Raw genomic sequence first — 144,179 nt, forward strand, 5'->3', positions numbered from 1 at the left:
AGTCCTCCAGGGGCCTGAGTCAGCCCCTGAGCTGCATGTTTGACATCTCTGCTATAAGTTTTAGAGTGGTCTTGGGCAAAATGGCTTCCAGTGTAGGGTTGCTGGCTCCGGGTTGGGAAATACCTGGAGATCTGGTGGGTGGAGCCTGAGAAAGGTGGGGTTTGGGGAAGGACTTCAATGGGATATAATGTAATAGACTTCACCTTCCAAAATGGCCATTTTCCCCAGGAGAACTGATCTATGTCACCTGGAGATCAGTTGTAACAGCGGGAGATCTCCAGCCACCACCTGGAGGCTGGTTACCCTACATCCAGTGGAATCCCCTCACACATACATTTTCCCTTCCTCCCAGAGCAGAGGGAGGAGTGTGATTTCTTCACATTCTGTTGACTGAGGCAGGCGTTATGCCAATAAAGGTTCTGTGACTATGACTGTGACTGTGGCTGAGGCAGGGCTTAACAGAATGCAAAGTAATCGCTCTCTCCTCCTCTTCCTCCCAGCAGGAAATGTGAAGTCATGCAAGAGGCTCTTTGAGGCAATTTCCCACTTTCTTCTGAGAAAGTTCTTAAAATCCATCAATCAGTGGTTGCCATTGGCAGCGGGACCTCTTGGAATTCTAGCAGCTGCCCAGCCATGCCAACCCTGATGTCTTGTATGCAAGGAAATTAGGGAAGGTGGCTCTCCTTACATCAGAGGCAGATGCTCTCTTGAGAGCATGAATCCCTCCTCACAGAGCTCTAGATTACAGCCATTATCTTAGTCCAATCAAATATTACAATTACTTATCTGTTCTAATAGTGAGAATATTTCCTCTTTGCTGGTCTCTTGGGGGAAATTGCCTGAGCCACTACAGAAAAACACTTCCATACTGTAATGCCAAAGCTTTTTACATGTCAAAATATGTTGCCTTTGTAAATTTAATGAGCATTTCCTTTCCTGGCAAGCAATTCCAGATGAGCATTTGAATGCTCCTCGGTTAGCAAAGTTTATTTTGTTTTTCTCCTCTCATGAAATAATAATGTACAGTTATTATAGTGCATTTTGTACACAGTTTGGTATAGTTTTTTAACATCTCAAAATGCATGTCATGAGCCCCTGTAGCCACCAAGTCTTCCACGCAGAAGTCAGTAAAGGATGTGTTCCCCAAAAGTCAACTTGATTACAGAAAATCAGTGAAAGAAGAAAGCAAAGCTTTTATTTGTTTTAAACAAAAAACGACACTCAAGTCAGAAAATGCCTACAGCCAGAAATGTCTTATCTTTGTAATGGAAACACGTTTTGAATTGGTCACAGAAAATGGATACAGAACAAAAAGCAGCCCAAGTTATTTATTTAGCACATTTTATCCCTTTTTTGCCATCAAATCAAGCTGACTTCTGGTGACCCCTAGTGGGCTTGAAGGCAAGGGATGTGCAGAGATGGTTGCCATCGCCTGCCTCTGCATCACAACCCTTGATATTCCTTGGAGGGGTTTCCCATCCAAATACTAGCCAAGTACTCAGCCCTGCTTAGCTTCTGAGGTCTGATGAAATCGGGCTTCCCTGGGCTAACCAGGTGAAGGCCTTAAAAGTAAAGGTATTCCCCTGTGCAAGCACCGGTCGTTTCCGACTCTGGGGTGACATTGCATCACGACATTTTCATGGCAGACTTTTTATGGGGTGGTTTGCCATTGCCTTCCCCAGTCATTTACACTTTCCCCCCAGCAAGCTGGGTACTCATTTTACTGACCTCGGAAGGATGGAAGGCTGAGTCAACCTTGAGCCGGCAACCTGAACCGAGCTTCCACCAGGATCAAACTCAGGTTGTCAGCAGAGAGCTTCGACTGCAGTACTGCAGCTTTACAACTCTGTGTCAGTTCTTCCTTCCTTCATTTTTACCCCCACAATAAACCTGTGGGGTGGGAACCAGGGTAGGGTTGCCAGACCAAATATGGCAACCAGTGGAAAGATGGAGAAGTGTGTGAGAGATACATTGGCAACCCTGCCAAAGTCACTAGATCATTTCTGGGTGTGGCTGAGAAGTAACAATGGGTAGTACTAGGAAACATGATGTTTCCAGAAATTCCTAGAGCTACCCTTGTGGTATTTTTTTTTCTCCTGCCACGATGCAGCTATTAGCAATGGCAACCCACCTGTGAGATAACTAGGGGTGGCCAAACTGCAGCTCGGGAGCCACATGTGGCTCTTTCACACATATCATGTGGCTCTCAATGCCCCCACCACCCCGTCAGCCAGCTTGAAGAATCGCTTCTCCAAGCCAAGCCAGCCAGTGGCTTGGAGAATGCATTTAAAGTTAAAGTTGCTTTCTTTCAACCTTTCCTTCCCTCTCATTCCCCATCTATTTGCCTTCCTTCTTTCCTTCCCTCAAACATCTGATGTTCATGTCTTGCAGCTCTCAAACATCTGAAATTTATTCTTTGTTGCTCTTACATTAAGCGAGTTTGGCCACCCTTGAGTTAGACCAAGCCAGAAAGACTAACCCATGGTCACTCTGCAAATTTCATGGCAAAATGGGGATTTTGAAATTGGGTCTCCCAGATCCTTGTCCAGTGCTCTCTAACCACTATTTCTGAACAGTGAAGTCCTATGCAGAATGCACTGACTTCAGTGGATTTAAGACTGGAGAACTGCATAGGATTTCTCTGTCAATTTCATGGCTTTGCTGGGGAGTAAATGAAGCACATACTCAACTTTCTATATCACTGAGTTAGGGAGGGACCTGGCAACCAGATGGGGTTTCGGGGGGGGGGGGACTTATAAGGAGAAAGAGGAAGGTCCAGGCTCCATCTTTGGAGTCACACAGGAAGTGATATCATCATGTGCAATGTTGCTGCAACTTCTGGCAAACCTCTATGGTAAAACTGGCTTCTCAGAGTTTTTGCCCAAATACCAGAGCGTTGTCCAGACATTGCTGGCATGATGACATCACTTCTAGTGTGACCCTGGTAATGTGGCCTGGGTCTTCCTCTTTCTCCTGGTAAATCCCCTTACTGGCCAACTGATCAGCAGCTGGGGGGGAAGACCTGGGGGTCTGGCAACCCTACACTGGATCCTAAACACTCTTGGTTGTGCCCCCAAATTATTTGCATACATATGCCTTCAGGAAGATGCTTCAGATACTGATTCAAAACAGTGCAGGTGCTGTAGGCCCCAATTGTGTGTGGTGTGTTAGCTTCTTGTTTAAAGCGAATGGCTGATCCAGCCTTTCCCTTGGGTCTCACCCGCTTGAAAAGATATATGGTCAGTAAATAATGGAAAACCATATTTCTTGACAAACTCCAGCAACTGGCAATGCCTTACATCTTTTTTCCTATCCTGTTTTAAGCACTACTGTGCAATGTTGCTGACACAAAGCAGTTACCCTCAAGGAGCTAACGGCTAAAGCGGGCTGTGCATTTATAGATTTTTTTTTAAACAAAATGCCATCGCTCCTTTTGGATGGAAAGTACTATCTGTCATATCTAAATTATCAGCAGGCCCTTGGCACTTAAGAAAAATATCAGGGGGAAATTGCTGCTCCAGCACAATGGGGGAGGAAGGGGGTGACAGGACAAGTAGGGTTCCTTTGCAGTGACAGAAACACAGAGTTGGGCATTTATAGGTCCAGACAATGAATTTCACAGCCACCAGGACACCAGAGGACCAGTCTAAATCTCAGATTCAGAGAGGTGCTAAGTGGTAGTCATGCTTTGTAGCAATGGTCCAGGAGGCAAACCTCAGCAACACTCCTCCCCAGAGAAGTGGCACATTCATCATGTTTTGAAGCTGCCTGTTCTTTAAAGAGCTCAGGATACTGTACATGGTGTTTCTCTCTCCTGTTTTATCCTCACAGCAACCCTTTCAGGTAGGTTTTCCCAAAGAATGGCTAATATGCCAGATTCCAGGTAGTGCCTGGGGATTGTTTGGATTACAACTGATCTCCAAGCAACAGAGATCAGTTCGCCTAGAAAAAATGACTGCATTGAAAGGTAAACTCAGTGGCATTATACCCCATTAAAGTCCACCTTTTCCTCAATCCCTCTCAGGCTTCACCCCACAAAATCTCCAGGAATTCTCGACCACTACCCACAGGTCACCAGAAGGAATGCATTGCTAGAAGTTCCATGAATACTAAGAGAGCTTTTTACCTTTTAAAGATTGATTATGTGGGGCCTCAGTTCTGATCCAGACAGCTAGGGAAGGGGGCATCATCTTCCCCATACACCCAACCCATTTTCCTGACCTTCGTCTTATAGCGGTTTTGATCAGGACTGATAATGTTGGGCCACTGGCAAAAACAGCATCTCCACATGGCTATTTTAGGTCAGAAGACAGCATAGAGGGAAAGGCTAAAACTCCCTCTCCCCTTGCATTGTGGTCCAAATCAAAATGGTCCCCAACTGCATAGTTTTCATAGGAAAGAATACTTGGGAGCTCATTCAGAAAATTTCCAAAGTTCCCATATTGTCTGGGCCCTGGGCTCCATAGCTGAAAGGGATTTGAACTGGCTGTCCAACAGTGACTGATGGGTACTCCACCCTGGCTCTTTAACATGCTTAGGAAACTGGTTTCATTGCACTGAAGATATGAAAGAACTACTGCAGGTATACCTGTGTATAAAATTTGTGATCAGTATAGTTATGGGCATCCTTGAGGGGCAATAGAGTTGCCAGCCAAGTTCTGGCAACCAGTGGGAATATTTGGGTATTGGAGAGTGCTGTCAGATGATGTGGTAATGCAGGTCTCAGATTCAGTGGGAGCTCACAGGAGCACAGCTCCTGAACCGTTCTGAGAATTCCACCTCCTACTTCTGAGAGTTCCACCTCCTTGTCCATTGAATAGTATGTGCAGCTGCATAACAATCCCTGGATGAGCTCCACCATCTATTTTTCTACAAAATGATCCCTGTTGTAATGTAATGTCATTTCTGGTTTGTGCCCAGAGTGAGATCACAACCCTCTAGGACAGGGGTGGCCAACGGTAGCTCTCCATATGTTTTTTGCTTACAACTTCCATCAGCCCCAGCCAGCATGGCCAATGGCTGGGGCTGGTGGGAGTTGTAGGCAAAAAAACATCTGGAGAGCTACCATTGGCCACCCCTGCTCTAAGAATTGGTCCATTTCTTTGGTTTTTACCACAGAGATAAGCAAATTCAGACAGCACCATGATGTAACTTCCAGGGATAAACATCACTCCCTGTTCCTGATTTTTGCTCCCATTGAATCAAAGAGCTCCAGTAGAGCCTGGAGCTTTGGAACAGGAGCTTGTCCTCTATTCTCATACAAATGATGAGCCTAGGGGGCAAGGGGAGCATTTGCCCTCCCCTGAAATCCTAAATTTGCTGGCATTCAGATGATCTGTAGTTAAAATAAGCCCCCCTCCCATACTTCTGAGGACATTCTTGGTTATAGCAGAGATGCAGCAGAATAGACAAAAAGAATGAGCTCTAATGCTGGAAGCTGTTTGTATTGATTTTGTCTCTATAAGGAGGAACTCAGTAAATTACCTTTGGGAAATCAATTTGTCAGCCTAAAGGCCCCTTTCACCTGCTGCAAGGAAATACCGGCCTACCTTTCAGGGTCATTATATGGATAACTGACAATGATTGCAATGCACTCCAGATGCAGAAAGTACTAAAAGTATGTCAAAACTTACTTCTGAGTAATTTTTGGCAAGCCCATTGAAATTTCTACACCTTTTTGTGATACAGCCCTCAGCAATTCTCTGTGTCTGAGGTTGGAGAATGCAAGCCTGGCCCTTCCCAAAGGAAATGCTTCTCACATGATACATAATTAACTTATGGAACTAACTGAGACAAGGTGCAATGATAGCCTCTAGTTAAAGTGGCTTTGAAAGAAGGATTAGGCAAACTGATGAAGGACAGGTTCCTCCAGTGTCTGTTAGACATAATAATTATATAGAATCTCTATGGCCAGAGACAATCCATTTCTGAATTCCAGTTATTAGAGAGCAACATCAAAGGGAAGGTTTCGACTCCCTGCAATGCATGTATTTCTTCTGGGGGCATCTGGTTGGCTTTGGTGGCAAACAGAATGCTGGAAGAGATGGACCATTGGGTCTGGGAAAATCCTGAAGATCATCCAAGCCAACTCCCTTCTGCCAACTCTGTTAGCTAGTTTCCAAAAACATCTAATTTCATTTAGATTATAAAATGCCATAACGAAGACAGGTAGAGCATCCAAAGCACAATATGTTCTGGAGACCCTAAAGATTAGCTTGGAAAACATTTGGTAAAATGAATCTAGATGGCTTATAACAACACTAGATGAGCAGTGTTATTTTAAAATTAAAAATAAAATAATAGTATGTTATGCCATTATGGCTGAGAACCTGGATAAGGGATAAGCCAGGATCACCGCCTATGTGACCTTGGAAAGCATCTCTTCCCCATTTTTATTTTGATTTAAAAAAAAAAAACTAATTTTAATTGATTTTGCAATAGATAAAATGCGCTTACCAACCACACACACACACACACACACACCCTTAAGCAATACTCCCTCTAAGCTGTGGAGTCTTATGAGCGAAAATTCTACTTTGTAAGCTACTGGCATCAAATTAGTTTGCTCTGGGGCCCTTTTCCTGAGCTAAAACAAAAATATGTGAGCCAGAGGCTAAAAAACGTTGAGCTAGCTCACACTAACTCAGCTTAGAGGGAGCAGTGCCCTTAACTGCATGCAGTTATTAATAGTCCCCAAAATAAAGAGACAAGATTAGATAAGCAGAAAGCAAAATAAAAACCGGCATCAATTTTATGCCAGGGTTAAAAGAGCTGGGCAAAGGACACACTTGCTAAATGGGCTAGGACTTGAACCAGACACCACTTAAATAATCGTTGTGTCACATGGAACATCTATCTGTCCCACTTTTTCAGCACATGGACTCCCAAGGTGGCTTTCAATCTCATTGTTGTTGTTGTTGTTTAAAAAAAAAACAATTTATCAGTGATACAGACCAGAAAATTAAAATCAGAGGCTGTCATGAAATTAGTAAAAAGTCAAATTCCAGTAACTGTGGAGCCTTATTTTTTTTTTTTTAAAAAAAAAAACTATTATGGAGATTGTTTTTTTACAGAAGAATCAATAGCCAAGTCAAATAAGTGAATTGTGGCCATGTTATGTGCATGTGGTTTTCCAGACTGACAGATATTGATATGAATGCCCTGTCTCTAGGCATGTTTACTGAGAAGTCCTACTGAGATAAATACATCTGATCTGATCTGAAGAATCCAGTAAAGATATCTAAGATTGTAATAAGCAAAAACCCTCTTTATATGCCAGACTAGAGGAAAGCTAGAGAGGGTGGGGTGGGGTGGAGTAGAGGGGTCCAAGTCTTAAATGTGAAATCGAGAAGCAGAAAAAGCTACTGGGAACTGGTTAATTTGAGCAGAGCTTTATCTCTTCACAGATTTGTTTCAGCAGTAGGTAAAGAGGGAGCAAAAAAATCAATCTTCCAACATTAGCCAGTGGCATACATCTCTCCTACCTTGAACATTGCCAGACCATCAGTTTAATCAGTCATGCCAGGAAAATTCATTAAACTTACCCTTCATGATCTGCATGCAAAGAAATCAGAAGATGTTTTTGAATAACCTAGCTGTTCTTTTTTACCAGGAACAGCCCTTGTTCTGTAGCACCACTCTTTACTAAAAATTTGACCCTCTTTTGATCGTTGGGAAGTTGATAAGGAAGCCTTATTTAAAATAAATAAGTAATTAAAGATTGAAGGTAAAATAAGAAGGGGACAGCAAAGGATGAGATGGTTAGACAGTGTAATCAATGCAACAAACATGAATTTGAGTGAACTTAGGAGGACAGTGGAAGACAGAAGGGCTTGGCGTGATGTGGTCCATGGGGTTGCAGAGTCAGACTAGACTGTGTGACTGAACAACAAAAGTTAATGTGCATGCACACACTTCTTACAGAAGATAAATCTCACAGCAGCAGACATCAGAAACAATTCTAGAGTAGATGTATATAAATTCACAGACACACAAAATGCTGTTCTGTGCCCCTCCCCCCTTGTAGGTGTAAATTTTTGGTGGTGGTAGTAGCTTTCCAGTGTTGGCCCATATCGCTCAGTACTGGATATTCTGACTACCAGTGGATCTTCAGGATCAAATAGCCAATTGGGTTGTTACAATGTTCTTGTGACAGACACATAGCAACCACACGAACTTGGGGTCAGACACATTCCTATAGTTTCATGCTGGGAATGTAGTGCCCAGGTATGAACAATCCCAATTCAGATTGGGACTACAGCATGTGAGGTGACTTCCCCCTATACTGTTTGCTATCTTGAAATAGTCCCAGGGAGCTTGCTACTTGGCCCAACAGGGAAACATACATGTAGGTTTCTGTGACAAAGAAATAGTGGTTCATTGGTGCTACTTCTGGCCATGACAATGAGGAGATGAGGCTGAAGCCCCTTTTCCTTGTCTGCTGTAGTCCCAGTCTGAATCATGGGCTTCCATAGACCTGGAAATTATGTTCCCAGACTAGGAACTCCCACAACACATCTGTACATGAGGTGGTCATGTGCACTTTGTAACATCTGAATTGTATGTCACAACAGCTGCTTCTTGAAATTATTTAACTAATGTTTGCAGGGACTGAACCTGGAATTTTCTGCATGCAAAGAAATCTGCCTCCCTGCTGGAATTGCCTTTGGAGCAAATTGGAAATGCCTTTGCACCAAAGCCAGGAAAATTCACTCAGTGACTGCTAGGGTTTCCAGCTTATGACTTGGAAATTCTTGGAGATTTGTAATTGAATCTTGGGGAGGCCAGAGTTTGGGAAGAGGAGGCCAGAGTTTGGGAAGGGGAGGAGTAATGTCCTAAAGTTCACTCTCCAAACCAGTCATTTTCTCCAGTGGAACTGATCTCTGTCATCTGGAGATCAGTTGTAATTTCAGGTGATCAGATCTACAGGCCCTACCTGGAGGTTGGCAACTATAGTGAGTGTTTCAGTGACTAGGCTCTTTCAGCTTAAACTACCTCAAAGAACTGTTATGACACTAAAATGGCAGTAGTGGGGGAGAGCTTGTACCTGAGATCCTTAGAGGAAGAAGATAAAAAAAATCTCACATGAAATTAGGGTTGCCAGCTCCAGGTCAGGAAATACCTGGAGAGGGTGGAGTTTGGGGAGAGGAGGGACATCAGTGGGGTATAAGGTACCCCACCTTCCAAAGTGGTTATTTTCTCCAGGGAAAACTGCTCTCTGTTGTATGGAGATCAGTTATAATCTCAGGAGATCTCCAGTGCCCACTTGAGACTGGCACCCCATGAACCCTTGTATTCCTCACTCACACCCCAGTTAACACTGACATACATTACTGCAGGATCAGCTTCTTAAAGATACCCATTCCTCAAATCCACCCTTGCATTAAATACCATCCTCAGAACTGCCTTCTATACCAGCGGTTTATCAGTAAAACATTGCAAGTCCCATTAATCACAGTGGAATGGATAATTACTTAACAGTGGGCCCTCATCAGATCCTTTGAGTCAGATAATGCTTGAAAAATGTCAGCAATACCATTTAAGGACAGATCAAACAAGCATAACTCTTAACCTCCCCTCTACTTCCCACACTCCCCTTTGCAAGCTTCTAACCCCACTGAGCAGGTAGATGCAGGCAGCCTCCTCCCTGGGAGTCCCCAAGACAGGAGTCCTGCTCCCCCCCCCTTTCCCCAGCTGTAGGAAGGGAGAAAGGGACAGAGGAAAGAAGTCTATCTACACATTAATTAATTTCTATAAAGAGAGAGGCCTGAGCCAGGAAAAAAGCATATCTGCACCCACTAGGGTTGCCAAGTCCAATGCAAGAAATATCTGGGGACTTTGGGGGTGGAGCCAGGAGACTTTGGGGGTGGAGCCAGGAACAAGGGTGTGACAAGCATAATTGAACTCCAAGAGAGTTCTGGCCATCACATTTAAAGGGACAGCACACCTTTTTAAATGCCTTTCTTCCATAGGAAATAATGAAGGATAGGGGCACCTTCTTTTGGGGCTCATAGAATTGGACCCCCTTGTCCAATAGTTTTGAAACTTGGGGGGGGCACTTTGGGGAGAGGCACTAGATACTATATTGAAAATCTGGTGCCTCTACCTCAAAAAACAGCTCCCCCAGAGCCCCCGAAACCTCCAGAACAATTCCCCATTATACCCTATGAGAATCGATCACATAGGGAATAATGAAGACGTTTCCCTCTCTCCCCCCCCCCCCCACCCTTCCTGGCCAGTCTGAAGCAGCGGATCAGCCTCTCTACTCACCATTTGCTGCCAGCTTCTTCACAGACACACCATCCTAAATTGAAGTCAAGCCTTTGGAGGTGCAAAGGCACATGGTCCTTTGCGGGCGGGGCTCCCTCTCTCTCCCCCCCCCCACACCAGCCAGCTGATTGGGGCGGAAGCAGCCTGGGAAAACTAAAGAAAGGCTGCTGCGATCGGGGCTGGGTGGGAAGGGCAGGGCAAGGAGAAGCTGCTGAGATCGGGGCTGGGTGGGAAGGGCCACCATTCCCCCCCCCCCCCGCTTTCCAGATTTTTGGTTAGCGGGGGGAGAAGGCTCCAAATCGGGGGTCCCCAGGCAAGGCGGGGGATTTGGGAAGCCTAGCACCCACAAATCCCTACTTTAATTGTGCATCTCCATTGCATAACTCAAATACTTGATTCTTTCTTTTTATGCCATCCCCCAATGATAATGTACATGTTTGATAGCAACATCTCTGCACCAAATCAGCACACAGTACTAGAATTGCCAGACCCCCCAGGTAGAGGAAGGGGTCCCCCATCAGGCCCTGTATCCCAGACACCAATCAGCTGGCTGGTGGGGGGGACCTACCTGAAGAAAGAGAAAGGCCCAGGCCTCATTGCCAGTGTCACACTGGAAGTGACATCATCACACCAGCAACATCCAGGCAATGGTATTTGGCGAAGAACTCTATGGTAGAATTGATTTTATTGTAGAATTTTTGTCCAAATAGCAGAGTGTTGCCTGGAGTCACAGCATGATGACATCACTTTCTGTGCAGCACCAGCAACAAGGCCTGGGCTTTTCTCTATCTCCAGGTCCCCTTCAATCCCCCACTGGTTGCCAGGAGAGACCTGGCAATCCTACACAGTACAAACCATGATAGGAGAATGGCTCTAGATCCACCAATCCAGTTTTTTGTTCCCAAGTATTTTTAGAAAATGGGTGGGGCCAGATGAGGTTTTTGCCAGCAAGGCTTGTACAGATTTTTAAAAATGTTTCTTGGGCAGCAGCTACCAGTTTGGTGTAGTGGTTAAGTGCACAGACTCTAATCTAGGGGAACCAGGTTTGATTTTCCACTCTTCCACATGCACCTGCTGGGTGACCTTGGGTCAGTCACAGTTCTTGCAGAGCTGTTCTCTCAAGAGCAGTTCTCTGAGAGCTCTCTCAGCCCCACCTGCCTCACAGGGTGTCTGTTGTAGGGAGAGAAAGGAAAAGGAGATTATAAACTGCTCTGAGTGAAGGGCAGGGTATAAATCCAGTTCTTCTTCTTCTTCTTCTTAGATTTTCACTGGGTGATTGAAAGTAAGGTGCTGCAGTCATCTGCCTCCTGCAGCGGCCACTTCGTGGCAGTGACCACCATACTGCATTGGAATTCCAAAGGCGACCTCAGGCTCAAAATTGTTGGATGCCCCTGCTTTTAGATGGTGGTGTTCCAGAAACTTTCTGCTGCATTGTGGCTCAAAAACAATAACCATAAATCCATAGGGTGTGTAGTTCGTTGGCAGCAGATGCTGGCTTCCACATTTACTGAGTCAGCTACCACCAATAAGAGACAGTTTTGAAGTTTGGGGCAGGCTCTGGATGCAGAGTGTGGGAATGAACCCAAAGACAGAAATGTTAAGCTTTCAGTTTGATTTGAAATCAAATCTATCAATAGCTGCCTTATAGACCACTGGTTATTCAACATCAGCAACATTTATTCTCTGACTAGCAGCAGCTCTATGGAATCTCAGGCTAAGGTCTTTCACATCATTTTCTACCTCACCCGTTTAACTGGAAATACCAGCAACCTGGAACCTTTGTTCCATAGCTCTTCTCATGGTTGAGATTGGTGCTTATTGCTGCAAGGGGGGTGGAGGAGTGGGAAGTGTGCAAGTTGTTGGTGGACACTATGTGCACTCACAATGCTATGCCTATGGTACAAATGAATGCAGAGAACCAATTACAAACAGAGAGTGGAATTTTTGCCAAAAATAAATGAAATAGCAAATATTTATTTATCCTTAACTCTCATTGTGAAATGCTGCCCCAAAATCACAAGGTTTGGAAGCCTGGATGCAGTTATTCATTAATGAACCTCTCTCTCTCTCTCTCTCTCTCTCCCTCTCTCTCTCGGCTTGACTTCGCGAACGAAGATTTAAGAAAGGTGCAGTAGTCCACATCTGCTGCAGGCTCGCTGGTGGCTGACAAGACCAATGTGGAACAGGCAGGTCCGGCCACAGTGGCTGCAGGGAAAAGTCTGATTTGGGGTTGTCATGTCTCAAAGATGGGCCCCGATACTAGAGGCAAGTGCTGAAGACAAGCCCTTGCTCTGCTGAAAACCACACCCACCAGCCCAAGCAAAATGAAGCCGCCGCTTTCATTGCCGTTCATGGAAATGTACAAGAATGGTATACCACTGAAGCAGGACGCAGCTGTACTTATGAAAAAGTGGCTTGGATCTTGCAGTAAATTTCTGCTGAAGGAATGGATTTCCATCAGTGGAGTAGGACTTCCTTGCCACCCCCTCCTGCTGCTGCCCCAAATACCTTCTGAAATGCTCCTCCTGGATATAGGGTTGCCAGCCTCTAGGTGGTGCCCGGTAATCTCCCGCAATTGCAACTCATTTCCAGACTACAGAGATCAATTACCCTGGAAAAAATGGCTGCTTTAGAGGGTGGACTCTGACGTTATGCCCCACTAATGTTCCTCCCCCAAACCCCACCATCCCCAGGCTCCACTCCCAAATCTTCAGGAATGTCCCAACTGAAGAACAGGGAACTTCTAAGAAGAGAAGGGGGGGGGGAGGTATGCAGAAGGAGGTGAAGGGTGATCAGCAAAAATTGCCACTCCCCCTTGACATCAGCCATCTTGTTGGGCTTTCCATGGTGGGTTGACAGGGGGTAGCTTTTTAAGCAGGAATGGAGATTTTTTTCTCCTTCAACAATCCAGAAAACATCCACATTGACACATGCCAGCCTTATCTCCTGGTTTTCATCATTTATGGCAATCAGTGTTTTTCAAGAACTTTCTTTCTGCCTACTGAAACATGATGTTCGCTACAGACTGCATACTGTGAACATAACACCCAGGGCTTATCCCCCCCCCCTCATTTTTTATATATTCAACATCATCACTTCTTACATTTCAAACCTTTGAAAGAAAAGCACTAGAAGGGCTTTTTTATCCTCATGGGAAATTATTCTGCAGAATGTTCACACAGAGAAAAAAATAATAATCTCTCTTCAAGTACTCCTTACAGATCTGGATTGTGTTGTTTTTATAGCACGCTCAATATTCAGGACAGGTGTGCTTGACTTACGCAAACATCTTTCATTAAAACAAAATAATAACCTACATCGCTATGTGGTTCTTATAACCATCAGTAACAGAACATGTTGCTTCATATTGCACAACATGGATTCATATATATTTATTTACCCCCTTTGTATTATTTTCCTCTTCCTAAATTACATATATTAGTAATTATATGTATTAGTAAGCAATGTAGTCCTAAATTATAACTTATATTGTAAATGAAGGTATGCAACGCCTTTATAAGGTTAACCAGGGAGCTACATGAAAAAAAAGAACTTTCTCCCATTCTGTGTTTGTTTTAATGACTTTATGTCTGTACTTACCTGGAATTAGATTTGTTTGGTTTCCCATTTATTAGACTATTTGTTTTCACTTTTCTCTTCACACATTATGAAGTTGGATCCAAGGTCCCCACCATGTCCTGAAGTCATATATGAGTTGGAGGTTCTCCTAAGTTTTCATGTATGCAGTTGTGTGATATCACAGCTGTGTTATGTGTGATAGAGGGACTTTAGTCTTGCCTCTACACTACTTTCCTGACCTGAAATGATGGAGGGGTGTAATTTGCCCTGCTGGGGTTAACTATACAAACTTGTTGGGTTTGGCCTTTGGCGGGGGAGGGCGGGATATAAGAATAAATTTATTATTATTATTATTATTATTATTATTATTATTATTATTATTAAGTCAAATAGCACTAGGTATGCTGTGAATTTCACTGTGAACACATTCAGTCGCCGAACTTAACTGTATTAGAAAGAGAAGAAGAAGAGATTTAATTTATACCTCACCCTTCACTTGGGGTCTCAGAGCAGCCTACAATCTCCTTTCCCTTCCCCTCCCCATATCCTATGAGGTAGATGGGGCTGAAAGAGCTCTAACTGAGAACTGCTCCTGAGAGAACAGCTCTGAAAGAACTTATGACTGATCCACGATCACACCAGCAGCTGCATGTGGAGAAGTTGGGAATCAAACCTGCTTCTCCCAGGTTAGAGTCCATGCTCTTAACCACTACACCAAACCAGAGATCAGATGGGAGCCCATTACCCAGTTTATTATATTCAGAGCTTATTTTTTTTAGCAGGAACTCCTTTGCATATTGGGCCACAAACCCTGATTTAGTCAATCCTCCAAGAGCTTACATGGCTCTTACTACAGGGCCTACTGTAAACTCTTGCAGGATTGGCTACATCAGGGGTGTGTGTGGCCTAACATACAAAGAAGTTCTTGCTACAAAAAAAGGCCTTGATTATATTCATAACTTGTAGCCATAAAAGCCTGCAAAACCAGTTTGCATCGAGTTTCCCCCAAAATGAACAAGTGCAAAAGCTCTGCTGATTCAAACTGACTGGCAGCCACTAGCATCACTAAGGACTATTTAGGGCCAAATACCACATCCCTGGGATGCCCCTGGGGACCCAGTTCACTTGAGACATGGGGCAGGGCAGGGAGCTCCTGTCTTCCTGCCTGAGCCATTTTTAAGAGCCCAAAGGCCTCCACAGCATTTGTAAACAGGAAATTCCAGAGGTAAACTGGTAGCAGCCTCTCTAAGGCATCCCCAGAGACACTGTGATGTCTATTTTGGCCCTCAGATGAACACTGAAGGGTGGGATTGTATTGAAACACAGCATTTATTGATGATTGGTTTATAAGATTTGTGAATGATCTAATTGTCTATTTAAATGATTGCCTGCTGAGAAGAGTGGTTCAGTGGCAAAAATGGGGGGGAGTCTGAGAATGTGCATGCGTGAAAAGCCAATTCTGCTGGACTGCATAGTAAGGAATACAGCTAAACAACTTACCCAAACACCCACAAACAAACACACTATTGAACTAACTGTCAAAAAAAAAAACCCCAGTCTCAGCGGCTGGTGAACAGGGTGCAAGCTGAACTGGCATGGGTTTATGGCATGAGTGTGGAGAGCCACTTTGGTGTAGTGGTTAAGTGTGCAGACTCTTATCTGGGAGAACCGGGTTTGATTCCCCACTCCTCCACTTGCACCTGCTGGAATGGCCTTGAGTCAGCCATAGCTCTGGCAGAGGTTGTCCTTGAAAGGGCAGCTGCTGTGAGAGCCCTCTCCAGCCCCACCCACCTCACAGGGTGTTTGTTGTGGGGGAGGGAGATAAAGGAGATTGTGAGCTGCTCTGAGACTCTTCGGAGTGGAGGGCGGGATATAAATCCAATATCTTCCAATGTGTCCCTGAATAGCACACTCCTAGTATCACTACAGATTAGACAAACACAGGAGAGACATTGAAGCCATTTCTCCATGCACACCACAGCTGCGAAGAATCAGGCTTGGTGGCTTTTCAGGCACTGTGGGAATTGAAGACAGCTTGGAAGTAGGCTTCCCAACCCCCCCGCTCTGGCGGGAGTCCCCTGGGTTTGCAGCCTCATCTCCCGGTCTTCAAGAAGTGGGAAGCGGGGGGGGGGGGGTGGAGGGGGGGAGAACATACCTGTAGGCTTCATTATAGAGCTCCTGAGCCGTTTGTAAAATGTCTGCCCCTTTAAGGCTGGGCAGGGAGCAGGAAGGGCTTGGGAGAACAGCCCCGCCCTTTCTTTTGCTTTCGCTTTCACAAGAGTTCTCCGGAAGAAGATCTGGTAAGTGTGTGTGTGTGTGTGTGAGAGAGAGGGAAGGGGCAGGGGATTCCCTGGTTTGGAGGCCCTCCCCCCTTTTAGAAAGCGTGGGGGGGGAGGGAAATGTCTACTGGGCATTCTATTATTCCCTATGGAGAACGATTCCCATAGGGAATAATAGGGAATTCATCCGTTGGTATTGGGGGCTCTGGGGGGGCTATTTTTTGAGGTAGAGGCACCAAATTTTTAGTATAACATCTAGTGCCTCTCCCCAAAATACCCCCCAAGTTTCAAAACGATTGGACCAGAGGGTCCAATTCTATGAGCCCCAAAAGATGGTGCCCCTATACTTCATTATTTCCTATGGAAGAAAGGAATTTTAAAAGGTGTGCTGTCCCTTTAAATGTGATGGCCACAACTCCCTTGGAGTTCAATTATGCTTGTCACATCCTTGTTCTTGGCTCCACCCCCAATGTCTCCTGGCTCCACCCCCAAAGTCCCCAGATTTTTCTTTAATTGGACTTGGCAACCCTACTTGGAAGTCACTTGTGACTGTTATGATAGGACAGAGTGGAGACCTAGGACTTAATCAGTACATTTTGAAAGAAGAGACTACGCAAGCTGAAAATCTACATGAAAAATACCTTAACAGTATTTTTCAGGTAGATTTCAGTCTCCTAAATGTATCCAGGTTTTCTCTGGGAACCTTCCCCCCCCTCCCTCAAATCCCAGATATTTTCAGGAATTACTGGGTACATCCTTCTGCGGCAAGGGAGGGCAGGCTCCAAGTGCCTCCGAACACACCTGCCACTGTACTGCCCCACCACCCCACTGCCCCTGGTGCCCCTTCCCTGCCACCACCCACCCACAGCACTCCTGGTAGGCAGTGAGGTAGAGGAGGGTGGCAGAGAGACAGGAGGCAAAGGCAACCATGGCACTGAAGGGGCACCAGGGGTGGCAGGGCATGCACGGAGAAGGGGAGGGAGCGCTTGCTGCCTGCCCCTGTGGCCAGGTGGTGCCCTAGGCAGCCATCTCCCTGGCCTACTGGGGGTCTCCGGCCCTGCCAGCTAGTATCTCCTGTGCCACATGGAGCAATGTGCTCTACATGGCACAGCAGTTCCTAGGGCTGGATTTTCCTGGTTTAAACTAGACTGCTGGAGAAGTGAGCCCAGCCAGGATTGGCTGTGCCCACAGGGAGCAGATTGTTCCTCATTGGCTCAGCTTTGTGTTGGTTTCTCTTGTAGCCCAGTTTAAATTGTTAAAATCAATCTTTTCTGAAAAGATTTTGAGAGTTCAGAAAAATCTCAGATTCGAATACCATACTGGATATCCCAGAAATCATCATGTTGCAACGTTGCAGCAATGTTCTGGTATTTGGGCAAAAACTCTGTGGTAAACATGGCTTCTACCATAGAGTTTTTGCCCAAATACCAGGGCATTGCCAATACATCACCAGTGTGATGACACATCACTTCCTGTGCATGCTGGAAGTGACATTGTCACTTCACCAGTGACATCACCTAGACCTTGCCCTGTCTCCTGGTAAGTTCCACCACCAGCCAGCTGATTGGTGGTGATGGGGAGGGGAGCTGGTGATTGAAGACATTCACCTCCACTGGGGGGTGGCAACCCTCATCAACACAATGGCTACGTTATCTCCCCACATGTCTAGTGTTTCAGACTAAAGTAAATGTTAGTGGATTTCCTTATGCCTCATCATAAAGTGTAGTTAGGCAGCGGCCTTATCATACCTTCTTCCCTGTACAGCACCTTGAAGAAGAGTCGTTTGCACCAGACAAGGGCCAGGAAGAGAGAATATATAGCCCTCTCCTACCAGCCATTTTATCTATGAAACATCTTTTCACGAGCAGTTTTTACCTGCACCAATAATATTGGCACTGAATGGGAAGGGCTAAACATTCCTTCTCTTTCTGTACTGTCTTCAGTGAAAAATCACTTCATCCCAAAGTTGTTTCAGAAAGGAGATGGGGACACCTGAGCTTCATAACATGTAAGGATGAGAAGAAATTTCATGAACTTGCTAGTTCAGTCTGAATGTTCCTTTTCGATTTTATTTTGCCTTGTGAGAAATGAACCCATGGGGCTCTGATTTCCACATAATTTTCTCTTTCCTTTCCTCAGATTTTCCCCTTGAAAAATGAACTCATTTCAACATTATTTTTGTCTCACACACAACACAAAAACAAGCAAATATAAAGGTGTAAATGAGGCATAAAAGAACCAAAGGAATCGTAAATGACAGAAGGAAGCAGATAAGAGTGACAATGGGTGGAACTGAAAAGACTACCTTTTTAGTGAGTCACAAGTCATCTAAATATTATAGCCTTAATATTCCTTTTTTTCCCTGTGATTTATAGAATTGTCAGAGTTTCTGCATTTCTCTGCTGTCATTTTTCTGTATACTTCCTCAGAAGTTTCACTCCATAGGTAGAGTCCTTCCAGCTAAACCCAAGATTACCCTCTCCCTTCCCTGTAGGAATCTTTTTTCCCTTTCAGCTTCTTGCCTCTGGAATGTCTTTCCATGTGATATTTGATTCTCTTCATCTCCTATTACATTCAAGCACACCTCCTTAAGATCCATCTGTTTATTCTGACTTCCCCTGTCTGACCCTCCTTCCTTTTGATTTTTCTTTCTGTTCCTCCCTAAAATATCTTGTCTTTAGATTATTGTATTTTAGCTGCCAATATGTGTGTTATTCTCAATTTTAGTGCTGTGCCTAATTAGTAATAATAGTAATAGTAAACTTTTCTCTTGGACGTGTCATGCTTCTTTCTCCTGCTACCAGAAGGCAGCCAGGCTCATGCTTTGGCATACCTCCAAGGAGCTAGTTACATTCAGTGTTCTTTCTCTCTCTCTCTGAGTGCCATCTTAAGCAGACTGACTCACTTCTAAGTCAACTGATGTCAAGGGGGCTTAGAAGAATATCACTCTATTTAGGACTGTACAGTTAGAATGAAAGCATACAGGATTCTTCAAAAGCTAGTCCTGAATTTTCCCAGTGTTTTCAAGTAGAAATGGTAACTATGCAGAACCCTTATATGCATTTGGGTTGCATGCAGGCACAACATAGATAGAGAGCAGTGCAAGACATTTAAGCCTTACTTGACAGGTTCCCCTGGCCACTGGCGAGGAGCGGCAAGGTAGCACTGCCAGCTCTAGGTTAGGGAACTCTTGGAGATTTGGGATATAGCCTGGGGGGGGGATATGGACCTCAGAGGGGTACAATGCCATAGAGTCTACCCTCCAAAGTATCCATTTTCTCCAGGGGAACTCTTCCCTGTAGTCTGGAAATTAGATTTAATTCTAGGGGATCCCCAGATCCCACCTGGTGGCTGGCATCCCGAAGTCCTTGTGTGACTTCTTTGATTCAAATAACACATTGGACTATTATTAACCCTGGAAGGAGAGCAGGGATTGTAAAGAAAGGATGGATCTCTCTTTTTTACTTTCTAGAGCTAACAACAGTCAAGTGGAGGAGGGCACAAGAGTTAAACCCTCTTCTCATGTACACACTCACAACTCAACCCCCATTGAAATCAGGCTTCTGTAAAGCTATTTTCATCATTTAAAGGTCTCGGAAGATCCATTCATGGAGCATCAAAGCTATTTTGGCTTATAGAAATGAGTCACCTGGGAGGAAGCAATTCCTTAGCAATGTTAGATGGAGTTTTAAAGCATCAAAAATGGCCCTTGACTGTATTGCTTGTAAATGCAAATGTGAAAAGAGGTAGTGAGGTGTGTGGTTGATGGACTTCATTCTGCTGTCATAAAGGCACTGAGAATGCAGCAAGAGAGATGGAGGCATTTTCTTACATAGATGGCTTGTTGGTTTCCTTGGCGAGATGCTCAGCATTGAGAAAGATAAAAAAATGAACTGCAACACACAAGCATTTTAGGCAGCGAAGATTGCATTCAATGCCCTGTGAATTGAATGGATGTGAAAAGAACCTCATCACCCCACCGATTCCTCTGCTTTTCCAATAGTCTGATTGAACAGATGTGGTTTTCATGCTCTAGTTATAAAACAGTTTTCAATAGTTTCTTCCTAGAGTGAATTTAGTGAAAGAAATCCAGTAATTTGGTGGATGATCAATGGCGCACTGATCCAAGTGGATGATCTTAGCCCATTCTCTCTTTCACTCTCTACATCTGTCTAAACAATATCCTTCATGTCAGCTGGATTGTAGGTGTTTTTTACACCAGGAAAGCTACATGCAGACAGGATGCTAATAGTAATTTATTTCACCATTTCTCTTTGCACCTTCCGATGCACTTTGTCATTATGCATCACCATTACACTGCCTTCATTTTACGACCGGGTGAACAAGGGCAGGACAAGGAGAGGCATACACGAGACCATCCAGAGATGCATTAGAAGAGGATAAAGCCTAGTTCCGAAATGCAAGTTTTAATTTTCATTAAAATTCAAGGACACCTCACCCTTTTGTACAACAAAACAGAGGATATTGGGTTACATACCAAACCTGGGCTCTTTGTTTGTTCCTTGGGATGCATAAGAAAGTGTCAAAAACTGCACTGATGCCGTCAAAACCCAGGCATAGAACAGGAACAGTAAGTACTATTCAACATTGTGATGTGCCAGTTGAGAGCCAACATCATTGCTAGCTAGAGAGCTGGCCCCAGGGCCAAGCTAGACAAGGTGCCAGGAAATATGAATGGGTCTTCTGAACCATTTAAACGAGTACATGAGAGTCAGTCTGGTGTAGAGATTGTGTCAGTGATCTGGGAGCTTAGAAAGTGGCCTTAGGCCAGTCCCTCTCTCTCTCTCTCTCTGACTAACCTACCTCACAGTGCTGTTACTGGTGTGAAGGTAAAATGGAGGGGGGGGGGCAAACAATATTGTAAACCACTTTTAGGCTCTCCTGGGAAGAAAAGCAGGGTATAAATATTTAAATAACTATAGCAACTGATAGGACACCCCTCCCGTCTCCTTATTTGGATTTGAGATGTGGCACAGAGGTGGGGACATACATCTTTCCTCTAGGTCATTTTAGTGAATTCCAGTGGCCTCCCCAGGTTGCTGTTTATCACACTGGGAGAAACTTACAGGTGACATACTTCTACTGGTATAGGCAGCATCTGAAGGCAGGAAAATTGCATGAAGAAAGGGTTTAACTTTCCTATCCACTTTGGAATTAATCTTTAAAAAAAAAAGGATAAGGGAGATCTGCTCATGAATCTCCCTAGTTTGGCCCTTGAACCAGGGAGACCCAGGTTCAAATCCGCCCCCCAGCCATTTAGTTCACTTATTGTAAATGTTTTTGGTCCACTCAGTCACAATTCATGGGTTCCTCCTTTTTTTTTCAGTCTACATCAGGAATCTGGGTGCAATCTCAGACACAGGGGGAAGGCAAGAAGCAGGACCAAGGGGAAACCACAGCTCAGAACTACAAGTTCTCCAAAAGAGAACCTCCACCTTGGACAGATCCTTGCTTGCTGACACTAGCCTGGTTCACAATCTATCTGTCATCTGTCTGTCTGTCTATCTATCATCTGTCTGTCTATCATTTATCCATACATACTTCGCCATTTTTCCCCAGTGGGGACCCAAATACATTCTCATCTACTCCATTTTATCCTCACAATAATCCTGTGAGGTAGGTTAGGCTGAGTGTGTGTAACTGACTCAAAGCCATCCATTGAGATTCCATTTGAACCCCGGATTTTCAAGGGAGGGGGCTGCCATTACTGGAGTCATCATCAGTAGTGTCACAACACCTCTCCTTAAAAAAATAGTTTTAAAAAGAAAAAAGTAAGTCTCTATTCTCTTTCCTTGTGATATGCCTTTTCTCTTAGGTGCGACAAAGAAAACTGACAAGTGAATGAGGAAAAAGTCAACTCAAAATCAGCTTCCAGAAAAAAAGACTGTGGTAAGGGGTGGGGAAGAGGAGATAAAAACAGAACAAAAAGCGCACACAAAAAGAGAAAGAAAAACTAAAGGCACAAAAAATCTGAAGATTGGGGGATGAACCAAAGGCGGTGGGGGGGACGGGGAAGTATAGGGAAAAATCCCTGCTGTCTGAAGTACTGCAATTCATTCTACCATCTCAAGACTCTCTGACCTTACTTGCCTACACATGTGAACCAAATCAAGAAAAAACTTGAAATGTGTAGACATTTCCTATTCAACAATTCAAAGCTGTGGGAGGTCAGAGCATGGTTTCTTCAGGTATTTTCCAACCAACACCTGGCAACCCTAGATGACACAGTTAAGTGAATTTAATTCTTAATGTTGCAAGGACCAAAGTCTGATGACCTTACAGGCTTAAGCCTTCTTTTTCCTGATTCATCCTTAGGAAATGCTTAGGGAAGACTCTGCATTATTATCACCTTCCATTAATCTGTATCAGAGTCTTGCCTAAATACTGAGCATGTCTGCTCTTTGGTATAATGCAGAGGAAAACAAACAGGGATTTGGAAAGTCTCCTGTCAGTAGCTAAAAAAGAATTCTCATAAATTTTTGTGGTGTGACTGTGGCCAGGGCCTATCATGGGATGGGAGGTGAGGGCTGGCCTGGGCCTCACATTCACAGAGGGCCTTGGGATTATATTTTGACATTGTCTCCATATGAGGAGATACATAGTCACAGAGATACAGTGATGGGAGAAACCATTCATCATGTGTCCCTTTATTGGACCATCTGTACTGCACAATATCCACCTGTGTCAGTGATGGCAATGGTAAGGTCAGGAGCCATGTGATGGTAGATGAGGTATGTGAGCTCCCTGTCCCTCCCACTACCACCAGGGCCTCAGAAAATGGCAGTGGTCTGCACGTCTCTTGACCTCTGAAGTGCGAAGCCTTCTTTTTCTTATGGATGGAATAGCCAATAAAGGTGGAAGAAGGCTCCTTAGGCCGGAGCAAGTCTTCCACTGTTGTTGAGCAGAGTGGTAGGAGGAGTTTAGGCCAGTCCACCCACCCCATTTCATCTTCACCACAATCCTGTGAGGCAAGTGAGGAGATGAGAGGGCAACTGGTGACTTTCAGGGCTATGCAGAGATCTGAATGATGGTCCTTCCCATCAGTAGCCCCTAGATCAGACTAACTGTCAGCTGATGCTTGGGTGTCCACAGATGAGTGGATCAGATGGATGGCATTGAGAGCATTAGCAGCTGGCAGAGAACTTTTCATCTGCTGAAAAAAAGCTCTTGCTTACTGAACCAAAGTGTCACAAGTTAAAAAATATATTTTTAAAAAAAATCCTAAATAGTGCTGCAGGTGGGGTAATACACTGCAAGGCCAGAAGAAAGAATGGGAGTCAGATACTGTGCCATCCTAAACAGAGTTGCACCTGGCATCCATAGGATTTGTGTGTGTAAAGTATCATCAAGTCGCAGCAACTTACAGCAACCCCATGGGGTTTTCAAGGCAAGAGACATTCAGGAGTGTTTCCCCCCTCCCATTGCCTGTTTCTGCATAGCAGCCATTTACTTCTTTGCTGGTCTCCCGTCCAAGTATTTACCAGGGCTGACCATGCTTAGCTTCCCAGATCTGATGAGATCGGGCTACCAAGTTTTGGTCTATGCAATTGATTTAGAAAGGTGCAACTCAGGTGTGGTCTTAGCCAATGGGCAACAGGCCCCACTAGTGGAGGGGGGGGGGGTAATCTCCCACAGCCTCTTCCCCATAGGATCGGGGTGGGGGGTTGAAGAAAGGCAGGTTCAGGTTCTTGCCACTGCTTGTACCTGCCCCAGCTAGGTATTGAGCAGCTAGCTCCTGCCCACAACACAAGGAGTGAAAACAGATCTTTGCTTAGCCCTGGCAGGGGTGGTGATGGGGTGACAGTGATTCTGTGGTCTCATCCTGGACTGTTGCCCAGAGTTAGTTGCCCTGGTGTAACTCTCTCAAAGCACTTTGCAAGATGAAGGGAAATCAGTGTGTCGAGTGGTTATCCCCAGTTGACATTTTTAACCCTTACATGTGTTTTTCTCTGTTTAGAACGATTGTTTTTTGCTGCCAATTGTTTTCCTCCCGCACTCATTTTTCAAAATCCAATTTCTGGTGAACCTGCTGTGAACACCTAACTAACTGCCCCCCCCCCCCTTTCAATATAACATCATCTGCCAGTTCATCGTGTCAGTGCAGCTAACAGAGAGTTTCAATCTTCACCTTTCAAAAAAAAAAATCCTCGGAATAGTCAGCTGGGGGGGGGGGGGTGGTGGAATGCCTCCATCTGTCAAGATGCTCTTCGCTGCGCTGCAATACGGTAATGGCAAAAGATTACGGTAATAGAAAAGGGACGCTGCCAGCTGCTCCGCCGGCTCAGCAGCAAAGTTGCCTGATAGTGGGAAGCGGAGTATTATTCAAGTGGGAAAGGGGCGGGGGGGGGGGAGTGCGTCGACGCGCTGGCGGCCAGCTCTTCTTGGCCATTGGAACAGAGTGAATTAGTGTAATTGTGAGTCATCAAAAAATTACAGGGGGAAAAGGAGGGGACGAGACTGGTGGAGGTCCTTTGCGAAGTGTCCCGTATCTCCCCGGTGTGCCGTGCGGAGGCTGGCTGGCTGGCTAGCTGGCGGGCGATTCGCCTTCTCGGGTCTCCTGCAACAGGCGGTCTCTGCAGCTTCCCCGCTTAAATCGGTAAGTGACGGGGAGAAGAGCCAGCAGCTGAGAGAGGCACTCCTTGGGAGAGCTCCTTGTTATTTCTGTTTATTTTTATTCTCCCCCTTCCCTATTTGTTTTGTTTTATTTCCCCCTTTCCCCGTTTGCTGCGGGAAATGCTGATAGGTTTGTTGGTAGATTTGGGGTTTGTTTTCTTGTGAATTTCTGTTTAATTCCCTGGTCGCCCCTGAGCACCAGGTGAAGCAACAAACAGAAGATGGTCAGAAATGTACGGAATTGGGTTTGTGTGTGTGTGTGTGTGTGCTTTTTCATGTTTCATGGGTTCATGCATGTGTGCTTATTGCAGTGTATTCCTGCTTCTATTTCTGGCCCACCAACGGAAAAGTTAATATTCCCATTTCCCACTTGGTGTTAAATATTGAAAAGGGGGCTCGTTTTCTGTCATCCCCTTCGCCTGCCTTATTTTCACCTCCATGAATCAAACAATGTGGAACTTCATCTTAAAACCATCCACCCCAGTACAGAGCTACAGAGATTTGTTACTGTTTAAAACTCATAGTTAAAGCTATCCTGGAGGAATTTAGAAGCTTGCTGTCTTCTGGATGCTACAAGCTGTTGGGGTGGGGGGGTGCTTCCCAAAGAGTCTAGGGGTTCCTTAAAAAGCTAACCAGTTTATTGAGGCTTCTGCAGCTGCAGAATCACATACAAACTCAAAATGTAAACAGTGGGTCCAAATGTCCATGAAACTGGAGAGGTACAGCCTGTGACATTTCAATGCAAGGTTCAAAAGTATGCAAGATAAGCAGAATGACTGCTCACTGCGGTAGTGGTGGGTGAGCATACAGTCTTCCTAGTTTGGCAAAATTAACACCTGTTGAGGGAGAGAATGCCTCATTTCAGTTCAACCCTAAACAGAGAGAATCTGTGGAGTTTTGAGAAGTAGTTTCCAAAGAGACAAGTACGTTTCTTGATTGAAGTGGCAGTGAAAAATTGGTCATTGCTAATTACAGGAGCTGATGTTGCCGGTTCACAGCTAGATTGACATTTCATTATAGAATCTCTGCTCCTATTTTTTAAAAAGGTTTCCATCACTATCTACCTATAGGAGCTAGTCTTTCTGCTGCACCTTCATCAAGATTGTAGTCTTTGTTTTTTTACGCTTTTTCGTATCACTGGCTGGTTTGACTGAAATTGAGCTGCAGTTCCAGAGCATGTGGCCTCCAGTTCAGTTCCTGACATCTTGACTTAATAAAGAGAGATCCCAGGGAAAGACTAGAATGATGCTGCCTGGTGGAACAGTCTAAGGCAGGGGTGGCCAAACTTGCTTAATGTGAGAGCCACATAGAATAAATGTTTGAGAGCTGGAAGGGAGGGAGGAAAAAAATAGATGGAGGAAGAGAGGGAGAGGTGGAAAGAAATCAACCTTAAATGCATTTTCCAAGCTGCTGGCTGGTTTGGCTTGGAGAAGTTATTTAAAGAGACAAATGCCTCCTCGGAGTTGGCTGACAGGGCAGTGGGGACTTTGAGAGCCACAGTTTGGCCACCCCTGGCTAAATGAATGAATGGTCTGATGCAGATGGACTTTGGATGCTTTCAACAAGTGCAGGAAACAGATATGCAAGTTGCACCTTTTTCCTGCCGTGCTTTGTTTAGAATGTCCAAATATGAGCGTGTGCCTGTGCACAGACTTACGTCCCCTTCAAGAGATGCATGTGTTTTTTGTTCCACACCAGGAACACACACCACTCCGGTGGTGGTTAATGCACAAGATCTGTTTTTGAACCTTTATGACAATTATGGTGTGGCGATCATAAATCACTCATTCAGTCCACCTAAAAATATTTTACTGATAATCCTTCAAACTCTCCATTGCTTTTGTTTCTTAAATGAGCAGATCTGGGGATTTCCAGAAGCATTTCCACAATCCAAAAACCTGGATGTCCCTTTCTGACACACAAGCACTGATTGTGGTCCCCCAATACTAAGGCAAGTCCCACTGCACATGCTGATGGTGGTCTTCATATGATCTCAGTCACATCAAGACTGTGAGCCTGGATGCAAGATGCTTGCCTAGATTAATGCAAAATGTAGGTTGTACAGCAAATACTAACACATGGTGAGGGGAACCCTGAATATTAGACCAGAGCTTAAAATCACTTTTCAGTCTTTTAATGAATATATTAATGCAAAATTAAAAAGTGGAAGACCAACATTTGTAATTTGAATATGCTGAATAAGCCCCATGCACACAAATGTCCATAGATTTGTTTTTGGTCAATAACCACAGATTTTTCTGTCTTCTACAGACTGAGCAGGCAGACAAAAAAAGGGCATTCTGAAATATGTAACATTGCTCTTCTCATGTTGACCCCGAAAGGCAGAGAACAGAAAAACCATTGAACAGTGTTACTCACATTGTCTAGGGTTCAGACGCTTTGTCAATCAAAAAGCACAGGCTTTCATGGACTAAAAAACCCCCCAGGATCTATTATACTAACAGGACTCTAGAAAAACAGCTAATATTGTAGGTGTTAAATTTTTTAAAAAGACAAAAAAAAAGAATCAGGATTCAAAAACTTTTGCAACCAGGAATCTGCATCTTCAAATAGGCATGGTTTTGAATTATCTTTTTGTCATCTTTAGGAGATGTCATATTTGTCCAACAGAGAGCACCGATGGAGAGTTACCTTCCTCAAAGTAAGCCCTAGTCTTTTTGAGCCTATGGTTAATAAGCTCACATCCTGGGGCCAGCTGGCACACCGCAGAGGTTCTCACGGCTTCTTGCTCCATATTTCAAGATCATGAAACATGTTAACAGATTACTGTAATAGGCGCTGAGCAGAATGAAGCAGTATCCATACAGTCTCCTGGTCTTCTATTTGTGAGAAATCAGGTCCAAAAAGAAACAGGCCACAAATGAAGAGGAGCGAAGAATATACTTGTGTCACCCATATACCATCTTCTCCATGAGAGAAACCTAAAGAGGCACACTTTGGATGACTCTGATAGCCTTTCTACAAACTGAGACGGTTTTCCTCGCTTATTTGCAGACGTCTTTGTGTGGCTTTATGGCTATTTCATTAAAAACCCAGGAGAAACTAAGAACAAAATCTTTGGTTCACTATTTAACCTTGTTGCAGCAAGCACCCAGCACAGTATGGAGAACATCAAAGAGGACATGTGTCTATAAATGGAACAGATGCCAATCATGCAATGGAAGAAATGTGGATTTTCAAACATGTTCTTCAGTCTAGAGTTTCCTTCCTGAATCTGCATTTCAGATTCTCATTTTGGTTTTTTGTCAGCAACACAGAAATAAAATTTCTTGCAACATTATCAAACATTTGATTTTGGCAGAGTGACAGGACAGAGTGAAGCACAAATATTGGATGATCATTAACCAGCATAAAAAATGGGCTTGCCCTCTGGGAACTTCTCTGACTGCCTAAACTGTACCCAGACTGTGGATCCAGTGGACGTTTCTAAGGCAATATTCCTGGGGGTTATCTTTGGGGGGCTGATCATTTTTGGGGTTCTGGGCAACATTCTGGTTATCCTTTCAGTAGCCTGCCACAGGCACCTACAGAGTGTAACTCATTACTACATTATCAACTTGGCCGTGGCTGATCTCCTCTTGACTTCTACCGTTCTCCCTTTCTCTGCTATTTTTGAGATATTGGGTTACTGGGTTTTTGGGAGAATTTTCTGCAACATCTGGGCAGCTGTCGATGTTATGTGCTGTACAGCTTCTATCATGAGTCTCTGTGTCATCTCTATAGACAGATACATTGGGGTAAGCTACCCACTAAGATATCCAGCCATAGTGACTGAAAAGAGGGGTCTCCTCGCCTTGCTGTGTGTCTGGGCACTCTCTGTGGTGATATCCATAGGGCCCCTCTTTGGATGGAAGCAACCAGCTCCTGATGATGAAAAAATATGTCTTATCAACACTGATCCTGGTTATGTGTTGTTCTCTGCTCTTGGCTCATTCTACCTCCCCTTAATTATCATACTGGTGATGTACTGCCGAGTGTATGTGGTGGCCAAAAGGGAAAGCAAAGGACTTTCTTGTGGCCTGAAAACTGAGAAGTCCCATTCAGAAGAAGTGACTCTCCGCATCCATCGTAAGAACACCACAGACACCAGCAGATCTACCCCCAGCACAAAGCACAAATCCAATTTCTCCGTGAGGCTCTTGAAGTTCTCCAGAGAGAAGAAAGCAGCCAAGACCCTGGGGATTGTTGTGGGATGCTTCATACTGTGCTGGCTTCCTTTCTTTTTAATCATGCCCATTGGTAAGTACAGCAATGGCACTGGGCAGGCAGGGGGGTGAGGTTGTTGCTTTGGTGCTTATGTGAAAAATCCAAGAATCTGGATCAGATCATGCACTGACGTAAACAGGATATGACTGCTAGCATTGGTCAGCACTCTTTGCTAACTTAGGGATGAGGCAGCGAACTACTCGCTGAGCAAACTGAATGTGAAAGTGGCAGTGATGTTTGTTTAGCTATGTGTCTGCTTCCATTGGCAACTGGATGATGACCTGATTTTGACATAAGGAGCACGCAAGCAGATCTAAACCCTCCTCTCTGTCTACTCCTCTGTCCTCACTCTACTCCCCTGCAGTCATTAGCTCCAGGAAATTTCCTTAGTCCAGCTTGTTACTCTCATCCCTTCTAATTTTGAAGGACTTTGGTTAACTGTCAACGTGAAGTACATCCATCCTCATCTGTGTACCTCAAGTGATGCGGGGGGGGGGGGGGAGGAATAATACTCTTGTTTTATAATTGATCCAAAATTAGATAAGAATGGCTGCCTCCATCACATCTAGTTTGACTCTCAGAACAAAAATTATGATTCTATACATAATCCATTGACGACAGTGGTACTTACCTCTGAATAAACTTGTTCAGGGCCGGGCTACAACTTGTTGGCTTCAAACTGTTTACTCAGGTGTAGATCCACTACACTACCCAAATAACAGTCTTAGTGACACAATGGAATCACCATTGTGAACTAGAATTTCTGATTTTCAAAAGTTTGTCACGTTAAACGTATACAAAACGGGACCGATACTTATTTTGGTGTTTACACAGAAGTGAGGTTTCTTGATAATGTCACATCAACTGATGTCTTCCATCAGTATCAGTGGTTTCCAGATCAGAATTAAAATGAAATCATGACAGCTTATCTTCATGTTGATATAAAGTTTAAATGCCTTGCTTGCTCTCTGTCAAAAGGCTAAGATTGTGTTCCTATCTACATTTACATGGCTATAATACTCATTTCACTCAGAGCGATTTAACATTTGAGTAAACATACACTATATAAGAGCAGTACATATTCTATAAATTAATATATTTTTTCCTGCTTTCTATATATGACAAATACTTCCAGCACATTGTTTGAGTGCGACAATTTTAGGACTATTTAAAACATGAATGGCTAACAGCAGGATGGCTAAACAGTGATTGGTGCAGGAATGTGTGAATGGTCTCTAACTATTTAAAAGTGTTGCACTGAAGTAATGTGAAGATATTAAACTTGTGATATCTGGCCTATGCTGGGTGCTTCTGTTGCCAAATAGTAAACATATGCCTGTGACCCAGCCCCAAGCTGAGCTCACTGGGTTGTAATTGCACTCTCTGGGCGTTTTCGCACTTACCTTAAGCCAGAGCGACGTCCCTCTTCACTGCGCAGCGTCTGCACAGTTTTTGCACTAATTGCTGCGGAGCACCTGGAAGAGCCGCAAAGTCCCACGGCTTTTGCGGCGCAAATGTAAACCGTTTTTTGGCGGTTTACGTTTGTGCCACAAAAGCCGCGGGACTTTGCGGCTCTTCCAGGTGCTCCGCAGCAATTAGTGCGAAAACCGTGCAAACGCTGCGCGGTGAAGAGGGACGTCGCTCCGGCTTAAGGTAAGTGTGAAAACGCCCTCTGTCTCTGAGAAGTTTATTAGCAAGTGGGGGGGGGGTGGAAATAAATCTCCACTGAGTTTGTCCCCTGCCCCAGCACAAGATCTGTTGCTATGCTCATGGGCCATGTACTGGGTCTGTAGCCTTGTGTAAAGTCAAGGCTGATAAATATGGCAAATTTCTCCTTTCCTTATGCGGCTTCACATGCATGGTCCCTAAGAACAATGCTTCTGAACAAAATCCTGTTTGGCTTCTCATTTAATCAAGACTATTGTAACTTTGGGGAATGTTTCTTTTTAATTTATGTTTAGATGTACAAAGATATCCCTCTCCCATGTCCGCAAAATTTGAATCAGCTGTATGAGTCAGATGAGCTAGTCATTTTCAGTAAATCCATATGAGGATACCTCTTTGCAGTTCAGAGCAGAAATAGGCAAACAGGTTCCAGATATCTAGTGCACGGTTTAACAAAGAAATGCCAATGAGGCTAGTCATGTTTTTGATGTCTGGTGTCAAAGGAAGCAGTATTGAAATGCATTGAACAAAATAGCAGAGAACACACAAACTGGAAGTGGAAAGACCTAATTTTGGCTGCTTTAGTTTCTGGGAACACAGATGTGTTAAATAAGCATCTAAAACTGTTGTTGTTGTAGTTGTAGTATTGGTATTTGGAATGGGGCAGAAAAACCCACTGGATACTTTCATTAAAAATAAAATGATGATTTTAAATACTGATAAGCCCATCAGAACCAAATACAGATTTCCACAAAACCAACCGTTGGCCAAGACTGGTACACAACCTTTTCTCCTATTTAGGGAATGTTCTGAATGAAGAATAGTTTGTAAATCTTGGATATTAGATTAGTTCAGACTTGTGAGAGCACTCGAATTGCCAGCCAACTTCAATCCATAGGTGTGAGCTGTAAGAGTAGAAGAGAGAGAGGACAGAACAGTTTTGAATGTTGTCCAAAACACCAAGAATGATTTAATAAGGCTAGTCTCCAGTGGTCAAACCCAATTAATGTCAACTAGAAGGGTTGTTCTTCTTTGCCTTACTTTTTGGGTAAAAATGTCAAGCCCTGTTGACTTCTCTGTTCATTATTTGCCTTCATCCAATTTCACTACACAGAATGTGATAATATAGACATTATTTATGACTAAGTACAATTCTTTAGTGAAAGGTTTGGTTCAACCAGGAGGCAGCATAGCCATTTTCTGGATGATTTACTACTTTTTGATTAATATCCCATTGTTTGGCATCCCTGGAATATTCTTTTGCAATTGCTTTGCAAAAATTCTTTCACAATTTTAGCTTCCTCAACTGAGTATTTTTAAACATCTCTAGGAAGAAATATGATGCTACTAAATATGAAGGTTTTATCCCCAAATGTTTTCATTTTTACGTATAAAAATGTGGAGACATGAGGATATTCTGAAAGCTTCTCTTACACATAAGTTTAATCAAAATAGTAGTGCAATTTACCCCATTGGATTCCACAGCACTTTAATCACTGCAAACTTGAACAATATAGACAACAAGTAGAATAAAACAGGGAATGATTTTCTTTTGTTACATCTATGCGATGGTAGCTGGGGCAAGCACCATTGCAATGAATGGGAGTAAAATTAATTGGATCTAATTCATGGGATGTTCTTCTCGCCAAATCCTATTGAAATGAATGCGTTTTGCAAAAAGGCTCAGTTCTTGTTTATTTAAGTGTTTCAAAGGGACTTCTGCATAAGAACATCCCAGTGGACTTGATTCAATTAGTTTTATGCATCATCAACAAGCTGACTGATAGCTGATGATGGGATGTCATAAAAGATCTATGATGTTTTTTTCTTAATCATTTTAGACTGAAAGTTAGTTTTCAGTGATCATCTCATATAAAGATTCTATCCAGTGAATTGGAGTGTGCATTTGGATCTTCCAAAGCCAAAAATAGTAGAAAAATACCTTATCGGTATTTTTCAGATATATTTCACCTTCCCAAATGTATCTGGGTTTTCTTGGGGAAACTGGGGGGAAATCTTGAGAAAATCCTGGATATATTTGGGAATTACTGGTAGATTCAAAGACAGCGGAGAGGTGAGAATAGATTGCTTCCACCTCTTATCTGTGGACTCTCATCTGGGAGATCTGGGTTTGATTCCCCACTCGTCCACTTGCAGCTACTGGAATGGCCTTGGATCAATCATTGCTCTCATATGAGTTGTCCTTGAAAGGGCAGTTTCTGGGAGAACTCTCTTAGCCCCACCTACCTCACAGGGTGTCTGTTGTGGGGGAAGAAGATTGTTAGCCATTCTGAGACTGATTCAGATTCTACTTTAGTCCCTTTAACACTTAAAGGTTTAAAACTGGCTCCAAACTGAGCCAGCAGGAACAGTCTGCTCCCCCTTTGAACCTTTAAAGGGACTGCAGAAGACAGCCTAGGGATCAGCTCTGCCAGGAGTAGCAGACTATTCCTGTTGGCTCAGCTTCAGGGCAGCTTTTCCTGCAGTGTAGTTTTCTCCAGTCAGATCCGCATGGGAATGAGAGAGCCTCCCCCCAGGGCACACAGATCCTGGGACCAGTATCTCCTGCAATGCAGTTTTATCTGTGCTTCAGGAGAAGCCAAGCCAGGATTGGGCTGTCTTGTTTTTTTTTATCAGTATTTTTCTTCTCAGGAATATTGGCCCTGGGGGAAAAAATGAGGATTTAAAAAAACCCCAACAACATGGATCCAAATACTGATGGAGTGAGAGGGATAAACTAATAAGAACTTTAAGGGACTATGATTTGGAAGTGTTTAAAAGGGAATGGAAGAAATTTAGAGGATATATAGAAAAAGAGTGGCATTTGAAAGGACATTGGGCAATTTTTTAACAATGAATTTAAGAAAAGGGAGAAATTGATGGGTTAAGGGTACCTTTATAAGTGAACTTAAGTATATAACATCGGCGGAAGTCTAGTAAAGGAGGGAGGGGGGACTAGAAAAATATCATATGGGTTAGGGATAGTAATGATATAATTAGATATTGTTACCATATGTTATTAATAAATTGTTTTAAAACAACATGGATACAAATACCATACCAGTATTGGATCTGGGATTTTTCAGAAATACCTCAAAAAATTTCAGATCCAATAGACCCAAACTGAAAAATACTGATTTTTTAAAAATGCACAATTCTACAGAGACAAAAAAAGGAATCATTTATCTATTGATTCAGAAAGCCATAATCCCATTTGATTCCTTCTTCCTTTAGCATAGGGTTCCCAGACTCCCTAGTCTAGGTGGGAGTCTCCCATTTTTGGGCACTCCTCTCCCCCCGCCCCCCAAATTACCCTACTTACATCTGAGAAGTCAGAAATAACTGTGATGTACCTACATAACCTGGAAGTGATCTAGGTACACTGGGGATGTACCTACATAACCTGGAAGTGATCTAGGTAACCTGGGTGATGATACTCTGGTTTGGGGGCAAAACCCTATGATTTGTAGCTAATTCTACCAGAGAGTTTTGCCCCAAAACCACAGCATCACCATCCAATGTCCCCAACATGCCTAGATCACTTCCAGGTGATGTAGGCATGCCATGACACTCCTCCCTACTCCAGAAAAGGCCCCTCCCACCCCCTGCCAGTGCACCGTTGCAACCTTAGAATCATCAGTATGTTCTGACAAATGGCTTCATGGATAAGGATTGTTAGAGATGCCACAGAAGGTAAAAATCTTGGAAAGACAAGCTCTTTATGTTCTTGGTGTTATGATGTTGGAATGCTGGTTGCCAAGAAGTCAGAAACAAATGTAAAAAGGATTAGCAAAAGACATAACATCACCCCCTATCTGCAAAAATGGAGCTGGCATGAAAGCTGTTTCTGAATAGTCCTTGGGCTAAAGTTTCTGAAACTGTCCTCATCTTTAAACTGACCTTATGCCTTGCTTTGATCCCTTTTAAGGGCAGTTACCCAAGCTTTGTGTCTTTCCATGACTTCTGGGTAATTTTAGAAACACATCATTAGTCTTCTAGTGCCTGTTTGTCCCTTTTATAATTAAGAAAACCATATTCAACTCAGGGGAACTCAGGGAAATGTACCTTTTTAGAAACCAGGCTAATGACAGGTAAGTCCTTCATTTTAGTTCATGAACATCTCATGACTAAAATTTCAGAGACATTTACTGGAGGAAGAAAGTAACAACGAAACTATAATTCCACTGATGTTTAGGGATCTCAGGCTTTAATATAACCATTTTAGTCTCCACATTTCTAAATACTGCTGTAGGGCTCTCTCAGTGTGTGCATGCAAAGTGCCTTCAAGTTACAGCCATCTTATGTGACCACAGCAAGGGACTTTTGAGACAATGCAAAAGCCGAGATGGGTTCCCATTGCTTTCATCTGCAGAGTCTTCCTCGGTGGTCTGCCTTCAAGTACCAATAGGAATGCCAGCCTCCAGTTGGGATTTGGGTATCCCTCAGAATTATAACTCATCTCCAGACTAGAGAGAACAATACCCATGGAGAAAATGGATGCTTTGGAGGGTGGAGTCTATAGCATTGTACCCCACTGAAGTCCCTGTTCTTTCCAGGTTCCATCACCAAATCTCAAAGAGTTTCCCAACTTGGAGCTGGCAACTCTACCCCCTCCTCATTCCCTGCCAGTAGCCAGGAGGACCTGGCAACCTTAAGTACTGACCCTGTTTAGCTTCTGAGATCTGATGATATCTGGCTATACCATGCTGTCTTCTCTCCCTGCTGTAGGATTATACCACTTACATATAAAGAAAATTATAAAGGCTAGGTATGACAATCATAATGTATTTTTTTTCCTATTTTGAACAAATAACCTATCCATTAACCTGTCCTCTAAGCTGCAGTCTTGTGAGCAAAAATTCTACTTTGTGAGCTACTGGTATTAAGGTTGTGAGCTACTGCATAAATTATTGTGCTTTGGGGGCATTTTTCCTGAGCTGAGTCAAAATGTGTAAGCTGGAGGCTAAAAATCTGTGAGCTAGCTCACGCCAACTCAGCTTAGAGGGAACACTGCTCCAGACCTTATACCTGCTACTTTATTTATTGTAAAAGCACTCATTATACTGGAGCAAGCAAGTAATCAAATAACATGTACCTTATAGTTAGTAATCATCTCTTATTCCAAGTCCATTGATTTCAAAAAGGGTACTTCAGCTTTAAAGTACTTAAGTTTGGTTGGATCATGACCATTTTGCATTGTGGAATCATTGGCATGTGGTGGTGATTATTAGCTTAGATGGACTTAAAAGGGAATTGGGCAAATTTATGGAGGTCTATCACTGGCTCTTTGCCTTGATAGCTGAAATGAGACCTCCAGGGTCAGAGGCAGAATGCCTCGGATGGTTGCATGCTGGGAAGCAACAGCAGGGAGCAGCTGTTGTTGGGCTCTGCTTTTGGGCTTTCCTATGGCATCTGCTGTTGGAAATGGAAACAGAATGCCAGACTAGATGAACCAACAGTCTTATCCAACATGGTTACTCTTATGTCGTCATGAACTTTCTCCCCCTGTATTGATTGTTGTAATTATCTTGTGATGGAAATAAAAGGGAACTTTTTTATATGTAGCTGCCATTAGCATGACAATTAAGAGCCCAGCAATTACCAGGTTGCTCTCATAAAACTAAGACCAGAGTCTTACATCAATTGGTGATACAAGAAGGCCATTGCAGTTGAGGAGTTTAGTGACTTTTACCTGTTATTTGTATAATTCCTTCAAAATTCCTCAGTGACGTTCAAACTTTATGAATATAAATAAACATATAAAGTTGTGTTATTCTGAGTCAGGCCGCTATTCCATCTAACCTAGTACTGTCTACCCTAGGGTTGCCTCCCTAAAAGTACTTTTACAGCCTTCCCGAACAACATAAGCATAGATGCTTGTGCTCACATCTGGAATGACCTGAGCTATGATCTGCTAAACAGGACTTTTAAAGCCTGAAGGCACCCTTGGAATTTTGAAAGGGGATAATGAGTACTACCTAAAAATGACATGCAGGAGGTAGAGCAAAATATTATTATTATTGTTATTATTAATATTATTATTATTTACGTTTGATTAATCGCTCTATCCTAGCTAGCGCCAGGCTCAGGGTGATGTACAACATTTAAAAATACACATATATAAAATCAGTTACATTAAAAAATTACAAACCCTGATGGCATCTTTAAAGTGCTCTTATTCAGTCATTACATCACATCAGGGGTAGGGGGATCCCCCCAAGAGGGGGTGGAGAGGAAAAGGTGCCAGCACGGCAACCATCACTGTCCTTATACAAAGGCTTGGCAGAACATCTCTGCCTTACAGACCCTGGGAAACTGTAAAAGATCCCGCAGGACACTGATGTCTTCTAGCAGGGCATTCCATGAAGTCAAGACCAGGACTGAAGAAGTCCTGGCCCTTTTTGAGGACAGTCGGACCTCTTTCGGGCCAGGGATCACCAGCAGATTTTGACCAGTGGAGCGCAACGCCCTTCCAGGGACATAGTGGAGGAGGTGGTCGCATAGATACATCAATCCCAGACTGTTCAAGGCCTTAAAGGTCATAACCAAAACCATGACTCTAACCTGGTACTCAACCGGCAACTAGTGTAGCTGGTGCAGGACAGGTAGAATATGTGCCGTCCATGGTGTTCTTGTCAGGATTCGCGCTGCCGCATTCAGGACCCATTGGAGTTTCTGGATCAGACTCAAGGGTAAGCCAGCATAGAGTGAGTTACAGTAGTCTAGAAATAGCTGCCTCAGAAGGCAGAGCCACATACTGTACTTCCCTCCTTGTTTTGCAAAAGTATCACATTTTTTTTTTTTAAAGGAAAGCATGAAAGGAGGGATAAAGAGAAGGGGGAATAAAAGGAAGGAAACACTGAAGGGGAAATGGAATTAAAAATCCTCTATTGCAGCTATGGAAAACCCTTTCATTTGAACAACAGCAGCCAATAACAAGCCCTGCCTTATTATGACCACACCCAGTTTCTGAAAGGTTGGTAGGCACCAGGGGAAAAGCTTGGTAGGTACTGTGCTGCCCAGGGGGTGATGAGCTGGGGAACCCAATATCTTTAAGTGTTCACAAGCTGGTGCTTACCAAGAAGAAGCTGGCAGGGCTGTGTGGCTCAGTGGTAGAGCATCTGCTTGGTATGCAGAAGGCCCCAGATTCAGTCCCTGGCATGTCCAGTTGAAAAGGACCAGGCAGGAGGGGATGTGAAAGACCTCAGCTGCTGCCAGTCTGAGTAGACAATACTGACTTGGATGGACCAATGGTCTGGTTCAGTATAAAGCAGCTTCATATGTAAAGAGGCTGCCACTTGTCACTAGGGTTGCCAAGTCCAATTAAAGAAAAATCTGGGGACTTTGGGGGCGGAGCCAGGAGACTTTGGGGGTGGAGCCAGGAGACACTGGGGGTGGAGCCAGGAACAAGGGTGTGACAAGCATAATTGAACTCCAAGGGAGTTCTGGCCATCACATTTAAAGGGGCAGCACACCTTTTCAAATGCCTTTCTTCCATAGGAAATAATTAAGGATAGGGGCACCATCTTTTGGGGCTCATAGAATTGGACCCTCTGGTCCAATCGTTTTGAAACTTGGGGGGTATTTTGGGGAGAGGCACTAGATGCTATACTAAAAATCTGGTGCCTCTACCTCAAAAAATAGCCCCCCCAGGGCCCCCAATACCCACGGATCAATTCTTTATTATTCCCTATGGGAATCATTCTCCATAGGGAATAATAGAGTGCCCAGTAGACATTTCCCTCCCCCCCCCACTTTCTAAAGGGAGGGAGGGCCTCCATACCAGGGAATCCCCCTCCCTCTCTCACACACACACAAATACTTACTTGGTCTTCTTCCGGAGAACTGTCCCTGCTGAGAAAACGAAAGCAAAGAAGGGAGGGGCCGTTCTCTGAAGCCCTTCCTGTTTCCTCCTTCCTGCCCAGCCTTAAAGGGACAGGGATTTTACAAACTGCTCAGGAGCTCTACAACAGGAGCTCTATAGGTATGTTCTCCCCCCCTCCACCCCCCCCCCCCGCTTCTCAATTTTTGAAGACCGGGAGATTAAGCTGGGAACCCAGAAGTCTCCCGCTAAAGCGGGGGGATTGGGAACCCTACTTGTCACCCAGTCAGAATTAGGCATGGCTGGGTCTAGTTTTGGGGGGCTTTGGGCAAACTGATCTCCAGTGCTGCTCTCTAAGCACATACATATTTGCATATGCACCATGGGGAAGGAGGAGTGCAGCATGACTTTCACAATCCTTTAACTCCTATTTGTGCCAGTAGGGTCAAAAGGATATAATGGATCTTAAAGGAGGGAGTTATACTCCCCTCACTCTTCCAACTACCTCCTTCCATAGCAAAGAGGAGATTGCTCGAGAGGTGTCTATAACATTGCATAGGCCTCTGCAGCAATCTCTTATTCCTGGTGGGAGCACATCAGCCCTCTACAAGACTGTGGGCCTTGACAAATGCCCCACAATGCCAGATTATGACACTGGCCCTTGAAAATGCCCCCCTGTGTTCTCAATGTAATATTAGCTAGCATGCTAAAGGCAAAATTTAATTATGGGAAACCTGTTCTTTTGATCCTCATCTCCCTTACCTTTTCCTGCTTCTTTCCACCACAAAACATACACATTCTACTGGGGACAGCAGTTAATATTTGCTTATACATTGAGCTACAAATTGTAGACCCCTGATGTAGGTGAACTGCCCATTTTTACAGTGGGATGTGTGTGCCCCCTCCTCTTGACATGTGTGTAGAAAATGGATAGGAAAATCACACACATCCTGTTCACATAAAAAAAAAGATTATCTTCAGAGATTTGAAACCAGGTATCATCTAAGCCCAGGGCATAATCTAAGTACAACATAACATTGTAAAAGAACTGCATAGGTCTTTTGGTTCTGCCAAGGAAAGGCTTGAAAATGTTGGAAATTTTTCCTCAGAGAAAAACAGCCATAAAAGAACTAAAATCCCCAAGATTCCATGGGAACAGGCCAGGATGGAGATACTTTGGTATGTAGTATAGTCTTGCTCTTCATGGTCTGCCTCTAAAAATGCTGTCTCTGGAATCCTCCACATGTGTCTACGTGCTTGGCTGAATCTGAATTATATCATGGGTTTTCAGGAAGATTTATGATTATGTTGATTTACTACATATATATATATATATATATATATATATATATATATATATATATATATATATATATATTTCTGACAGGAGAGACCTAATCAGTGATGGGCTTGAGCTGTAGCCACCAACTTGAGCTGTAGCCTGGCTGTTTTGTATGTCTTTTAGCTTCTGTTTGCTAATGACATTACAGCTTGCATCCTCTGAATCTTTTAACCCCATAGGGATTTGACAGAATTGCTCAACAGAGCCTGTTGGGAAAAAGTTTTCTTGAGTTTGCTATGCCTGGGAGAAAGTCGTGCATTCAGCATAGTTCATTATTTCTATGCATTCTTTATAGAAGTATCAGTCATTTGATTAAATTCTTGCATGTGGGCAAAAGTTTTCCAGTTGAATTCTGTCCACATAGGCTGTATCATAAGTATTATGATCAGGATGTCGTTGCACATTGTCCTATAGGGGGACTGATGGAGTGTGTACTTTGGAGGTCACTTAGTTAAGATATAACAATAGCATAATAATAAGATAGCATAAATGATAAGAAGAGCAAAGGGAGGGAAAGAGGAAGAAACCAAGAGATCTGGGGGAATACCCACTGGAGCCATTTGCAAGAATTGAATAGGCCCTAGTAAAATAGTTTGCCTCCCCAATTTATCATGGGCATTAACAATTCCATTGGTTTCAAATTGTAGGACACTAAAATAGGATTTGCCAATTACAATACATTGTGAAGCCTGACCTCCCCCTAGATGCTAAAATGACTAAACTGAGGCTATTGTACATTGGGCATCTTATGGGAAGGCAAGACTCAGTGGACAGTAATGCTAAGAATAGTTCAAGGTAGCAGGAAAAGAGAAAGACCCAACATGAGTTGGATTGACTCAATAAAAGAAGTCTTGGCTCGCAGACTGCAAGATTTAAGCAAGGCTGTTAACAATAGGACATATTGAAGGACATTAATTCATAGGGTCACCATACGCTGGAAGCAACTTGGTGGTGCTTCACACATGCACACAGTTTGCTTAGGCGCTATCCTTCCCCATCTCCCTATCCAGAGCAGGACTCTGAAGATAAATATAGAAGAAGGAAGAAGAAGAAAAAGAAGAAGAAGGTTTGAAATGAGAGTGATTTCATTTCAGATCTTTTCATGCATTAACATTGTTAAGGGTGGGTGGATTGTCCTAGTAAGAGTTGCCAGGCCTGTGCTGGAAAACACCTGGAGAGTTTGGGGGTGGAGCCAGAAGACAGCAAGGTTTGGTGAGGGGAGGGTCCTCAGTTTGACAGTATGATGCAATGCCCTAGAGTCTACCCTTCAAAGCAGCCATTTTCTCCAGGAGAGCTGATCTCTGCCAGCTGGAGATCAGTTGTAAAAGTGGGAGATCTCCAGGTCTCCTAGAGGCTGGCAACCCTAGACTACATTACATTCCTTTCTTCTTTAAAACTTTTTCTCTCTATTGCATATTTCACTCCTCCTTAATTCAGGTTTGATTTCTAAATAGGTAATTACATGGAGGATAAATAGAAATGGGAGAACTACGTTCGTTACACAGAACTCCTTGGAGAAAGGGAAGAATAAAATTACACACACACACACACAAGCATTAGTCCAATGCCCATATATGCATGTGGAAGGAAGTGCACATTTCCTTATTGAAAAAAGGAAATTCTCAGTCCTCTAAAGATCAAAACCCTAGTTTAATAATCTAGAAAACTTGTGCTTTTAAGTAATTGAAAAGGACCTGGAAAGTCAAAACTGGGCCCTGTATCCATGTTGATCTCACCAGTTGTAGTCAGAGTACTATTAACCTTAGGGACTCTTGAACACTAACTTTAGTAACTCTTGACAAGACCAAAGGTTCTTGCGTCACTTCTCTTTCAGCCCAGGGTAAGTGGTCGTGTGAACTGTACCAAGCCTGTCATTTCCAGGGGATAAAGTTCCCAAAAATGTCCAATTTATGTTCAAGGTAAAAGGTGAAGGGAAGCACCATATTTATTCCCCTGAGCTTCCTTGGAGAAATGATAGTGACTTGAATGCCCAACATTCTCTGGTTTTATAGATGTTGTTTCATGATAATGTCTGAATTTTGGTTTATGCACTGTTTAAGACAGTGGGAGCTTTAGAGCATTAGATTGTAGTTAAATTTGGGCTGCAAAGTACATACAGTCTGGCCACCATCTATGTTAAACCCATTTATTTCAGTGGTGTAGATTTAAACATAGATTTCAATTCATTCATTTAATTCAGTGCTTTACTTTAGCTAGATTGTATCCAGAGGTTTTTTTTTTTAGCAGAAACACATAGGAACGCAGTTCCACCTGGGTTCGCATCAGAGGATGTGTCAATAAGTTCCTGCTGGGCTTTTTCTAAAAAAAAAAAACCTGTGTGAAACAATGGTGACATCAGGGGATGCAGCCTAATATGCAAATGAGTTCCTGCTGGGCTTTTTCAACAACAACAAAAAAGCCCTGATTATATCCATTGTTTTGGAGCTTAAGTCTGTATTACAGTGACGATGATTGATTAAAGATAAGGATGATTGATACTTTATATATGGGTAACTGGCTGCTATACTGTGATGCCTCACATCCATCATTCAGTTATGTAACAAGTGATTTTCATCTGTGCTTGTGAACTAGCTCTGCTGAAAAGTAATTGGAGATAATTTGAAAACTCTTGTTGAGGTGCTTGAATAGTGATCAGCTAATTTGCATGTACAAGTCCACTGTTCAGTGCTACAGCTACTGAATGAGGAAGATGCATGCATGAACCAATGCTTATAAAAGTGTTCATAAATTTGCAGGACCAACCATAACAAAAACTCAATGTCTATTTTAATGTCTGTTATTGCAGTGGGTTCATTAAAGGATGTGGGAATAATGAGAATGAGCAACCGAGATTCAGTAACAAGACGGTACAATTATTCATTTTAGAACGCTTGCATCTTGCTGGTTCTGCTAATTGAACTATTTTTCTAAACAGAAGTAGGGCGAGTCATTTTTAGCATGTGATAAACAGAGAGGATTTTTAGGAATGAAAGGCTCTACCAAGAGTCAGAGGCTGAATGTAGCCAGAGACAGGAATATGGGCCAAGGTACATGCTGAACATATTGAATCAGAAAAAAAAATGTCTTACAGAATGACCTTGGGAGGAAACTATTTGTAATACTGCTGATGCTAACACAGCATAATCATACCTTTTTGTTCTATAGATCCCAGTACTTAGTTCACTGTTTCCCAATGTGGTACCATGGCGCCTGCCAACACCTTTCCTGGCACCTGCCCAAGTATTTGTACAAAGTGGGCAGAATGAGGTGGAACTTTTGCCTAGCAGGATTTCTGACTGGCCATTGGAGATCTGATTGGCTGTGAGAAAAGCACCTGGTGTGGAGCCTTGACTCAGCTGAAGAGCACCTGTTTGGGATGCAGAAGCTTCCTGGTTCAGTCCCAGGCATAAGATGTGATAAGCATTTACCTGAGACCTTCTGCTGGGCAGACAACATAGAGCTTGATAGAGCAATGGTCTTATTCCATACAAGTCAGATCCATCCATGTTCTATGGGGAAAACCAATGCTACTACATCCTATCCACATGGTGCAGTGATTCAGATGTGTTGCCTCTCGCAAACATACATGCATGCATACACAAACAAGAAATGCCTCAAATGTACTAGAACAATTGCTATGCATTAGATATACCACACTGTTGTTATGCTCAAGCATCTTTTAGTAGTTCACCTCTCATTTTTAGAAGGGGGGAGAGTGGAACACATTGGAGGGCTATGATGCAGTGGTAGAGTGCATGGTTTGCTGGGGAAAACTTTCAGGTTTGATTCCTGGCATCTCCAATTAAAGGAACCTCAGGTAGCAGGTTCTTTTGCACCTGCAAGCTGCTGCCTGTCACATTAGTAGACCTTACTGGAATAATGGATCTGTGATCTGGCTTCATACAGCTATCACTGCCTCCCCTTCTCCACTTAAATGTGCAATCACAACAATGCCTGGGGAATCCTCCATTAACAGAGGGAAACAGGTGATTTGAACTTGGCCATATGGACCATTTTCAGACATCCAGTTTGGACTGTTTGTGAACTTGTGACATCTCATTCTTACAGGACTGGTTTTATAAATCATTCAACAGTATCTCAGTGTGCAAAATGGGATGCTGAATTATCTGCAGGCAAAGAGACTAAACCAACCTGGAGATTCTTTGGCACAATCTCACTCCTGCCATGAAATCAGTATGGTGTCCTTGGAGAAGTCACACCCAACTATATGAGACTCTAGGAGATTCTTGATTCAGTGTTCCTGGTATTTTAAAAAAAGGAAAATAGCCACTGCACAGGGAACCCTATTTGGAATGAACATTAGCTCTCAACTGAGCTGCCATGCTCCGATTCGCATATTTCCTCACAAGTATATACCTCCTTCACATATACTGCTATGCCTCCACCCTTTCTCATTTGCTTGTCCCTTTTAAATAAGTTGTACCCCTGTATCCTAATATTCCAGTTGTGAGTGTCATCCCACCATGTTTCAGTAAGGCCTATTATGTCATAGTCTCCTTCCTTTATTAGGACTTCCAGTTCCTCCTGTATGTTTCTCATACTCTGTGCATTAGTATAGAGACATCGGAATCCTCGTTTTATGCATCCCGAGGGTTTGGTTTCTGTACAAGTTAACATTACCTAGCATATGCACCACTCTCTGCAAATCTTTAATGTTCTTATCCCCAGTTTCTGGCATCATACAAGGCTTTGAATTATTGTCTTGCTCCCCCATACAATTTAGTTTAAAGCCCTCCTTATAAGGTTAGCAAGGCTGTTTCCAAACACCCTTTTCCCTACCGCCGTAAGGTGCAAACCATCTCCTGATAGAAGACCACCATCTCGAAAGCATGGTCCAGAAATCCAAATCTTTCCTGACAACGTGCAGGGGAAGTAGTTTAACCAGTCAAAACTGACTTCTTCCCAGGCACTTATTAACCATGGAGGAAGATAATTAGGCACCCTCTCTTTGTTTTTATTTTTCCTCTATGCAAAGGGCTTGGGAAAGGGTGGGGGGAGTCAATCAGCCATACTGCAAGGAAGAGGGTTAAATGCTTTCTGCCCCTACATCATAGTTCTGGTGCAAGTTAGAACTCCCACAAAACTGTTGTTTTCTAAAAGCACACAATGGGAAGATTTGATGATGATTGATCTCACCATCTCATTGATTTTTGCTTTAATACTGGTCCAGTGAGCTTTTCTGTTGGTGAAAAAGGAAACCCCCTTTGACCATTCAGAAAGTTTATGCTGTGGATTATGTAGCCTGAATACAGAAAAATCATGTGGCTTGGGTTCTGTACTAAAGAGGAGAATTGGATAAGTGGAAAATCTAGCTGGATTCAGCTCTCACCTTACTGTCCCCTTGCTAGAATTACAAGATACTACAGATGAAAGGTGTTCCTCACTTGAAAATACTATAAAATACTATAGAAATGCTAAGTAGTTATTATTTGGCAGGCCTATGTATAGTGAAATCAATGCATGAGATTAGAGACTGCTTTACCTCGAAGCTTTGCACATAAGAAACCTTAGGAGACCCAAATGACGGTTCAGAATGTAGAAAGTCTTAGGAGACCTGGTTGATGCAACTTCAAGATTTGCTGTTTATTTGCAGATTTCAGACACTGGAACAACAATGTCAGTGCCCGATGTGGTTTATCATTTGTAAACAAGATGGTTGGAGGATGTATGCCTGCAAGAGGCAGACCTCACAGACACTTGTCCAAAATCAGCCATGAGTTTTGTTATTTTTGCAACTTGAAGAAAATAAGGCCACTGGATTTTTTTCCCCATAGGGCAATCTTTTCAGTTCAAAAAGAGAAAAAGAGAGTTTCCAGAGAAAGAACTCAAATATTCTTTGAGAGATCACCTCAAAGATTTCCCTTTTTGCACCATTTTACATATTTTTACTAACTCATTGGCAATTGTTTTAGATTGCTCACCCCTCCCTGAACCACCACCCCCTTTAAATATTGTTGTTTTATGGCTGGTTAGATGAACCGTGCACAGAGCTCCACCTTTTCCACAACCCCTCTTTTGCAAGCCCTGAATCACCTTGCAAGATATTCCATAGTGATTTCACATGTTAAAATACTAAAAGATGAGTGACACTTACTTTTTTCCTCTAAAGGCTAATAGGAGTTCATTATTTTCATATTGCCTCACTCCGTTTTTCTGTTCCTCTCTGTTTGCCATTGGCAGTGTATGCAGCCTCTTCCTTTTCCTTCTCTTCTCTCAGTCAGTCTATATACCTTTACCTGTTTCTCTCCCTATTAGCCTCTATCCAACCAGTTCAGTAATCTGTAGGGTTGCCAGGTCCAACTCAAGCAATATCTGGGGAATTTGGGGGTAGAGCCAGAAGTCTTTGGGGGTGAAGCCAGGAGCAAGGTTGTGACAAGCATGACTGAACGCCAAAGGGAGTTCTGGCCATCACATTTAAAGAGACCACACACTTTTTAAATGCCTTCCCTCTATTTGGGAATACTGGAGGATAGGAGCGCCTTCTTTTGGACCCTCTGGTCAGATTTTTTTGGAAACTTGGTTGCAGTTTTTTAGTAGGGACACAAGAAGAAGATATTGGATTTATATCCCACCCTCCACTCTGAAGAGTCTCAGAACGGCTCACAATCTCCTTTACCTTCCTCCCCCACAACAGACACCCTGTGAGGTAGGTGGGGCTGGAGAGGGCTCTCACAGCAGCTGCCCTTTCAAGGACAACCTCTCCCAGAACTGTGGCTGACCCAAGGCCATGCTAGCAGGTGCAAGTGGAGGAGGGGGGAATCAAACCCGGTTCTCCCAGATAAGAGTCCGCATACTTAACCACTACACCAAACTGGCTCTCCAGTGCTGTGCTGGAGAGGCACAATATGCTATGGTACTAATTCCTCAAAAACAGCCCTCTTGAACCCCAGATACCCAGCAGACATTGCCCTTTTCCCCTCCCCACTTTCTGATAACCCTGAAGCAAGGGGAGGGCCTCCAAACCAGGGGATCCCCTGCCCCCAACTGGGGATTGGCAACCCTAGTAATCTGCCCATCTTTTTCTTGTCTCCACTGCCATCTTCAGCTTTCCTTTGTGAGGCTCTGGGGCTTCCAACCACTAGAATTTCCAAAAGTGCCCCTCCATGTCCTTGGATTGCCTATTTCAGTGGCCAACACAGGATTGTCAGCCTCCATGTGGAACCTTAAGATCTCCTAGAATTACAACTGATCTGCAGACAACTGATCTCCAGACAATAGAGATATTGGTGGGGAGAGGAATACGCTTTGAAAGATTTGAAGATCCATCCCCAAATCTTCAAGAACTTCCCAAGTGGCAATGTCTGCACCCTTATGAGGGCAACTTGGCAAGTTGTGTAGACCCTTTTTACCTTCCCCAGACTCTCACAGGGAAGAGTCTGGGGAGGATGAATTCCTTATGCATGACTGTGTTCTGCATTTGTTTCCTCCCCCTGCCCTGCCTTCCGCTGGATTCAGCCATTTTCAGAATTGTTGTGTTCCACTTCCATGGTAGTCAGGACTAGCTAGTGGTGAGGCATGGTTGTCTGTTTCTCTCCCTGCATTGCAGCACTGACATTAACTGAGGCTTGGAATCTTCTGCAATATTGGTTGGGAGCTGGCTGCCAAGGTCTCACAACATAGCCTTGCAAGATCTCAGTGTCATTCTTTTATTTAAAAACAGACATGATTTTAGGAGTTTTTTTAAAAAATGCATTATTTAACCTTTGAGAGGCAAGTGGCAGGTTGAATTATTTACAAATGCAAACTTCAACATTATCACCTCACACTTTTAAAAATGATACCCCGAGTCACTATTTTAAGTTTCAGTAGTGGGTTCTATATCTCCATTATTGGTTCAAGTGAAAAACAACACATTAATTTTTTTAAGAGCATTGGTTGTAACTTTTTCCCCCCATGGAATATATTAACTATACCCAGGCCTCAGATTCAGTGGGTGCTCACAGGAGCACAGCTCCTGAACCTTTTTGAGAGTTCCTCCTCCTCCTTCTGAGAGTTCCACCTCCTTGTCCATTGAATAGTATGTACAGCTGCATAACAATCCCTGGATGAGCTCCACCACCTATTTTTCTACAAAACGACCCCTGACTATACCCTTGTTATTGTCACAGGAAAACAACATGAACACAAGTGCACATACCCTTTTGTTTGAAGTAAAAGCATTTGTGTTTTTGGACTGCAAACAGACCCATTTCATGATTTATAACAACACACATTATGCAAAGCCTAAGCTAGCCAGATGTAAGTGTTCACATGGTTGGTAAGGAGAGAATCACCCTACTCCCTAAACAGTCTGCTCTTAAGAAAAGCAAATGCAGGAAAAGAAACTGGTGTATCCATTCCTAGAAGTAACAGTTTTGCTAAAAGAATCTCCAGTTGGGCTTTTGCAATTCTGGCAGCTGAGAATTCTGGCATTAAGAATCATTAACACAGTTCAATCTGTCATTATCCCACCCCCCCCTCAAAAAAAAAAAAATGAAAATCGCCCCATTTTTGCTATTATGTCAGTTCCTCTATTTTCTTCAGGGCTCAGGTGGATACTAGCAACACTCCTTCTTCCACAAAACAGGGGAGGGGGTGGATTTTTTTTTTTATTTTGTTTCTTGCAGCTCAAGGGTTTGTGGATTTTGCTGCTCCCAAGCTGACAGCTGTAACGTTTCCATCTGCCTCCTGCTGATTAAGTGCCAATTCGGCAGCAGAGGCAGTCCTTGATTCCTCTGTAAATATATTACACAGAAGCTGTGATTATGGCTTATTCAACAATCAGCACTTGTCCTACGGAGAGAGGAATTAAAATGGCAAAGCAATGACAAGTGAAGCAACAAACACCATGGAGATTCCATTTAACAACGAAGTATGCCAACTGGAGGCTTTATGGCAACCAGTGGTCATTTTGAGTAGACTTGGGGCTTTCCTCTATTGTGTTCATGAATAGCCGCTTAGACTTCCTGTCTCTCTTGGAGGAGCCATGGCTCCATTGTGGACCATTTGCCTTCTACACAAGCCAATTTTGAACTCAGTTTAGGGATAAGAAGATTATTATATTTTGATACCACCGTTCTATTCAAAGGAATACCCATGCCAAGAGTGGCACACAATAAATATAATACTATATCATAAAACCCAATTGAAATCAATAATGATTCAGTAATACCTGAAGCAATACAAGCAGCCAAGGCACCAAGGCAGAATCCATTATAAGGGAGTAATAGTATCTGAGCTGTAGCCTGAGGGAGAAAAGGAAACAGGTGCACTATCCACCTTCAGCAACAAGTTGTCCAGTTTTTAAAAATTGTCTTTCTATTTGTTTTTTGTTTGAATAAGCTTTTTTATATTGTGGCATCAAATTTATTTAGAATCATAAAACATAAGAGAAGCCATGTTGGATCAAGCCAATCGCCCATCCAGTCCAACACGCTGTCACTAAGTGGCCAAAAGACCCAGATGCCATCAGGAGGTCCACCAGTGGGGCCAGGACACTAGAAGCCCTCCCACTGTTGCCCTCCCAAGCACCAAGAAGACAGAGCATCACTTGCCCCAGACAGAGAGAACACAGAACATCACTTGTCCCAGAATCATAGAGCAGGAAGGGGCTGTACAGGCCATCTAGTCCAACTCCCTGCTCATTGCAGGATCAGCCTAGAGCATCTCTGACAAGTGTTCATCCAGCTACTGCTTAAAGACTGCCAAAGCTCACCACCTCCCTAGTTAGCCAATTCCACTGTAAAAAGGTTTTTCTAATACCCAGTTGATACATTCCCACCCTTCATTTAAACCAATTATTATGAGTCTTCTCCATTTGTTTGTTTGCTTGCTTTGATTTTTAGACAATCTTCCCCCATACTTGTGGCTCAGTGCAGTGTACAACATTCAAGTCATAATCAAACTTTAAATAGTTTAAAAAAAAAAAAAAAACACACAATAAAACAGTAAAACAATTTCAATAACTGTGTCAGATGGCATCTAAATCAGGTTGCTTACCCCAACGGGGAGTGAACAGAAAAAAAGGCCAAGCTAATTTTAAACCATTTTGTCCTCAACCATAGGCCTGACAGAACAGCTCTGCCTTATAAACCTTACAGAACTAAACTAGGTCCTGCATGGCATGGATGCCATTTGGCAGAGAGTTCCACCAGGTCAGAGTCAGGGCCAAAAAAGCCCTGGCTATGGTTCAGGACAGCTTCATGGTAGAGTATGAATCTGAAGCTCAGGCTCTCTGTTCCTAGTCCAGCCACTATGTCTTTGTCCTACCCATTCCTACCTACTTCTAGCCCAATTTTCAATTACTGGACTGTCATCATGGTCAAACCACTCTAGCTCATTCCCCCTAAAGGTGAGGAGTTTCAGGTGTTTTAAAGAGTCTAAAATGGTGATATATCAATGTAACATTGTAATAATAACTTAAACAGATTCTCTGAATTCCTGGCTTTCATTTTCTTGAAAAAGTCAGTGTGTAGCCCCTCCATTGTGGAGATATGCCTTTGCCTAGAAACTAGAGCTTTATTTTTTCTTTTCTTTTCTTTTAAAATGCAAGCTGAGAATTCAGAGAACCTGCTTTAACTATCATTACAACAAGATGGGTAGCTGTGTTGGCCTGATGCGATAGAACAAAGTTAGAGTCTAATGGCACCTTTAAGACCAACAATGTTTTATTCAGGGTACCCAAATAATATTTTTTTTGTTTACTACACAGTTTATTTTCTATTATGAACTTCTTTTTCTTACCTTCCTGATGGCAAAAATTAAGGATACATATGCAATAGCAGTGCAGGGGACAGCAATTTGCAACTCTCTTCTCAAGTAGTACAATTTTTCATTTTAAAAAAGATATTTATACTTTAAATTCTATAAATATATCAAATAGTATTATTTTATATGCTGACTAAATCATAAATAAATTATTTTATGTTTTTGAATCACTAAAAAGAAGCTTAGGCTCGATAAAAAGTAAGGATTGCATATATTTTAATTTCCACCCCCCAAAAACTTTTTCTTCCTCCCCCAAATGAGGGGGGAAATAATTTTTCCCCATGGCTTCAATATACATTTCTAATTATGACTGATTTTGGCATAGCATTTAGAGAGTTAAAGAGCAGATTAAGAAACATTGTTTAAGCCACATTTTCATTATAAATAGGCTACAATTTCTGTGCATTATAGTTATATATAAGTTACAAGTAAAAAATAAAGGTGACAGTTCTGTAAACAGATCATGAGGAAATCTCTAATTTTCCATTGATTTCTTTAAAGTCTAGGACACCTGATGGCTACAATCTAGCCAGCGCAATGGCCTAAAAACATTAAACATTCAAAACAATTTAGCAGCAACAAGAAAAACCCCCCAAAAACTATAGTATAAGAGTTAAAACAGTATATGAAATATTATAAAGATATATTCTTAGAAGCAGAATCAAAGAATCTCACCAAGCTGTTAGGAGAACTCAGTGCCATAAAACCATTGATCAAAGGCCTTCCAGAAAAAAGACATTTTCATGGTGTAGTGAAAAGCCAGTACCTCCAATGGGGGCACACAATTGTCCCCTTCCACTCTTAATTATTACAACTGGAAATTTTCTTTGTACCCAATTCTATATCTCTTTAGTTTCAATTTAAGAGATTTTAAAATTATTTGTGGAATTGGGGCATGTTACTTCAGTTTTTCTCTCCCCCACAGTTCACACAAAGAAAGAGCAACTTCTTCTGCTGGTGAGTCATTCCAGTATGCCTCTACTTTGAGAGTGGCGGAGTGATCCAGTTATTCCCAATGCATAGCAGAATTACCTATTTCAGGTTCAGACTGATTGGAAAGAGGGAGGGGCACAAAATCATTCAGAGATGCAGCAGGCAGCTTCCTTTTTGGATGAGGACTTTGGGCTCACCAGTCTTCAGTTGCTTAATTAATTCAAGTTTCATGGATCACCCATAGGGCTCCCAATCTCCCAGAATGATAACTGATATCCAGAGTAGAGATCAGTTCCTCAGAGAAAATGGCTACTTGGGAGGATGGACTGTATGGCATTATACTCTCTGAATTCCTTCTCCTCACCAAATCCCACCCTCCTCAGGGGTCATTCCCAAATGACCAGGAATTTCCCAACCTGGAGGTAACAACCCTGTTCACCAGTGTGTCCTGACATACAGTTTGAAAATGACTGGTTTATACTTCCTCTGTATTAGGACTGCCCGTTTTTCATTCCAAACTTCTCCTTATTTCCAAAGGCTAAAACCAAAACATGATATTTCTGTTCTCCCCCATTATTCCTTTATATTGTGTTTCCAAAATCAGCATTAGAAATTCAGAGGCAGTGAGCTAGAAGTTGGCTGCACCTCCAGGGGGCATGAAATGTATGAATTAAGATGACTTTTCCTATGCACAAGAGGCAGGCATGACAGGTGACTCATAAAGGAAAAGCACAGAGGATTCAAACCATTTTGTTATAAAAAGTTAAAACATTGAACTTTTCTCCCTCTCTGTTTGATTGAATGATGACAGCAATCGACTTAAATTTGAATAATGACACTTTGTGTTAACTCTGTGTGTGTGTGTTTTATTTGGGACGTAAGGTTTTGGTTTTGGAGATGTAATTTTTTTTTCCTCCCTAATTTGTAAGTTGCTTTGTGTCATAAAGAAGCTGGAGAAAAAAATGCTTTCATAAATAAATGACAAATGACAGAGCAGAACAGGCGTGAAATCTGATAACATTCCTAATTGGGAATCTTCCAGTTTTGTGTTTGATGTTGTACACACTGCAGCACCAGCCTCTGCACAGTCCAGCCTGCTGGTAAAAATCCTCTTCCAAAAGCCCTGCTCTTTGTCCCTGCCAGCAGAGGTGAACCAGGTGGCTTTTTTGGTGGGGCAGGGGACAACTAGGCTGTGGAATGCACTTGAAGCTCACCTGACACCTATCTTATTGGCTTTTAAGTGCCAGACCAAAATATTTCTCTTTACTCAAACATTTAGCTAAAGCATTCCACTTATGTTTCTTATGGTCTGCTCATAGCCTGCAAGCACCTTCATAGATACTATTTTAGGCTCTTGTCTTTGATATCTCATCTGCACATAGCTGGTTAGTTTCTGTCATATTGAATTCCTCCCTGTCATGTGGCAGATAAAATCACAAGAGCTCTGTCAAAAAAAGAGCAACCTTGACCAGTTGTTAACAAGGTATGCAGGTGCTGATGTTGAAACAGGGCAGAAAATGTCACATAATGTAGTTGGGAGTCACTAAGCTTACCAGAATATCCAGGCACAGACTTGGTTCATTTCAGTATACATGAGAATCTTCGTTGTGTTTTGTTTTTGTGAGCCTCTATTTCAAGGGAAAGCAAACACTTTCTCAGAATCAAATTAATCTCAGAATCAGTTCTCACCAATGTTCTCTCTAAACTGAATTAGTGTGAGCTAGCTCACAGTTTTTTAGCCTCTGGCTCACACATTATTGTTTTTGCTCAGGAACGATGGCCCTAGAGCAAACTAATTTATGCAGTAGCTCACAACTTTAATGCCAGTAGCTCATAAAGTAGAATTTTTGCTCGCAAGACTCCGCAGCTTAGAGGGAGCATTGGTTCTCTGTTTCTGCAGACATGGGAGTTGCTCCTATCCCTCCATAGATATGTTGTGAAAATTAGAAATACGTGACATTGGACATCTCAATAGACTTGCATGCTGCCTGAAATCACATTCTGAATTTGGGATATCCAATATGCATAACATTGAATCAATACCCAGTACTTCTGACCAAGTATACATGGTGCTCCGTACACTGTCAGGCTTGCCGCGCCTCCATTTTTTCTCTTCTTCTCCCCTGATTCTTCCTAATTCCAGTTTTTCTACACACTGTCTCCTGTATGCCTACTACCTGGAACGCCATTGTGGTATTAAGGATATTCAATTTGATGCATAGTTACACATTGATCTAAATGTTGACTTTGGGTCAGATTAAGGGGTGCCAGGTGTCCTGCTATGGCAGAAAAGCTCCCAGAAATCTTGTTCATTGCTTGCCAGCTCCTCAAAGCCCAGCGGGGGGAAATGGGCAAAATGGGACACAAAATCCAATGCTTTATGCATAGAGTTTTAATCCAAAAGCAGGGGTGGCCAAACTTGCTTAACATAAGAGCAACATAGAATAAATGTCAGATGTTCAAGAGCCACAAGACATTAATGTCAGATGTTTGAGAGCCACAAGACAGGGAGGGAGGGAGGGAAGGAAGGAAGACAGATGGGGAGGGAGGGAGGGAGAAGTGGAAAGAAAGCAACTTTAACTTCAAATGCATTATCCAAGTCATTGGCTGGCTTGGCTGACTTGGCTTGGGAAAGTAATTTAGAGAGAAATGCCTTCTCCAAGCTGGCTGACATGGCAGTGGGGGCTTGGAGAGCCACATAATATGTGTGAAAGAGCCACGTGTGGCTCCCAAGAGAAATTTAGAGAGAAATGCCTTCTCCAAGCTGGCTGACATGGCAGTGGGGGCTTGGAGAGCCACATAATATGTGTGAAAGAGCCACATGTGGCTCCCAAGCCACAGTTTGCCCACCCCTGTCCTAAAGCATCAACCCTTATATCATGATGTAACTTCCTGTTTTCACTGGAAGTAGTATCACACACTGGTGTGATGCCAGCCAGTCTGTCCCCACCCCCACATCCACCTGGGAATGCTAGGCCACAACTTGACATCCCTAGTCAAACTTCATTGAAGTTATATGACTGGAAGTCCAGACATGCAATTTAACCCTAAAAACAGCTGTGGAGAGATCTGATCTTCACCAGGGATGAGATGTGTGTATATGAATGTTAACTCCCCCCCTCTTTCATCATTTTCCCAATTCCAAATCCCCCTTGGTTATATTTAAGCCCCAGTAGAGAAAAAGACTGTCGCTACACAAGTACCTGTCTTTTCCCCCCCACCCAGACTTAAACCTAACCTAGGGGAGGCATTTTCAATCAAGGAAATAGCATAAGCTGCCACGCCATGCCACTGCAAATTATCAAGAATTTTTTGTAACCAAAGTACCCAGTGTCTTGTGTCGCTTGGCCCACTAACTAGTCTTATATGTCAAATATTGGATCTGGAGTCTTGTTTGTTCTATGTTATATAAGAGCTTTGTATGATACATTGGCCAATGTCAATACTAGGCACCTGCTGAATCCTTTCCAGTTATCAAATAGGTTGCACAACAGAGATGTTGTTCCCTCCTTATTTTAATATATAACATTCAAGAGACAGCAAAATAGCCTGATATTCTCTCTCCCCATGTTATTTAAGGCTGGTGGCATGATGGATTCCTAAAAAGAGCTTCAAGCAGTTGATCAAACTATTGATGTGATGAGCTGTTGAACACTAACTGTTCTGAAGCCCCAATGGTGAGGTTTGTAATCAAAGAAGACAGTGTGGAAGGATTAATCCTTGCTTTCTCCTTGCCACACATCTCTGAATGAAATCATCACCAACATTGTGGCAAGAAGAGATAGTCAAGATATGAAGGATCTCAGGCTCAGGGGCAATGGGTTTTAAATATAGTGCTGCGTGATTTACTGTGATTGTGAGTTACTCACCATAAGGCTGCTCAGATCTTCCTTTGTGTGTCAAGATTTCAGCACAAAATATGATGTTCCTTTATTGTTCCTACTCAGTGGGGGGAGATTCCTCTAGGACACCTGTAACATACAGAAAAAGACCCAGCATCTTCCAAAGATGCTCACAGCTGCATTTATTCCAGCAAAGTTTTTTTTACCTTACAACCAATGTTCCCTCTAAGCTGAGTTAGTGTGAGCTAGCTCACAGATTTTTAGCCTCCAGCTCACACATTTTTGTTTTAGCTGAGGAAAGATGACCTCAGAACATATGCAGTGGTTCACAACTTTAATGCCAGTAGCTCACAAAGTAGAATTTTTGCTCACAAGACTGCAGTTTAGAGGGAACACTGCTTACAGCAAAGTCTGGAGAAGAACAAGTGATCTCACTGACTATGTACCAACCATCAAAGAGCCAGCTTAATGTAGTGGTGGTGAAGAGTGGCAGACTCTGATCTGGAGAACCAGGTTTCATTCCCCACTCCTTCACCATAAATCCAGCTGGGTGACCTTGGGTCAGTCACAGTTCTTTCAGAGCTTTCTCAGACCTACCTCACAGGGTGTCTGTTGTCAGGAGAGGAAGGGAAGGTGATTGTAAGCTTCTCTGAGACTCCTTCAGGTAGTGACGGGCAGGGTATAAAACCAACTATTCTCTTCCTTCTTCTCAGAAAACAGGGAATGGCTCTTTCTGAGACTCAGCATGACAGAGATTTGTGCCCTAGAAACACACACACACATTCAACTCTGAGTTGGGAAAGAGTGAAAGTTTACACTTGGAGTTATGCAGGGCATTGTTGGTTCTTGGAATGACCCTGGAACATGATATCACAATCAAAACTCATTTCTCCTCCTCAAGGGAAAGGCAAGAGTGGTGGTAAGAACAAGTTTTGAGTAGATCCCAAATCCAGCCAAAATGAGTGGATCCCTGGATAAGATCCCATCCCTTGGCACATAGTTTGGTACAGGTTCATCAAGTTACACCTCTCTCCCCCCCTCCCCACCTTAGAAGTATAGATGCACTGTGGTATGCCACAAAGCACTCATGTAGTAGGAAGCCTTTGAAAAAGCAAACAAGCAAATAAGTCAGTGGTGAACAAAGAGATATGGACAAATAATTTCTAGCACAATAATTTCATGAGAGCCTTTGCCACTCCTTGTTATCTGCCACTAGTCAAATATGACGCATGAATAACAACCCAGTGTCATTGGTACAACTCTAGTTTTGGATGAGAGATGTCAATCACCAACTCAGACTGTATATAAGAGCCATAAGCTAAAGAGGATGCAACTAGTATACTCACACCATCTGGATTGATCCCCCCCCCCGTTGGAAAACACTGGGATGGATCCCAACAGCGTTTCCACTGGAGAAAGAGAATCTCTTTTTGACCACTGACAACTCTATTCTAGGGAGCACACATAGACAAAAGCCAAGGCTGCTGTAAAGAAAGGGATTGGACACTATCAAACAAAAAAACAAAAAAGGTAGGATCTAATTGGTTTAAAAAAAAATAGTCCCATTTCTTTTTAAAGAATGGCAGCTTCTTTCAAGAATAGGTTAGTTTTTGCTTAGGAAAGCAGATGGCAGTTGTGCACTCCAAAAATGGTAGCCATTGAGGTTCCACTCAGTTCTGCTCACTAAAAGATTCCTGCTAGGATTTTTCAAGACTGTTATACTTAAGTGATTTTGGGTAGGGGAAAAAATACCTTTTAGCATCTGTGACTGTGGGCGTGGCCAGGTCCTTTAAGGGGGTTATTGCTTATGTGAAAGGAGATGTTTGTTATAAGTCGCTAAAAATTTATGAGCTTCAATATACCTCCTGATTCAAGAACAAAAATGTACTAAATAACTGTTATAGGTTTCTGACACTATGAGTTCAGAGATACTAGATACAAAGGGACACCTGAGCATTGTGCAAGTGCTCTAAATATCTCTGTGGGTTAAGATCTCTGATTGCCCATACATTTATTTGAAACCCCACCTGGAAATATGGCAGCCCTGTCTAGTGAGGAAAGCAGATTACAGCTCTACAGGTTAAATGTTGCTACCATAAAGCTATTCCATCTCACCCGATTAATAAGAAAGCTACCCCATAATCATGGATTATCAGGGATTTACAGCTAAATCCCATATGGCAGCCATTGCCGAGTTTTGCTGTGCCACTAGTGCAACAAGTCAGCATCTCATGCTCTCTCTGCAGAGAACATATATTTGGGGGGTGGGGGAGGGGACCAACTGGAAGGAGTTGATAGCAAACTCAAAGGGGTCTATCAGAGCACTGCTCACATGCATTACGGAAACTGGGACAAAGGAAAGCTCATCTTGAGGCTGACAGCAAGCTGATTAACAAAACAGGGGTGGGAATGTAGGACTGGAATCAAAACCTCACACTGCAGACTGCAGTTTTTTGTCCTCACTGGGGAGAAAGGCAGGGGAGAAAGGAAGAAAATATATATAAACTAATCCATCAGCCATACATAAAGGTCAAGGTAGGCCCCTGTGAAAGCACCAGTCATTTCCGACTCTGGGGTGCTGTTGCTTTCATGACGTTTTCACGGCAGACTTTATATAGATAGATAGATAGATAGATAGATAGATAGATAGATAGATATAGATATAGATATAGATATAGATAGATATAGATATATAGATAGATATAGATATATATATAAAAGGAAAGGAAAGGTCCCCTGTGCAAGCACCAGTCGTTTCCGACTCTGGGGTGACGATGCTTTCACGTTTTCACGGCAGCCTTTTACAGGGTGGTTTGCCATTGCTTTCCCCAGTTATCTACACTTTCCCCCTAGCAAGCTGGGTACTCATTTTACCAACCTCGGAAGGATGGAAGACTGAGTCAACCTCGAGCCGGCTACCTGAAAACCCAGCTCCCACTGGGGATCGAACACAGGTCAAGAGCAGAGCTTAGGACTGCAGTACTGCAGCTTTAACACTCTGCGCCACCACATGATTAATTGTCAATGGCATATGTTTTTGAAAATAAAATAATTACATATTTAAATAATTTAATATAGATTGCTAAATGTGAGTCTGGACCAGATTCAGCCCTGTCCCCCCTCGCCAGGAAATTGAGAAGTCTACACCCCTGGCTGGTAGTGATACCAAGAAATGTTGCTCTGGTCCCTATTTCCACAACATGGCCTTACGGCAACACTGCAGTGATGCTCAACCAGCATATATCCCTTCCACACTGTGCATACATATCTTTTGTCCTTTGTGTGGTAGATGCTGCTAGCAGTCCTTGAGGAAGGAAGGGTGGTTGAGCCAATACCCAATAACCATATGGGGGGAAGATTTGCATCAACCATAGGGTGCATTCACTCACACTCAATAATGTGCTTGCAACTGGATGTTTACTGTGTAAAAATGGCAAAATCCACTTGCAAACAGTCGCCATGTGAACACACCCATAGCTGGAGCCCAAGTATCTCTTTCCTTACTACTGTATTGTGCTTGCATTCCCAGCTGGCAGATTGAAGGACCCAGTTTCTGCTCTAAAGTTAAATATCTGTAAGGGTTCTGAGCAGTGGTGATGCTTGTTTATTCTTAAAATTATGCATTCATTGAGAGGGTGCTCCTCTAAAACAGGGGATTTCAACACTGAATAACAACAGTTTGACACTGTTATTCAACACTGGATAACAACAGTCCAAAAAGATTACACCAATAGCTTAGCATTCAGAACTTCTTCCCTCCCCCATTGTGCTCTAAGTGTGGGAGACATGCCATTACTATTTTTAACAGAGTTGGACAGAGTATCAGAATTCCATTGAAAGTTTGCTAGAAGTCATAGCAAAGTTGAATTACTGGGGGATTATATTTGTTATCCACAACTGTGTTTAGTGTAATGCATTGCTTCCAGGTTCGGTTCTCATTTACCTCCTGCACAAGATGGATCAGGAAGGAAAGCAAGAGGAAACCTGAGAAAAGACTGAAGTTTGACTTTCAATGGCATTAGCATTAACCACTTCAAGTTATTGTATCCTAGAGCAGGAGTTTTAGGATTAGAAGAAATTCTTCTGGTTCTTTGCCCCTCCTTGCATGATTCCTCATAAGCTCCCACCTCATTGTTGCTAATCTTCAGCAGCAGCAACAGCATAATAACTGCAATTTCATATTTTCACACTACTAGGTCTCTTAAAGGTGTTCACAATGAAAGTATGAAATAAACACACACTCCACAACAATGCGGTCGTAACAGTAACCTAATGGCAACATAACAGCATCAAGAAAATTGGTCACATGCAACCCTTGTGACCTACTTTATTGATTTGGTATGTTTATTTACCACCTTTCTGCCAGTGTATTTAGAACAGTTTACAATTCAGAAGAACTGTCTAAAGAATAATATGCATGACATAATACAAAAGGAAAAGTGAACAGAAGAGGCTAAGGGATTCAGGTACGAACTTTTGAATAACTTACAAGATGATCAAATGGAACAGATAATACAGTTCTAGGAGCAGCTGAGTCAGAGGAAGCTGCTCCCAGAGAGGCCAACAGAGACTGATTTCGCACTCACCTTATGCTGCTCTCATGTTCTTCTTCTCAGTGCAGCTTCCTTCTGATTTCATACTATCTGTCCCGGGATTGCAGCAAGCATCGGTGTTTTCGCGCAACAAACAGAAGCCACTAAAAACCAGTTTCCAATGCTTGCTGCAGCCCCGGGACAGAAAGTGTGAAATCGGAAGGAAGTCATGCTGAGAAGACAAACTTGAGAGTGGCATAAGGTGAGTGGGAAATCTGTGAGAGTGTCCTCACTGTCTTCCTTCTGCTTCTGATACACCCAACAGGAATGGCTTCTGAGGGAAGTAGTTTTGGATAAGAGCAGCCAAATGGCAGATGGGACCAAGACAGGTTTCTGTGAGGATTCCTGCATGATTAGAGCAGCAATCTCCAACATGTTGCCTATGGGCACTGCAGAGGGGGGCATTCATGCAGTTCTTAGTGCTTACTTGGGGTCTTGGAAGTAAAATCCATAGGGAAAGAATGGGAGGGGGGAATAGGGAGTTCTGGATTGCTTCTTACTATCTGACTGATAAATTCTGAGCAACATAACAGTCATGAACCCTCAGGTTAGCCTTGGACATAGATTCTCCTATGTCTCTGAGCTTGGCTGTGTTTCCCTATGGCCGTCAGGTAACAAGCTTTCTTTGCAAAGTGGGAACCAAGCAACATCTCCTCCACAAAGCAAACAGCTGATCCCAGCTCTGTGTACCTCCCTGGATCAGAATGTACCTCAAATGAACTCAGGAGGCAGCACCAGGAGCACCTAGTTGAAATAAGCTGCTTCCATTGTCGGAGGATGATTGGTGGAAATTCCCAAAATTTTGGAGGATCTCCCAACATTTTGTGATGGACCTAACTTCTGAGATAGCCAATTTGTGGTGGCATCCACCACCCTTTCTTGAAATTCCAAATGTTCCAGCAGCAGCAGCTGAACCAGGCTGAGAACCCTTATGCTAGGGTTTTGGGCTAGGGATGGGGAAACCCACACTGAAACCTCCTCTGGTTGGATGATCTTGGGCCAGTCACACACTCTTAGCCTAACTTATTGCACTAAGCTATTGTAAGTTAATAAGGTTGACAACCTCCAGGCGGAGTCTGAAGTTCTGTCAGAATTATAACTGCTCTCGGATTGCTTCCGGGTTTGGCAGAGCGAGGCGGTCGCGTCTCGGAGGAGCTCCGAAGAGACGAGCCGAACTTGGCTTCGCAGAGGGACGTTTTGTCCGTACAGACCCCTGTTGGGGGGGCCAGTACACTGAGGGGGCTAGGGGAAGCGTCTGGAGGAGTTTTGTCTCGAAGACGTTTCTCTCCTCCCTGTCTTGAAGCCAAGCGCGCCTAATGGCGACTTAGCTCCGACCTCCGGAAAGAGGAGGAGAAGCTGCGGCAAGGCGATTTGCTGCACAATGAAATGCTGAAGGCTCAGCTGTATACTTTCAAACCAGGATAGTGGAGAAGTTGCTGTTTATTTGCGGTTCCTCAGACTTGGAAAGGGAAAAAAAAAAAAAAGGAAGGCGGATACGTTTGTTTCTGTTCCCTTTGGAGGTGAGAACGCAGGACCGACCACTCCCAGGAGCGGTAGGACGGATAGAACAAAGAGGCTTAACAAAACTTTGTATATTCTTCTCTTCACGGACGGATAAGCGCTCTAGTGACAGTGTTGATGGTGATTTACTATCGTGCCTGGCGGTCGGGACTAACAAGGCTGACAAGATAAATCACGGAGAAGAAAAAGTGGAGGGTGACGCCCTGCTAATCAGCGGCTGTAGGAAACTTTGGCTGGACTTTATTTAAGAGGTGATTTAAGGAGGTCAAAGGAGACCAAGACTGTGTAATTGGAAGTGGTGGAGAAAAGAAGAAAGGTGGACTTTTGTTTGAATCACTTTGCTTGTGTGCTAATCATTGATTACCTTTAAGATATCTGTTAATTGGTAATTTTCTAAGCTGTACACCACTGTTAGTTAGTTACTGGTTATTAGTGGGAGAACAGAGGTTGGCTGAGATAAAATGTCGCAACAGGCTAAGTTTAAAGGTTCCCCGGGTCAACCCAAAACGGTGGCAGATTCCATAGCTCAAGACTCTCTTAAAGAGATCCAACAGATTAAAGAGACCCAACAGACTTTCTTAGAGGCCTTGAAACAAGTTCAAATAGAACTAAGCAAGCAGACAGAAGCTCTAACAAAAAAATTTGAGATTTTAGAGGCGAATTATAGAGATACTAAGGAAGACATTAATGAGATAAAAAATATTACAAAGTCAATAGAAGAGAAGTTTAGTAAAACAGAGGACAGAATAGAAGAACTAGAGATAAAACAGGAAGAACATGAGATTAAGCTAGCTAAGTTAGAGATGGTCCAAGCGGACTATATTATTAGGTTACTAAATATCCCAGAGGAGAAATTGGAGAATCTTTTGGATATAGTAGCTGAGGCATTGACTGAAGTCATAAAAATAGAGAAGGAGGATATAATAAAAGAGATTGATTTTATACATAGAGTTGGTACCCAATACGCGAAAAAGAACGATTTACCAAGAGAGGTTCACATAAAGTTTGTTCGTAGGTGTATGAAAGAACGTGTGTGGCGTGAGTTAAGAGATCAATCTCTCACGATTAAAGGTACAAAAATTAGAGCTATGAGAGAGATCCCGTGGATAATAAGGCATAAGAGGAGAAACTATACTAATTTAGTGGGTATGCTGCAAGACCGAGGGATAATTTACAGATGGATGATCCCGGAAGGGGTGTTGTTTACATATGGTGGTGTAAGATACAAGATTGACTCCCTAGAGAAGGTAGAGGATTTTATACTTAATCAGGCTAGAACGTGGGAGAAGAAAACGGATAGAAGGATCTCTAAAGGAAATTGGAGTCCAGGAAGGCAATCAGATTCAGTTGAGGTTCCAGATTATCGTTCACAAGAAGAAAAGACTGAAACTGAAACTGATCAAGCGCAAGAGCGAGGACAGAGAGAGACAAGAGCTCAAAAGAAAAAGAAGAATTTTTAAGGAAGATTAAGATATTGTTTAGATTCCTAAATGATGAATAGTTTAAAGATTTTGTCTCAGAATGTAAATGGTCTGAACTCGCCTCAAAAAAGGAAACGTGTTTTTCAGCAATTAAAGAAATTAAATTTGGATATTATATGCTTGCAGGAGACTCACTTAAGAAAACGGGATGAGGCATATCTTTTTAATAAGAAGCTAGGTAATATGTTTGTGACCTCAGAATTGGAGAAAAAAAAAAGGGGTTTGGTGACCTATGTTAATGAGCGACTGCAAGCCAAATTGATTTTTCAAACAGAGGATGCAAGGATGCAAGGTATAGAGATAATTATGGAAAAAGTAAAATTTTTGTTAGTTAATATTTACGCACCTAATGTTAAACAGACCCAATTTTATAGAGATTTATATACAAAGATCAGTGCATACAACTATGATGAGATTTGTCTATTAGGAGACTTTAATGCGGTCACTTGTCCCATGCAAGATAGAAATTCTATAAATCATAAAAAAGGTAGGAAAAAACTAGGTAGTAATACACTACCAGATAATTTTTTCAGGATGGTAGATGAGTTTACCCTGGTAGACCCCTGGCGAGTCATGTATCCAAACAAAAGTGATTTTACATTTTTTTCAGGCAGACATAATTCCTGGTCGCGTATCGATATGATCTGGGTGACAGCTGGAATAATTAAGATACTGGAAGATGCAGAAATACTACCATGCACAATAGCGGACCATAATCCGATTATGATATCTATAAAAGATGTTAAGAAAAGACCAGGATGGAGGTTTAATATAAAGCTTTTAGATGACAAACAGTTTGTGAAATTTATTAAGGAGGAGATGAAGGTTTTTTTTCAGATTAATTCGCAGAGAGAGACTTCCCACAGATTACTGTGGGAGACTAGTAAAGCGTATATGAGAGGGTTAGCAATAAGCTTTAACACTTTTAAAAAACGAGAAGAGAATAAAACTTTAACAAACTTAACTGAATTGCTTAGGCAGAAAGAGAGTTGCCTAAAAGAGAAACCTTCGGTTCAACAAATTAAAGCTGAAATGAAGTTAGTGCAACATAAGATACATTTAATATTCTTGGATGAGATGAAAAAGAAGATTCAATATACCAGATCTCAATTTTTTGAAAATGCAAATAAGCCAGGTAAATGGCTGTCATACAAGATAAGAAAAGAAAAAGAAAAGAAAATAATAAGGGTCTTGAAAGATAAAGATGGTAGTCAGAAAGCAGCAGCAGAAGATAAGAAAAAAATAATATGGGATTTTTATTCTCAATTATATAGTAAAGAGGAGGTAAATTCCGACAAGATAGAAGCTTATTTCAAAGAGAAAAAAATGATACAGAAATTAACGGAAGAACAAAGGACTAGCTTAGCTAGTCCAATTACAATTGGTGAAATTGAAGAAGTATGGGCTAGATTAAAAAAGAACAAGGCAGCGGGACCGGACGGGCTGCCAGCCGAATATTACATATGTTTTAAAGAAGATATTATAATCCAATACAAAAATCTGATTGAGGAGATTTGGGAAACCCAGCTAATTCCGGAGTCTTGGAAAAGGGCAAATGTATCACTCATTCCCAAAACATCAAAAGATCTAGAGGATATTAAGAACTACCGCCCGATCTCTCTATTAAACATAGACTACAAGATTTATACGTCTATTTTAGCGAACAGACTTAAAAAAATTCTGGCAAATATAATTCATTCTGATCAGGCCGGATTCCTCCCGAAAAGATATATGCGAACAAACATCAGGATTATATCTAATATATTAGAATATTACGACTTACATAGAGAAAAACAAATGATTCTTTTGTTTATCGATGCCGAGAAGGCTTTCGATAATGTTAATTGGGATTTTATGATCAGAGCATTAGGGGAGATGAGTTTTGGTGAGATTTTTATTAAGAGCATACAAGCCTTGTATACAGAACAAGTTGCTAGATTTATCATTAATGGAGACTTAACAGAAGAGGTAAAGATACATAAAGGTACAAGACAAGGATGCCCACTCTCTCCGCTGCTCTTTATTTTACTATTGGAAATCTTAAATAACTTAATCAGGGCTAACAGCAAAATTAAAGGACTGGAAATTAAGAAAGAGTCGTATAAGATCTTAGCATATGCCGATGACTTGGTATTGATATCACAAAATAACAGAGAGTCCGTGGTTGAGATTTTAAAAGAATTAGAAGACTATGGTCAAGTCGCGGGTCTAAGAATAAATAAACAAAAATCTAAGATGCTTAACAAAAATATCTCTCCTCAAGAGGTGAGAGAGCTTGAAAGATTAACCGGATTCAGTAATGAAACAAAAATAAAATATTTGGGGATAACTTTCTCCAATAAGTGTAGCAATTTATACGATAACAATTATGTACCGCTGTTAAAGGAAATTGATTTTTCTTTAAAAAAATGGGCGAACATGAAATTATCTTTTATGGGAAGGATAGCGCTAATTAAGATGATGGTTCTTCCTAAAGTCATGTTTCTGTTTCAGATGATTAGTTTTGGGATAAGGAAACCCTTCTTTACTAAAATAGACCAATTAGTAAGAGCCTTTATTTGGCAAGGTAACCGACCTAGGATAAAATGGAAAATTTTAAAAGACAAAAAAGATATGGGCGGATTGGGACTCCCAGATTGGGAAACATACTATGTTGCGTGCGTCACACTCTGGCTAAAAGAATGGATTCGGTTGGAGAATACGCGCATACTAGCCTTAGAAGGCTCAGATTTACAAGCGGGATGGCATGCTAACCTATGGTATGTGCAAAAAGGGCAGAAATATTTTAAAAATCATTTGATTCGCAAAACCATTTATGAAGTTTGGTTAAAAATTAGAAGATTGATCTATGCTAAGACACCAAGATGGATATCCCCTGAAGAGGCGTCAATTCTGCCTCAACTGTATAACTTCAAAAAGATAATTAGGTATCAGGATATTTTGGATGATAAAGATAATTTAAGAGAAAAAGAAGACCTAGATTCCAGGGGGATAAGCATGGATTGGTGGACCAGAAATCAAGTAATAACTAAATATAATTCAGACAAGGCGAAAGGATTTACAAAAGCAAATTTTGATTTTGACAAACTGTTATTAAGAGAAGAGGAGAAAATAATTAAGAAAGTTTATAATTATATTCTGCAAATCAAATTAGAAGACGAAGTGGTTAAAAACTCTATGGTGAAATGGGCGCAAAATTTACAACGTAATATTAGTCTAGAACAATGGTCCAATTTTTGGAAAAAGAACTATAAAGTGATAAAGCCAATTAGTTATAGGGAAAATTTTTTTAAACTATTTCACAGATGGTACCTCACCCCGGTACAGATAGCTAAATTTAATAATGCAATGTCACCTGTATGTTGGAAGTGCAAAGTAGATATTGGTTCATTTTATCATATGTGGTGGAACTGCAAAGTGGCTAAAACTTTCTGGAAAAAGATACACTGTATGATAAAGGAAATTTTAACTAGAGATTTTGTTTTTGAACCAGAAGTGATGTTATTATCATTTATTAAGAATACAGTTCCACAAGAAGATGAACATATGGTGATTTATATTATAACTGCGGCAAGGATAGTGTATGCTAAATATTGGCGTCAGGAGAGGGGTCCGAACCTGAGTGAAGTTATCGAAAAAGTCTTGGATGCCGCCGAGATGGATGTACTTTCAAATATGCTAAAAGGAGAGTCTAAAGATGACGTTGTCAGAAACTGGGGCAAGTTTTATGAATGGTATCAGAAAAAAGAAAGTATTTCTATCACTGGCAAAACTGAAAAAACTGAAAAAATTTAAAAATAATGATTATTTAAAAATTATCTAAAAATGATTTGTTGTACCTATAATTTGTTTTCAATTTTAGAGAGCAGATAAAAAGTTATGTATTTGTAATGTTTTGTAATGACTCAAAGTTAAATATTTTTTGTTAAGATAGAAGCCGTTGACTTCCTCCTCAAGGAAGCTTAATCAACTTTACTTATGTTAACAACGTGTATATATTATGTGACTGTAAGTTGAGGAAGTGGGTGTATTATCGATATTGATACAAAGAAAATAAAAAACTATTATGCCAAAAAAAAGAATTATAACTGCTCTCCGGATGACAACAATGTGATACCACACAATCCACCCTCTGAAGGAAATGGCAGTTTCAGAGGGTGGACTGTATGGTATCACATCCATGCTGAGTTCCCTTCCCTCCCCAAACTGCACTTCAGTCTCCAGGAATTCCCCAAGCTGGAGTTGACAGCATTATGTGAGGATAAAAATGGTAGATCAGTGGTGCCCTGAGCAACTTGAAGGAAATGTAGGATAAAATTATAGTAGGACACGGGGGGTGGGGAGCTGAAGCTTGATTGTACAGAGAGCCTTGTATTCACATTTCTCATGTTAACAGATGGACCCCTGGACAGAATAAGTAAACAATATGTCACTTCAGTTTCAAAACATCCACAATCGAACATCCTGAGTGTTGAAGTAACAAATTCTCAGCAAGAGGTCAGAATGGGGGTCTGGGTGAGCTTTTTATAAACCAAACAGCTGCCCTCAGAATTCAATGGGATATTAAAATCCTTGGAAGCAATTCCTCTCCATCTCGCTCTCTCTCTTTGCGGACTATGTGATAGAGCAGTCCCAAGAACCAGCTGTTTACTGCTGTTGCATAAACAGACTGGCAGAATATCCCCTCCCTTAGGATTTGATGTTTGAGTCAACCTGCTGAATGTATCTCAGCGCTGACAAGACGTGATGACAGCAAGATCATTTTTTCTCAGAAATTTTGATTGCGTAGAAGTTACTACAACTGCGTGATTCTTGGAACAACTCTTGATGAAAGGTGTATGTCTTTTGAAAACTTGTGCTCCAGCCTATAAAAACACACAAACTTTCCTCTTCCCAAACAGAGCTTCAGAAATAAATGAAAAACAGTCACATCATTAAAAAGGGGGGAATGCAGCATCTCTGCCCACCCCTGTTCTTCTCTTTCTCCCACCACTGTAAGGAGGGAGGCCCAGAGCATCCTCTAATAGCTCAAGCATTTGAGCCTCATGATTCACCTATGACAGAGTCACAACCACTTTGCTCCAAAGTCTGAGAATTCGGCCCATACCCAGACGCGCTGAAACAGCGGCTGTTGGCGGGGGGGGGCGGGTTTCCTCCCTGCCAGAGGAGGAGACTGCATGTTTTCCCGGCATCCAGGGCTTATTGGAGGGCGGAGCGCCAGGACTATAAGAGTCCTGGCCCCACCCTAAGCCACGCAGTTGCTTTCTGGCTCTCGGCCCACCCACCCGCCCTTCAGCAGTACAGGTTTAACCGGTCGCCTTATTAGGGGCCAAGTAGGAATTTTTTCACGCTCACCTGATTGGCTTGTGGTGAGGTGTTTTTTGCCTACCTTGTACTGCTTGTTAGAGAGGGACAGTTGGTAGTAATTGGTTAAGTGTTGGCAGAATGAGCAAGGGGTTACGGAAGCCCAGGGGAGCACCCAGGGCACCGCACCAGTTGAGTGCAAGCGATCGGCAGGAGCGGCAGATGGGCTCCACGGCTCAAAGTTTCAGAATGCCGATTGTGTGATCCCTCCCCACAAGACTTGCTCTTCCTGGGTGATTATGCCAGTGTGGGGTAGGATGATCTGGCCTGGCCGGCCTGCCATGAGCCAAACCTGTGGCTCTTGTCAGGGGCAGGGTGGCTCGCTCATACATGGACAAGGAAGGGTCAGGGGATGACCCCGGGGCTTGTCCGGTTTCTAGTAACCCTTGCCGTGCTAGTTACAGTTTGGTTATGTTCAATAAAAAAGGCCCATTTTACCAAAGTTACGTTGTCAGTCTCTTCATTCCGACCTTGGGGGGGCAACCATTGCTTTAACAGAAAGAACACTTGCTTTTTAAAATAGCATGGGAGAAGCTATGACAGAGTCAGACCAAGCAGAGCCTTCAAATGGTGTGTATCGGCAGGGGTGGGAACTGAGGATCAAACTAGACATTATGTCTGCCTCAGCTTGGGTATGTATGGGTTCCTCAACTGGTTTTTATAGACAAATGTGATGCTGAGAAACTAATGTTCCCTAGTTCTCCAAGACCCAAGTCAGCTCTGGAAAAGAGAACTTCAGCCTCCTTCTTCCATATGTTTTTTTTCCCTAAACCAGCATCGCTGTGGACAGTGCTTTTTTGTAGAAAAAAGCCCAGCAGGAACTCATTTGCATATTAGGTCATACCCCCTGCCATCACCATTGTTTCACTCAGGGCTTTTTGTAGAAAAAGTCCAGCAGGAACTAATCTGCATGTTAGGCCACACCCTCTGGTGTCTGTATCAGCAGAAAATAGTAAGAGTTCAGTAGAGTCTTAAAGACTAACCAAAATTTGTGGCAGGGGATGAGCTTTCATGAGTCACTACTGCTCACTTCTTCAGATATAGCTAGAATGTGAGTTCATCTGTCCTATATATTGGAAAGCAGAATGGTTTCAGATGCCAAATGACATTAGCAGGCAAATGACAATAGCAGGTGTGATTGGATTGGGTGTGATATGGAATCAGCAATGCTGATTTCTCCATGCCTCTCTGCTTATCATACCTAATCCAGTCACACCTGCTAATGTCATTTGGCATCTGGAGTCTCTCACTTTTCCAATATATAGGACAGAAAGACTCACATTCTAGCTGTATCTGAAGAAGAGAGCAATGACTCATGAAAGTCACTAACCCTACCACAAATTGTGTTAATCTTTAAGGTGCTACTGGACTCATATCTACTACCTCATAGGGTTATTGTGAGGATTAAATGGTAGAATGGATAATGATGTATGCTGTTTGGGGTTCACATTGGGAAGAATAGTGGGGAACAAATGAAATAAATAAATAAATACATGGCAAGTCAAAATAGTAATAATCTCAGTTGGTTCATGTTGCTTTCAGTGTGTAATGTACTGGGAGACGAGACGTGGTGAAGACTTCAGGCTTTATTCGCTAGTACATTACGGAACTGGGGAACACGCGGCCGGGTCCGCCAATATATACAAACACCCCGGAACAACCCCCCTGCTGGCCAGCCCAATCCTGGCCAGTTAAACTTCCCGCGCTTGACATTGATTGGCCGTGACTTTCCCCGCGCTGTGCCTGGTCGCCCGAGGACGCGCGGCGCGTGTGTAGAGTCCGATACTCTACACTCCTCCCCCCCTAGTTCAGACCACATAGTCCCGGAGGTATGCTGGTGCTCTCCGTTCCCGTGTCGATCTCCTCGGGGTCGCTCTTGGAGCTGGGTCTGGTTCTGGTGTGGGCGATGCTGCTCTTGGCTGTGGGAAGCTGGGGTCTGCTTCTGGCTCCGGCTCTGATTCGGTGTCTCTGGGGGCATCATAAGTAGGTAGTTCCTGTATTGGCGAGGCCCCCTCCGGCGCTTCTGTTGCTAGCTGTTCCCTATTCCCTGCCTCCTCTATTTCTTCGGGTAGGGTGCGGCGGCGCAGCTGATCTATGTGCCGTCTTAGTACCTGGCCCCCCTCGGTGGTCACCTCGTATGACCTGGAACCTGTCACCCTAAGGACTCTCCCCGCGACCCATTCGGGGCCGCTTGCGAAGTTCTTCGCGTATACAGGGTCACCCGGAAAGAACCCCCGCACTGCCTCCCGGACCTCTGGGGACCCGCGGACCTCGGGGGCCCGGTCTGGGTGCAGCCTGTCTAGACGGGTTGTCAGTTTCCTCCCCATGAGCAGTTCCGCGGGGCTGGATCCCGTTATAGGGTTTGGGGTGATCCTGTTGTGGAACAGGAAGGCTGAGAGGCGGTGGTCCCAATCCCCTTGTACTATTCTCCCCAGTGCTTCCTTGGTGGTCCGCACCATCCGCTCCGCCTGGCCGTTGGTTGCCGGATGGAATGGTGCGGACCTTATGTGTCGTATGAGGTACCTCTCCGTGAACTCCCGGAATTCCCGGGAGGTGAAGGCCGTTCCGTTATCCGTCACCAGGGTGTCTGGGATCCCGTGCGTGCATAGGACCTTCCTGAGTGCTCGGACGGCTGCCGCCGTGGAGGTTGAGGCTACCGGAATCACCTCCAACCATTTTGTGTAGGCATCCACAAGTATAAAAAAGATCTGGCCCTGATACGGGCCGGCAAAATCTAAGTGGAGGCGGGACCATGGCCGCCTGTTAGACTCCCATCTGTGGACCGGGGCTGACGGGGGATCGGGCCGGGATTCTTGGCAGGGTTGGCACCTCCTCACCCACCCCTCAATTTCCTCATCCATGCCCGGCCACCACACATAACTACGGGCCAGGGCTTTCATCCTCACGATGCCCGGGTGGGTCTCGTGGAGGTCTTCCAGTACCTGTTTGCACAAGGGGGGGGAACCACCACCCGGCTGCCCCAAAGCACGCACCCCTTGTGTGTCGATAGCTCGTCCTTCCTGGACGCGAACGGTCTGAACGCTTCTTCCACCTTGCCTGCCGGCCACCCCCTCCCCACCCAGTCCCTGACCTGTGCCAGGATGCGGTCCCTCCCTGTCGCCCGGGCTACCTCTGCCGCGTGCAGTGGGCGCTCAGGGAGAGATTCAATGAGCATTACCCCGTGTGCGGGGGCGGGATCGGGTTCTGTTATGGGGAGCGGCAGGCGGCTGAGGGCATCGGCGTGTCCCATGGCTTTGCCCGGGCGGTGTACCAGTTCATACGTGTAGGAGTTCAGGAACTGGTTCCACCTCAGGACCCTCTGGGATAGGATTTGTGGGGTCTGACGGTCTGAAGCTAGGAGGCCCAGGAGCGGCTTGTGGTCAGTGGCGATGGTGAAACGCCTACCGTAGAGGTAGTCGTTGAACTTGTGCACCCCCGCCACGATCGCCAGGGCCTCCTTATCGATTTGAGCGTAGTTCCGCTCCGCTGGGGATAGAGTCCGTGAATAGTATGCTACTGGCACTTCCCTCCCGTCCGGGAGTTGGTGCCCCAAGACCGCTCCCACCCCGTAGGGGGAGGCGTCGCAAGCCAGGATCAGTGGCAGGGTTTCATCATAGTGGTGCAAAACCGCGTTCGAGACCAATAGGTCCTTGACTGCCTGGAACGCCGCGGCTTGGCGCTTCCCCCAGACCCACGGGGCCTGTTTATCAAGCAAACGGTGTAACGGTTCCGCCACGGCGGCCTTGTGGGGCAGGAACGAGTGATAAAAGTTCAGCAAACCCAAAAAACTTTGTAGCTCCGCTTTGCTTTTGGGAGCGGGGGCCTGCACAATGGCCCTAGTCTTGTCCGTAGTCGGGTGAATTCCAGCCGCGTCCACGGCGAATCCCAGGAACTCCACCCGCGGAACCCCCAACAGACATTTTTCCTTCTTCACTTTCAACCCCGCCGCTTGGAACCTCCGGAGGACCTCTCGCAGGCGGCCTTTGAACTCTTCTTCGTTCGGGGCGGCGATTAAAACATCATCGAAGAAGGGTTGCACTCCGGGAATTCCTTTAAGGAGAGAGTCCATTATGCTTTGGAAAATTCCCGGAGCCACGCTCACCCCGAACTGCAATCGTTTAACTCTAAACGCCCCCCTGTGGGTCACGATCGTCTGCGCCTCTGCTGTCTTAGCGTCGACTGGCAGTTGCTGGTATGCCTGTGCTAAGTCCAGCTTGCCAAAAACCCGTGCCCCTGCGAGTGTCGATAGTACATGGCTGACTACGGGGACTGGATACGGGTTATCCTGGAGCGCTTTGTTGATCGTGCACTTGTAGTCAGCGCAGATCCGTACGTCCCCGTTCGGTTTCACTGGCGTTACAATGGGGGTCTCCCAAGCCGCATAAGTTACAGGCTCCAAGACGCCCTGGGCCGTGAGGCGATCCAGTTCTGCCTCTATTTTCGGCTTTAGGGCAAACGGGACGCGCCTCGCTTTGAGCCGTATGGGCCGGACCATGGGGTCAATCGGTAGGGTGATGGGCGGCCCCTTGTAGCTCCCCAGGGACCCATCGAAAACCTCGGGGAACTCCTGGCAGACCCCTTCGAAGTTGCTGGCCTGCACGTGCTCCACCCCTACCAGCTTGATCCCCAGTGGTTGGAACCAAGCTAACCCCAGAAGGGTGGTCAGTTGGCGCTTGACCACCAGTATGTCTAGGGGCCCCTTAAAGCTTCCCCTCTCCACATGCACCTGGACCCACCCCACGACGTGAACCGGGTTTTTCTGGAAGTCCCTCAGTACGAAATCCGCTGGCCTCGTTTGGAGGCGGCGGCGGGGGCATAGTCTCATAAGGGTCTCCTCTGAAATTATGGAGATCGAGGAACCCGAGTCTACTTCCATGACGCAGGGGGCGCCCTCGATCCGGACAGACATTTTGACCTTGTCCGGGGCTGCGAGGGGCAAGTTCAGTACCTGCAAGCTGGTGGATGCCGTCGTGTGGGTGTCCATGGAATCGTGATGCGCTGACGGTGGTCGACGGCTGCTCTTGGCCCGGCAAGCCCGGGCGATGTGGCCCATCTTCCCACAGCTTCTGCAGTCCAGGTTGCGGTACGGGCAGTCCCTCCTTTCGTGGGGGTCGCCGCAGCTGGCGCACTTGGAGCTGGGGTTGGTGGGGGCCCTCTCCATCGCTCGTTGTCTCGCGGGGACCCGAGTTTCTGTCCTCTGTGGCCGTCGGAGCTGAAACGCTTCTTCCTCTGCTCGGTCCTCCGGTCCCATTTCTTCTTGGTGTACTGCCTCTCCCCGCGGCTGGCCATACACCTTGGTGGCCCTCTCGAACGCCGTCGCCTCGTTGAAGGCTTGTTGTAGGGTGAGCTCCTCCTTTGCGAAGAGCTTCTGCTGCAGTCGCTCGTCTCGGAGGCCCCAGACGAAACCGTCCCTCAGGGCTTCGTCCCTCTTGTCGAAACTGCAGTTCCCGGCGATCTGCCGAAGGGCCGCCAGGTAGACCGCCGCTGTCTCCCCCGACTTCTGGTCCCTCTTGTGGAAGAGGAATCGGCGGGCGACGATGGACGGTTGGGGCGAAAAGTGGCCCGTGAGGAGCCTCACGACCTCCCCGTAGGTCCTCTCAGTCAGCTTCGCCGGAGCGGAGAGGCCGCGTGCGATCTCGAAGGTTTCTTCTCCACAGACGCTCAGCAGGACGTCTCTCTTCCTGTCGTCGTCGTCGATCCGGTTCGCCCGCAGGTAGCACGCGACCCGTTCCGTATAGGTCTCCCATCTCTCGGGGTGCTCCGGGTTGAATTCCGCCAGATGGCCCGTCGTTACACTTGGGTTCGCCATGGCGGCGGCGGGCTGTGCGATCCTGCGGTCTCCGCCTTCCTCGTCTCCGGCCAGGTCTGGTTCCCCTCGGGCGGCCGGACCTAGCTAGATCCCATCCTCGTCGCCAGTGTAATGTACTGGGAGACGAGACGTGGTGAAGACTTCAGGCTTTATTCGCTAGTACATTACGGAACTGGGGAACACGCGGCCGGGTCCGCCAATATATACAAACACCCCGGAACAACCCCCCTGCTGGCCAGCCCAATCCTGGCCAGTTAAACTTCCCGCGCTTGACATTGATTGGCCGTGACTTTCCCCGCGCTGTGCCTGGTCGCCCGAGGACGCGCGGCGCGTGTGTAGAGTCCGATACTCTACACAGTGTTAGCAATATAGATCAAGATAAGCCAGCTACATAAGTGTTGTGACATTATTCTATTGTGTGATCCTTGGTTTGCATGTGAATAACCTGGAAAGAAATAGGTTTGCCAGTCCCCAGGTCATAGCAGGGGATCCCCTGGTTTTGCAGGACGTCCTGAGAGGAGCCAGCACCTTTGACTCAAAATACTTTTGAATGGAGTGTAAATATATGAAGTTTTGCACAACCCCAGTATGAAAGTCTGATGAAGCCTCCATGTGAAATGGCTGGCTCCAGCCTGTGGCCCCATGATTAACTTAGAGAATTGGGGTTCAGCCTTGATGCCACTGACAATCTCTGAAGATGGGCACTGGTTTTGCTTCTAAATCACTGAAATGATTGCAGTGGAGTTGAACTTGTTTTGAACTGCTGTTTTTTCATCTCCCGGTCAGGTCAAAGGGAAGACAGGGAGAACATATATTAAACTGTGTTTATTGTTTATTCTGCACATTTGGAATTTCTGAATAATTATATTCACAATTTTGTAAAATTGTTGCTTGCCAGTCATTTACAGCTGTGAGCCTTTGAGTTTCCTTGCTTGTGTCTTTTCCACGGCTTCCTCTTATTGCTTGTAGTCCCCAGTTCCCAGCAGGAGATCCCCTGATTTTGCAGGCTCCTCCCTGCTGCCAGACAGCTGAAAGGCAGAAAAAGCCCTGCCCCAGTAGCCACAATGTGCCTTTAGATCTCAGGCAGGGTTAGAAGCTTGCAAACTCCTTGTATTTTAGAAGGTGTGTGTGGGTACCTTTAAATCTCAGCAAGACTGAAGCTCATGGGGTAGGGCAAGAAGGCAGAGCCATGTGTGTGAGGCTGGAAGAGAGAGAGGCCAGTCCCAATTTTCATTTTGCATTTCATTCAGAAGCTGTTTTTATAGTGAAAAGAATAGAAGAGAGTTAAGTAGAACCTGCTTAAGGGGATAGAGGAAGACCCCCTAGATCTCTCTTTCCTTAAATTGGTTGGAATAATCAGATTGTTACATTCAACACTCCAGCAAGTAAAGCTATCAATACCATTGCCTCAAGGAGATCACAAAAGTATAGGCATGCAAACGGTCTATTTTGGCTGCTTTGTGAGTGAGTGAATGTGTGTGTGTTCCTTTAATTTAGTGGAAGTGCAGCTGCTGGGGAACAAAAAAAGGCAAAAAAGAGGAGGAGAAAATGAAGAGTGTTTTCCGGGGAGCTGCACTGTTGTTTCTTTGTTTGTTATGGGAAAGTTTCCTGGTTCCACCCCCAAAGTCCCCAGATATCTCCTGAGTTGGACCTGATAACCCTAAAAGAAAAAGACACTTTAATTAGAAAGGGGGATGCAAAAGAACATAAGACAAGTCATGTTGGATCAGGCCAATGGCCCATCCAGTCCAACACTCTGTGTCACACAGTGGCCAATATATGTGTGTGTGTGTGTGTAAATATATATATATATATATATATATATATATATATATATATATATATATATATATATATATATATATATATATATATATATATATATTTACACACACACACACACACACATATATATATATACACACTGTGGCTAATAGCCACTGATGGACCTCTGCTCCATATTTTTATCCAAACCCCTCTTAAAGCTGGCTATGCTTGTAGCTGCCGCCACCTACTGTGGCAATGAATTCCACATGTTAATCACCCTTTGAGTGAAGAAGTACTTCCTTTTATCTGTTTTAACCTGACTGCTCAGCAATTTTATTGAATGCCCATGAGTTCTTGTATTGTGAGAAAGGGAGAAAAGTACTTCTTTCTCTATCTTCTCCATCCCATGCATAATCTTGTAAACCTCCATCATGTCACCCCCGCAGTCGACGTTTCTCCAAGCTAAAGAGCCGCAAGCATTTTAACATTTCTTCCTAGGGAAAGTGTTCCAAACCTTTAATCATTTTAGTTGCCCTTTTCTGCTCTTTTTCCAATGCTATAATATCCTTTTTGAGGTGTGGTGACCAGAATTGTACAAAGTATTCCAAATCGATTTATACAGGGGCATTATGATACTGGCTGATTTGTTTTCAGTTCCCTTCCTAATAATTCCCAGCATGGCGTTGGCCTTTTTTATTGCAATCACGCACTGTCTTGACATTTTCAGTGAGTTATCTACCACAACCCCAAGATCTCTCTCTTGGTCAGTCTCTGCCAGTTCACAACCCATCAACTTGTATTTATAGCTGGGATTCTTGGCCCCAATGTGCATTACTTTGCACTTGGCCACATTGAACCTCATTTGCCACGTTGACGCCCACTTACCCAACCTCAACAGATCCCTTTGGAGTGCCTCACAATCCTCTCTGGTTCTCACCACCCTGAACAATTTCGTGTCATTTACAGACTTGGCCACTGCTTACTCCCAACTCCAGATCATTAATGAACAAGTTAAAGAGCATGGGACCCAGTACTGAGCCCTGTGGCACCCCACTGCTTACCATCCTCCATTGTGAAGACTGCCCATTTATACTCACTCTCTGCTTCCTATTAATTAGCCAGTTTTTGATCCACAAGAGGACCTGTCCTTTTACTCCATGACTTTTGAGCTTACTAAGGAGCCTTTGATGAGGAACTTTATCAAAAGCTTTCTGGAAGTCATGTAAGCCAAAATGCCCTCAAAAGAGGTTGGGGAATGGACCGGTGGGCAACTTTGACTCAAAAGGACCTAAAATCTATGTATACAGGATTCCACTTCCAGAAATTATTGCTAAAATTACCAAGGACACTAATTAAGTAAAACAATTATGTTTTTATTTCAGAAACTTATAGAACACACACACATACAAGGTAATGGATACATATAACACACATACAGACCTAATAAAAGTAGAGAGAAATGCACAGATGTAACACAGGGATAGTCAAACAGGATGATAATTACCGATCGTAGTCTTCGAGGAAGGCTCCAATGGCGACAAACGAGGACTAGGGGGAAGGGACTCTCAACTGATCAGGAATCGGGGATGTATCTAAACAGCAGGAATGGGGTACTGCTAGATGCACACATGCAGAATGTTGGGTCAGAGGTTATAAAGTCCACCTTGACCCCTATGAGGGTAGAAGGTTCAAGGGCGGATGACAGGTGATCAGCTGACCTCAGAAAAAGGGGAGGCTCTGCAATGACCATAAGGGCTGGACTTGTGCGGTAGCCAATGGCCAGTTTATTGGGGGCACCTGATTGGATACCTATACCTGGCCAATGAGCAGACCTGGCCCTGGTTACCTGATTGGGCTTCCAGGTAACAATGGGCAAGGGGGAGGCTCCAGTGTGACAGTTAGGGCAGGGCAGGGCATGGGTGGAGGTATTGGGTGGAGGTGATTAAACAATCTATCCAAACTTATCTACAAGTGACAATAGAGGGTCAAATTGATACCTAAGGTGACACCCGATTTATACCATTACTATGGCTCTGAGTGAAGCTGTTCTTCCTCTTCTTTACTCCTCTGCTGGCACCATCCTTTGTCTTGGGTTCTGTTGGACAAAAGCTTAGGCAGTCTGGCAGGATCCACGCCTAAGATAAGCTTGATTGCCTTATGCAGAAGTTGAAGCAGCTGTTGGATACATGAGTCCTTGCTTTGCTGTAATGGAGTCAGGAAAACAAGATGGATTCTGGTGGATCATGGAAACAGACTGGAAACTGTTTGCCTGTACAGTTCATGGTGGTGTGGCTTCTTTCACTACAACGGCCGAGACTGTGCATGCAAGGAGCGGCTGGAGGCTTGTCTGTAGTTCTGACTAACACCCATCCAGAGATGTAGAATGCTGCTGCAAAGCTGAGGCTTATAGTATTCACATAAGCCTTAGAAACCGTGGGCAAAGTCCACTTCTTAGAGCAGATGTGTGTGAGTCAAAACTCCAGGCATCCTGGCAACCATACTGGTGATCATGATGTCCATGTGTATTAAAAGTACGGGGCTTTTTCTTACAGTCAAGGTAAACAACATCTATTGGTCCCCTTTGTCCATCTTTGTTCACCCCCTCAAAGGTTAGTGAGGCAAGATCTTCCCTTACAGAACCCATGGGAAGATGGAAGGGGCTAAATATCTATTAGGTAAAAGGTTATTTTTGAAAACTATTTTGCATGAACACCCTAAAAGCACCCCTGTTTCAAGTCATAATTCAGAAGGAGACCTATTTGTATTCTTTCCACTTTAGCCCAAGGAGGTATCCTTGTTCAAAGATATAAAGTTGACAGGAACATTTCCCCTCTTCTTCAAAGGTGTAATCAAGAAAGTGGGTTGATAAGTCAGCCAATATCCTGCACATATACCCCCGCATTGTGTTATTATATGCAAGTAGGATTCCATTGTGAGATCTTGCATTATAAGCACTTGGAGGGGGAAAATGTTTCACATTGAAGCTATTTTTCCTCTAACTGTGATTCTCCTGCTCCAGGCTGTAGCTGCAGAAAGTGGAAGCCTATTTTGGCTTTCAGCCACCCTGTGCTTTGCCTTTTAATTACTTTGGATGGGAGAGAGCCTTACAATTCAATCACAGCTGAAGTTACAAACTGCCTCTAAGCGCTGACTGCAGAATCAGGCAAGGACAGTGACAATCCTACTGCATTCAATAAAGAATGAGAAGGGCTGTAGCGCAGTAGCAAAGCACATAATTGGTGTGGGCAAAAGCCCCTACTCAATTGCTGTTAAAGATTTGCCCTGTACCACAGGACAAAGACACCAAAGCATGGGTTAAACTAGCTTTTATTAATGCCTGATCTGCAAAATTATTTCAAACAATTTGGGCAAATCCAATACGGCCGCAAACTCAACCAATGTCATCAGTGCTCTTGTTTATTTAAACCAGTGTCAGGAGGTGCACCCTCCACACAAAAAGCAGTTTAGGGTTCAGCTGATGCTGCCCTGCACCAAGGGAGTTCCTTTTCCAATCCTCCTCCCCCCCCCCCACCAACTGCACAGCCGGTGGACAGCTGGAAAATCTTCCTTCATCCTTAAATGCCCCAGGGAGGTTGTCACAGAAACTTGCTCCATTCCTGTGATTCCTAATTACAGCCTAACCAATCCCTAAGGATCAGTCTTAATGAAATAAAATTGAATCTGCCAAATAATGTGGAGCAAGTGAAAAAAAGCACATTCATCTGAAAGAAGCGCCCAGAATCTCTCTTTGGCTCCACAGGCTACCAGCTAACCCCACCTTGACAGTTAAAGGGTGGATGGGCAACATCCACAGCAAAGAGCCTGTGGTCAGGAGGAGAATGGCCACATCTAATTTCCCTCTGATTCGCTAAGGGCTAGTCACATGACACACTGTCCAAGTCCTGCTCCATTCTTTATTGAGATAGTGGCAAAAATTCCCTCTACTACTTATATGGCGAGAAATGGACTCTTGTTTGAGACTGGGCTAATTCAGTTTCCAGCTTCAGGTTGGGAAATATTTGGAGATTTTGGGGGGTGGAGCCTGAGGAGGGTAGAATTTAAGGAACATAGGGACTTCCATTGGGTATAATGCCATAGAATACACCTTCCAAGGTGGCCATTTTTTCCAGGTCACCTGATTTCTTTCACCTGGGGTCAGTTGTAATAGTGGGAGATCTCCAGCCACCTCCTAGAAGTTGGCAACCATAGGCTACTGTGACATAATAGGGGGCACAGTTATGCTCCAGTGTCTCCTGCTGTTGCAATAAACAGTTTATTTCATTATATGAATAATTTTAATTGTTTTTTTAAGTGCAAACTACTTTGAGAATTTATACAGCAGAAAGGTATGGTAAAGTAATAATATACTATTATTTAGTATGGAAAATCAATTTTCCATTTCACTAGCAACTTTGAGATCTCACTGAGATATTACAGTGAAAAAGTTTCAATCCATTATCCATTGGTGATAGATTAGATCTAGCTAAGATTTTTAATTAGTATGGGTGTTCCCAAGTGGCCATTTTGGAAGACCACCAAAAATCATTCCATAATGTTGTAACTGAGTGGCTGACCAACTGGGTACTAAGAACGGAAGCATTTGTGTGTATATGCTATCAATTTCATCAATACTGACTTTTAGAAAGTCCCTTGATTTACTTGAAAATATGACCTGTATTTAAAAATCATGAATAAAATGTTCACATCTTTCCTGATAACTGATGTGAGTCAACTAACATTTCTGCCTGTCACTTTTGGCTCCTATATATCCATTCTGCCTTTGGATTCTTCTTGTTTTTTCATTCTGTTTCCCATTCAAGCCAACAAATATGCGGTTGTATAGTATTGCTAAAAATGTGTTTTGTGGCAAGCACATATGGTCTATGAAGCATTACTTTAGTTAAATAGCAACCAGCAAAATGGCTGCGAAGCAGAGTTGGATAGTCCATGAAAATTACTGTCATACTTGTTCAGACAATAATCAGGTAAAATTCTCTCAGTTGTGCTAATTTATTTATAGCATTATGTTCTGGTCTTTCTCCAAGGAATTCAGAATAGTACTTTAGCTTTAGTACACCCCTGTGAAGTATTAAATTAGTCTGAAAGATCATGTCTAGGGATATTACTGAATTTCGTAAACACATAGCTTGATTTTAAAATCCCAGACCTTCCAAAGGTGGACTCTATAGCATCATATCCCTGCAGAGCTCCTTCCCCTTTCCCAAACCCTAACCTTCCTAGGGTCTACTCTATTCCCAAATCTTCAAGAATTTCCCAACCCAGAGCTGGTAGCATGCATAGAATTCCAGCTGGATTAAGCCAATTGTGCTCTAAACAATCCTATTTTCCTGGGATAGCTGGATGATTGAGAACATGGGAAAAACCCTGATCAGACCTATAGTCACATAGTTCTACAAGCAGGGGACAGAAGCTAAAGAATTCTTTTGTTACAGTTAGTATTCAGAGGGAGTCTGAATACTATTAAAACAAATCTTGGCGCTTATTTTATATTTTTCCCATTTGTCTCTTACCATTCGTTTTCTTTTATCTTCAAGTAATGGTCCATATGTTCTTCCATTTCAGGTTCCTTCTTTCCTGCTAGCAAGCCCTCAGACACGGTTTTTAAAATTGCATTTTGGCTTGGGTATCTGAACAGCTGCATCAACCCCATCATCTACCCATGTTCAAGTCAAGAGTTTCAAAAGGCATTCCAAAATGTCTTGAGAGCTCAGTGTCTTCAACGAAAGCACTCAGCCAATAAGTACTCTCTTAGCTTCAATCTCAACCATCCAAGCAGCCATGTGGCAGAACCTCCAAAGGACATTGTCCGCATTCCTGTTGGGTCCGGAGAAACCTTCTACAAGATTTCCAAATCGGATGGTGTCTGTGAGTGGAAGCTTTTTTCAGCCATGCAAAGCATGTCGACCAAAAGCAGCAGCACCTCTAAAGACAAGTCCAGCTGTGCTACAGCCAAAGTGAAAAGCAAAGGCTTCCTGCAGGTGTGCTGTTGTGCAGGCGCATCAGGAAACACCCCCCAGGAGGACAGGAAGGTGCCAGCCATTAAAATACACACCATCTCCATTAGTGATAATGGGGAAGATGTCTAAAAGGCCTCCATCATTTTGATGGCGATGGCAGAGGTTTACGGAGAATGGTTGAATTCTGGGCAACCTGAGGAGGAAGCAACTAGTTCTAGTGGGAATAAGGAAGGGAAGCATCAACCAGAGGCACCTGCTAATGCTGTGGCAGTAGCACATGGTCCATGAGCTTTGATTGAATTCCCTGAGGGTGGAAATGATTAGGAGAACTTGGTCCAAGGTGTTTTCAGTCCCACTGTGATCCAAGGGAATTGGAAATAAACCTACTTGGGACCAGACTCCTTGAAACGATTCTGTTATTCCCTAACTATTTAAAAAAATAGTTGTGATTAATTTTATTTCATTTTGAATTGCTTAGCAATTCTATTCTTAGAGTTCAGCTGAAGAAAAACAGCATTGTAATATATGTTACAACAGAGAATGATTAATATACATTATTGATTTCAGCCAAGGTACCTTAGGGATGGCTGCACATTTGGGTCACTGAGTAATTTTGTATTTTAAAAGTGCAACTTTGACTAGGCAGCAGGGTAAGTAATAGAGAAGGGTTTGGGCAAAATGTGAAACTTGGGAAGACTTGCTTTTTTTTTTGTTAATGACATGATTTGAGTCTTGTGAAGCTGTGAGCATCATGAGTATGAACTGAACATAATAGGGAGCATAAAACTGCAACACCAACCCAGATTCTGAGCTTGTAAGCCTCTTTAGAGCTACACAAGGAAAGCTGCCTTAACACTGAGCCAGACTGTTATTTCGTCTAGGTTAGTGTTGTCTACTCTGGCTGGCTGCAGCTCTCCAAGATCCCAGCAATAGACCTTTCCCAGTCTTGCTCCCTGAGATCCTTTCAACTACAGATGCTGGCGACTGAACCTTGGACCTTGCATGTGCAAAGCATGTGTGCTACCACCTATGGCTTCAACAGTTCAGAATCTGAATGCCCACATCCCTCCCTTTGTATGCACATCATGCTCACTAGGGAAAGCTAGTGAGTGATATTCTGTCCGACTGAACATGTGGGACCACTGTAGCCATGTGGACAGAGCCAGTCACATGGTTTTTTTCACACCCAATCAGCCCCTTTCCTCCACCTGAGGACACAGATCAGGTGAGAGGGAGCCACATGATCAGTCCACCAAATCAGGGTATTCCCATTCAACCACCACCACAGAATATTGCTGCAGTGAAGCATGACTTGATGTGTATACGAAGGCAAGCTCATTCTCTGTTGCTACAGAGAAGTATGACTTGATGTGCATATAAAGACAAACTCATTCTCTGTTCTCTATTATTTTCTAGGGACCATACACTTTAGCCCAAAGTGTTTAAAAATAGCTGTGTGTCATTTTGAGGCCTATTCTGTGTTACTCTTTTTAGCCTGTCCTGCTGTACATTTATTCTTGAAGTACAATGTGTATGCAAAATCCTCAACAGCAAAATGATGTATGCTTGAAGGAACGACAGTGGCATGAAACCGTCCTCTGAGTTTACAGAACGTTTTGCAGCTTCTTATGCTCCCATGTAATTTTGCTACTACAGTCTAACACAGCTATCCCTTTGGAACTATCTTGATCTATACATGTTGCTGCTTCTTCCCAAATTTGTAGTAGATCACACCTGATGACCCTTCAATAACCTAACCCCACACAGAACCATGAAAGCCTCAGTCTTATTTGGGAAATCTGTAATTTTTGTTTTTCCCCACCTCAACTAGGGAGCATTTAACAGGCACCCAGTGGAACTACACAGATCCGTGGATAGGTTGCAGGGGTCAATGTTTTACGTGATAAGGCAAGTGTTTGTTATCGCCACATAATGCAGATTGATGGGTAATATAGTATTTAGACTGCAGCAAAGTATGCTATGTTCTGCAGCTTATAATTGGCTCATGATGAGGAATTTTGCTGAATGAAGTCTGCAAGTGAACAGTAGAGGTGGAAAGGCAGTTTAAACTTGTAGTTAAAAATACAGCTATATAGACCTACCTTGAATAAAAAGAGACAGGAAGAGTGATTTGGGAATCTGCAGAGATCCTTCTGTGTGTTCATCGAGAAGTGATTATTTTCAGAGAGTGCAAAATCATCCTGATTCAGACCTTATTTAATGTCAAGAAGAAAATTTGGTTCACCTACCTACAAAGAATTCTGGGAACTATAGTTTGGTGAATCTCTTTTGGCTCCCTACCCCACCCCTTCTTACATAACTATAGTTCCTAGAATAACCTGCAGAAAGTGAATGACTATTAAACCCATTTAAGCCTGTTGCATAGCTATGTCCGGAAAGAATTATTTCAGTTGACTTTAGATGAATTAAATTGCTTTACTTGGGATTAACAAAATATAAATCCATCCTATGCAACAAGGATGAAGAAATTCATCTCTCAGCTGTTTGACGTCAATGAGAGTGCTTTTCATTAATATAAAACAAATTTTATGAAAATCATATACATTGCTCCCTCATTTAGCCAGATTACCTGAATTGGGATTATTGAGGCATCCAAATGAACAGGCATGAAACTGTCAAAGGATCACAGTGTCCCACTGAATGCACCATCATGGCAACCCAAAGTGCTGAAAGATTTTATGTTGAGCTTCACACAAGCAGGAACTTCCCCACTTGTTTTAATATTGGGCTTTTCTGCATGCATTCTTTCCGTCGTTTATGGCCCTATACCGCTTCAGTTCATTCCACCTAAACTGAATTGTTTGCATTTAGTTTTCACTTTAGTTTTTCTTTTGGTTATTCTCCATTTTTTCTGGTTCTTTTGAAACCACTTTTGCTACAATCTTTTCAGGAAGCTAATTTTGAGTAGAGTAATTTTGATGTTTCTATCAGTTTTCTTCATCAACCGCCCCCTCCATCCCTCTCATTCGAAGTTTGGATTGTCATCTCATCATCAGGGCTTTTTTGGTAGAAAAAGCCCAGCAGGAATTCATTTGCATATTAGGCCACATCCCTGATGTCACCGTTTCACACGGGGCTTTTTGTAGGAAAAAAAACAGCAGGAACTCATTTGCATATTAGGCCACACCCTGACACCAAACCAGCCAGAACTGCATTCTTGTGAATTCCTGCTCAAGGAACTCCCTCATCTGCCAGTCTCACAATTTTATTTTAAAATTTTGTAGAAGGGCACTAAAATATCAATACGCTCATATAGCATTGTAATAATAGTTGAAGCAGGTTCCCTAAATTCCAAATTTTAGTAGGAAAAAACCCTAGAACTTTTGCCCTTTCCCTAATGGAGATATATCTCCACTAGGGAAAGGGCTAACTTTTTTCCTTTCCTTGGCAAGGGCAGGACAGGCATAGAGACTTACTTTTTAAAAAAATGAATTCTGCAAATTAAGAGAACCTGCTTAAACTATCATTACAACATTATATCAATATAAGCAGGTACAAATATTAAAAGGGGGGTTGCTGTGACATCACTGATGATAACAGCATCTTCCCTTGAAAATTATCATTATTTAAGCCATGAGCAGAAGGAAGCAAACTGCCTCCACAACTGTGAAAGAAGAAGAACCCTGCTCAAACTGAATCCAGTGCTTGTGGATCGACTGCCAAGAGAATCAGGAGTATGTTGAGCATGCCAAATAGCCTATTAGTTCCACACACACATAAAATGCATGGCAGATCCCCCAATGCTAAGGCAAATGGGGAAGCCTCTACTCATGTAGCACTATGAGATCAATGACTGCATCATCAAGTGATGACCGACAAGGGTGAATGAGCCACCACTGATCAAATGCCATAGATAGTATTTCCATATTACATATTGTTGGCCTATACAAAGTCAGACCATTGGTCCATCTAACTCAGTCTTATCAGCCTGGCAGTGGATCTTCAGAATCTCACACAGAGAAAAGTCTTGCACAGCACTTGTAACCTGGAATTGTTTTAACCAGAGCTGCCAGGGACTGACCTTATACATGCAAGACATGTGCTCAGCGCACTGAGTAACCTCTCCTCCCCCCCTTATGCAACACTTCTCCCTAAAGTGAAGTCACATCTTCAGCTGCAACTTGTCAAGTACATAAAAGTCAAGTGATGTACAGATGTGTGTGAGGTTGAACTGACTCTCTTGGTGTATCTATTAGAGCTTGTATGTGTGTGTGCATGTTGGACCAGGACAAGTGTGTATGTATGTTTCAATCTATAGATCTGAGGTTGCCAAAGTTTGCTTTCTGGAAAATGTATCATTAAAAGCTTTTTTAGATCTGATTGTCTCACATCAGTTCATATAACATCAGTACCAAGCTGAGACTTCACAAAGCCAAATAGCATTTTTAAAAAGGTTTTTCTTCCCCACTTCATTAAGAATACCTTGGCCTGCATTGTGACTGTCATTTCCCTCTCTATTGCAATAGCCTCCAAGGGGTCGTACAGATTCCATGTTAGACACTGGAGGACTAAATCTGTTCCCAGCAAATGTGAGGTTTGCAAGGTAGCAGTTGACCTTTAAAGACAGCTTGAACATGATTGTGATTCAGATATTCTCTTCCATTTAAAACTGTCTGGAGATATTTTCTCCCCTCAGGCTAAGAAATAGACAAAATACACATTTGGTATTATAGACCTTCCCTCCATACATCACAGACTATGCACAGAAATCATCTGCACCCAGGTACATGCTGTAGGCAGGAAATAAATCTCTAGCAGCGGAAGCAGGTGGGGATACTGAACAGGAACACAACTTCAAAAAGAAAATCAATCACACGCTGTTGTTCATTGGAGTAATCCTTAAATCTCCAAGATGTTCCCTTGATGACCAACCTGTATGGCTATTGAATAGAATTGATTTTCAAGCTAATCTGATGTAAAACAATGTTTGCAGTTAAACCCCTTAAAATTCATGTTCTCCAAACACAGATCTGTAGTTAAACTTCCTCATTATATGGGACTGCAATGTTTCTTGGTAAGGCCAGACCTATCCCGGCCAATTCCATGGAGAGAGGACCAGGGAGATCAAGTTCAAGGTGGATATGGTGCCCAAGCTGGAGGAGCTGGTCATTGAGGCTTTAAGATATCACTTTTCCTCCTTTAAGCATCAACATGTGAATACATGAAGCTGCCTTATACTGAATCAGACCCTTGGTCCATAGAGGTCAGCAGGATTTTTTTTGTAGAAAAGGCCCAGCAGGAACTCATTTGCATATTACCCCATACCTCCTTATGTCAGCATTGTTTCATACAGAAAGAACTCATTTGCACTTATGGCCACAAGCGATGACAAGTGAGCCGGAACTGTGTTCCTGTCTGTTCTTCCTCAAAAAAGCCCTGGAGGTCAGTATTGTCTGCTCAGAGTGGCAGCCGCTGTCTGCGATCTCAGGTAGAGGTGTTTCTAGGCTTCCCAAATCCCCCGCCTAGCCGGGGGACCCCGATTTGGAGCATCCTCCCCCGCTCACCAAAAATCCAGAAAGCGGGGGGGAATGGTGTCACGGCTAGGGCCGGGTCAGGCAAAGTCCAGAGGCAGTCCGAGGTCTGTAGCCAGTAAGCAGGAGGGTCCGAGGCGCCAAATCCGAATCACTGTAGAAGTATCGCAGGTCTGAGGTCCAGAAGCCGAGGTCAGGGAGTCCAGAAGTCCAAAGCCAAAGTCAGGGAGTCAGGAACCAAAGTCAAGCCGGAGTGGATGCTAGAATGTCAGGGAGATGACTAGTTGCTTCCACAAAGCCTCCTCCCAAAGCCCACAGCTATATAGCCCTCTGCTGGCTGTTGCCCGTTTGGGCTAATTGCTGGCTCAGGGAGGCAGCCAGGATCCTGTTACCACTCAAGCATCCTTGCTCTTAGAAGGGCCAGAATCCTCTCAGAACTCAGGGCTCAGGGAGCGTCTTGCTTGTGAGCGTGCCGCCCTCCTCCGATCCCTGAGGTCCTGCCGGAGGCGGTCACGCACACGAGCCACCCGAGAGGGCGAGGCAGGGGGGCTGGGATCTTCTCCAGCAGGAGGCAGGGGCGCTGGTGCAGGTGGCAGGGGCACAGTTTCCTCATCAGACTCAACTTCCTCTGAAGGGTCCCCAGCACCCATGACACTATCCCCCCCCCAGGGTCCCCCTCCGTCGAGGGACCTGGAAGGTCGGGGTGGTCGTTGTGGAACCGGTGCACCAAGTCCGGGGCATGAAGATTGTCCTCGGGCTCCCAAGACCGGTCTTCTGGGCCGTATCCCTCCCAGTCCACCAGGTACTGGAGGCCTCCACGATGGTACCGGGAGTCCAGAATCTGGCGCACCTCGTATTCTTCTTCGTCATCCACCAACACCGGTGGTGGCGGCGGTGGGCAAGGAGGCCGAGCTGGGTCAGGGGGTGCAGCTGGAACAAGGAGGGAGCGATGGAACACCGGGTGAATGCGGAGATGGGGTGGCAACTGGAGCCTGAAGGCGACGGGGTTTATTTGGTCCGTGACGGGGTAGGGTCCAATGAACCGCGCATCCAGCTTGTGAGACCGACCAAGCCGGCGCAGGTAGCGAGTTGAGAGCCACACCTGATCCCCTGGCTGGATTGGGGGGCCCTCCTGCCTCTTCCGGTCCGCAGCCAGTTTGTAGGCTTCCTTGGCCCGCTGTAGCTGCTCCCGGAGCAAGTCTTGGCTGGCGCGGAGTTCTTGCAGGTAGGCCTCGACGGCGGGGACATTCGTGGGTGGCAGGATCGCCGGGAAGAACCGAGGGTGGTACCCGTAGGTTGCAGCAAACGGGGTCATTTGGGTGGACGAGTGGACCGCGTTGTTGTATGCAAACTCCGCTAGAGGCAACAGAGTGGTCCAGTCGTCCTGCTGGTAGCAGGTGTAGCAGCGGAGATATTGCTCTAGCGTGGCATTGGTGCGCTCTGCCTGACCATCTGTCTGTGGGTGGTAGGCTGAGGACAGGTGCACTCGAGTACCCAGGCTGGAATGGAGGGCTTGCCAGAACCGAGAGGAGAACTGGGGGCCCCGGTCTGAGATCAGGTGGGCTGGGAGACCGTGCAGACGAAAGATGTGTTGCAGATAGAGCTGGGCTGTCTCCTGAGCTGTGGGAAGTTTCCGGCACGGAATGAAGTGGGCCATCTTGGTAAATAGGTCGATGACCACCAAGATGCAAGTCTGACCTTTGGATCGTGGGAGTTCTGTAATGAAGTCCATCGAGATGGTATCCCAGGGTCCTGAGGGTGCGGGCAAGGGCTGTAACAACCCCGAGGGTTTGGCCGGGATGTCCTTGGCCCGCCGACAGACGTCACAGGAGCTGACATAACGGGCAACATCGGAGCGAACTCGTGGCCACCAGAATTCTCGCGTAAGCAAGTGGGTGGTCTTATGCTGTCCAAAGTGCCCGGCGGGTAACGAGTTGTGGGTCAGGCGTAGCACTTCTGCCCGCAAGGGCCCGGGCGGCACATAGAGGCATTCGCGGTGTAGCAAAAGACCGCCTCGAGTTGTGAACTCGCCTGCCAAGTCATCTTGGAGTGCCTGGAGGTGTTGCTGGACCCAGGGATCGTTGGCCTGGCTAGCACGAATGTCCTCCACGAGTGTGGGTGAAGTGGAGGTGGCTGCAAATACTGAGGGCGGCAGGATGGGAGCAGCGGGCGCGGCCTCAGTTGAAGCAGGGGCGTATTCCGGCTTCCGGGAGAGCGCATCTGCTTTTCGGTTCTGGGTATGGGGGATGTAGGAGATCCGGAAGTCAAAGCGAGAGAAGAATAGGGACCACCGGATCTGGCGCTGGTTGAGACGGCGGGTGGTCTGGAGGTGCTCTAAGTTCCGGTGGTCAGTGAGCACTTGAACAGGGTGGCGAGCCCCTTCGAGGTAATGCCTCCAAACCTCAAAAGCCGCCTTGATCGCGAGCAACTCCCTCTCCCAGATGGTATAGTTCCTTTCCGCAGCCGTGAGCTGGCGCGAGTAATAGGCGCAGGGCTGGAGTGGCTGAGACGGCTCCTCGCGCTGGGACAGCACTGCTCCCAGGGCCACGTTGGAGGCATCAGCTTCCACCATAAAGGGAAGCTGGGGGTCAGGGTATCTCAGGAGTGGGCCGGTGGCAAAATGGGTCTTCAGGGTGGAGAAGGCGTTATCGGCCTCTGGGGACCAGCAGAAGGGTTCTTTGGGGCGGAGTAGTCGAGTCAGGGGTGTTGTCAGGGAGGCATAGGCCGGGATGAATTGCCGATAGTAGTTGGCAAAACCAAGGAATCGCTGCAGGTCTTTGCGATTCTGAGGAGCCTGCCAGGTCAGGACCGCTTCTACTTTTTTCGGGTCCATGAGGATCCCTTGCGGGGACACAATGTGACCGAGGACCTCGACAGAGCGCAGGTCGAAGTCGCACTTCTCCAGCATGGCGTAGAGGCCATGGGTTCGCAGGCGCTGCAGGACCTGGCGGACGTGCTCGGCGTGCTGGGCAGGATTGCGGGAGTAAATTAGGATGTCATCCAGGTATATGATTGCGAAGCGGTCGAGCAAATCCCGGAATATGTCATTCATGAACCTCTGGAAGACAGCGGGGGCATTGGTCAATCCAAAGGGCATCACCAGGTGCTCGTACTGCCCGTACCGGGTCCCAAATGCGGTCTTCCATTCGTCTCCGGGCCGTATGCGCACCAAATTGTACGCCCCACGGAGGTCCAGCTTGGTATAGATTTGGGCCCCCTTTAAGCGATCCAAGAGTTCAGGGATCAGTGGTAAAGGGTACCGGTCGCGGATGGTGATCTTGTTCAGGGCCCGGTAATCATTGCACAGCCGGAGCTCCCCACTTTTCTTCTTCACGAAGAGGACTGGAGCAGACAGGGGAGAGGTTGAGGGTCGGATGAAGCCGCGTTTCAGGTTCTTATCTAGGAAGTCTCGCAGGGCGGCCAACTCAGGCTCCGACATTGGGTACAGACGCCCCACCGGGAGTGGTGCCCCAGGTACCAAGTCAATGGCACAGTCATAGGGCCGGTGAGGGGGAAGCTGATCCGCTCCTGTCTCTTCGAAGACATCGGCGAAATCCGCATACTTCTGAGGGAGCTGAGGACCACCACTCGGGATGCCAGCTGCCAGAGTGGTGGGAGGAGTCAGATGGGGGCATGGGTCTCGGAAATGTAGTTCCTGCTGGGCCCAGTCCACGATGGGGTTGTGCAACTTCAGCCAGGAAAGGCCCAGAATCAGTGGGAAGCGAGGCATGCGGGCGACATTAAACTGCAGCTGTTCTTGGTGCTGCTGGACGTGGAAGGTGATGGGACAGGTCTCCTGGGTGACAGGCCCAGAACGGAGGAGGCGCCCGTCAATAGCCTCCACCAGCGACGGAGTCTCTTTTGTCTGCACCGGGATCTGGTGCTGTTTTACAAAGGCGGCATCTATAAAACAGTGGGCTGCTCCCGAGTCCAGCATGGCATACACGAACAGCCAGCGTTCGTCAGGCAGACGGAGTTTGACTGGTAGCAGGAACGGGCCCGGGGTATCGGCCCGCTGTTCGGAGGACCCAGCTAGTCGCCCCAGGCTGGGGGGTCCACTTACGCCTGGGGCTGCCCTTTTGGCGGCGGTGGCGGCGAAGGCCCGGGTATCCAATGCTTAGCAGGGCAGCCAGAGGCATAGTGGCCTGCCGTGCCGCAGTAGAGGCACAGATTCTGCGTGCGGCGTCTGGCCTTTTCCTCTGAGGTCAGGCGAGGTCAAGCAGCTCCAAGCCGCATAGGCTCATCCTCGGCGCTGGTACTAGCTGAGGATGGGCGAGGAGCCAAGTGGCACGGCGCAGGGAGCTGGCGCCCTCTGGTCTTGGCTTGGCGGCGACTTTCCAGGCGGCCATCGATGCGGAGGCAGAGGGTGATAAGTTGTTGGAGTGTGGGTGGTTGCTCCACCCTGGCCAGTTCATCCAGGACCTCCTCTGCCAACCCCTCAGTAAACTGGTCCATCTGGGCAGCCTCATTCCACGCCAAGTCCTGGGTCAGGAGCTTGAATTCAGTGGCATATTGAGCCACCGAGGAGTTGCCTTGTTTCAGTGCCCTGATCTTCCGGTTGGCTGTGGCTGCTTGGACTGGGCTAGAGAAAGCAGCAGACAGGTGGGCCTCAAACCCCTGGTAATTAGTTAGTAGGGGAGAGGACGCGACCAGCAAGGGTGTGGCCCATTTGGCCGCCTGCCCCTTTAACAGACTGATGACGAAACACACCTTTGTCTTGTCATTGAGGAAGTCCCGTGCTCTCAGTTCAAAGTACAGCCGACACTGTGCTAGGAAGGCAGGAAATTCTTCCACGGCACCCCCAAATCTGTCAGGTGGGGGAACTGGGCACTTGGCTGGAGCACTGGCCGCAGGTTGTTGCTGCAAGTGCACTACTGCCTGTGTTAGCTGCTGTACCTGGGCTTGGAGCGCAGCCAGTAGTTCTGTGGTTTCACTTGCTTCAGCATCCATCCTGTGGAGTGGGTGTTTGTCGGGTGGAAGCAATCTGTCACGGCTAGGGCCGGGTCAGGCAAAGTCCAGAGGCAGTCCGAGGTCTGTAGCCAGTAAGCAGGAGGGTCCGAGGCGCCAAATCCGAATCACTGTAGAAGTATCGCAGGTCTGAGGTCCAGAAGCCGAGGTCAGGGAGTCCAGAAGTCCAAAGCCAAAGTCAGGGAGTCAGGAACCAAAGTCAAGCCGGAGTGGATGCTAGAATGTCAGGGAGATGACTAGTTGCTTCCACAAAGCCTCCTCCCAAAGCCCACAGCTATATAGCCCTCTGCTGGCTGTTGCCCGTTTGGGCTAATTGCTGGCTCAGGGAGGCAGCCAGGATCCTGTTACCACTCAAGCATCCTTGCTCTTAGAAGGGCCAGAATCCTCTCAGAACTCAGGGCTCAGGGAGCATCTTGCCTGTGAGCGTGCCGCCCTCCTCCGATCCCTGAGGTCCTGCCGGAGGCGGTCACGCACACGAGCCACCCGAGAGGGCGAGGCAGGGGGGCTGGGATCTTCTCCAGCAGGAGGCAGGGGCGCTGGTGCAGGTGGCAGGGGCACAGTTTCCTCATCAGACTCAACTTCCTCTGAAGGGTCCCCAGCACCCATGACAAATGGCAGCCCTTCCCACCCAGCCCCGATCCCAGCAGCTTCTCCTTGCCCTTCCCTTCCCACCCAGCCCCGATCGCAGCAGCCTTTCTTCCGTTTTCCCAGGCTGCTTCCCGCCCCCAGTCAGGACCATGTGCCTTTGCACCTCCTGAGGCTTGACTTGAAAGGCTTCAATTTAGGATGGTGTGTCTGTGTTTCTGTGAAGAAGCTGGCAGCAACTCGTGAGTAGAGAGGCCAATCCCCTGCTTCAGACTCGCCAGAAACAGGGGGGGGGGGAGAGGGAAACGTCTTCATTATTCCCTATGTGGAGATCGATTCTCATAGGGTATAATGGGGAATTGTTTGGGAGGTTTCTGGGGCTCTGGGGGAGCTGTTTTTTTAGGTAGAGGCACCAAATTTTCAATATAGTATCTAGTGCCTCTCTCCAAAGTACCCGCCAAGTTTCAAAACGATTGCACCAGGGGGTCCAATTCTATGAGCCCCAAAAGAAGGTGCCCCTATCCTTCATTATTTCCTACGGAAGGAAGACATTTAAAAAGGTGTGCTCTCCCTTTCAATGTGATGGCCAGAACTCTCTTGGAGTTCAATTATGCTTGTCACACCCTTGTTCCTGGCTCCACCCCGAAAGTCTCCTGGCTACACCCTTAAAGTCCCCAGATGCTTCTTGAATTGGACTTGGCAACCCTAGGTGTTTCACATCACTTACTACCTGATTCTTTCAGCTGGAGATGCTGGGGATTGAACCTGGGACCATCTGCATTCCAAGTGGATGATCTACCCCTGAGGCATAGCTCTCTTTACCCTGTCATGATCATAGTGGCAGGGGGGAGGGAGAGCGTATTTTCAAATGAGGATTTTTTTTATTTTCTCAAAGCCAATTTTCATTCTTTAAACATATATTGGCAAATTGCACATTAAAAATCTGATTTTTTAAAAATGCAAAACAATGCTTCATGTGGGGCAGTACAATTACTGACCACACCCTGGTTAAGGCCTATATATGGCACCTCTTGACATTACATTTTAAAGACTGTGATGCTAAAATGGAGGTATACAAAGAAGCCCTTTGCAATGAATTTCAGGAAGCAAGATCTAAAATTTGTTTCTTCCTTGCTTTCATATTGTATCTTAACTCATGGCTGTAACCAGTGTTCCCTCTAAGCTGAGTTAGTGTGAGCTAGCTCACAATTTTTTAGCCTCTGGCTCACACATTTTTGTCTTAGCTCAGGAAAAAATGTCCCCAGAGCAAAGTAATTTATGCAGTAGCTCACAATTTTATTGCCAGTAGTTCACAACTTTATTCTAGGAGTTCACAAAGTAGAATTTTTGCTCATGAGACTCCACAGCTTAGAGGGAACACTGGCTGTAACAGGCCTTCAAAGCTATTTAAGCAATTTAAACATAATAAATAGGATTGCCAGGTCCCTCCAGACAACCTGCTAAGGATGGGAGGGGACTTGCCAGGAATAGGAGGGAGGTCACGATGTGACAATGCCACTTCTGATGCACACAGGAAGTGATATTATCACACTGCAATGCTGCAGGAATGCTGTGGTATTTGGGCAAAAATATGGTAGAAATGGCTTCTACCATCTAGTTTTGGCCCAAATATTAGAGCATCACCCAGACATCACTGGTGTGATGACATCACTTCCTTTGCATGCCAGAAGTGATATTGCCACATTACCCTTTCCTGGTAAGTCCCCCTGCCAGCCAGCTGATTGGCAACGGAGGGTGGGGCCTGGCAGCCTCCACCAGAGGGGCTGGCAACACTAAAAATAAATGATACCTCCAGGCAAATATCTTTTTCTAACAGAAGAACACAAAGGCAATGGCTCTCTTCCATAGTTTGTCCCTATAGCAACTGATATTTAGAGGTGCATTGACCCCAGACAGAAGAAATTAAATTAGCTATCTTGGAACATCTGAAATGTTAATTTTAATGTTTTAACTAGTATGATATAGTTGCTTTTATCTATCATTGTACACCACCCCGAGCCCTGTTTACAGGGAATTGAGCAATATAAAAATTGAATTTTATGAATAAATAAATAACCATTGATAGGCTTCACAACAAGTAAAAAATATGGTCATTAAAACTGTAGACAACAAAACCTACAATGCAGAATGATAAAACAGCTGACAAAATGGTATTTTCACTTCTCTAAAAATATGCTGAAATTTAAAGTTTTTCATTAATCTCTTTTAAAAAACAAGGGTACTTGATCAACTAGGGACAAGGCAGATGCCAAACCCCAGGTGAGCGAAGATATATAGAAGAGGACCACAATAGACTGAAGAATGGAATCAAAGACCCCAGACTGTGAATAATATAAAATGCATGACTAATAAATAATTATATCATTAAGTCTATTGTCATTATTTCTCAAAGTGTTATCAATACAGTATCAAAATACCATCATAATGCAAAGTTAACAACAGCATTGAGTATTCAAAACTACCACCATGTCAAGAGTCTCTTCAAAACTGTTTTTTAATATAACATTTGCTAACATTTCCCCAACTCTGAGCTGATGACTGTAGGATAGGATCAGACCAGGTAGCAATCGTAAAATCATCTCAGGCACATTCTGAAGAGTGCAGAGTACAACCTGAAAACAAATAAATAAAGAGCAGTTTGTTGACTGTAGATTTGAAACTTTTTTCTCTCTCATCCAGTTCTAACATTCTACCCCCTAAGGCTGCAATCCTTTCCTCAGGGTAAACACTGAATAAAATGGAACTTATTTCTGAATAGATCTGCTTAGAATTTCTCCCATTATTCAGGGCTGGATCTAGGGGGGGCAGAGGGGGGTGCTTGCCCAGGGCGCCAATGGAGCAGAGGCAAATTGGGTATGGAGTCCATTGTATTCTATGGGACCATAGGATAGAATGGCCCATAAGGGGGCATCATTTTTTTTTAATTTTGCCCCCCTCAAAAAACATGTAGATCCGGCCCTGCCATTATTTCCTGTTCCTACAGAAGAACAGGATGGGTCTCCAACATTTGCCACAAGGAAACAACATGGTGTATACATCTTTCATATTCACAAAATCCTTGTTGGGAAGTTTGGTCATGCATTTATGGCATGTAGATTGTCTTGCAACTCTTCTCACTGAGGTAACTGATCTTTACAGTATCTGAGCTAATACAGCTCCAGCCCAGTGCTGGCCTCGTTAACTCAGAATCAGGTCCATGGATTACAGCAGGATTTACTTTCAAGTACATACAGCTAGATTATTACAGCTGTAACTGGTTTTTTTTCTGACTGGAACATCGTCCCTTATATATAGGCCCAATAGTGTTGAAAATCTGTGGACTTTTCATGTAATACCTTCAGGAAATGTATAATTGTAGCATTTTGCATGACCAAACTGGAACTTCCTGACTGGAAATTTTCCCAAGGGCTGAATGAACATTTTTAGTGAAAAAGAGGGTATTTTGGACAGCAAACCTCTCCTCAAAGTGTGGCCCTTTCATACCCATTAACTCCATTTACATCCATTTCCAACTGGCTGCTGTGTTGCTGCCATTTTCTTTTCTTTTCTTTTCTTTTCTTTATTCTCTTTGCTTCCTATCAAAAGTGACACTGCCACACAGCCAACAGGATTTGGCGACATGGCACCATCACAGAGGGCAAACAAATCTAATACAAATTCAGGGGGGATCTTACAGTGAAATGGCTTTCTGCGCTTTCCATGATGTTGGAACAAAGCCATTGGTTATGTGGCAGTGTCACTTCTGGTATGAAGCAAACACTGATTTCAAACGGCGGAGGAGGGGTGGCAGCAGGATGTGGATGAGGAATGCAAAATGGCTGTTGATTAGAGATATCAGTCTCCACCCAAGAGGATAAAGCTGCTGCAGTCAAGAATGTACTGCTTTTTCCCTTGGGGAATGAGGATATGAGGCTGGCCCTCTATTATCCTATTCACACTAACCTGGGAGTTAGCTCCACAGAACACCATGGAACTTACTTCTCAGTAGACATGCACAGGTCTGCACTCCAGTGGGGGAAGCAAAGATTTTCACTTTCCTTCAAGTTTGCCCTGAAAGGGGAGCTACCACACCCTGTCCTTTACAATGATCTCATTCCAGATGAGGGCATGGTGGGGTTGAAAACACAAATGAAATCTGGTCTAGTGTTATTTTCAGGCAAAGAGCTGCGAATCTATTACTAAGGATTCCTTCTCAGACCCATATTATAGCATACAAAAGGCTTCAATATTTCTGCAATACCCTGCTATACATGAAGCTGCCTGATGCTGAATCAGACCAATGGTCTGTCAAGACCAAGACTGTCTATTCAGACTGGCAGTGGCTCTCCAGGGTCTCAGGTGAAGGTCTTTCATGCCACCTGAGATTGAACCTGAGACCTTCTTTGTGCAAAGCAAGAGTATTTCACTAAATCTGATCCCCTTAGGTTCATTAGGATAGAAGTGCTTAAAATATTAACAATATCCCAGCTATTTTAATTCCCAAATCCCCATTTTGGTTTCACTTTACCCTAATGTACATCAAGCCTATATATCTTCATTTTGCACTATTTTCCATTTCCTTGCTCAAGTTATTCTTCATTTTTCAACATTAATTGTGCACCAAAAAAATCCTGCATTATACAGACATAACTGACATGCATTGTACATCTAAATAATAATAATAATAATAATAAACTTTTATTTGTATCCCGCCCTCCCCGCCGAAGCAGGCTCAGGGCGGCTAACAAGACATGGTATCCCATGATTTACATAAAACAATTTTAAAATACAGTTGATACATACATTAAAAACGGTTACATAAAAAGTTAAAACTACAATAAATTAAGGTGCTATGTTCAGTAGATATGTTTCGATGCATAAAGCAAGTGTGAAAAGTGAAGAACTGAAGCTACTGACAATAAGACCAATTTTTTTAAGGGATCATTCACAAATTTGATCCAAGAAAAAATGGAGATCATGCATTTTGAGCTTTCATCTACAATTCGGGGGTTCCTAGCAATCTCTATAAATTTTGGGAAAGTTTGTAGTGGAGGTAATGAAGGTAGTAGTAGGTGAGTAAGAAAAGGAGAAAGAGAACATAAGAACATAAGAGAAGCCATGTTGGATCAGGCCAATGGCCCATCCAGTCCAACACTCTGTGTCACACAGTGGCAAAAAAAATTATATATACACACACACTGTGGCTAATAGCCACTGATGGACCTGTGCTCCATATTTTTATCTAAACCCCTCTTGAAGGTGGCTATACTTGTGGCCGCCGCCACCTCCTGTGGCAGTGAATTCCACATGTTAATCACCCTTTGGGTGAAGAAGTACTTCCTTTTATCTGTTTTAACCTTTCTGCTCAGCAATTTCATCGAATGCCCACGAGTTCTTGTATTGTGAGAAAGGGAGAAAAGTATTTCTTTCTCTACTTTCTTCATCCCATGCATTATCTTGTAAACCTCTATCATGTCACCCCACAGTGACGTTTCTCCAAGCTAAAGAGTCCCAAGCGTTTCAACCTTTCTTCATAGGGAAAGTGCTCCAGCCCTTTAATCATTCTAGTTGCCCTTCTCTGGACTTTCCCCAATGCTATAATATCCTTTTTGAGGTGCGGCGACCAGAACTGCACACAGTACTCCAAATGAGACCGCACCATCGATTTATACAGGGGCATTATGAAGGCTGTGGAAAGGAGGAATAAGTGGCAGAGGCAACTGGAAGGGAGAAAGTAGTGCAGTGACGGGAGGGAGAAAAAGGAGTGGAAGCAGGGGTGGACAGGAAGGACTGGATTTCCCCTCTCTGACAAGTTACTCACAAGTCCTTCACTTGTTATAGAATGCTGGCCATCACTGAAAAATATGCAACTCAATTGCTTGAACTTTACATATTCACTAAAAGTGCCTTCAGATTTCTTGTTACTTGTGATCTGATATCTATCAAACCCTTTTATTCATATCTGCAGTATGTCAAAACAGAATGAACACAATGAAGAACATTTCTCCCATTTTGTGTTCAATGTATTTATTTAAAAGATTTAGATTCAAATCCCTACACATGTACATAAGTGCAATCAAGTCCCTTCTGACCCATTTTGTCCCCAGCATAGGGTTGCTAACCTCAAGGTGGGGCCCGGAGATCTCCTGAAATTACAACAGATCTCCAGATGACAGACATCCGTTCACCTGGAGAAAATGGCAGCTTTGGAGGGTGGACTCTATAGCATAATATCCTGCTGAGGTTCTTCCCCTCCACAAACCCCACCCTCTCCAAGGCTCCAGGAATTTCTCATCTCAGAGTTAGTAACCCTACCCAGCAAGGGGCTTTCTAGGCAAGTGAGAAGCAGAGGTGGTTTACCATTTCTTTCCTCTACCAAGTCTTCCTTGGTGGTCTCCTAGCCAAGTACTGACCCTCATTAGCTTACGCAATCTGACAATATCAGGGCATACCATGCCACCTTCCCACCTTTCAAATCCTTATACTGAGGGACCTTTGTTCATTATCTTTCCCACACATGCATACCTTAACATATCTAATAAGATTATGGAGAGGATCAAATGGAAAAAAAGAATTATATACCTTGCTCTGAGCTTTTTGGAGGAACAGAGGGATTAAAATATGATTTAAAAAAAGACTTTGTAAAGACATCTGAAGATGTAGAATTTTGTATTTCAGTAATTATTAAAGCCAGAGTGCTGTATTGAGAATATTTGTGCTAGCAGAACTCTTTCATGGCTTAAGAACTGAGTCTTCTGAAACTCCACCAATCATTTATATCCACAACTGTATATATTCCTCATTTCCATGAGGGCCACCGTGGAGGTCACAGAATGTGATATCAAATGCAGCTACCTGAGACTCTTAGCTTTCAATGTTGTTTCAAAGCAAGTTTCTAGCCCCTATTAAAATGTGCAGATAATGCTTCCTGAAATCTCCAAAGTCGTGGAGGACTTCTACATGTCATAAAGTCAGGCATCAGTGCTCACTGAAGTTCTTTGGCTCTTCCCAAAGCTAGGAGTAGGCAGTCACTTCTATGCTAAATAAGTAAACATATGTAAATATGCATGTGTTTTATTTATCACAAAACTATGATTTTAAAATCCTGTTTACAGGGAATGTAAAGGAGCCAGAAAAGGAATATGAAACTCAGCCATGAGTCACAATCGACAGACTTTATTTTGATTTTGAGAAGGAAACTTTGTGCTGGAATAAGATAATACCTTAAGGATAAGTCTATAGAGATGAAGACTGGGAGATGATCACTTCCCAAAAAGTCATCAACTTTTAGGAACTTAAAATGGGTCTGATATTCAAGTGGGGCCAGGATATAATCTATTACACTGGTTCCTTTGGGATTCATGTAAGTGAAGTCACAAGCTCCATCAACCTCTGACTAACTATGCAGAAGGGGAAAGTTTATCTTAATTGCAAACTGAGCCAGCTCCAAGGCACCCCTGTTTATTACATTGTACTTAGATTTTCTATTAAACCAAGAAGGACTAAGAAATTAGTCATTATCAGAGCCTAATAATTTGGAGAAAAGTGTATAATTGTCACTGCCAAGCCTTGCATTAAGGTCACCTGCTAGTACACAATCAAAGTCACAATTGTAGATCAGTGCTACAATATATCATTTGCAGTCAAAGGATCCAAGTTCAATCGCTCTGGTATCTCAAGTCAAAGAGATCCTGGGTAGTGCAGACATGAGCATATGAGCAGAGGAGATAATGCTAGGTTCAATGGGCCAATGATCTGACTCTATGTGTCAGCTTCACTGTTCATCTGGGAGGAAGCCTGGCTACACACAATTCCATGTTTTTAGCTGAAAGCCAGTGTGGAGTCAAGATGAGTGGAGTATTTGACATGGGGTCAGTTCCCTGCCAGGAGGCAGGCTGCTGACTCACTAAAGTTGCCAGCTCTGGGTTGGGAAATTCCTGGAGATTTGGGGGCAGAGCATGTGGAAGGGGAGGGACCCCAGTAGAATATAATGGTCTAAAGTCTACCCTCCAAAGCAGCCATTTTCTCCAGGGGAAGTGATATCTGGAGAGAAGTTGTAATTCCAGGGTGGCTCCAGGATCCACCTAGACATTGACAATCCTAATTCCACCAATGGGAGAATGAATGACATTTCCTCCCTGCCTCTGGGAGAGCATGGCATTTCCTCTCTTCAGAAGGAAGCACAGTCCTCAGCACTGGGCAAGCAGGCCATAAGGGGCCTTTCTACTATCCTAGACCTTTGCTTTGAAAGCTGCTAGTCAGAAACCTCCAGCTGCCTCACATTCATGATTTGTGCTATATTCCCTATAGAGAGACTCAGCATGTAAGTAATTCTGGTCCTTTGCTGCACACAACTGGCCATATCTGCTTGTTAAACTGATGGACACCATGTTCACACAAACTATTTTGGGAACTTTGTGTGTATGGTTGGGAACATAATTGTCTGCCATGATTGGCAGTTTTAAGCAGCATAGCTCTTTCCCCCACCCTTTTACATTAATATTATGGATTAAAAAACAATATATCTGTCAGTGGAAGGTCTCAGCTGGAGGTGGATCTGATAGAGCTGTAGAGCAGGTTGGATCCAACCCAGTATACAGCAGAAACAGAATGTTTATCCATGTGTAAAGGGGATTCAACCTTGACCTGGATGACCTAAGCTATCCCGAATGTATCGGATCTCTGAAGCTAAGCAAGGTAAGTTCTGGCTAGTAGTTAAGTGGGAAACCACCAAGGAAGTTCAGGGTTGGTAGGCAAAGGCAGGCAATGGCAAGCCACCCGAGTGTCTCTTGCCTTAAAAACTCTACATTGTCACCATAAGTTGACTGTGACTTGATAACACTTTCTAACATCAATGGGGATTCAGGCAATGCTCCTTGCTCTGCAAATGAGTGTATGTGAATGAGCTTCAGGGGACTCCCCTGCATGCAACCCCCTGGCCCAAAAAGACTGCACCCATCTGTGGGCACCCCAAAAGGAACACTGTTCCCAATGGTGAGAAAAAAACAATTAGAGCCACTTCCCCCACTGTAATTATTGTGGGAAAACTGGCTCTGGGGAGCAAGGGGTTTTGAGGAGAGCCCCCCAAACTGCTGTGCAGCTTCAGGCCACTATCCCACACAAAACCCACAAGGCCAAAAAAAAATTGGACCAGGGGGTCCAATTCCTGAGGCACCCAAAGCCAAACCTAACTTCACACCACAGAATCTCTACAGGACCCAAATGCACTACATCCATCTATCTACTCTATGAACCCTGCTGGCCTGGAACCAATATAAACCCAGTTGCCAACGTCACTGCCGCATAAAACACAACCTGCTCAAGGTCTGCTCTCCAGCCCTGCCCCAAACAACGCGGGGAGAACTGGCCAAGCACAACGGGCATGCTGGTTCTTGGTCTCTCACCCAGATGCCAGCTTCCCTTCCACAGAACACACAATCTACAGATGCCAGCTCTCCAGCCCTGCCCCAAACAACAGAGCCTCAGTGAGACAAAAGGTGAAAAATTTGTACTGTCTCATATACAAGGAAATATCTGAGATGAAGCAATAGTATCTGAAATATACTAAAATTCCCCCACAAAAATATCTATGCCTGCCCTAATGTTATTTTTAGTCCATGTATGTGTATCTAATACTTGAGCAACTTTTTAAATGATGGGATCACATACCATTTCCCAAGAAGCTATGTCAAAAATCTGTGTTTCCAACTCTCTTGCCCAGAGCCAAAAGAATGGCATTAATTTCCTTGGCAAACCTTTTTAATAAGAACTGGCAAGAGGTTCTCAGAGTTATAGAACTTGGGTCTCGGTTGCAATTTCTGATAGCCATTTCGGATCCAATAAACTGTTTTAGAGAATAAATAACAGAGTTGTTCATGACCTTTGCACATTTCCTGAAAACTCAATTTCACAGGTTGCGGAACTTTGTAATAGATGGCATTCCCAATCAAATTGGCATAACAGAGTATGGCTAATGGATTTCAGCTTCCTCTGTCTGATCACGAATTCTGCAGACTCATCAGAAGGAATTCTTAGAATGCTTTTGGCACAAATGTGAGGGAGGAGCAGTCCCAGTGCAATGAGCCTGAGAAACCTGAGACATGCAAGTCACATAATGTGCATATGCAGGGTGTCCCACTTCCACATATGTCCACATGGCTGAAATGGTCAATCCTGACATGCATACTGTGGTATATCAGCAGGACACAATAAACATATGGATGTATTCTCATTCATGCTGGTTAAAACCTAACCCCCAGTTTCTGTTTTGCTTCTTTCTTGCATAGATCATTTCCAGGATTCTTTATTTTCATGTCCTTTTCTGTTTCTTTGAAGCAAATATTTCCTGTAAAATAAACATGGTTTTTACTTATTTGTGTGTCAATAAATCAGCATGGTGTGTATGGTGCAGCGTTTAGAGTGCTGGATGAATTTCTGGAAAACTGAGGTCTGTTTTCCTGCTCTGCCATGGGAGCTTGTTGGGTGACCTTGAGCCAGTTACACCACTCTCAGCCTAACCCACCTCACAGGTTGATGTTAGGATAAAGTGGAGAAGAGGAGAAAAATGTAAGTCATTTTAGGGTCTCTACTGGCGAGAAAGGTGGAGTATAAATGAAAGAAAATAGATATCAATAATATATCAAAACTAAGAACATAAGAAAAGCCCTATTGGATAAGACCAGTGGTCCATCTATTCCAGCATCTGGTTCCTCACAGTGGCCAACCAGTTATTCTGGAGAGTCAACAACAGTGCGTATTGGCCAAGGCCTCCCCAATGAAGCCTCCTAGCACTGGTATTCATAGGTTTTCTCCTTCTGAAAGTGAAGTATCTCTTTGTCACTATGGCAATCCAGCTGAGTCTGCTGGATGAATCATCCATGAACCTGTTTAATCCCCTTTTAAAGCCAGCTATACTAGTAGCAGCAGATTCTATAAATTTCATCCACTTTCTTTGTCCCCTGAAGTAATTTTTATAAATCTCTATCATGTTCCCCCTCCATCAACTTTTTTTCTAAACTGGAAAGTTCCGTACTCTTTAACCTTCCTCAAAGGCTCCAAACACTTAGCTACCCTCTTCTATACTTCTTCCAGCTCCACAATATCCTGTTTGAGATATGGTGACCAGAACTGCATACAGTAGTCCTAATAAGGCCATGCCATAGATCTATACATAGATCTGTATAAGATGCATAAACAACACTAATGGTGAAAAATGGAAAACCAAAAGTAGTGCCAAAAATATAAATGAATCTTAAAAAGAAATAAAGATGAGGGATATTACTCTAGTGTAATGTTGGCCTGAGGGCCCTTGCAATGCACACTGCATTTTCTCCCTGACAGCAATGGTTTCCACATAATTCCAGCTAAAGGCTTACTTACTCGGTTGCTAGGATATATCAAACCAGACAAGCCCTGGGAGTTCCATGCTTAGAACTTCCAGCAATATGAGAAACTTAATTCTCAAACTGTAGGAGTTCCAAAATGTGGAATTTTGAGTGCACATCTGGTTTGATGGGACCCCAAATGAGGAGGAGGGGGGAAGACCCTGGGGCAGACATAAATATAGTGCAATGCCTGGTTAGACTCTAAAAACACCAGATTAGATGTGGCAGAAAACCCTGTACACTGCCAGTCGAGATCAAGGAGGAAATGAACTCTTTTCTCTCTGCAGAGAAACAATGGAATCATAAAACGTAGCAAGAGCATGTTTGTGACAAAGCAATATTGTTAGTTACATGAATGTGTTTACTGCATGAACAGTATGCCAGATTGTAAGAGACTCAAATGGGAAACTCATCCAGAAACAACCAGAGAAAGTTTGCCCTCCAGCAACAATTCAAGCCCAAACAAGAGAAGTCCTGTATACATTGTAGGTACACAGGGCAATGCACAAACAGACAGTCTGGGATTGAGCATGCTGGCCCTGCCCATCTGTGCAAGTGTACCAGTCCTGCTCTTCAGCTATGTCATTTCAGTTATGTAGGGTAGGCACACCACTGAAACACATCCCATAGGTTCTATCCCGATGATCAGTCATGTCCAAAAGCCTGCAGCTTATCTGTGTAAGGTTTGCACACCTAATGCTTGTAAGACGAGAGGCATGGCTAGCATGTTTGGCCCCTCAGCTATTCTCTAGACATTAACCCTGTAAACTCACAAATTACATGCCCAGAGACATTAAATAAATGGATTTCCTTCAGTACATATTTGCTAACATAATCCATTGTTTTCTAAACAGAGTTGTGAACAACTTATTAGTCAAAGACTGTTAGGAGAAGCCCAGTCATTGAGAGAATGTTTAGACTCCATTATGTTCTTAGATCTCCAGAGGAAACTGAATCACTGCACTGTCAGTGGGGAGATGAAGCATTTGCATTTTAGATTAAGCAAAACATCAGGAACATACAGAAGACACTGCAAATATTTCATGATGGGGAAAAACAAAGATGACTAGAGAGTCAATGAATGGGGTCAAGAAGGAAACCTTGCCATACAAATTGCCGAAAAGTTGAACCCTCAACAAAGCTCCTGACACTTGGCATACCATAATATTTAAATAATCTCTATGATATCTTAAAGTGCATCTGGGGAAGTGAGCTCTAACTCACCAGATATGTGCTTACAGATTAACATGGATGCTGATCAGCCATGAAACCAGAAGCTCTGAGCAAGTCCTGTTTTAAACAGCAAGATTCTAAGGGGAAAGTTTTGATCTTTTTGACCACAAATCCAAGGAAGCTCCATGTTTCCCCTGGAAATTTACTGTACTGACGGTGTCCCAGAGTGAATGGCAAAATGTCCTGTTATTGATCCACTGATATCAGGGGCTACAGTTACGGCAGTTGTCTGAAAGAAGACTACACTCACAAATCCAGCCACCATATTCCCGCTTTCTGGGAGCAAAAGATAGCTGCTAATAAGCCCAAAGCCTTCCTGCTTCATAAGCCCAGAAATTGGTGGCTGACTACCGCTGGGTGTTCAGCTGCATTGAAAAGATTGTTTGCCAATTACAAATGATGTGCTATCATTCAACACTTCGCCCTCTTTGCAGAAAAATGCTGTTTTCTGTCACTGAGATACAGACATGCTGCATCTGCAGCCCTACTTTATGGCCACCAGATAGCTTTGGAAACAAAATTCCCTCAGCATTTTTTTTTGACCGCATTGCATATCCTGCTATGAACTCCTGCTGTTCTTGCAGAGGCTTAAACTGAGTATTATGCTGCAAAGAAGAGATTCCCAAAGCTATGTTTCATGTATAATGAATATAGGACAGGGGTGTTATTAATTTTTCCTCCTTCCTGGTCACTTTCCATTGCTGTTAGGTGGGATCAGAGACCAGGAAAACAAAAACAAAGTGCGGCTAGTGGAGGAAACAGAAGCCAGCATGATATATCTGACTCAGTTTCAAGTCTTAACTAAGCCATCATGTTCACTGGGTGACCTTCTTTAGGTGACTAGTCATTCACAGGCTAACCTAACCTCCCAGTGTGAGGATAAAATGGAGGCAGGGAGAACCATGTCAGCCTTCCTGGATTCTTTTGAATCCAAAGAGTCAGTGCTCAAGAGCAGTATATTCTAATCTGGGGAACCAGGTTTGATTCCCCACTCCTCCATGTGCAGCAGCTGGGTGACCTTGGATCTAAAACTGCCAAGCCCCTATTCCGGGCGAGGGGTCCCCCAAACCAGAAGGTTCCCAACCTACCGGCCCACACTGGGCTGGCGAGGGGAACCTCCCCCTACATCACCGGCATGATGACGTCACCCGAAAGTGACATCATTGTGATGGCAATGGTGCGCAGTGGCCGTTCTAGCCATTTCCAGGAAAACTCTATGGTTTTCCTGGATGCTCTAGCCATTTGGGAGGGAAAACTCTATGATACAATAGGTACCATAGAGTTTTCCCCTCCCAAATGGCTAGAGCATCCAGGAAAACCATAGAATTTTCCCGGAGACACCTAGAGCAGCTGTGCACAGCATCACTGGCATGATGACATCACTTCTGGGTGACGTCATTGCATCCCACACATTGTGCGCGTGAAAGTCCCCAGCTCCGGCACTGAGGGGACTTGGCAACCCTACTTGGGTCAGTCACAGTTCTCTCAGAGCTATTCTCCCAAGACAAGTTCTCAAAAGAGTTCTCTCAGCCCCATCTACCTCATGGGCTGTCTGCTGTAGAGAGAAGTAGGGAAGGAGACTGTAAACATCTCTGACACTGAGTGAAAGGCAGAGTTCCTCCCCCTCTTCTCTTCTCTTCTCTTCTCTTCTCTTCTCTTCTCTTCTCTTCTCTTCTCTTCTCTTCTCTTCTCTTCTCTTCTCTTCTCTTCTCTTCTCTTCTCTTCTCTTCTCTCCTTCTTTGAAAGGGCAAGATGTAAATATATATATAATTGAAATATAATAAAGGGTTCGCCACAAAAATTGCAGTGAAGGAAGGGTTAGCATTTACCTCTTGCAGTCTTTCTGAATACCACATAAACAGAAAACAGAGGACTGGCGTTCCAACTGGGGATTGAATGAGAATATTTGGGGCGGGGGGTTCTATTTATTTGAATGAGATTTGGAAGAAGACAGATCCCACCTATGGAGTTTAAGCATTTCTAAAGTTTCTTTAGCTTATCTTTAGAAACCAGTTGTATCTCATGCTATGAGCTCAAGTAACTCATGCTGGTCATTACCTTGGAGAAAATGTCATCTATGAAATGCTAACAAACCAACAAATAAATCATTACAGAAAAAAAATGTATTTTGCAAGATTGACCCTGTTTGTTCATAATCATTTTGGTGGGTCCAGGATTATAGCATTTCATGAGAGTTAACATAAATGTAGCACAACACAATATTGCTGTGGTCCCATGCAGAATCCAATATGTATGGACAAACCTTCCCCATGTCAAAGGAATTTGCTTGCAAATAAGTGTGTCTAGAATCAGGTATACATATTTCAGGAAATCCTGCAGAAAAACCAAGAATAGTATTGGTTTAAGTATACACACACAATTTCCTGAAAAATGCATGTGTGTGTTTAAACTTTTTCTTTTACATTTTTATCCTGCCCTCTCTCCAAGAGGCTCAGGGGGCATCACTGTTCTTCCCGCCATCATGTTGTCCTTATAATAACCATGTAAAATAGGTTAGGCTAAAAGAAAGAATAAGGATTTGAACCCCCAATACTCTAACCATTACACCACACCAGATCATGGCTGGCATCAACCCCTGCAGCCAGCAAAACAGGAAGATGAAGTTTCATTAGGCAAGCATTACCTGAATACCTGCAGCACTGTGTGAAAGCCATTATTTTCCACAGTGGATAATTTTAAAATTAAGCAACGTCAAAAATCAACACCATAAAGCATTTAAAAAGTAGGAATCAAATATTACTTTGATTCATCAGCTGATCACAAAAAAGGAAAAGAGTTCAAGTGACAGTACATCAAATGGATCATCTAAATGTCCAGGAAAACAAAAATGATCATGGCTGACATGGTACCTAAAAGACACCAGGTGTGGAGCTTGCAAACTTGTGTGTGAGGGTGTTCTACAGGTTTGAACTGGCCCAAGCTGAACTCAATTAAAGTATAGGTGGTGTGAGAAAAAGACCCCTAATTCCAGAACATTGTAGTCACCCGTTTGGTTCTCAGGGTGCCTGGAGACTCAACTCACACACATCTGCCAGGAGAACGTGGGTTTTGTCTAACAAACTGGAAGGGACTTATGAGTACTAACAGCCACAACATTGCAGCAGCACTCCGTGTGTCTCGAGGAGTGCTAACCAGGAGAATAGATGGTTTCCAATCGCTTCATGCGATCCCCATCTCGGCCATTGTAGTGGAAGAAGATGCGCCACAAGGAACTGTCCAGGCAAGCAGTTTCCAGCCTCAACCATAGAATCCATCTTGAGAGGCTAACACCACCAGCAGCTATCTTCCTGCAGTGCCAGACTCCATAACAGCAAAGCAAAGCTCACGTACTCAACAGATGTCACCTATGCATAAAGCCATCAAGCTTATCTTAGATGCGGATCCTGCCAGACTGCTACAAGGAACTGTCCAGGCAAGCAGTTTCCAGCCTCAACCATAGAATCCATCTTGAGAGGCTAACACCACCAGCAGCTATCTTCCTGCAGTGCCAGACTCCATAACAGCAAAGCAAAGCTCACGTACTCAACAGATGTCACCTATGCATAAAGCCATCAAGCTTATCTTAGATGCGGATCCTGCCAGACTGCCTAAGTCTTTGTCTAACATAACCCAAGACAAAGACTGGTGCCAGTAGAGGGATGAAGAAGAGGAAGAACATCTTCACCTAGAGCCAAGTGTCTTTGTCTAGACCAGGTGTTACCTTAGGTAGCAATCTGGCCATCTATTGTCACCTTTTTAGATAAGTTTATGGTTTTAATCACCCCCACCCCAATCATTTCTCCCATTCTTTCCTTAATGGTCATCCTGGAACCTCCCTCTTGGCCCATTGTTACCTGGAAGTACAATCAGGTAACCAGGACCAAGGCAGCTCATTGGACAGATATGGGCATCCTATCAGGTGCCCCCAATAAACCGACTATTGGCTACCGCATAAGTCCAGCCTTTATGGTCATTGCGGAGCCTCCCCTTTTTCTGAGGTCATGTACCAGCTGACCACTGTCATCCTCCCCTGTAACTTCCATCCCCTAAGGGCTCAAGGTAGTCCCTATAACCTGTGGTCCAGCTCCCCACAGGTGTGCATCTAGCAGTACCCCAGTTCCGCTGTCTAGATACATCCCCGATTCCTGATCAGTTGAGGGTACCTTCCCCCTAGTCCTCGTTCGTCGCCATTGGAGCCTTCCTTGAAGACTACGATTGGTAATTATCACCCTGTTTGTCCATCCTTGTGTTGTCTTTGCATTTCTTTCTATTTTTATTAGGACTGTATGTGTGTTGTATGTATTCATTACCTTGTATGTGTGTTCAATATTTTTCTACAATAAATTTTTAATTGTTTTTACTTAGTGTCCCTGGTGAATTTAAGCAATAATTTCTGGACGTGTATCCTGTATACATAGATTCTAGATCCTTTTTAAGCCAGGTGCCCACCTGTCAATTCCCCAACCTCTTTTGAGGGCATTTTGGCTTACAGTGGTTTGCTGGCTCTTTAAATGAGTCTCTTTGATTCCTCGGTGTTCTGCTTCTGTGTTTGCAATTAAAGCAAGTATTACAAAGATTCCAAAGTTTCTAGTTCTCTCTCATCTCAAGTATTGAAATGTTGCCCCTGCAATTTTACCACCAAGGGGAGTAGAAAGTATGTAACATTGAAACAACTCACATTGAAAGCTTATTCAAATAGGTCCTATTTGAGTAGGGCTTTCAATGCGAGTTACAGTCAGGGCAGCAAGAAAATACACTCAGCCCAATAAAATCTCATTAAAAGCTCAACATTTACACAAGAAAACAAACAATTTACTGACACTAAACAAACAGCAGCCTCTGAGATTCTAAGAGAGTGCCAAAGGTCTTCAAAAACAAGAGTTTTGCAAGTTAAAAAAAACCCAGAGAGAATCATTAAGGGAAACCTCTAAGCTGGCTGTTACATTTTCAAAATCATTGTTTTGGTTTCCTTACCCCAAAGAACCTCTTGTGCACCTTGACATATGTCTTACACCCATCACTATGTACTAGAATACTTCCTGGTCTCCATTTTAAGAAAGCTACAAACTAGGGATGTGCACCAGGAAAAAATGGTATTTTTCAGATCCAGTGGGAGGGCATAATTATCAGTATCCTGGGACACTGAGGTCCCAAATACCAGTTTGGTATCCAGATTCAAGTTTAGGGGAGAAATTTCAAAATTATTTGGATTATTCCCAGGAGGAATATTTCTAGGGAGCTGATGGATCTGTTTTTGGAGGAAATGACACCAAAATTGCAGCAGCAGAGTTAGTACTGAAGACCTCCCAAGTTTCAAGTAAATTGGACCCCGGGATCCAATTCTATGGGCCACTGAAAAAAAGCACCCTCCAGTGTTTTCTGTGGGGGGGATTATATGCTTTCTCCAGGGCAAAGAATAGATAAACACACAAAGCAAGCAACAACTGGTCAAAGCCTCCCGATGCAAACAGAACCAACAGAACCAACATCAATCCAGAGAATTCCAGCAGAACAAAAATGGCAAAACCTACCCCAACATGTGGTCCCATTTGCCTTTGAAAGCTGCTTCTGTTGCCCCTCCCTCCCATTGCCTAGAAAACCTGCAAAAAACCTGCAAAAAACAAAAACACCTCATGTTTTGGTACTTTAAAACACTGGCCCCAGATATTCCCAAATATTTCATGAAATGTTTGAGATAGGGATACCAGAATTGACCAGGATTCTCTAATATGTATCCAAATCCCAGATATACGCAAAAAACACCTTACCAGTATACCAGAGAAATACTAGCACACGTCCCTACTACAAACTGCAGCGTTTGGGTTTCCAAAAGCCCTGAATTATCTTTTTCTTTTTTCTCCCTCCTTTCTTGTTCCTGCATTTTGCAGCCAAATAAAACGTGCTGGGGAACAAGAGAACTTGCATTCAGTATTTTGTGATATTTTGTTTTGTCCTAATAATTGTCACTGGATTTTTTCCCCATATGGACCAATATAGCTACCTATAGTTATTTTTCTTAGGGGAGGAATTCCAAAGAATGGAAACCACAGCAGAGTAAAAGCTCACGGTCTGAGCATTTTAAGACAAGGAGAGATGTCTGATTTTACTGTTGCAAGCCACCCTGAGCCCGCTTGCAGGATAGGGTGGGATATAAATCCAAAAATTACATTAACTTAAATTAAAGAAAACAAAGGAGACTGACCTCTACAACAGCAAAAACAACAACAGAAGTTTGGACATTCTAGAAGTAAAAGGGAGGGGGGAGTAGATCAGAGTAAAAAAAAAGATTTATTATAGAACACTGTGGATCAACTACCAAACTACAAAAACGAATAAGGACAAAACACTATGAATGGGTGAAAATGGCACAATAGAAAAATATATATTAAATGGCAAGTCACACTTTACAATAATATGCAATAGTGAAAATTGCTGATGGATAGCTAGCTGGAATTAATTTAGAAATGACTCCTCTTCATAATTACTATATCATGGGAAGTTGTGAATTTGTTGACATTCCCTTATAGTATAGTACAATTATTTTAACATAATCCCTTAAGGTGAAAAGCCTTTGCTTTAGTTTCACTTTTCACTTGTGTTGTTGGTTGCCAATTATCGCTGGTTATGGCTTAGCAGAACCCAGACAAGGCTTTGCTTACATTCTAATAAATATCTGCTCTCTTTTAGTACTGGGTGCGGTGGAATTATTATAAGAACGTTTTCAAGTTCTTTGTAGATTCTTTTCTATTCATTCAGAGTCTTTGGGTCATCATGGTTAGTACTGAGTTCTTACAAAGATAAAGTGGCCATTTCTAGCCACTGACATTTACTGAGCCGTGTATGAGTCAGCAAAAAAAAAAATCACAGACACTGATTATGGAACCACTGTGCTCTCTACAAAATCTTTTAATCTTGTCTATTTGGTGTTTTTTGCTTTATACCTCTAATATGTCTAGACTGCTGTTTTTTGCTGTTAAGACAGGGAGACACATCAGGGCCACTCAGTCAGAAATTAAGGCACTAGGATCCTGAAACACATTTATTTACTGCCACATATCATAGTGTTTACTGTTATTAACAGTGTGTGCAGTTGTTAGAACAGTGGTGGCCAAACTGCATCTCAGGAGCCACATGTAGCACTTTCACACACGTTGTGTGGCTCTCAAAGCCCCCACTATCCCATCGGCTGGCTTGAGAAAGTATTTCTCCAAGCCAACAGCTTGAAGAATGCATTTAAAGTTAAAGTTGCTTTCTTTCCACATCTCCCTCCCCCATTTTCCTTCCTTCCTTCCTTTGATGCGGCTCTCGAACTTGTGATATTTATTCTATGTGGCTCTTATGTTAAGCAAATTTGGCCACCTCTGTGTTAGAACCTGAGCTGCATTGTTGGGTTCTCTCGTTATTTTAGAAGTTTTAACTGATTTACATATTTTCTGTTTCTAAAAGCTTTTTAATTTTTTAAGGGTTTGTTCTAGAGGTGGTCCCAAGTTGGATTCGCTGGTATGACCCTGGTTTTGTTGGGCTTGCCATGTTGGCCCAAGGTTCTGCTTGGCTTCAGTGGTTGGACATTAGTTCTGTTGAGCTTGTAACAATGTCTCTTTCTTCAGTTGGTTTACCTTGGATTCTCTGGTCTGAAAGTTGTGTTGGGCTTGCCACAATGGTCCATGATTCTGCTGGGATTTCCTGGTTTGAAAGCGCTGTTGGGCCTGTTGTATTCATTTGCATTTGGAGGCTTTTAGCCACTAGTTGCTCTTATGTTTTAGACTGGTAACTTCTTTGCCCTAGAAAAAGCATAAAATCCCCCCCACACACACACACACACAGCATAAGAAACAATTGAGACGGGTGAGATTGTTCCATTTTGCTTGAAACCTGGAGCCTTTAATAGATAGACAGGACTAGGTTTCCTATAATGTTGGTCTCATTTGCTTGAAAAACAGCCACTCCAGCTTTCTAGAAAGAATCCCTCCCCACTAGAGAATAATGGACCTTAAAAATTTTCAAAATTCCAAAACTGTACCTGGGACCCAAATACCTTGGAATATTGATATGAAAACTGTTCCTGGAATCTCTCCCTACTCATCCCTAATTACAATATGTTTCTCCAAAGAAGGCCAGCTGCTACATTTTGGCCCAGCTGATATTTCATTGGATGCATTACAAATGAGAAGTTACCATGGGCTGCAGCAAAGTGTTGAGGTGTTGCTTTGCACAAGGAAGGGAACAGCTGGCATAGGAGGAGGAGCAATGAAAGGTCTCTTGCAAGCCAAAATGCCCTCAAAATGAGGTTGGGGAATTGACAGGTGGGCACCTGGCTAAAAGGATCTAGAATCTATGTATACAGGATACACATCCAGAAATTATTGTTTAAATATGCCAAGAACACTAATTAAGTAAAACAATTAAAAATTTATTCCAGAAAAATTTAGAACACACGTACAAGGTAATGAATACATACAACACACATACAGTCCTAATAAAAATAGAAAGAAATGCAGAGGTAACACAAGGATGGACAAACAGGGTGATAATTACCGGTCGTAGTCTTCAAGGAAGGCTCCAATGGCGACGAACGAGGACTAGGGGGAAGAGACCCTCAACTGGACAAGAATCGGGGATGTATCTAAACAGCAGGGTAGGGATACTGCTAGATACACACCTGTGGGGAGCTGGACCACAGGTTATAAGGACTACCTTGAGCCCTTAGGGAATGGGAGGTACAGGGGCAGATGACAGGTGGTCAGCTGGTACATGACCTCAGAAAAGTGGGAGGCTCCACAATGACCATAAGGCCTGGACTTATGCAGTAGCCAATAGCCAGTTTATTGGGGGCACCTGATTGGATTCCCATATCTGACGAATGAGCAGACTTGGCCCTGGTTACCTGATTGGACTTCCAGATAACAATGGGCCAAGGGGAAGGCTCCAGGATAGCCATTAAGGGAAAGAATGAGAGAAATTATTGGCGTGGAGGGTGATTAAAACTATCAAGCGTATCTAAAAAGGTGACAATAGATGGCCAAATTGCTACCTAAGGTAACACCCGGTCTATACAAAGACACTTGGCTCTAGGTAAAGATGTTCTTCCTCTTCTTCATCCCTCTACTGGCACCAGTCTTTGTCTTGGGTTCCGTTGGACAAAGGTTTAGGCAGTCTGACAGGATCCACGCCTAAGATAAGCTTGATGGCTTTATGCATAGGTGACATCTGTTGAGTACGTGAGCTTCCCGCTTCGCTGTTATGGAGTCTAACACTGCAGGAAGATAGCTGCTGGTAGTGTTAGCCTTCCAAGATGGAGTCTCTGGTCAAGGCTGGAAACAGCTTGCCTGGACAGTTTCTGGCGGCGCAGCTTCTTCCGCTACAACGGCCGAGATGGGGATCGCACGGAGCGACTGGAAACCATCTGTTCTCCTGGTTAGCCCTCCTCGAGAGACACAGAGCGCTGCTGCAACGTTGTGGCTATTAGTACTCATAAGTCCCTTCCAGTCTGGTAGACAAAACCCACATTCTCCTGGCAGGTGTGTGTGAGTTGAGTCTCCAGGCACCCTGGCAACCAAACGGGTGACTACGATGTTCTGGAATTAGGATATTTTTCTCACACTCTTCTTGAAACTGCTATGAGCCAAGAACTGTGATGCAGTTGAAGACTAAGGATTACCCAACCCAGCTGCAGTCGCCATTTAGAAGGCAGATGGAAGACATTATTCTATTCTTGCTGAACTCTCTCTTTTTCATTTCAATGCTGGGAACTGTCAGTGCAGCCCTTATGCCATAAGAACATTCTTATTTTGAACTGATTTTTTTTTCATCTGGATATAGATCAGCCGCATGGTTCTAATCCTATGTTAAATCATGAGTCCAGTCACATGAGCAATGCCATAGAAGTAAATGTTACATTGCGAAACACAGCCTTCTCCTAGCTTCCCTTAATTGTCTCTAACTCTTGCTGCCTACAGCTCCTCCCCCTCAGTCATCAGGATCCCCTGTAAACGCCCAGCCTCTATGTTCCTTATGAAGTATCTCTACATACCAAATCATCAGTACAGTTCTGCACAATAGCAAACAATGCCCCCTTTGGGATGTGACCCTTACCCACTTTAGCTTTATGTGTCATGGTCATGTAGGAACTGCCCTCACTGCAGATTCTTTTCACATCACTTCAATTGCTATGAGAAGCATCACCGGGAAGGGGCAGAGGCAAGGCCTCATCACTTGCAGAGTCATAAATGGAAGGGCACTTGATTGAATCCCATGAAGGAAGTATGAGAGGAGGCAAACAGCCCCACCCCCAATCCTGACACTACTGGCAGAAAAGTCCAAGACTTGCAGCCAGGTGATGGCATAGGGTTGCCAATCCCCAGGTGGGGGCAGGGGATCCCCCGGTTTGGAGGCCCTCCCCCCGCTTCAGGGTCGTCAAAAAGTGGGGGGAGGGGAGGGAAATGTCTTCTGGGAATTCTATTATTCCCTATGGAGATTTATTCCCCTAGAAAATTATGGAGAATTGGTCCATGGGTATCTGGGGCTCTGGGGGGGCTGTGTTTTGGGGCAGAGGCACCAAATTTCCAGTATAGCATCTAGTGCCTCTCCCCAAAATACCCCCCAAGTTTCAAAAAGATTGGACCAGGGGGTCCAATTCTGTGAGCCCCAAAAGAAGGTGCCCCTATCCATTATTTCCTATTGAAGGAAGGAATTGAAAAGGTGTGCCGTCCTTTTAAATGTGAGGGCCAGAACTCCCTTTGGAGTTCAATCATGCTTGTCACAGCCTTGATCTTGGCTCCACCCCTAATGTTTCCTGGCTCCACCCCCAAAGTCTCCTGGTTCCACCCCCAAAGTCCCCAGATATTTCTTGAATTGGACTTGGCAACCCTATGATGGCAGCATGGGAGGCTGGCACTTGGGGCAGAAGAACACATTGAATCAGCTCTGATGGCCATGAACTTCTGATGGTACTGAGCAGCAACAGAAGAATCCACACTGTAATAGCTCCCATGCTGCTGAAGATGGAAAGGACTCCAAGATGGCAATAGCCAGGTCAGCCATTTTGTCTCTATTTCAAGATCCTTCCAAGCATGCTCCCCTGGATTCAATCAGCATTTGACCCCATGGGAATTCAGGCTATCCTTATTTGACAAATGGATTTGTTTTGGGTCAAAAAGAAAACTGGAGGCTTTGCCAATTAACTGTCTCACCATCGTGCTATCAAAGCAAACCTGACCTTGACTGCTGAAGCAAGTGAATAATGTATAAAATAAATTCAGCAACTAATAACTCAGCTTCAGCAGAACTTTGCAATATTTAGATCTTCTATTAAGTGGGGGGCGGGATGGGGGATTAGGGATATTTTTATAAGTAGTGGGAACCGGGCTGCAATTGGCTGTTTGACTCCTTGAGCATGAAGACATGGCAATGGAAGCAGTTCAATCAAGGTTATATATGAATAGCTCCCTCCTTGACAAGCCACAGGCAGCAATATATTGCTTTCAGCAGTTTTTGTGACCTGCAGCTGCCCCCAGTTGTTTTCAGGCTTGGCCAGTTTATATATAATCTACGTAATCTCTTCCTGTAAAGGCTGTTACTCATCTGTCTTGTAGCATTTCCTATCCACTCGGCTGCTGTACATAAAGGCCCAAAATTAGGACAGCAACAGAAAGTTGGATAGTTGGTTAAATCTGTCATGATTAGTCAGTTAAATCTATCAAATTAGAAACTCCTCATTGATTAAAAGGATGCCCTCTGATTAATCAGGCAGCAGACTTTGTAACTTTTTTTCCTATTATAATTACTTGGGGAAATTATAGGTGCCATTTTGGAAGATGAAGAAAACAGAGAGAGACATGAAAAATAACCAGTATGGCCATTGTTACAGAAGTAGGCATACTTCTACCATATATGCACAAAAATACATCAAATGCAATTTTTTTTAGATATGACAAACTTAATAAAACACATTGGATATCAGTTCCTCAAGGAGAAAAGAGCTTTTAGCCCTAAGAAGACTTTTATGAGCATTTATCTGCACTGGGTTGAATTCTGTAGCTTTATCCCATTAATAGTGGTCCTTTCTTCCAGTAAACCCAATTGCCAATTGAACTTACCTTGATTCAACTCCATGTTGATGACAGTCACACTCACCTTATCATCTCATTATTTTCATTCAATATTGACCTCCAAAGCGTCGCTCTTGTGCAATAGTAACCACTCATACTCCAGAGTCTTTGCCAAGTCTTGCCTTGTTAAATAGCCTATGCTTAGAACCTGTATGTTACAGCTGTGTTTAGTCTGAAATATTCCAAACCACTATAACTTTCCCTACAGTCATTTCCACCTTGTTTTATATGTCTGGTTTCAATACCAGGTCCTGTGGAGGAGTTTAACTGCCCAGTTGGGTATGTGGATAAAGGAAAGCCAAAACATCTCTCCCTCCTATTTCCCACGTGAATGCTGTTCCCTAAAGAGATAAGAAATACTTTATGTGAACTTGTAGGTCAATGTTCTCTTGTTGCTCTCTCTCTCTGCCCTAGGGTTGCCAGTCCAACTCAGGAAATATCTGGGGACTTTTGGGTGGAGCCAGAAGACTTTGGGGGTGGAGCCAGGAGCAATGTTATGACAAGCATGACTGAACTCCAAGGGGAGTTCTGGCCATCACATTTAAAGAGACTACATGCCTTTTAAATGCCTTCCCTTCACTGGAAATAATGGAGGATGGCAGCATCTTCTTTTGGGGCTCATAGAATTGGACCCTCTGAACCAATCGTTTTGAAACTTAGGAGGGTTTTCTCCTGATGCTATGCTGAAAATCTGCCTCAAAAGAGCCCCCCCCCCCGATACCCATTGATCAATTCTCGATTTTACCCTATGGGAACCAGACTCAATAGGGTATAATGGAGCGCCCAGCAGACATTCAAACATGCACACACACACCACTTTCTGATAACCCTAAAGCAGGGGGTGGACCTCCAAACCAGGGGATCCCCTGCCCCCAGCTGGGGATTGGCAACCTGATCATGCTGTCACTGAGGGTTTCAAATCAGTTGCAGCAAACAATTTCAGCTTCCTGGAGATGGGTCTTTCTTTCTTTCTTTCTTTCTTTCTTTCTTTCTTTCTTTCTTTCTTTCTTTCTTTCTTTCTTTCTTTCTTTCTTTCTTTCTTTCTTTCTTTCTTTCTCTTTGCAGGATTCTATAGCATCATATCCTCACTGAGCTCTCTCCACAAATTCTATGCTCCCCAGGTTCCATTCCCCAAACTCCAGGAATTTCCCAATCTGGCAATCGTATTTCTCTGCTATTATGCCACCATTTCTAGATGACCTTGGCTTATAAAATATCTCGTTCAAGTATGCTCAGCTTTATCATAAACCCCAAATGTGCAGCATCTAACACTCTTCATCTAATCCTTTAAAAAGTATCTGGTGAAGCATTAATAAAGTATTTTTGCTAAGTAAATTGCAAAAAAAAAAAAAAATCCTTCCAAAAATAGCTCCCAGGCATGTGGTAAATTTCTATTAAGAGACAAGCTGAAAATGGATATTCATTCTTCTGTTGTTGAAGCTTGATGAAATAACCCATAGGAACAATTCAATATGAGATATATGGGGCAGAGAAATTAGCAGTCTGGAGCTAGGATACAGCAGGAATCCATGGCTTGCGTCCTTCAATGTTATCCAGATGGAAGACAGAGTTGCGATTTTCAATTATCACTTTAATAACTGTGTGAGAATCATGGCAGACTCAGCAGGTAGTGCAAGCTTCTTGGCCACAGTTCATACTCCAGACAGATAGAATGAAACAGTACCCCACTTTTTGCCTCCTCCAGTCTGGTTCAGCTTTCAAGTATCCAAAGTGCAAGCAAATTCAAAAGGAACCTCGTCTGGCTTAGCCATAAAGTGTTGCCTTCCAATCTGTTTCTGGTTCCTTCCCAACTGACTTCTTAGTGTGTGTGTGTCCCTACCCCAACCCCAATGACACCTACTTCTTGCATCTTCCCCAGCTTTCTTGTGGCACCCATCTTCCCTGAGCACAAACTTGTAAAATGGCTCTCCCCCCATTTGGATACAATCCTAGAAGTGTGATGTCAAGAGTCATAAACTGCCTAATAGGCCATATATCATGACAGGCTGAATCCTAAGTTTCCCTGCCACTAAGGAAGGAACCTTCCACTGAAGGAGGACTTCTGTTAGAGGAAGGATCCTACCTTAATGAAAGAGAACTTTTGGCACCCCAATAGCAATTACTTGATAAAGAGCCATGACATGGAAGCAGGCAAAGGCAAACCACCTTTGAACATCTCTTGCCTTGAAAAGCTTACAGGATCTCCACAAGTCAGCCTTGACTTGGCAGCACTTTCCACCACCACAATGACCTATATTTTGCCTCTACCATCTGCCTAACATATGCAAGTCAGCCTAGCAGGGCAGCATTACAATACCAATAATTCTATCCAGTTCAGTCATTCTTGGGATCTGGCTTGCTTAAGCATTTTCCAGACTACCCTTTGCCAGTTCAGCCATAAAGAGCCTTCAAGGCAGTTTACAAGAAAATAATATAATAAATGTAAACTCCTAGTAAGTGGCAAAATAGGAATAAAACAAGGCACCAATGATAATATTGAGCTCTTTATAATGCAAAGAGAAATGTAAGGACAAAATCCTAGGAACAGCTACTCCACTGTCACCTCCTCACCTATCAGCTGTGAAGAACTGCGGACTATTACATTTGGGATTGGAGCTTCCTAGCTAGATTATAGTCATTTGGGGCATGAGAAGCCAAGCTGAAGAAGATCAACTTGGTTGAACCAGTTCCCCTTTTCATCTCTGCCACAGGAGGTGGTGGCAGCTACAAGCATAGATGACTTCAAGAGACAATTGGATAAACATATGGACAGAGATCCATCAGTGGCTATTAGTCACAAGATTTAGATGGAACTCTCTGTCTGGGGCAAATGATACTCTGTATTCTTGAGGCTTCTAGTGTCCTGTGGGAGGGCTTCTAGTGTCCTGGCCCCACTGGTGGACCTCCTGATGGAACCTGGTTTTTTTGGCCACTGTGTGACAGAGTGTTGAATTGGATGGGTCTTTGACCTGATCCAACATGGCTTCTCTTATGTTCTCTTATTTCAATGGATGCGACATCCACCAGAGGGCTTCTGTGAAGGAACTGGCAACATCTTCTACCTACCTGAGATATTGTATTTGTGGGTTTTTGTACACAACAGCTGTTAGAGTATCTATGCAGATCTTAATGTTGTCACAAGGCTTGTTGTACATTTAAATAATTACAGTCTCATATGAATGGTTTTTTAAAAAATTATTTTATTTTATTTATATCCCGCCCTCCCCATGAAAGCAGGCTCAGGCCAGCTTATTTTAAATTGCTTATTGAGTAAATCTGAAGACGTAGTGGAACTATTGTTGTAAGTTTATTGAAAGAATTACTATGTAATAGTGCTCCACAGTTCTGTATTCATATTGTATTCACTGAGTTAACTGTGGATTCTTGCTTTGTATTTCTGTTTCGTATTATGTGCAGGTGGCCAGCCTGAGGCTGTTTGGTGACTGACAACACAATCCTGAACAGAATCAAACTTTATTGGCCTTAAAGGTGCCACTGGATTCTAACTGTTCTATTGCTTCAGACCAACATGGCTACCCACCTGGACCAATCCTGAACAGAGTAATAGCCTTCCATTGAAGTCACTGAGCTTAGAAAGGTGATTAGGATCATGCCACACACTATTTCCCTCAGCTGCTCTCTTAAACATAGTTAAACCCTGCAGGATTTACTAAAGCATGTGTGCCTCATAGCAGCAGGCTGTGCTTAGACTGCTCCATTGTAGGGTTGCCAATCTTCAGGTGGGGCCTGGAGATTTCCCAAAATAACAACTAATCTTCAGACCTCAGAGAGCAGTTCCTCTAAAGAAAATGCCTGCTTTGGAGGGGAAAAATATATGGAATTGTGCCCTGCTGAGGTCCCTGCCATCTCCTGGCTTTACCCACAAATCTCTAGGAATTTCCTAACCTTGTGTTGGCAGCCTTATCTGTTATGCAAAGCAGTGCTTTATATGTGATAAGAGAAATCTAGCATACTAAAGGCCAAACTATATATTACACATCAGGCTGCATAACCAGGCTCTCAGTATTTATTTATTGTTTAATGTAAAGCAGCCATGGGAGGCTGCAAGTTTGAGCTCAGCAATGGCTGGGAAGACACACCACTTAATCTGTTCTCCATGGGCCATTCCCCTGTTCAAAGAACTGCCTCCATTGTCTGCTTTTCTACATGTGGGTGAAAAGATAGAGGTTGATATCGCCTGGAAATGTCATTCCCAGAATCCATTTCAGCTCTGCTTGCAACCAAGAGTCCAGCCTAACCTCCCACCTAAAGGAGATGTGGTTGTTTTAAAAAGTCACCCCATCAGCTGCTTCTGTTCAGCTAATGGCTTCCTAAAGTCTTCCTTGTTCTATTGCAACTCAAATGTTTTTTACAACTACCAGTAAATTAACATTTACAACTGCCTGAGCAACAAACATTAAGTGAAATGGCTAAGGCTGCAGGAGACTTTTGTGAAGTTTCTTTAGCTTGTAAAAGTAGCTTCATAACCCAGAGTGCTAACTACTTGTACCATTGGGTAACATCATTCATTCCATTTACTATGAATTCTGTTTCAGTGAGTGCAGAGGTGGGGGGGGGGTGTTACTCTTTTTCTCCTGTCCTTTTTGTCCTTGCAGATTCAATTAAGCAATGTGTGTGATCAGCTACGCCCCTTCTAGGAAGCAAGTCCATTTCTGGCAATTGCCAGCTCAGAGGACTGAATGAAATGTTCATCATGCTCACTGAACTCTCAGTGACTTTTATTCATCCTTCTGTGATACAAGAATAAAGGCAGCTCCAACTTAGGGACAGGTAGAGAACTAAATTGAGCATCCTGCTAGTCTCACTTTTTGGGACTTTCCCCTCACACTGGGTTTTTCAGCCTCTATGACTTTCTTGGCAGCTAGCTCTGGAGTTGCTCTCTCTCACTTAAAATTGGCATATAGTTTTTAAAAATCAGATATCACAGGAAGTCAGCAACACAGGTTTGCCAAATCTAGGTTTGCATATATGGTCCATTTTAATTTCACAGCATTCAAAAAGACAATGGTTAGGTTGTCAAATTGGGGCTAAAGATGCCTGGGTTCAAATCTCAATTCTGCCATGAAGCTACAGTTGTCAACCTAGAGCTGACACCCAGAAACTGTGAGTGGCAGGTTCCTACCTAATGGATGTTAGTTACACTGACATAGCAATGCGACTTCCAGTGTGAAGAAGAAATGACATCATTAAGCTGGCATTACACTCTAGAATACATCAAAAACACTATGTTTTAACCATAGAGTTTTGAGTGGATACTAGAGCATCACACCAATGGTTTGGGCTGGAAATGACATTGTGATATTGCTGCAATGATGATTAGCTCCTCACCCGTCTTCACCCACTGTCCTATAAAGTGGCAGCAAGAACATAAAAAGTGATAAGGGAAAATAAAGAACATAAGAACATAAGAGAAGCCATGTTGGATCAGGCCAGTGGCTCATCCAGTTCAACACTTTGTGTCACACAGTGGCCAAAAAAAACCAGGAGCCATCATGAGGTCTATCAGTGGGGCCAGGATGCTACAAGTCCTCCCACTGTGGCCCCCATCCAAGCACCAAGAATACAGAGCATCACTGCCCCAGACAGAAAGAGCAGGTCCAGGGCAGGAGGTATCCCTTTCATAGTAGGAGAACTGGAAGCTCTACACAAAGCTCATTAATTAGTAGTTACACCTCTTATTGACTTCTATGGACTAAAAAGGGTGTAATCCATTTAGGATTACAGTGTAAGTAACTTTAGATCAGTTACCAATCTATTTTACCTTACAAAGGTTTTATAATACTAAAATGGAAAGGAGGGAAACCATGCATGCCACTCCTAGCTCCTTAGAGTAAAAAATGGTTAAAATCTAACAGTAACAACACCACATGAAAATCCATTTGTTTTTCATAAAGGAATGGGAGTACAGAGGTCATGATCGAAACAGCTGCTGGTATGAGATATATTCTCATGTATTTTTGTATACATTTGAAATGCAGTCATTGAGTAGGCAGTATTTAAAGTTGCTCTAGTTTTACTACATTAATTTCAAAGAACTTACTTTATACCAGTCAAAAGAATCACAGGGCCTGGAATATATGTAGCTTCAAGAGATAAGGAACGAAGGAGAACTAGGCACACAGAACAAATTTGGGAAAGGAATGTAGAACAAACTGAGAAGGGGGGAAGACTGTATACGCGACTCATGTAGAAGTTCAGGAGCGTGACTTGGGAGAATTTAGATTGCTTCCCACGCTTGAGCACGTTTACAGACTCGCTGTAAAGAGCGGAACAATACGCTTCAGCTTCATAATTTTTGTTTTGATCACCATCTCAGTGAACTTGACTGCTCTATTGTTGCTTCTTTCAAAAGCAATGAGCAAGGCTATAATTGTAACCAAAACTAGATCAAAAATGAAAATCAAAAAAAGCTCTGGGAAATGTGTTACTAGTATGCTGACTCACAGTAATGCTCACCAGGATGTGGACGCTAAAGGCCAAATTAGACAGGTTGGCAGGAGATCCATGAATGAAATGTGGGGCACCATGAATGGATCTCCTCAGTGCGTTAACATTTATTTACTTCATGTTATAGGTTACCTTTCTTGATGAAACTCTAGGCAAACCCTAGGCACACAATTAAAAACAAGCAACAGAAAAATATACACCCAAACACACAAGAAAAATGCTTACAAACAATAGAAACCAGATTACAAAACTAAAGAATACACTAGAAAAACTGCGCTATACATACCATGAAGCACAATTACAACTTTGTTCTTCAGTGCAACACTGAAGAACCAGTTTTATATATACGCACATAAGCAATGTAATAAAAACTGCCTGAAGTGTCTCAGACAAATTTGCAGGAGAAGAAGATCATGCCATACCACATGAAGCCAGGCTCTGGGCAATGTACAACACCAGAGATTTGGGAAGAGTTACCTACCTCCACATGGGGCCTGAATTTCTTCTGGAATTTCAACTGATCTCCAGACAAAAGTGATCAATATCCCTGGGAGAAATGGCAGCTTCTGTGTATGGATTCTATGGCATCACATCCTGACTGAGTTCCCTCCCCAGGTACATCTTCCCAATCTCCAGGAATTTCTGGAATGGAGTTGGCAACCCGATAACATCTAATGATAATAAAGCTTTCTGGAGAATCATTTCGGGTAATCTAAAAAACAATTCTATTACTGACTCAAATATTTCTGTGCAAACATGAGTTGATTACTTCTCTAACATTTTTGCTGCTCCATGTGTATCCCCTCCTATCTTAGCAAACCCCACAGTTACTGATATGCTGGTCTGGCCTCCAGTAACTCTAGAGGAAATCAGTGATTTATTGAAGGATTTAAAGGCGGGTAAAGCACCAAGCCCTGATGGCTTTCCCGCTGAGGTATTCACAAAGTTTGCCGATTGGTGGCTCTTGCCCCTTGCAAAATTGTTCTCTTTCATTGATCTGCATGGCTCCATCCCAGACTCTTGGCTTGATTCTATAATTATCCCAATTTACAAAAAGGAGGGATTGGAGTTACCAGAAAATTTCTGCCCCATTAGTTTATTATCTATAGTGGGCAAATTTTATGCCAAACATTTAGAACTCCGATTAACTGACTGGATGCACCTAGGCAACATCTTAGGTCCTGAACAAATTGGCTTCTCCAAAGGCAAATCAGCTATGGACCATTGCTGCACTCTGGCCTTCCTTGCTGAAAAATATAGGCATACTGGGACAAAAAAATTATAAGCTGCCTTCATCGTCTTGAAGGGCACATTTGATTCAATAGATAGAGCCCAACTGTGGATTAAGCTAGGTTGCCTGGGAATGGACCTCGTCTGCTGTTTCTCTTGATGAAACTTCATTCTAATACTTTTTGCCAAGTGAAATTTTCTTCTAGTGGTGACTTGACTAGCAAAATCCCAGTGTTAAAGGGGGTTAAATAAGGTTGCATGCTGGCCCCGCATCTTTTATATTTATTTTTAACTGACCTGGTACAATTTTTTAACCCTATTAATGGTCACCTGCCTAAACTAGCAGGCCGAGCGGTCCCCTTATTACTTTATGCCGATGATACTACCATCCTCTCTTGCACAAGTGTGGGTCTGCAAAGATATTTGAATACCTTCTATGACTACTGTAATTGTAATTCACTCTCTATCAATTATGCCAAATCTAAAGTACTTGTGTTTTCAAATTGCTGGCACCCAGAGAGATGGTTTATTGGCAACTCAACAATTGAGCAAACAAAAATGTTTAAATACTTGGGGCTCACTTTTAATCACAAGTTAAGCTGGGTTTCACATCGTAACAACACCGTCAACTTGGCTAAATGTTCAGTTGCTCAAATTAAACAGTTTTTTTTTTTTTTTGCAAGGGGCAACCAATTAGTTCCGGCAGCAATTAAGGTGTTCAAAGCTAAAACGCTAGCCCAAATTCTCTATGGTATCCCTATATGGATCTCAGCATTTACCAGGAAAGTGGAAGGCATTCAAGCCTCATTCTTTAGACAAATTCTTGGTATGCCAAAATGTGTGTCCTACTTTGCTCTCTGCTCTGAAGTGGGTCAGTCTTTGGTGGAGACAAAAGCTTGGATTGCAGTGTTTAAATTCTGGCTCAAAATTCACTTTAGAACAGATCCTAACAGCCTTCTTGATTGTATGAAAAGAGACCCATATATCTCAACCTGGATAGCAGTGCTTATGTCCAAACTTAACCAGTTGGGGATAGAGGTTGTTAATTTTTTTTTTACTTCTGATGAGTCATATATCTTCAGATGTATTAAAGTGAGACAGTGGGAGTTGGAGGAAGCAAAACTATGGACAACAGACCCTTATATTTGCTCCCCAGCTTCCTTAGGTCTTTATGCTTTCTGCGGTAAAATGCCCCATTATCTATCAGACTTAACCATTCCAAGTCATCGCAGGGCATTTATGTTGGCTAGACTAAATGCGTTTCCCTCCAGAGTTTTACAAGGGAGATATCATCAAGTCCCTTTAGGCGACAGACTCTGTTCCTGTGGAGTGAATATTCCTGACTCAATTCAGCATATATTGCTTGATTGTTCCTTTTATCATAATCTCCGTAAAGATTTATTTTGCAAGCTTTCTTTCTCCCTAGATTTGTCTATTCTGCCTCCCTGTTATTATTTATTGAACAATTCTGAGAGGGAGGTTAGCGAAGCTGTGGCAAAATTTTTGGCTGACATCCTTAAATTTAAATCTGACCATGTATGAATGCATCTGTAAGCTCAGTTTCATTTTGATTTTATCTCCAATGTTTACATTTTTATATTCTGTGTATTTTCATTTGCAACTATTATGCCATTAAAGGTTTGGTATGGAGTTGGCAACCCTAGGCAGAGGACTTTATGTGAGGGCCATTTTGGGGGGGAAGGAGGGGGCATTTTCCATGTCCATATCAAACATTCCACATACACCAGAGCTGCCTCATTTACCCCATGGAGAGAAATAATATGAATACCTGTATATGTTCCCTTTGCAGGCCAACAGCAGTTCTGGGGGAGCAACTAGGCTTGAACTACAATTAGCTTGATTGTCTTGATGCTTGTTGAGCCAAATGTTCCCAGGCTTGCCATCTGTCATGATTTATTCCTTGGGAGGGACATAACATCATGGACTCCAGCTCAGAGATTCCATTAAGTTCCTTTATAATCAAGAACATTTCCTTTTAACCCAAGAGAATCATAACATTTCAGATCAATGCTTTTCCCTCCCAATGCTGAAAGCTGATGCATTGGGAGGGAGGGGAATCCTGTTTTTAAAAGTGTACATGCATATGTGCATGTGCACATTGTTTTCACTGATTTCAGCTAATTTCCCCTGAAACCAGTGGAATTCAAATGTCCTTAACTTTGGCTGGAGCCACATAACAATGTAAAATCCATGCACATTTGGCATCTTCATCCAGCAATGATATTCAAAAGGAAGAGAAACCAGAGTATATTAAGAACTATCAGAATTTTTTTAAAAAAAAAATTAATTAAACAACTGAATCAAATAAAACCATTACACTACATTATATTGATACATTGAGATAGGGCTCATTTTGTAGCAGGAGCTCCTTTGCATATTAGGCCACACACCCCTGATGTAGCCAATCCTCCAAGGGCTTACAGGGCTCTTATTACAGGTCCTTCTGTAAGCTCTTGGAAGATTGGCTACATCAAGGGTGTGTGGCCTAATATGCAAAGACGCTCCTGCTACAAAATGAGCCCTGGATAGATATATATTTATTACTAACTTTGTCCTTCCTTTGACAATGGGAAAGAAAGTAGGGTATCTTTTTCTGTTCAAACATCAAACAATTTTACAGTTTTGGAAAATGATACACCAGCCCCTAGTGCTGAAACTAAAGGAGACGATCTATCCTTGCATTCCCTGTACTAAGGGCCATTAACCATTCATTAAGGACAATCATCAGAAATGCCCCCCTGAAAACAACTCTGGCCTGCTTTCAAAGGTAGAATGGCATAATACTACATCCAAAAGCAAGAAACAGGTCAAACATTTATCATGGAATGTGGCAGGATGGAACAATAAGAGTAAGAAGGGATTTATAACTGAGTATCTTAGAAGTTTTGATTAATATTACTGCAAAAGACCTGGTGGACTTCTGGATTTTTTTTCAGGTTACAGGTTATCAGGTTAGCATTAGAGGGTGAGGCCGTCCTAATATCGACAAGTCCATCCCGGACATAGGTGTGGATGCTTGGCCAGGGGATTCTAGTACTCCTGGGGAGGGGAAGGTATGATGGTGGGAATAGACAGAAGTGTAAGGGAAGGGGATGGAGACAAAATGGTGCTCGGCCCCCTTCCAGTCTACTTCCCATCCCAACGGTGACAGGTAGCGGGGCCAAGAGGAAATGCCCGTCTCCGTCATTGGTGTTATGCAACGCCAGGTCCGTAGATAATAAGACCTCGATCCTTAGGGAGTTCCTGCTTCGGCAGGATGTGGACCTGTCTTGCGTAACCAAGACCTGGGTGCGAGATGGGGAGATGGTGGCTCTCTCTCAGATGACCCCCCCCCCCCCGGTTTCTCGGTCTTTCACCAATTGCAGACTAGCAGGCGGGGGGGGAGGGATGGCACTATTCATATGGGAGGGTTACTCCTTCCAGGCTCTCCCGGCCCCAACGATCGATGGTATTGAATGTGCCGGTCTGGCGTGGGATGTCGGAGAGGGGTTGGCGATCTGGCTGGTGTACCGTCCACCTAACGCACCAGCTAGTGCCCTGATGGAGGCGGTGGCGGGCTGGGCGTTGGAGTACCCAGGACTTATGGTCCTGGGTGATTTCAACGTCTATGCCGATGACACGGCTTCCACTCAGGCGATGGGTCTAGTGTCATGGCGACACTAGGACTCTCTCAATTTGTTACGACCCCCACGCACCAGGCAGGGCACACGTTAGAGCTGATCTTTGCGTCCGGGATTTTGGTGAACGATATCGCGGTAGAAGTGGTACCATGGTCGGATCACCTAGCCCTCAAGGCCCATATGGAGATGCCACCTCAACCCTGTATGGGTGGAGAGCCTATTTTGGCTTGCTCGTGGAGCCTGATGGACCCGGAATGGTTCCAAATGGCTCTGGGGGGTCCCTGGACCCCTGGCGATTCCCTTGATGACCTGGTAGAGGCCTGGCAAAACTGGCTATACAGGGCTATCAATGAGATTGCACCTCGACGTCCTCTGCACCCTCGTGTGGTACACCTTGGAGCTACGTCAGCTGAAACAAGGGCTCAGACGACTGGAGAGGCAGTGGCAGCATACTTGGGACGAAGTGACGAGAACTTCCTATAAAACGTTTATGAGGTCTTATGAGATGGCTGTCAAGGCCGCAAAGAAAAACTACTTTGTGGCCAAGATTGCATCTGCAAATTCGTGCCCAGCAAAATTGTTTAGAATAATTGGAAATCTTACTACACTGCCTCAAGGCAGACCAAATGTGAGAGAATTAGAGATAGGCTGTGAGGCTTTTGCGAAATATTTTGCAGATAAAATCACATCGCTCCGCCAAGACCTGCCCATCACATTGGATACAGTACAGGAACTTGAGGCTCCGTGCCTGTCTCCTGGTTTAGTTCTGGGTCACTTCGACCCACTCAGCCTGGAGAAAGTTGACGGAATTCTCTCTGCTTGTGATTTGGACCCTTGCCCCTCCTGGCTGATTAAACCTTGCCAGAGGGAGCTCAGATGTCCTTTACGGGACATCATAAATAGATCCCTCCTGGAGGGGCGTTTTGGTCCATCCCCTCCTGAAAAAACGTACAGTAGACCTGGCCGAATTGGCAAACTACCGACCGGTCTCTAATTTATCGTTTTTAGTTAAAATTATTGAGAGGGCAGTGGCGTTGCAGCTGCAGGGTTTTCTGGATGATGCTTCCATCCTAGACCCTTGCCAGTCCGGCTTCTGTCTGGGCCATGGGACGGAGACAGTGCTGGTCACCTTGGTAGATGACCTCCAGCGGCATCTGGATCGAGGTGGCGTGGCGGTGCTGATGTTGTTCGATCTATCAGTGGTGTTCGATACGGTCGACCATCAGCTACTGACCTGCCGCCTTGCCAACATAGGGGTTAGGGGGCTGGCCTTACAATGGCTTTCCTCCTTCCTCAAGGGATGGGGACAAAGGGTGGCAATCGGGGGTGAGTTGTCCCAGAGGCACACACTAGACTGTGGGGTGCCTCAGGGGGCAGTTCTCTCCCCGATGTTATTCAACATCTACATGCGCCCCCTTGCCCAGATTGCCCGGCTCAGGTGTCATCAATATGCAGATGACACCCAGCTCTATCTGCTAATGGATGGCCGACCTGACTGCATCCCAGGGAATCTGGACCAGGCATTGCAAGCCGTGGCAACTTGGCTTAGGCTGAGTGGGTTGAAGTTGAACCCGATGAAGACAGAGGTCCTTTGTGTGGGCCGCGGCACTCTGGGAAGGGAAATACCTGGGAGTTCTACTGGAGCCTTCATTATCAATGGAGGCCCAGATAGCAGCCACTGCCAAGTCGGCGTTTTTTCATCTGAAGCAGGCAAGGCAGTTGGCCCCTTTCCTAGAGCGTCGGGACCTAGCAACAGTGATCCATATGACAGTCACCTCAAGACTGGACTACTGTAATGCCCTCTACATGGGGCTGCCTCTGTGCCGAACCCGGAAGCTGCAGCTGGTGCAGAACACGGCGGCTAGGCTGTTATTAGGGCTCCCAAAGTGGGAGCACATACAGCCAGGGCTGCGCAGACTGCACTGGCTGCCAGTTACATACCGGGTTCGCTACAAAGTGCTGGTTATTACCTTTAAAGCCCTATATGGTTGAGGACCTGCCTACCTGAGGGACCGTCTTTCCCCATATGAGCCCCAGAGAGCACTGAGGTCAGCGGGGAAGAACAAGCTGGCCATCCCCGGGCCAAAGGAGTCGAAACTGCAGAACACCCGCACACGGGCCTTCTCTGTTGTAGCTCCACACCTATGGAACCAGCTTCCAAAAGAGGTGCGGGCCCTACGGAGCCTTGACCAATTCCACAGGGTCTGCAAGACCATCTTTTTTCAGGATGGCCTTTGCGAATTGCTGATTGAAGGATTGCTGGATTGATGGATTCCTCTAAGTGACCTTCGCCTAAGTGACTTTCACCATCATGTTAATTGACAGAATAGCACCAGAAACACCTATTGTTACTGTCAATTTATTGTTAACTGTAAATTAGAATGGTTTTAAGACTAATGTTGATTTTAAAAGTTTTGTATAATTACTGTATGGATATGTTGTTAGCTGCCCTGAGCCTGCCTCGGTGGGGAGGGCGGGATATAAATAAAATTTTATTATTATTATTATTAATAATAATAAGAAGTGTCATCCTTCAGTGGGTTTGGCCACTCTGATTTCCTCATCATTACAGGTTAGAGTTAATGAAATACCCTCTAAATCTCACTTATTTTTAATTCTTCTTCTAGAGTTTCCTTCAGAGAAAATAGTTTTGTTCCATCTTTATCTCCCCCTTGTAGCAGATCTCATAAACCATCACATAAACTAATCAGAAATTGGCAAGAACTTGACGACCTATTAAAGCTGTTAGTACAACAATATGCTGATGAATCAATTGTACTTGAGGGTGATTTTAGCACTCAGCTTGGGATCTCTACTAAAGAGTATTTTAGATCAGTCATAAAATATGGGAACACCCACCCCCCCTGGAATTTTTTTTTGGGGGGGGGGAAATTTGGTGCACAATTCTTTAGATGGGGTAATTAATAAAGCCAGACAATATTTGATTGTTTTAGTTTTGAAACGAGTGCTTTTTATTGTTAATGGTTGTCACCTCTTCAGTAGAAATGGCGATTATACATAAATTTTCAAGGTGTCAGTATTATTATTTTATTTTGTCTCCAGATCTGATTCAATTAGTTAATCTGTTTTTGGTTGCTGAATATCTTATGAGTGATAATTTTCCACTGATCTTAATTCTTCATGTGTGGCAAGGGTATAATATAGAAACTAAAATTAATCCATACATAATATTGAAGGACTGGATGTTATGTTTCTTGAGATGGACAAAGGGAATATCAAATGGTGTAGCTGAGATTTATTCAACTTCAATTTGTACCCAAGTAAAAGAGCCTATCAGGTCATCATCCTCCATTCAAGAGAATGTAAAGAATAAATGAATTTATTTATAACAGATCAGCAAACAATCCATAAAAATCCAAGTCATGACAAATAAAGAGAATACTATCATAGTACATGATACCATCTAAAATGTACATAAATATAGATAAAAAATTAAAGCTTAAAACATCTAAAATTAGTATTAACATTAAAGATAAACTAAAAGCTATATCTAGACTTCTTTGTTTCTCCCCTAATTTGATAGGCCATCCAGACAAATTTGGCAACCATCCTAGTCAAATTGACCTTTGGCAATTTAGGAAGTATAATATCTGGGGGAATTTGGAAAATTATCTCTTTTTTTAAGCAGGATTATAAACCTATGGTTACGAAGTGAAAGAGGGTGGCACAGTTTGAAGGCTGGACAAGGCTTATTGAATCAATTGAGATGAATAATACAACCACCTTTTGGTCCATGATATCCAGTGGATTTAAGAAACATCAGCCTTTAGTTTTTCTTATATCCATGACTGTTTGAGAGAATTTTTTTGCAAATCTGTACAAAGCCATTTTGAAGGATTCTGTTAGGCCTGAGGCTAATTTGTCAGCTCTTTCTAATTGGCCACAAGTATCCATGAATGAAATACATGTCAGTCTCTTTCTTTTGGTAAAGCTCCTGGACTTCACTATGCCCTTAAGAGGTAAATTGAAATCAAATCAAGTGTGCAAATGCTTTGGTGATCCAGAACAACCTTCTCCTTGCCCCCTTTCTCCAGTTGGAAGCATTCCTGGGAAGTAAGTAGTTCACAGAACTACAACATTCCACAAGAAACTTGAATGTACTCATTTTCCAGGTCAAGAGTCATGTTCAAGCCAAAACTTTTGAGATTGCAGACAATGACAACTCTCAACCCCGCCATTTTAACTAAGCAAGGAGGCGAGATTAGGAAGTGTTCTGTCTCTACATTTTTAGCAGTGCTCCTATAGCAGTGGCACCTATACAGCAGTTCTCCAATAGTGCAAGGTAACAAGAGATACCCACTTTCCCCCAGTTGTAGTCAGTTGCTACTTTTCATCTAAATTCTAAAGGACACTGGAGGAGCTAGTCCCAAAAGATAAATATTTTGACAAGTGATTGCATCAGTCTAAGTTTTTCCCTGAATCTTCCAGATAGTTGCTATAAATAAATAGTTCCTGGTTGAGCACAAAAAGTGCTTCCAATTGTGTCTGCTGTTCCCACAATAAATAGTAGGAATGGCTCTTTGCAATGAATTCCATATGTGAGGAAGAGCAGCAGCTTTCTCTTTAATGGTGTTATAAGAATGAAGAAGCTAGCCTAGCCCGTACAGATCTCATAAACCATTCCAAGAATCCACATATGCACCCTGGACAGTTACTTTAGAAATCATAAAACTATATGGGAAGATTATGAAAACCTGACTAAACCATTTTTAAAAACAAAACAAAACATAATGCATGACCATTGAATCCAAATGCAAAAATGGCTTTTGGCAAAAGCTGGCATTTTCATGAGTTTATTGTTCTCTCTTTGCAGATTTCTTTAACTTTATGCTAACTTTTTACGCCCATTCTTATTCTACAGAATAATTGCATGACACATATCCAAACTATGTGCAGTTAAATGGAAATCAGGCTTCCAGTTCTGTTTGTTCATTTATTGCATTCCTAGAATATCTTCATATAACCTCAGGAAATATTTGGCTATAATTTTTTCTTGCAATCTGGACTAAAATATAGATTGGGGGACATTAACTGCGTTCCACAGAACTCATAACATCAGAATCCCAAAGCAATGCTTCGCTGTGATTCAGCAAAATGATTTCGTTTAAGTATCTATACATAGTCCTGTCCTGGATGGCTTACCAGGATAGCCCAATCTTGTAAGATCTCAGAAGCTAAGCAGTTAATACTAAGCCCTGGTTAATACTTGAATGGGAGACCACCAAGGAAGTCCAGGGTTGCTAAGCAGAGACAGTTAGCAGCTGTCTTTCTTCTAAAGGACACAGAGGAGCTAAGCATCAAAGCCACTACTTTAAACTTTAAACTTATGGCCCGCTGGTATCTCACCCCGACTCAACTTTCGCATATGATCACCTTGAATTCTCCTGATTGTTGGAGAGGCTGCGGCCTCAAAGCTTCCTACATCCATTGCTGGTGGGACTGTCCTAAAATAAGACCCTTTTGGACTTTAATTTGCTCCCACATCTCATCCCTGTTAGACATCATAATTCCCGAAGACCCTACAACAATACTTCTTAACCATTGGCCTGGCTCTAAATTGTCACCTTCGAATAGATCCTTAGTTGCCAAACTGTTAACCGCCGCAAAAACTATTGTAGCTCAATCCTGGAAAAACACCAACAACTTGTCCCTTGATACCTGGCTCCTAAAAATCTGGGACCACATAGCAATGGACAAAATTCAAGCATCATTGGATACTACTGATCCATACTTAGCTTACTCCAAATACATTGCGACCTGGTTTCCTATTTTAGGGAAAATTGATAGCGACCCATTTTACATTAGCTCGTATAACAAATCTAAAATGTACAAAGACTTTCTGTGGTTGTAATTTAGCGTTGGCTTTCCCTTCCTTTTTTCTTAAATTTTTATGTTTAATTTATGTTATTGTATTGCATGTTTTCATTAATGTATCTTTATCTTATTTACGTCAAGTTTATCTTCAGAAATTTTCTCAATAAAATCATTTAAACTTTAAAAAAAAAAAAAAGCCACTACTGATACATTTTGCCAGGTTGGCATCAGTTCACTGACTAAAAACAATGGCATAGCAAAAAATTCAATATGCATGCATCTGTCTTGACCAGTTAAATAATTTAGAAGATTATTCTACAAATCTGTGGTCCAAGTGTCCCACCCAATAGAAACACTCAGCAAACTCTGGTTGAGGAAGAAGAAAATAAAATTTATTGCAATAGATTGTGAAGCAGAGCTATGCCAAGGCCTGCATACCAAGCTGCTCCACCCCCCTTTCATGGCAGTCAGTTCTTTATATAGCCTTGATGACACATTGGCACATGTTGCCATATGTACATATAAATTGGCTGTTACGTCCATAATAATTCCATCATGAGAGCCACCTGCACACTACTGATACATTTTGCCAGCTTGGAATCAGTTTATTGACTACAAACTGTGGCATAGCAAAAAAATTCAATATGTGTACATCTGTCTTGACCAGTTAAATCTAGTTTGGGATAGAAACTTCTACTTCTATTGTTACTTGGAAACACAATAGAGATTCAGTAGGGGATAGTGAAAGTTATGTTTCTGTTAAAGAGAAGGATGGAATGTTAGTTGTCTTCTGTCTTCTTTTCCAGACTCTGTGTTAACCCTTTAAAATGTTGCTTCTACATGCTTGTGGCCTTCCTAACTAAAGCTGGGTCCCCCAAGATGGTCACTCTCAAACAAAAGCAAGCAGGACATTGTATTCCATTCCATGTGCTGACGTACACTCAGTAACCTATCCACAACTGGATGTTGCATTGCAAGGAATTATCCAGCTCATTGGTATTATTTTGGGGGGAATGGAAGAGGGGGTCATCAGCTCATGAGAACTGAGGGATATAAATAACAAAATAAGTGCAAATGCGTGCAATGCAGTTGGTTATTTAACCAGACAACAATCTGTACATATATACAAAAATTTTGGAAACAGATTATAGCTGAAATACAACAGATTACTAGCATTAAATTACCTTTAGAACCTAAAATCTTACAACTGAGTAAATGGTCAACCCTGCATAACCATCTGATAAACAATTTGAGAATGCATACTTTACTATCAGTAGCACATACTACTATTGTTGCAAAATGGATATCATAGTATAACCAGATGATTAAAAAATGGCAATGTTTGTGGGAACATTTTATTATGACTAAAATTTCTAACACAATTATTATTTCTTCAGTAGATAAATATGAGAAACATTTTGTAGCTATTTGGTTTCCCATAGTAGAATATTTAGCGTCATGCAGCACAATTTCTGTAAGCCAAAATGCCCTCCAAACGAGGTTGGGGAATTGACAGGTGGGCACCTGGCTTAAAAAGGATCTTTTAATCTATGTATACAGGATACACGTCCAGAAATTATTGCTTAAAATTACCAGGGACACTAATTAAGTAAAAACAATTAAAATTTATTATAGAAAAATATAGACACACATACAAGGTAATAAACTCATAAAATATACATACAGTCCTAAGAAAAATAGAGACATTAAGAGATAACACAAGGATGGACAAACAGGGTGATAATTACCGATCGTAGTCTTCCAGGAAGGCTCCAATGGCGACAAACGAGGACTAGGGGGAGGGGACCCTCAACTGATCAGGAATCGGGGATGTATCTAGACTGCGGAACTGGGGTACTGCTAGATGCACACCTGTGAGGAGCTGGGTCACAGGTTATAAGGACTACCTTGAGCTCTTAGGGGATGGGAGGTACAGGGGCGGATGACAGTGGTCAGCTGGTACATGACCTCAGAAAAAGGGGAGGCTCTGCAGTGACCATAAGGGCTGGACTTCTGCGGTAGCCAATAGTCAGTTAATTGGCAGCCCCTGATTGGATGCTCATAGCTAGCCAATGAGCAGACTTGGCCTTAGTTACCTGACTGGGCTTCCAGGTAACAATGGGCCAAGGGGGAGGCTCCAGGATGACCATTAAGGGAAAGAATGGGAAAAAATATTAAGATGGGGGGTACTTAAGTCTATCAAACTTATCTAAAAAGGGGGAAAATTGCTACCTAGGTAACACCCGGTCTATACAAAGACACTTGGCTCTGGATGAAGATGTTCTTCCTCCTCTTCAATCTTCTATTGGCACCAGTCTTTGTCCTGAGTTCCGTTGGACAAAGGCTTAGGCGGTCTGACAGGATCGACACCTAAGATAAGCTTGATGGTCTTATGCATAGGTGACATCTGTTGAGTACGTGAGCCTCCCGCTTCGCTGTTATGGAGTCTGGCACTGCAGGAAGACAGCTGCTGGTGGTGTTAGCCTCCCAAGATGGATTCTATGGTTGAGGCTGGAAACTGCTTGCCTGGACAGTTCCTGGTGGTGCACCTTCTTCCACTGCAAAGGCCAAGATGGGGATCGCACGGAGCGACTGGAAACCATCTGTTCTCCTGGTTAGCCCTCCTTGAGAGACACAGAGAGCTGCTGCAACGTTGTGGCTGTTAGTACTTATAAGTCCCTTCCAGTCCGGTAGACAAAACTCACGTTCTCCTGGCAGATGTGTGTGAGTTGAATCTCCAGGCACCCTGGCAACCAAACGGGTGACTACGATGTTCTGGAAATAGGGGTATTATTCTCACATTTCCAAAAATCCTCTTTATGCTAAAATGTTATATTTTTAACTAATATTATCTTTTACTTTTTATGTATCTTTGATTTGAGTAAGTTGCAAAAAAATGTATACTTACCTATTTACCTTTTGGGTAATCATTCTTTTGTACTGTCTATATGTTTCTTTAATAAAGTGAGAAAATTAAAAAAAAAACAGATAACAATGATTTGACCAAAAACTTCAAAAATTACAATATCTCTATCTTGTCTTGGGGACACAACTCAAAAAATCCAGGAGAAGACAGTAGAAGGTGGCACTCTCACTGTAGGGAACACACAGCCAACAGATTTTGTTACGATAAGCAAAATGAATGCACAGGCTTACACAAAGACAATCAAAATATTGTCAAACATCACAGAGTATTTTTTTAAAAGCATTAACTGTCTTGGTACAACAAAAAAGACATTTGAATCATAAACAGGTTCGGTGCATGGTAATTATAAAAACAAATTACTTAACTGTTCTCATGAAACAATGAAATCAACTTTTGAAAATGGTAATGAATTGTTGTTACAATGTTAAGATTTCAATTAATGCGAATGACTCACTGCAGAACTGTTCTCTGTAGCTTGTAAGCTGGAACACCAAGCCTATGGTTTCAACATTCAACAAATAAAATTACAGCAGAAATGAGGCAAAGCAAAAATTATTTGAAATAAAAGCCCAGTTCAAAATGCAGTTATTAGTAAATCGGCAGCAGGCCAGTCCTTCCTATTTGGAGATGCCTGCAGCGATAGCAGGTGGCCAGTCCGAGAAGCTTGACTATGCTTCCAGGGCTAGCAAATGACAACATAATGAAATAAAACAGTAAACTGCCATCTACAGAGCGGCATTCCCTGGCTTCTGAAAAATATTTGACAATATTGAGCCAGTCCAGTCGACTGCTGCGCCAGCTTTAGTCTGAGCCAAATGTTAATTAGACATTGCCAACTTGGAAAAAAGTTCTGTTGCATGAATGGAATGGATACTTTCCATGACGTAATCTGCAATCTCAGTATCACAAACCACAAGATTGCTATACAGCCACAGTGACATATACAGCAACAAAAATATCCATTCCTGTCCTCTGAATTATACCCTTTAAGTCTCTGTTTAGGACATATCACCCTTCTGTGTCACCATAAGGACCATCATTACCAAAGTCAGCAGCCTTTCCCTTTATTACTGGCAAAAGGGGGAGCTTGGTGATAGAACCAATCTCACTGTAGCATGGATAAAGACAGCGAATAGCTGAGGAAATAATAGCTGCTATGTCAGGGATATATGCATGTATTAAAGATTGGGAGTGGAGATTCTCTAGCACAGGGGTGGCCAACTGTAGCTCTCCAGATGTTTTTTGCCTACAACTCCCATCAGCCCCAGCCAGTGGCCATGCTGGCTGGGGCTGATGGGAGTTGTGAGCAAAAAATCTGGTGAGCTACTATTGGCCACCCCTCCTCTAGCAGATTCTCCTCGAAGACTCTTCAAAAATTAACCACTGTATTAATCCAATTTAAACTGACTCTTTTATGTACTGTATAGCCTTTCTGTCTCACTGAGACTTAAGGCAGATGATGCAGTATAAAACAATGCAATCAAATTGCATGAGACATCCAATAAACAGGACAAAGATTACACAAATAAGAGAGAATGCAAAAAAAAAAGTATGTCATAAACAATGCAAAGAAGAGAAGGAATTTCAAAAGTAAAAAACAATGCAGTAAGACCAATATAATACATACAATGAACAGGAGAATGGACTACAATCCTGTTTCTTTTCTAAACCATACCGTTATACTATAGGCCTATACCCTTTATAAAAATGTCCTTCTGAAGAATTCTTAGTTTGACACTGTTTGACGCTTCCTGGCCTCCTAGACAGGCCATTCCACAAAGTGGGAGCCACGACAGAGAATGCTGGGATTCAGGCAGCTGTTGATCCTACCCATTTTCAGGGTGTCACCTTCTGAAGGCTTTGGTCAAATGAGTGAAGCTGCCATGGCAGAGCAAAGGAAAGACTTTGGATATTGTAACCATGAAAGACTTTGTGATAACCAGGGCTTTCTTTGTAACAGGAACTCCTTTGTATATTAGGCCACATGCCCCTGATGTAGCCAATCCTTCAAGAGCTTATAGTAGGCCCTCTAATAAGAGTCCTGTAAATTTTTGGAGGATTGGCTACATCAGGGGTGTGTGGCCTAATATGCAAAGGAGTTCCTGCTACAAAAAAAGTCCTAATGTTAAACAATAGCTTGATTTGAACTAAGTAACTGACAGGTAACCAATGGACTGACCCCAGAACAAATTAAATATGTTCACTCTGCCTAGACCCCCAATAATAACTGACCTGTGGAATTCTAGACTAGCTAGAGTTTCTGAGCTGACTTCAAGAGCAATGCATGTAGGGTGAGTCTAGTCTCAACGTCACCATGGCATGCATCCATGTGGTCAGACAGGCCAAATCAAGATTTAAAACAAAACACCTTTTGGATTCAATGAAGATGGAAGAAAGGGTGTTGTTTTGTTTTGTTTTGCAGCTGCATCAACTTGTTTCTCCAGGAATAATTCTGTGTCCAGTACAACCCCTAAGCCAGTGGCACTCCACAGCTCATAGAGAACCACATTCATAAGTACTCTCAGAGGCACATGAGTACTATGCACCTCCCCAGCAAACACATGCATACAAAAAAAGAAAGAAGTATGGTATTAATATTAAATGTCTAGCTATAACCTTTGTAATCAACACATTTATCTCAGAGCACCTGGGCTGGTCTCTCCTTCTCTACAGCAAGCAATGTAATAAACTACAACCCTATTCCCTTTATGAAAGGGCCCTCCTGATCAATTCCATTTACTGCTAAACTACTTCCTTTATTTTAACAGGCTCAGCTACTGTAACACTTCACAACTACTGTAACACTTCACAGCCAAGTCTGCCCCAGTCCTCTCTTCTATGCAACCTTTTAAAGACTGAGCTTGCCCAAAGTCAAAGGCCTGTGGTGTGATCCAAGGGTAAATGACCTTGATGTGGGAGGAAAGATCTGCTGAGAGGAGGGAAAGACCTGCCCTACACTTGGGATGCCTTTGGTTTTTCTTTCTTCCATTTGTTTGTCTATGCTGTGTTTTTGTATTGTAAGCCATTTGTCTCCATTGGAATCAAAAGTAGCATATAAATACTTACATAAATTTTGCAAAACTCTGAATTCCAAATATTACCCAATTCAGCGGTTTTAATAGAATGGGGTATAAAGTGTTAGGTACCAATGCCTTGCTTGTTTATTATTATTAAAAAAGAATACAGCATTTATTAAAATGACTCATAGAAAGCAGGTGTTTAGTCTTAACACAGGATGTAAGTTCTGTACAACATAAACATTGTCCATTCCCTGTTACTTTGTCATTTACAGTTAATTGTCTTATTCATTTTCTGGGTATATCCAATCTTATTGGGACAGTCCTTTATGGAAGGAGTATAGATGTTTCACCTTAGCAACAACCATCCTAGCAGTTATTAATAGATGGCCTGCGAGACAGAAAGATAATGGTGTTTGAGACCTAGTGCAGCATAGTGGCTAAAAGACTGATAAGTGAACCAAGCAGTTCCAGATTCAAATCCAGACTCTACCCTGAACTCATGGGATAGTTTAAGGCAGGCTGCTCTTTCTCAGCCTTCCAATAGAAATATTGTAGGCATAATGGTGTTGGTATCTCTTACCTCACACACTCCCATGTTTTCAAATACAGTATTCATATGGGCATTACTTACCAGTGCCTGTTGAGTACAACTCCCATAGACACACAGTTTTCAATGACTACCCCTTCAATTGATTTGCTTACTCTTTCCTCTGGGTTTAGATGCTGTGCATTGACAGCTCTTAAAAAACCCTTGGAATGCTCATAAACATTCCACAGAGCCTTAGTGGCCAAATCCATGACTTGAGAGGTCTTGTATCAATTTCATGAAGTTGAATGTACAATCAGTAGGTCTGACCTAGCCTCAGATCGCAAAGCATGGAGGCACACCATCCACCAGGCTGTCTCTTCCTTTGAGAACACACGCATAGCTGGTCTTGAGGACAAAAGGAGATTGAGGAAGAATCACACTGCTACAGGACCAACCCTAAATCAGACTTTTCCCTGCAGCCGCTGTGGCCGGACCTGCCTGTCCCACATTGGTCTTGTCAGCCACCAGCGAGCCTGCAGCAAACGTGGACTATTGCACCCTTCTTAAATCTTCGTTCGCGAAGCCAAGCCGAGAGAGAGAGAGAGAGAGAGAGTTGACTACACAGGAACACATGAAGTTGCTTTATACTGAATCAGACCAGGGCTTTTTTTTTTTAGCAGGAACGCACAGGAACATGCTTCTGGCTGACTTGGCATCAGGGAGTGTGGCCTAATATGCAAATGAGTTCCTGCTGGGCTTTCTTTACAAAAAAAACTTGTGTGAAACAATGGTAATGTCAGGGGTAGTGGCCTAATATGCAAATGAGTTTCTGCTGGGCTTTTTCTGCAAAAAAGAGCCCTGAATCAGACCATCAGTCCATCAAAGTCCGTATTGTCTACTCAGACTGGAAGTGGCTTTCCAGGGTCTTAAGGCAGATTCTGATCCTTAAACTAGAGCTGTTGAGGACTGAACCTGGGACATTTTGTATGCCAAGTAGGTGCTCTGCCAGTGAGTCACATCCCTTCCCCTAATGCCTGATTAGAGTATTACTTTGACTAAACCATTTTCTCCCTAAATCAATACAATCTGTGCTTTAATCTGATATTATGGCTATAGAGAGATAAGTGAGGTAAGCGTCCTAAAAGATTATCCCAAGTGGCTTTAACTTCATATAAGGCAAATCAGTTATCTACATTATTTTCAATAGGATGTTACAATACGAAACCTGGCTTTTCTTTCAGTGTAAAAAAAACCCTGGTCATCACTGTGTCCTTCCATAGCAATGTTATATCACAAAGTAAAGTTCCACACAAAGCAATTTTTAAAGGTAACCACTTTTGTCTAAGAAAAGTAACCTAAGTCTGTGACTTAGGGAATTTGTCATGGCATGAGCTTGCGTAGGCAAAAGAAATCTGGGGGGGAAACAGTTTATGAACAAGTTTCAGGCTGGAGGGACAAAGATGTACGACTCTGGCATCTGGAATTTTCTTTATTTCTAAATCAAACCCGTTGACCAGGCATGATGCCAACCGGCTATTCTCAAAATAGGAGTTCCCATTCCTTAACATCAAGCATCAGACTTCACTTCCAAACAGGGAGAAACACTAATATTATCTACAGATGTTCTTCTGCTAGGTTAGAAGGGTTGTTTTGTATTTTGAAGTATTTTTAGAAGCAGTAGAGGGTGCCTGATGGACTAAATGGGCATAGAGACCACAGGGTCATCCCAGTTAGGTGCACCTAAGCTAGTACAGGTTTGTATGACTCACCAAGTTGCAAGTCGCTCATACCAGTTATGTTCTATGGCAGCCCACTAGGGACCCAGGAAACCAAAAAAGCTTCCATTTTCATTGTCTGCTTGGGATTACACAAAACTGAATTGTCAAGGACCTGAGGCACACTTTGTTTGATGGGCCGCAAATTGTGTCACTCTGGCATAAATCCGTTTAAAATCAATGGACTTGTACAGTTAACTGGTGCTGGTTTATAAATTACACATTCAATATGATTAAGCCTGACAGGTTAATAGGCTTTCATGCCCTTTATGACTCGAAACCCTTGTGTACTTAACAGTCAACTAGATGCTGTTGATGGTACAAAATACTTTAAAATAAATTTTTATTTAGTAATGTTCTTGCTGGATTATTTATACTCTCAAATATTTATTAAGACTATGAAGAAAAGTAAACAGAATTCATGGCAAAGAATGTGGGGGATTACGTAATTATTATATAAACTCAATAGCAATATTGGTAGATAATATAATTCTAGGTACTGAGCTTAAAGTAAAATTATTTGCCTTTTCCTGCAACAGTTTTGAAACACTCTGCTACAATATCTTTGCAGCAGGCATTCTAATGCTGCTTAAGCAAATGAGCAATACCCAGGAAATTTGTGCTGAGTGGCAAAAAAGTGCTTTATCATGGTTATGAACCACCCAAGCAAATAACCATAAAACTTTGTTTAGGGCTTGAGAGGAAGGGAAATATGCCCTGTTTCTCTGAGGCTTGGTTCAGATCAGGGGTCCCCAACATGGTATCGAAGGGCACTGCTGCACCCACTGACACCTTTCCTGGCATCAGCCAATTGTTTTGGGAAAGTGGGTGGGGCCAGGTGGGCTTTTGCCCAGCAAGACATCTGATTGGCCACTGGGGATGTGATTGGCTGTGTATTTTTAAAACTGTTTCCATGGTAACTATCACCACAGCATTGGTTTTATTCTTTCTCACATTCCTTTTACCCTGTATACCTTCTTCTTCCCCACAGTTGGGCTTCCTCTATGTGTATGTCTGGCTCTGCCTCCCATGGCAGCCACTTTGTGGTTGTGCCCACTACCCTGTGTGAGAATTCCAGAGGTGCCCATGAACTCAAAAGGGTTGGGGGGGGGGCT

General features: G+C 43.5%; 1 protein-coding gene across 1 annotated transcript; it reads left to right on the top strand.

The window, feature by feature from the left end:
- The first annotated feature begins 24,583 nt into the window (after window positions 1-24,583).
- On the top strand, window positions 24,584-82,575 carry ADRA1A (adrenoceptor alpha 1A). The gene is made up of 3 exons (XM_060251095.1): window positions 24,584-24,744; window positions 27,370-29,021; window positions 81,477-82,575. Exons 2-3 carry the CDS (start codon window positions 28,139-28,141, stop codon window positions 81,998-82,000), a joined length of 1,407 nt encoding a protein of 468 aa, XP_060107078.1. The 5' UTR covers window positions 24,584-24,744; window positions 27,370-28,138; the 3' UTR covers window positions 82,001-82,575.
- The last annotated feature ends 61,604 nt before the right edge of the window (window positions 82,576-144,179 follow it).

This window comes from Heteronotia binoei, chromosome 12 (genome assembly GCF_032191835.1).
Source record: "Heteronotia binoei isolate CCM8104 ecotype False Entrance Well chromosome 12, APGP_CSIRO_Hbin_v1, whole genome shotgun sequence".
NCBI lineage: Eukaryota > Metazoa > Chordata > Lepidosauria > Squamata > Gekkonidae > Heteronotia > Heteronotia binoei.

Coding starts and splice junctions, on each gene's coding strand:
- ADRA1A (XM_060251095.1), top strand. CDS start 28,139: ATGGGCTTGCCCTCTGGGAACTTCTCTGACTGCCTAAACTGTACCCAG. Junction 29,022..81,476: donor CTTTTTAATCATGCCCATTG/GTAAGTACAGCA, acceptor CTTCCATTTCAG/GTTCCTTCTTTCCTGCTAGC.